At 41.1% G+C, this 144,179-nt stretch overlaps 5 protein-coding genes across 11 annotated transcripts in view; 3 read left to right on the top strand and 2 right to left on the bottom strand.

Moving 5' to 3' along the window:
- RBX1 (ring-box 1) overlaps positions 1 to 4,499 on the bottom strand; it is a 12,114-nt gene extending 7,615 nt beyond the window's left edge. The window contains exons 1-2 of the mRNA XM_028532389.2: positions 4,329 to 4,499; positions 2,370 to 2,448 (exon numbers count right to left, since the gene is read on the bottom strand). Of these exons, the coding sequence (XP_028388190.1) occupies positions 2,370 to 2,448; positions 4,329 to 4,406 (157 nt within the window). The 5' untranslated portion in view covers positions 4,407 to 4,499. The remainder of the gene's footprint in view (positions 1 to 2,369; positions 2,449 to 4,328) is intronic.
- Positions 4,500 to 25,820: 21,321 nt separating this feature from the next.
- On the bottom strand, positions 25,821 to 65,043 carry XPNPEP3 (X-prolyl aminopeptidase 3). 6 transcript variants are annotated; one of them, XM_028532231.2, is made up of 11 exons: positions 64,889 to 65,043; positions 59,374 to 59,490; positions 58,150 to 58,297; positions 47,516 to 47,923; positions 45,303 to 45,505; positions 38,523 to 38,585; positions 37,619 to 37,732; positions 35,900 to 35,985; positions 33,160 to 33,340; positions 31,988 to 32,108; positions 25,821 to 26,676 (listed from the first exon to the last, which is right to left on the bottom strand). In XM_028532231.2, exons 4-11 carry the CDS (start codon positions 47,865 to 47,867, stop codon positions 26,510 to 26,512), a joined length of 1,287 nt encoding a protein of 428 aa, XP_028388032.1. In that variant the 5' UTR covers positions 47,868 to 47,923; positions 58,150 to 58,297; positions 59,374 to 59,490; positions 64,889 to 65,043; the 3' UTR covers positions 25,821 to 26,509. The 6 variants fall into 6 exon arrangements, with proteins under 6 accessions (XP_028388032.1, XP_035875560.1, XP_028388031.1 ...); XM_036019667.1 differs by lacking the exon at positions 58,150 to 58,297 and having other exon boundaries at positions 31,979 to 32,108; positions 64,889 to 65,042; XM_028532230.2 differs by lacking the exon at positions 58,150 to 58,297 and having other exon boundaries at positions 64,889 to 65,042.
- DNAJB7 (DnaJ heat shock protein family (Hsp40) member B7) lies at positions 60,174 to 62,150 on the top strand. Its single transcript, XM_028532232.2, is given in 6 exon segments — positions 60,174 to 60,473; positions 60,476 to 61,025; positions 61,028 to 61,126; positions 61,129 to 61,188; positions 61,191 to 61,245; positions 61,247 to 62,150. Coding segments are annotated over 6 exon segments (954 nt in total). The 5' UTR covers positions 60,174 to 60,434; the 3' UTR covers positions 61,398 to 62,150.
- A 41-nt stretch (positions 65,044 to 65,084) lies between the features above and the next one.
- Positions 65,085 to 92,684, top strand: ST13 (ST13 Hsp70 interacting protein). 2 transcript variants are annotated; one of them, XM_028531993.2, is made up of 12 exons: positions 65,085 to 65,675; positions 71,929 to 71,983; positions 73,814 to 73,889; positions 75,648 to 75,718; positions 77,784 to 77,850; positions 79,732 to 79,816; positions 79,956 to 80,066; positions 83,497 to 83,599; positions 84,778 to 84,894; positions 86,888 to 86,936; positions 89,233 to 89,345; positions 90,463 to 92,684. In XM_028531993.2, exons 1-12 carry the CDS (start codon positions 65,566 to 65,568, stop codon positions 90,589 to 90,591), a joined length of 1,086 nt encoding a protein of 361 aa, XP_028387794.1. In that variant the 5' UTR covers positions 65,085 to 65,565; the 3' UTR covers positions 90,592 to 92,684. The 2 variants fall into 2 exon arrangements, with proteins under 2 accessions (XP_028387794.1, XP_028387796.1); XM_028531995.2 differs by having other exon boundaries at positions 65,160 to 65,390.
- A 4,185-nt stretch (positions 92,685 to 96,869) lies between these two features.
- On the top strand, positions 96,870 to 138,198 carry SLC25A17 (solute carrier family 25 member 17). Its single transcript, XM_028533183.2, has 9 exons — positions 96,870 to 97,048; positions 113,032 to 113,092; positions 115,354 to 115,420; positions 116,787 to 116,938; positions 127,013 to 127,129; positions 128,075 to 128,220; positions 128,558 to 128,653; positions 131,568 to 131,650; positions 136,479 to 138,198. Exons 1-9 carry the CDS (start codon positions 96,995 to 96,997, stop codon positions 136,624 to 136,626), a joined length of 924 nt encoding a protein of 307 aa, XP_028388984.1. The 5' UTR covers positions 96,870 to 96,994; the 3' UTR covers positions 136,627 to 138,198.
- Positions 138,199 to 144,179: the final 5,981 nt, after the last annotated feature.

Below are 144,179 nucleotides of genomic sequence, written 5' to 3'. Positions count from 1 at the left end.
ACTCTTATTTATTTACAGCTATGTATATAATTATTGATTTAAGGCCAGACTAGAATATATTAGAAAATGGCCATTGCTAACCAAGAGTCTTATTTTCATCTTTAACAAAAAGTCTTTTTCAAGAATCATATTCCATTTATTTTTGAAAGGCAAGGCCAGCTGTGGCAATCAGATTTCTCTTTAGTGTCTGTATTAAACAACAGAATATGTTTCTTAAGGATAAAAACTTGATCCCAGTCAGTTTTAGTCTGGTGCCTAGGAAAACACCCAGGATACAAATATTTATTGAATGAATAGAAGCTACAACTTAAAAACACTGTTGTAATTTCTGTAATAGGAGCTCAGTGTTCTATTTCTTCACTGACGTTTAAAGATACGATAAGTAAATAAATAAGAATAAAATATACCATAAGGCAGGTGTCTAACTGAAGCCTACATTGATCACTTGAGTGGTCAACTCTAAGAGAAGACAGAATATCAATGGCCTTCGTCTGTCATGGTCTTCCAAAGAAGTGCATTCTCTTCCATCCAGAGAGAGACACAACAACTTAAATACAGAGGTAAAAAATAAAATCAGGGTTCTATGAAATCATTATTTACAGAAGAGAGCCCCAAGAAAGTAAAATTTCCTGTGGGTGCAACTCCCTGAGAAAACGCATGGCAGAGAGTTGGCAAGCATTTAATCAAATACCACACCCAAACACATTTAAAATGTGCATGTGTTTTTCTGTGATGAGTCCCTATCTATATCAAACATTACGGTAGCTGCTGATCGGCTCTGCCTGTTGTGTGAAAAGGTAAACATGGTCAAAACTCTACGAAACCAAGGGCAATAAGCTACTGACACCAGCCATGACTGTTTTCCAACACAAAATATTTGATTCGTGCTTTCCAAACTGCAATGACCACAAACTTTCCCCCAATTTTGTCTTTATTATTCACTGAGTAAATATTTAGTGAGAACCTATAATGTACTAGACATTATGGTAGATGCTGGGAATATGGCAATAAATCACATGGACATGATAGAGGACTGATTAAATTAAATGGCTGCTACAAAGGCAACTACAGGATGTCTTGAGAATATTGACAGAACTGTCATAGGCTGCGTTTGTGTGCATGTAAGTATGGTTAGTGAAAACATCTGAGCAACTCCAGGGTGAGTTATGAAGACCAATGATGTGAGCTCTGCATTACTCAATGAAGTGGCCACGAGCTCCATGTGGCTATTGAGCCATTGATACTGGCTAGTCTGAATTAAGATCAGACTAGCTGTAAGTGGAAACTATACTCCAAAGGCTTAGTACAAACAAAAAAAGAATGTAAAATATCTCACTTTAAAATACTGATTACATGTTGAAATTAATATAGTTTGGATACAGTAGGAGAGATAAAATACAAGTCATCTGTTTCTTTTTACTTTATTAATGTGAGTACTAGCATATTTGAAATTATGCATGTGCCCGAATTTGTGGCTCACATTTAGACTGGACAATGCTGGGTTAGACCCAAGTAGCAGGAAGAAGAGGCAGAGAATATTCCAGGCAGAAAGAATAGGATATGTAAGGGCTCTAAAAGACCATGGACACTTCAAGAATGGCAAGCCAGACAAACTATCAGAGTGAACAGGAGAGTGGCTTAAAATTGGAGAGGCAGGTGAGTGACTTAAAAAAATAAGTGCCTATAATTTCAACTCTAGCAAGTTGAAATTTCTTTGCCCTACTTCTGATCTTAGTAACAAACCATTTTAGCATTTAGATGAAAAAGCAACCTCAACTCTTCCTGGTACAGTCAACATTCTTGCCCTTATTGCTATAAGGTTACTAAGTTTATCCATCAATAGCTATAAATCATGTCCACCGTGTGTGGTGGAATATGTAAACATTCAAATGAAATTTCTTTAGTGCAATTGCCTATTTAGATGTTGGCAGAGATATCTTCTTAACTATGTTTGGGGTTAACACTGAAAATCCTTGCTTCGTAGGCTTCTTTTATTTATAAATCTTGCCTGGCAAAAACTAGCTCTGGTAAAATATTTTAGCCCAAAGTTTACTTTCACCTTTGAGTCTGTGTACAAGATGAAAAATATAGAGGGATCAACAGTGCCTCTGGGTCCACAATTCATTCTAAATGTGGTCCTGTCATCTTTACCCTGAGTAGATTTATTCTGAGATGCTGCGATGGGTATGCCTCCAAAACACCACAAAAAACTACTCTATTTCACACACACCAATGGACTAGATGCAGAAGACCCCAGTGCTCTGCCTTTGCTTTATATTTCATTGTGAAGAATGAAACTGGTCACATCAGGATAGCCACAATCTCGGTAACCTTCTGAATTTCCCTCCCATCCTCCTGCGAGTACTTACAAAGATCCATAATGTGGTTCCTGCAGATGGCACAGTTATCAACCACGATATCCCAGGCCCAGAGGGCTACTGCATTCCACTGCAAAGAGAAAAAGCTGGGAACAATGCACTCTCCTTGGGATACACATACACACCCTCTAGGATTTCACACTGCAGCTGCAGCTATCATCTCTCTTTGGCCACAAGGACCACCCAACAATAGTTTTTGGGTATTACTTTAATCTTATATCAGACAGCAACAGTAGGCTACACGTATATTCACCCATTCTTCAAAGGGTTGAGTATATGAACACAGAAATTAATGAGTCATCTTTTAATTTTACTTTTTCCTACAGCTTAAAATAATTTGGCCAGCCATATCAATGTAAGCAAAGCAGGAATCATTTTTAAATGCCCGTTTCAGGTTTAATAAACAGAGTTGAATTACTGTGCAGGTTCCCCTGGCAGTTGCAGAAGAGTTCAATTTCTGCAGCAGTCAATATCTGCTCTTCCAAGTAGCTCTGGATGCATGAGTAGGGAGGTGAAAGCTAGGGACAGAATGAACTAAAATGATGGCTGGACCATAAAACGGGTAATCGTGGGATAAGGTGGATAACAAATTACCCAGTACGCAGAACAAGATCATTATTTAAATCATGCAATATTACTTCAAAACAAACTCTAGAATTCACTAGAATTTTGTTTGGCTCCTACCATCAAATAACATGATGTTCTAACTTTTCATGCTCAGACTCTGAATATTTAGTTAAGATAATTCCAGTAAGAATTTATCTGAAAGTGGCATTTAAATAATTCGACTTCCTGGCTTGTCATTGTAAACATTCCCAAACTCCCTGGGCCACCTCCCAAACTGCCATCTCTTTCAACCAACTTCTTCAGTACTTTTCATCCAACAGCTTCCTCTTGGGAGGGAAAAAAATCCTACGTCTATTCTTCTTCAATATGGCTGCTGGTTTTAACTGAGCACGCAGTGCCCACAATGAAACGCCAAAAAGCAACTAGGAGGGTGAATATACTGTGTGTTTAGCTAAGTGTTCCAGAAATCACACCGTCCCTATTTCAGAATCTTCATTTTGAACGGACTTATTTCATCTTAAGAGGGAATCGGCACTTTTCTCCCAAACTGTTAGTAAACCAGTCTGAAGCATTTCATGCTAAAGGACAAATTCCACGTTTTTTTGTTTTCCGACTTTTAGCAGGTCGTTCGCAACTAGCATTGAACCCTTTTCGTCGTAAAAGACGTAAGATTTGGGCTCGCATTTTCTTTTTAACAAATTCCACCATAGTTTTTATTTTTTAGGAGGATTCTAGATATGACAGGACTGGGGCGGCTTGTGTGACAAATCAACAGACCTCTCCAAAGCGCCAAGAGTTACGCTCAACACGCTTTTACTCGGCGGGGCTCGGGACACAGAAGGGGTAAGGGTAATGGACGCCTCGTTCCGGCGAGGATCCGGCGTCTGCCTCTCGGGGTCAGAGGGATCCCGAACTTCGGAAAGGGGCGGGGCAGTGAGCTCAGCCCGGCTCCTCGGAGGCCTCCGATGCGGTAGGACCTCAGGTTGCCGGCTTTCGCCGCACTGCCTCATCCTCCACCCTCCGCATCGATCTGACCCCCCCTTCCACCCCACCCCACCCTCTCCAGCCCGACCCCCCACCCCAACCCCTTCAGTGACAGCTCAGCCGCTTGGCTCGCACAGCCAAATCACAATCTCGCGTATCTCAATAAGAACCTCCGTGATTGGCCCCTCGTGCTCTCAGTGAAGCCAATACTACAACTAACAGTGGTTCGCGCTCATGCCAATCAACTCCAAGACCCGCCCCCCCGCTTCCAAGCGTGGTACCCAATCTCAGGAACGCCCTGAAATGAAGCCTTTTCCCACGCGCCTCGGTCATCCTGGGGCCTGCCAGCCAGATCGAGCCTCTCTAGCTTCCCTGAGGAACACGCTGGCGAGACCCAACCTTTTTCACTTCAAAGCGCTTCTTGCCCGCGCCGCTGTTGGTGCCGCTCGGGGTATCCACATCCATCGCTGCCGCCATTTTGGAAACACAAGGTCCGCCGTCCGCCCACTGCGCCTGCGCACCAGGGCACTCCTCGTTCCCACTCCGGCCCTGACGCGTCCTCCGGTACCCCACCCCTCCCTGGCGCGAGAGGGGTGGGTGGGGGCGGAGCACGTTGCCACGCCTCTTAAAGGCGCTGGCAGAGGTTTCGGCCCTCCAGTCGACACTGGACTCGGCGGGGGAGGAGGCGGTGGCCGGAGCGGCTGGGCGGGGCCGGGCGGGGCCGGGCAGACTCGGGCGAGCCGGGTAGTAAAGCTGAGCAGGACTCGCTGTGGTTGCCCTCCCGCGGGAAGCCCCCAACCACTGCACCCCGGCTTGGGCGGCGGCTGCTTCCTCCGTCAGGCCGCGACCTGAGAGGCCCTGGCCCCGCCCCGCCTTCGAGGCCGCTGCGCCGCTCGCGTGCCGGCGGGTTTCCCTCCGCGTTCCGCCGAGGACGGGGCGAAGCTGGCGCCCTCCCTCTTGCTGCCGCCGGACCCGCATTCTGCACACTCGCTGCTCGCTAGCCCTGAGCGGCTTCCGAGCCGGGCGTGAGGCCGGCGAGAGCGGGAGCCCGGACACCGTTTGGATTCCTGAGCCCAATTCGGGAATCGCTCAGGATCTGACGGAGAGGAAGGGGCTACCGAATGCCCCCCAGCGCCGAACGGAGCAGGAATTCTGCAGCCCCGGCTCCGCCTGCCCACCCGACATAACTGGCAGGGGGGGAAGGAAGCTCAGGGGCCGGGGAGATGCCATCTGCAGCTGCCCTAGAATGGCCTTTGGTTAAGGAACACGACGTCAGCTTCACGCACTTAAGCAACACGTTTCCCGTTCCTCAGCTGGTCGTTGGTGGGCTTCTTTCTCCCGCATTTCGGCCCTCTTTCCACTCCTTGCGCCGTAGCCATCCATCTCTTGGGTCCCAGTACTTGAATTTGTGTGAGGCATTCAGCTATTAAAGGGAGTCTGGTCCGAGGGTTGCCTAAAGTACAGGTGCTTTTTTGGCATATTTGAAATCTCATATTTTCTCCCTCTCTCTAAATTGATTCTAGAGAAGAAAGGAGAGGGGGAGAGAAAGAGAAAGAGAGGAGAGCATCCATGTGGGAGAGGAACACCCATCCGTGGCCTCCCTCCCGTGCGTGCCTTGACGGGGGATGGGGACCTGCAACCTAGGTGGGTTCGCTGACCTGACCGGATTCAACCGAAACCTTTGGGTGAACTGGTCCACAGCCCAACCAACCGAGCCTCCTGGCCAGGGCTTCCCTATTTTTCTCTTAAGAGAAAAGTGGGTAGCGATGGGGTGTGTTGATGCCATCTGACATTTGTTCCCCTGTCTTAGTCATAAACAGGAACAACAAATTCATGAAAACATTACAACTTGAGCCGGACTTGGAAAGAGAAACCTAGTTTGAAGCCTTAAAGCATTATGGGAACCCTACAAAGTTTTTCTTAGTTCAAGTTTTGTTAATGACTACATGTTAAGATTCCCATCCTTTACTTACTGTGTTCCTACAGGCCCCTATAGGAAGACTAGAAATCCTTAGTAAATTAAGATATTGAAGGCATATTTATCTTTCAACAAATTCATTGAGTTTGTTCCAGGTGCTGTTTACGTGAGGAGGGACCAAAAACCCCTCGGAATTTATTTATAAAAAATTGTGTATTTATTCTTACATGTTTAAACTTCAGTCACCTGCAAAGTTCTCTCCATCTGATGCAATGCACCTACTGAGACTTTTTTCCCACTGCTCGAAACAGTTTTTGAACTCATTAATTCTGATATCTTTTAGTGCTTCTGCCATTTTTGTTTCACTTCTTCCACATTGGCAAAACATTTCCCTATGAGGACTTTTTTCATCCAAGGAAACAAAATAAAGTTGCTAGGGTGAGTTGAGATCTAGTGAATGGGGAGGGTGAGGCACTGGGATCATGCCGTTTTTGGTCAAAAACTGCTAAACAGGCAGAGCAGTGTGGGCAGGTGCACCGGTAAATCACCCATCATGAAATGGGCAAATATGTTGAGTCTTCAAAAAAGTCACTGAAGCCCAATGCAGCCTCTCACAACAACGGCAGCTGATACACTGAACTGGTACAGATGGGTTCCTAGAACACTCACCTAGCAGGGGAACCTGGTACTATAAGGGGCCTGCCCTCCAGAAGATAATTCCATTTGGTTGAGGGGGGTGGCGCCCTTGTAAACAGGAAAGAGACACTGATTAAGGAGTCAAACTCCTGGTAGGGAAACAATTACACAAGTCAATGAATCAATCCTTTAGAAAACCTCTGGTATCACTAAATGCTATGAAGAAAACAAGCCAAGGTCATGAGAATGAGGGGAGATGGAAGCAACACTACTTTGGGTGATGAGGCCTCTGTGCAGAGTGATATTTAAGCTAAAGTCCTTACACTGGCTTAAAAGGCTCTGCTTGACCTGCTACCCTTTAGTTTTACTATGCATTTCTTCTTTAAAAACTGCTACATGTACCTTCTATCATATTTATTCATGTAACCATTTATTAGGTTTATTGTTTTTTTGTGTGTCCTTACCAAATTAAGATTTTGATTGCTTTGTTTATTGGTAACCAAAACTCCTGGAACAGTGCCTGGTACGTTGCAGGTGCTCGGTATCTGGTGAATGAATAAATTTGAAGTGTATTGAGTAAAGGGAGTGTGGTAGAGATGTCAGATGGGCAGGCAGGGGCCAGATCAGGGATTTTGTTGCAGATGTTATAGGAGAGGACTAACAGTGACATAATCTTAAAGTTTTTTAGTTTTTGAGCTTTGTGAAGATGAAGGTATTGTAGGGATGCAAGAGAGGATGCAGCAACAATTTCTAAACTACAGTGGGGAGATGAGTGATTTTAGGGGTGGTTCCATAAGCTCTGAAAACCTCATGTGTTATCTGTCTTTAGGAGATTTGTCTTGCTGTGGTGATTGGCAATAGCAGTCTGTAGACTAGATTCTTCTGCATAAACCTAAGAAAACATGTTGCGGGTTTCATACAGATTGTTATCTTTCTTCATGGTTTCACTCAGGTTACAATGCAATAGGTTATAATTTTACTTTAGTTCTATTCCTTTCAGCCATCCATTCATTCAACAATTATTTTTAAAATAGCAACAGAACCTGCTGTGTGTCATCTACACCATGCTGATCTAGCTAAAAGGGCTTCTGATATTTTAAGAATTTGCAAAAGGCCCCTTTTATCATTCAGCTTAGGGTGCAATTATCAATTAATGACAGACAATCCCAATGAATTTTAGGGAAGAGAAGTGCACGGTGCTTTGAAGTATTGATAGAAAGTAAGCCCAGAGAGTAGGAGGAAGTCCTCCTCAGAGAAGCAGTGGCTGGGGATGGAAGGATGAGCCAGACGAAGAGGAGTGGATGCAGCAGTGTGCTGATGAATGCTTAAAAACAAGCTCTTTTTTTAAAGCCCTAATTCATAGTTTTAGCAGCCAGATTTCAAAATTCCTGACAGTTTAACAACTGCCCACGTAAGCTGATGCGAGCTGCCTCCAGCACCCACACACACTGAGGGCTGGGGAGAATGGCATTCCAGGTACAGCCAAGTGTGTAGAAGGGGCTGGAAGCTGGAGAATGTCTAGTGCTTGGAATTCCTGGTAAAGAAGCTTGGAATGCCTGGAGTATGGAGAGAAGAGTGACAGAAATGAGTCTGCAATGATATGCAGGAATCAGTTGTTAGCATCTCTTCCATATTAGCAATGTCATGTTGGTAGCTTAAAATTGGCCCTGATAGCAGTATTGATACCATGGAAACCAGCAAACACTACACATCAGGATTTCCCCCTACCTGCCTCTGCCAGAGTTGGTTGTTAGATATTTATCCCCGATAGGGACAAGGTCATGCAAGACTGTCCAACAGAGCCATGCAAAGGCTTTTGGTCTTTATCCTTAGTGACTGGAAGCCACTGAAGGGTTTTAACCAGTGAGTCACATGGTCGGATATGGCCTTTTAAAAGTGGAAGGCAGGACTTCCACTTCTGGGAAGATGGAGTAGATATAGTTTTCTCTATTCTCTTAAATACAACTGGACAGAATATGTTAAAAGAAAATAAACAAGAAGACTATGAGAGATGGAGAAAAGAAAGCAGATGAGTCAGGGACTTCAGGACTTGAGGAATGATGTGGCAATGAATTCCCTGGCTTTTCTTTTTACCTTATACATCCCAGACTTGGAGCTGAAGAAGCTGGCAACCCCAATCAATGACTGCAGACAAAAAAGAGAAAGCCCCAGCAAAAGGTTTCTTTCTCCAGCAAATAAATGTTTTGGACAATAACTGCCCTACTCCATCCAAACAACCCAGAAAAAAAATGTGGCCCCACTCCCATCCATGCTGGTAAAGCTGAGTGGGCAGCCTAGTCTATAGGAGTCCCAGGTGTCCCAACACCCGTGCCTGGGTGGTATAGGCCAATTAGGGAGTTGGAACTTTTATCCCTCAGCTGATAATGAACTCCCTTACCCATGTAGTGTGAGAGGGGACCCCAACAGGATCTGGACATTCGTTCCCACCCAGCAGTAATATGCCAACCCTTCCCCTCTCTGTGGGGTGGTGTTGGAGGAGATCTAGTGGACAGTTAGAACTGTTAGCATCACCCACAGTGATGAGGCCACCACCCACCCACTGCAGTGTCAGCAGAAACGATGTGGGAAATTTGAATTCCCATCCTACCCAGTAGTGATAAGGAGCACCCTTGTACCCTTAGATGTTAATGGAGATTAAGTGGGGGAGCCTAGACTTCTACCTCCCCCCTCCCCTGCTGGAGTGGTGTCATAAGAAGACCAATTGAAACAGAAGTTTTAAATAAGATCTGAAGTCCAATAATGATGTCCAGTTTCAGGTGAAAATCACTCAACTTACAAAGAAGTGTGAGATCTCAAGGTGAATGAAGAAAGACTGTCTCAAGTTGCCAACTCCAAGATGAGAGAAGTGTTAGAATTACATGGCAAAGAGTTGAAAGCAGCAATGATAAAAATATTTCATTGAGCAATTACACATAAGCTTGAAACAAATGAGAAAATAGCCTCAGCAAAGAAATGTTTATGTAGAGAAGGCCCAAATGGAAACTTTAGAACAGAAAAATGCAATAACTGAAATAAGTATCTCAGTGGATGGGTCCAACAGAAGAAGGGATGTGACAGTGCAGGGAGGGGGAAAATCACTGAACTGGAAGACAGAACAACAGAAATTAACCAATTTAAAAGAGAGAGAGGGAGAGAGAGAGAGAGAGAACATGATGAAAAAAACAAAACCCAAAAAACTCCTTTAGAGCTTCAAGAACCTATGGGACTATTATAAATATCTAACATTTGTGTCATCTGAATCCTGGAATGAAAGAACAAAGAGCACCAGACCGAAAAGGTAATTGATGCAATAATGGCTGAAGACTTCTTAAATTTGGCAAGAAATATAAACCTATAGATTCAAGAAACTAAGTAAACCCTAAACAAGATAAACCTAAAAAAATTAATGCCAAGACACATCGCAATTAAACTTCTAAAAACTGAACACAAGAAAAAAAACAGAGGATGACACTTACTGAAGAAAAATAATTGAAGGGACAGCTGACTTCTCACTAGAAATCATGGAGGCTAGAAATAAATGGAAAAGGGTTTTTTGGTGGTTTTTTTTTTTTTTTGTCAGTACAGAAAAAAATAAAAACTGTCAACCCAGAATTCCAATCAGTGGATTATGCCATGATCATGCAATAGAAAATACAGAAAATTTTTGGACTTCTGGCCAAGAAGGAAGCATAGGTAGACACACTGTACCTCCACGCACAACCAAGATTAGAACAATTTAGAGGCAGAATAACACCCAGAACTGACAGAATGGAAGTCGGACAGCCAAGAAGTTGAAGTAGACCCGTTCATCTAGACTGGTAGGAGGGGCGGAGAGGAGCAGCCGGGGGCGGGTCGCTGCGTGGGTTGCGGCGAGGAGAGCAAAGAGAGTTGGATGCATAAGGCAACTGGGGGCATGTAAGGCATCTGGGGCATGAAAGACCTCAGCGGGTGGACCCTGAGTACGCAAGCAGCAGCTGGCAGACCCAGCGAGGCAGTGATTGTGGAGCAGGGCAGAGCTTGCAACCCAGGATCCCAAGAAGGGACTGAGGTCCCAGGGAGAATGGAGCTACTGCCATTGTTCCCTCCCTCCCCAGCCCCTACATACAACATCACAATCTGGTGACTGGGGTGCCCAGCCCTGGTGAACACCTAAGGCTCTGCCCCTCACCGTAACAGGAGCTACCAGACCAAAAAAAGAGGGGGGGGGGCTGTCTCTAACAGAAGAACAGGTCAATGCCCCAGGACTCATCATTTTAAGCGACCGAGAGATAGCCAATCTATCAGATGCACAGTTCAAAACACTGGTCATCAGGAAGCTCACAGAATTGATTGATTTTGGGCGCAAATTACATGAACAAATGCAGGTTACCATAAAAGAAATGAAGGAAAATGCATAGAGAACCAATAGTGATGGGAAGGAAACTGGGACTCAAAACAATAGAGTGGACCAGAAGGAAGAAAGAAACAACCAACAGGAAAGAATGGAGAAATAAGAATTCAAAAAAACGAGAAGCTTAGGAACCTCCAGGACATCTTTAAACATTCCAACATCCGAATTATAGGGGTACCAGAAAGGGAAGAGGAAAAGCAACAGATTGAACACATATTTGAACAAACAATAAAGGAGAACTTCCTCATTCTGGCAAAGGAAATAGACTTCCAGAAAATCCAGGAAGCTCAGAGAGTCCCAAAGAAGTTGGACTCAAGAAGAAACACACCAAGGCACATCATAATTACATTAGCCAAGGTAAAAGTGAAGGAGAGAATCCTAGAAGCAGCAAGAGATAAGGGGACAGTAACCTACAAAGGAGTTCCCATCAGACTGTCAGCTGATTTCTCAAAAGAGACCTTACAGGCAAGAAGGGGCTGGAAAGAAGTATTCCAAATCATGAAAGACAAGGACCTATATCCCAGATTACTCTATCCAGCAAAGCTTTCATTTAGAATGGAAGGGCAGATAAAGTGCTTCTCAGATAAGGTCAAGTTAAAGGAGTTCAGCATCACCAAGCCCTTATTACATGAAATGTTAAAGGGATTTATCTAAGAAAAGAAGATTTAAAAAACCATGTATAGTAGAAGGACAGCAAACTCACAATTATTAACAACCACACCTAAAGCAAAACCAAAAGAAACTAAGCAAACAACTAGCACAGGAACAGAACCACAGAAATGGAGATTACATGGAGGGTTAGCAACAGGGGAGTGGAGGAGGAGAGAGGGGGAAAAGGCACAGAGAATGAGTAGCATAGATTATAGGTTGAAAATAGATAAGGGGAGGGCAAGAATAGTATGTGAAATGTAGAAGCTAAAAAACTTAGTATGACACATGGACATGACTAAAGGGGGAGGTGTGGGTGAGAGAGGGGGTACAGGGTGGAGGGGAGTGAAGGGGGAAATGGGACAACTGTAATAGCATAATCAACAAAATATATTTAAAAAATACAAATTTTTTTGACAAAATTCAACATCCATTCATTAAAAACACTCTCAGAAAAGTAGGAATAGAGGAGAATTTCCTCAACTTGATAAAGAGAATTTACCAAAAGTCCCTGCAGCTAACATTATACTTGATGGTGAAATACTGAGTGCTTTCCTTCTAAAATTGGGAACAAGGCGAGGATGACCTCTCTTATCACTCTTATTTATTGTAGCACTGGGACTTCTAGCCAGTGCAATAAGAAAACAAAAGGCATACAGATTGGAAACAAAGAAATAAAACTGTCCCATTTTTAGATGACACATAGTTTATGTGTCTCTAGACACATAGTATATGTGAAAATCTCAGACATCTTTAAAAAACTTTTAGAACTAACATATAAGATCAGCAAGCTCATAGGATACAAGATAAAACACAAAAATTGTATTTGCATATACTAGCTATGAATATGTTGACATACAAATTTAAAATACCATATTTTGCTGAGTATAATGAGCACTTTTTTTTGCCCAAAATTTTGAAGGAAAAATAAGGATGCACATTATATAGGGGTAGTACCTGAAATACCTTGTATCTGTTCTTGTGTTTTGTAATTACTTGTTAGGTAAAATTTCTTGTACCATAATATGTTAAAAAATAAATGCTAAAATTCTTTTATAATACAAAAAATAAGTATCTAACTATAAATAAATAAATAAATACTTGAATTAAAAATTAAAACAAAAGATTTTTTTCCCTGAAAGTTTGGGCCAAAAACATGAGTATGCAGCAAAATACAGTAGTATACCATTTATTTTATTGAAGAGTATTTACCTTTTTTCAAAATTGATGTTAGGCAGAGAGAGGAAGGGGGAGGGGGAGAAGGGCAGGGGAGAGACTGATTTGTCGTCCCATTTATGTATGCAGTCATTGGTTGATTCTTGTACATGTCTTGACCAGGATGGAACCTGCAGCCCTGATGTATTGGGAGGACACTCTAAGCAGCTGGAATACCCAGCCAGGGCAATGTGCCATTTATTATCATCAAAAAATTCAATAGGTATAAACCTAATAGAATATGTATAGAATTGGTATACTTAAAACTACACAGCACTGAGAAAAATTTAAAAATTTTTAAATAAACAGACAAATGGTGTTCATGGATTGAAAGATTCATTGTAATAAATATGTCAGTTTTCACCAAGTTAATATATAGTTTTACACAATTCTTCTCAAAATCCCAGGAAGTTTTTTGTAGTTGCAGATAAAATTATTCTAAAATTTGCCCTGCCCAGTGTGGCTCAGTTGGTTGTGCGCTGTCTCGCAAACTGAAAGTTTGCTTGTTTGATTCATGGTTAGGGAACATACCTGGGTAGTGGGCCAGGTCCCCCGTGGGGTGCGTGTGAGGGGCAACCCATCCATGTTTCTCTCCTACATTGATGTTTCTCTCCTGCTCTCTCTCCTTCCTTTCCTCTCTCTTAAAAAAGTAATTTAAGGCCCTGGCTGGTGTGGCTCAGTGGATTGAGTGCTGGCCTGCGACCCAAGGGGTCACAGGTTCGATTCCCAGTCAGGGCCCATGCTTGGGTTGTGGGCCAGGTCCTCAGTAGGGGGTATGTGACGGGTAACCACACATTGATATTTCTCTCCCTCTCTTTCTCCCTTCCCCTCTTTCTAAAAATAAATAAATAAAATTTTTTAAAAAAAGTTATTTTAAAATGTATATGGACAGGCAAAAGAACTACAATATCTAAAACGCTTTTGAAAATGAAGAATCACTAATTTTGAAAATGAAGAATCATTTTGAAAAGGAGTCACTTTATCTGCTTTCAAGACTTACGCAGCTACAGTCATCAAGACTGGGTGCTGTTGGTAGGGGAACAGACATGTAGATCAATGGAACAGAAGGGAAAACCCAGGACAAGACCCACCCAAATGTGCCCAACTAAATTTTAGCAAACATGCCAAAGCCACCCAGTGGAGGAAAGACAGCATTTTCAATAATGGTGCTGGAGCAACTGGACAAAACAAACAAAGCCTTTGACCTATTCTCACACCTTATGCAGAAGTTACCTCTTCATGTATCATAGACTTAAATGTAAAACATAAAACTATGAAACTCTTGAAACAAAACATAAGGAGTACATTTGCAGGATTTAAGTCCAGAGTTCTTAGACTTGACACCAAAAAAACAAAAACAAAAACATGATCCATAAAAGGAACAATTGATAAATACAACTTCATCAGAATTAAAAACTTTTGCACCGGGAAAGCCTTTGTTAACAGGATGAAAAGACAAGCTACAGCGTGGGAGAAAGTATTTGCAAACCGCATATCTGACAAAGCACTGATGTCTAGAGTATAGAAACAACTCTTTAAAGTCAACTGTCAAAAGCCAAATGATCCAACTAGGAAATGGGCAAATGCCAAAGACCTATTTCATCAAAGACGATATACAAATGGTAAATAAGCACAGGAAGAGTTGTTCAACATAATTAGCCATTAGAGAAATGCAAATTAATGTCCACCTATTAGAATGGCTAAAATAACTAAAATAAAAAAAACTGTGACAACACGAATGTTGGCAAGAATGCAGAGAAACTGGATCTCTCGTACATTGCAGGTGGAATGCAGAATGGTACAGCCACCCTGGAAAACAATTGGGCAATATCTTTAAAAGGTAAACATGCCTTGGCTGGTGTGGCTCAGTGGATTGCATGCCAGCCTATGAACCAAAAGGTCACTGGTTCGATTCCCAGTCAGGGCACGTGCCTGGGTTGCCTGCCAGTTCCCCAGCTGGGGATGTGCAGGAGGCGATCAGTCCTCACACATCGATGTTTCTCTCCCCTGTGTTTCTCTCCCTTTCTTCCTCCCTTCCCCTCTGTCTAAAAATAAATAAAATCTTAAAAAAATAAAAGGTAAACATAGAACTCAGCATTTACACTCCTGGGTATATAAAAGAAAGAAAGACTTCTGTTCACATAAAAATCCATACATGGATTTTAGTAGATTTATCTATAACAGCCCCAAACTGGAAACACCCAGATGTCCTCCAATGGATGAATGGTTAAACTGTGGTTACATCTACACCACTTGGCCACAAAAAGGAATGAACTACTGTTACGAGTAACGGAGGACTCTCCAGAGAATTATGCCGAGTGAAAAAAGCCAGTCCCACAAGGCTACATACTGTATGAGTGCGTTTACGTAACATTCTTGAAATGACGAATTTACAGAAACAGAGAACGGATCAGTGCCTGCCAGGAGTCCGGCGTGGAGGGGGGAAGGAAGTCCGTACACCCCTAAAGGGGCACCCTGAGGGGTCATCGCGGTGACGCCAAGGTCGTGTCTTGACCAATACCCCTGTGAAGCTGCACGATAGCTTTGTGAGATGCCGACACTGGAGAAGATTGAGTATGGCGCAGACGGGGTCTCGTCGTATTATTCCTTACAACTACGTATAAAACCTATGATGATCTCAAAGTCATAAACCTAATTAAACGAAAATGCTAGGCACCATGTGGAGCTACCGCCAGCACTGAATCGGGTGTCCTCTCTGCTGTAGAGGAGCTCACAGGCCGCTGCATGAGGAGCGGGGCGCACAGGCACAGACTCGTGCGGTAGCCACGGTGTTCCCAGCTTCGGGCTTTCCAGCATTCCTCCACCTTGTTTTGGCAGAAAATGTTCTCCTGTTCCCACTTCCTCCGTCACCACCCGTTGGGTGTGATCACGACCGGCGGCATAATTCGCAGCGCACTGTGCAGAGTGAAAATGCAAGGGTCCTTGTTAAAAAATTATTAAGAATCTCGAGACAGCAACAGCAGAGCATTAACCCATGTGCAGGGCCCTTCTGAGCCCAGAGAGCCCTGTGTGACGGCGCGGGTCACACTCTTGCGGTGCTGGCCCTGCCCGTGATCCTAGTAGGGCTGCCCATCACCATCTCACCTCCCTTGGCGACAGATGGTTCCGAAGTACCCAGCCGTGGTCGTTCGTAACACCCCATCACCCTGGTTACTTCTCCCAGAATCCTTCCGGGGAAGTCATGTCCGATGAAGCCTGGAGAGAGAGAGAGAGAGAACTCATTTTCCTCTGGGACGAGTTGCTGACTGAACGGATGTTTGTTGGGCGCCCCCCGTGGGTCAGGCCCTGCGCTGCACGTCGGAGTCCCGAGGGTGGGCAAGGTGGGTACAGACAGTCCGAGCCCTCGAGCAGCCTGTGTTCCACCGAAAAAGGCCGACAACAGTAATGACTACAAAGTGGGTCAAATGCAAAATCAAAGAACGAGCGAAGATCCGTGTGCGAGAATAACTGGGTGGCCAGATGCGTAGGATTCCTATTTTATGGGTGAGAAATGTGAAGGGAAGGGAAGGTTAAGCAAATTCAAGTTCTGAGCCGTAGCTCAGTTCGAATCCTGACTTCCACGGGTTACTTGAACTTCTGAAAGTCTTGCTTTTCTCATTTATAAAATGAAGGCTGTTAAGAATTGTTGCTGCAGAGATTCAATGAGATAGTGCACACAGACTGCCTTGTAAGAAGAGCTCCGTGTTAGGTTTACGAATCACAGTTTCAGGTTCAAGGAACTGAATTCCATTCATATCCTCTACTTTATGGCGTCGGGTGAGTCACGTCCTCAGGGGCCTATTTTCCTTGACCGTAAAGTGAGGTTAGCGATCTACTTACTGCATAGGCTCATCCTAAGTACAAGTGAGATAATACTGGGAATGACAGTGCTAGCCAAATGTGGAAATGTTATTATGAAACGGGGGTATCTTCTCTGACCAGTGGTCTTTACTCTCTTGGCTAAGGCAGCCCGTCCTTCCTCCTTCATGCCATCCCTGCAACTAACTCTGTTCTGACACAATTCTGCTTTGTAATTATTTACAAGCCAGTGTCTCTCAGCAAACTAGGGGCTCTTTGAGGCAGGGGCTGTGTGTGTTCCCGATTCACCTTCGCATCCCCTAGCGCCTGGCTCAGTCGCAGCTCAGTAAACGCTGAGCAACGGACAGGCCCCGCCCCTGGGTGTCCCGCACTGTAGGGCGCCCCTCACAGCTTCCAGGGGCTGCCCAGTCAGTCCTGGGCTGCCCTCACGTGTTTCCCCCACGGCAAAATCCAACTGTGCGCAGGCTTCTTGCTGTTGCCCAAGAGAAAACATCTGCACTGCTTCTCGCTACTACCAGTTGTTTCTAGAGAACACAAATCCACTTATTAAAAAAAAAAAAAAAGATCAGCAAGCTCTACCTTGTGGGAGCAAGCCCTGGCCTTTCCTGTCCTCGTCCTCCTCCCCCGTCCCCCTCCTTCCCCCAGGCCCCTTACCTGCGCCCTTCTCTCTCTAAGCTCCAAGCGTCCTTCTTTTGCTTCTGTAACTTGTTTCCTGAGGCCATGCGGCCCAGCTGGCTCACTTCTACTTCTGTAACTTTCTAAATAAACTCTCTTATAATGTGAAACAAACAAACAAAAAAAGGTCTGTAGCGTTCCATGTTGGCGCTTCCTATGTTGTTTTTGTTTCACTGAGCTGTTAATTTGGGATATCATTTTGGTGTGAATCATTGTATTTTGTAGTCCTGTTGTGCTTATATGTGTTAGTACAAGATTCTCCAGGCTAAGATTTATTGTAGAAGGAAATGGATACTTCGTTATTTTGAAAAGAGAGGGAGGACATTCACGCATGTAAGAGAGTGAAGGAGAGGGGGTTTCCAGTGAGCTCATATTTTCCTCAACAATGGAGGGTGATGTATTCAGCAAAGTTTGAGGAGGCAAAGTGCCAAAATCGTAGAGGGTGGACGTGGTCTGGAGCGGGCTTTGGGAATCAGCGTGCTGTTGAGAAAGCACCCCAATCTCGGAGGTGAGAGACCTCCTCGTAAACCCCACTGCACTGACTAGCTGTGTGATCCAAGGCCAGTCACCCCATCTTTTAGACTTCTCTGAAAGGCGGTTGGACAAAGCCCCTAACATCCCTTTACCTCTAAAACTCCGAGTGTCTGTGAGCGCTAGCTTCCACCCACCACTTCTTGTTCTGCCTAACGGAGCAGCATAGAGTAGGAGGCTCTCTGACAGCTTTGTAGCTGTTTGGAGCCAGCCACCAAGCTTCTCTCTCTCTTTCCACCCAAAATAGCCTCTGCTCTTTCAGCCACTTTCTATGACACTATTTCTTGGTAACTCTCCTGGGTATACCTTTTTAAAAATAGGTACGCCCAGATACATGACTCTTCATAGTCTGATGACTGCAGGGACCCTGAGTTACAAACTCCTGTATTTGATGATACTAAGTTAGCTTTGTATTGGTTCTTATTTTAAGCACTGAAATACTCTGTCGACCTCAATCTGCCTTTTGCCCTCCTCTTCCCCCAGTGCACATGCTAAATATAGTTAAAATTTTTTATTGTGGTAAAATATACATGACATTTATCATTTTTATCACTTTTAGTGTATAGTTCAGTGGCATTAAGTACATTCATGTTTTTTTAATTTTTAATTTTTTTAAATAATCTTTTTTTAAAGTATCTACTCCTTTTTTTAAGATTTTATTTTTATTTATTTTTAGAGAGGGAATGGAGAGAGAAAGAGAGAGAGAGAAACATCAATGTGTGGTTGCTGGGGGGTCATGGCCTGCAGCCCAGGCATGTGCCCTGACTGGGAATCGAGCCTGCGATCCTTTGGTTCACAGCCCGTGCTCCATCCACTGAGCTCACCAGCCAGGGCCATTCATGTGGTTTTATACCCATCCCAACCATCTATCTCCAGAACTTTATCATCTTCCCAAACTAAAACTCTGTCCCCATTAGATGCTAATTCCCCATCCCCGCTCCCCTCAGCCCCAGCAGCCACCTTTCTACTTTCTGTCTCTATGGTTTTGATGACTCTAAGCACTTTGTAAAAGTGGAATCACACTGGTTGGTTCTTTTTTTTTTTTTTTATCTCGTTTATTTCACATAGTATAATAATGCCTTCAGGGTTCATCCACGTTGTAGCAGGGATCAGAATTTCATTTCTTCCTAAAGTTGGATAATATCCCACTGCATGGATTTGTATACCTGGCTCACTCATTCACGCACTGATGGGCGTTCGGGCTGTCTCCATCTCTCGGCCATTGCGGACACTGCTGCTTTCCATTCTCTTGAGTGTGTGCTCCGAAGTAGAATTGCTGAGTCAAGTGGTAATTGTTTAATTTGTTGAGGAGACACCATACTCTTCTAATAAATTTTTTTGTCAAGGTAGACTCTTTTGGGCTTTCGCAGGTGGACTCTGCACCTGATGTACCTACTTTATGCAATGTCAAGTACAATGTATTATATATAGTGATCCCTCTGGTAAAGAATTGTTTACATATAACGTATTGTTCACTGCCAGATTAAAATCAGTGCAGGGATTGGCTATAGAGTATTGCAGATTTTAATCTATACAATATGCAGAGAAACATAACCCAACATTTTTTGGCATACATTGTAGGCTTCCCAATCCCAACTTTTCTAGGAAAAGAAAGACTGTATTCAGTGGCAACTAGCCAGAGCCACTGGGCTTTAAAAACTGGTAGAAATCTGGATCAGTGTCTACACAGTACTGCACATTTTTATGGGCAAGGTAAGCCCTACTCAACATAATTCTAGGTTTTATGACTTTAAATACCCTAAGTCAGGGGTGTCAAATTCATTTTCACTGGGGGCCACATCAGCCTCACAGTTGCCTTCAAAGGGCCGAATGTCATTTTAGGACTGTGTAAATGTAACTACTCCTTGACAGTTAAGCGAGAGCTCAGCGGTGCCGCCAGGTAGAAACAAGGTGCCCGGCCAGATAAAACAAGGTGGAGGGCCGGATTCGGCCCTTGGATTAGGCCACCTGTGCCCTAAGTGATGTGCCTTGACATTGGCATGTAGGAGACACTGATCCCCTCTGTCCTCAGGGTGGCCAGATGGATGGAACTTGGCGCAGCCAGAGCCCCCTTACCTGTCACCTTAGCACCAGGAACCCTGGACTCACTTAAATATGGCCGAGGAGGAGCTCTGTCACTTGGCCATCCACTTCAGCAGCAGCTGTTGAGTGTGCCTTTGCTCATCAAAGACAAGGAAGCCATGGAGTTACTGGAGCAGATGCTGTTTCGGGCTCCTGAGGTCATGCCGGCCGTGGGTGTCATGGGCCTGCAGACCGGACTCTGCAGGTGTAGCCCCAGATAGCCCTGCTTTCTGCTTCACGTACACCGGGTACTTCTGACCTTTGTGGTCAGAGCTATAGGCAGGGTGACTATTCTAAAAATACATGTACGGCCCTGGCTGCATGGCTCGGTTGGTTGGAGTGTCATCCCACGCATCAAAAGTTGGCAGGTCCTATCCTCGGTCAGGGTATGTACGGGAGGCAACCAATCAATGTTTCTCTCTCTCTAAAAAAAAAAAATCAGTAAACATATACTTGCATGAGGATTAAAAAATACATGTACATTCTACAAATTATAACTTCATTATCTTGAAACATTTGATGTGATCTTAATTTGATTGGAAATCCGTATTATAAGAAATTTCACATTACATTTTGTCACTGAAAGTCAATTACTAGCCCTGGCTGGTGTGGCTCAGTGGATTGAGTGCCAGCCTGAAATCTAAAAGGTCACTGGTTTGATTCTGAGTCAGGGCACATGCCTGGGTTGGGGCCCTGGTTCCCCTGTTGGGAGCATGTGAGAGGCAACCAGTTGATGGATCTCTCACACATTGATGCTTCTCTCCCTCTTTGTCCCTCCCTTCCCTTCTCTCTAGAGAGTAAATACAATCTTTAGAAATAAAAGAAAGTTACTAGATGCCTTTTTAATATCAATGGTAAATTAAGATTTAATTCAGAAACCATAAAATCCCCGTAATCGTATACAATTCACTGGTTTTTAGTATAGTCACAGAGTTGGGAAGCTACCACCACTAATTCCAGACCATTTCTACCACCTAAAAAAGAAACTTTGTACCTGTTAGCATTCCCTCTCCATTTCCCCCTATTCTGAGCCCCTGACCGCCACTAATCTACTTTCTGTCTCCACCAGTTTACCTGTTCTGGATATTTTACATAAATGGAATCATACAAAAAATGGAGTTATATAATACGTGCCTCTTCTGTCTGGCTTCTTTCACTAGGCGTAATATTTTTTAAATTTCCTTATGTTGTAGCATGTGTATTTCATTCCTTTTTATGGCTGAATAACATTTCATTGTATGGATAGGTCCCTTGTTTTATCTATTCATGAGTTCAATGATAACATTTTTAAATAAGATTTTATTTATTTTTAGAGAGATGGGAAAGGAGGGAGAAAGAGAGGAAGAGAAACACTGATATGAAAGAAACGGTTGCCTCTTGTACACCCCCAACTGGGGACCTGGCCCACAACCCAGACAGGTGCCCTGACCAGGAATTAAACCAGCAACCTTTTGCTTTGCCGGTGCTCAGTCCACTGAACAACATCAGGCAGGGGAAATTTTTTTTTTTAAGATTCAATGTGCAGTTGCTGGGGGCCGTGGCCTGCAACCCAGGCATGTGCCCTGGCTGGGAATTGAACTTGCGATGCTTTGGTTCGCAGCCCGAGCTCAATCCACTGAGCTACGCCAGCCAGGGCGGGAAACTTTTGAATAATAAAAATTTTCATCTTTTTTTCAGCTTTTTTTGTGGAAGTTTATTGTTGATGGCTTTTATGATGAAGACATTGTTACTAAAAAGCCTGCATCAGGAATGATGTGGAGGCATTTTAGCCTGTTATCAAAAAAGTCATGAAAGGGCAGTCAAGGAACATGTACAAAGGACCCATGGACAAAACCACAGAGGGGAAGGGTTGAAGGTGGGAGGTGGGGGTGGGTGGGGCCGGGGAAAGTGGTGGCAAAGTGGACACAACTGTACTTGAACCATAAAAGGTCACGTTGCCAAAAGTAAGCTATATCTCTTGATATTTTAAAAATTATTTTAGAAGTATTTCATAAATTAAAAATTTTCAATAAAACACTGTATACTTTGAATTTTCTTATGTAGATATGTAATGAATTTTTAATCCAAATCACATGTACATATTCCTAAATCCCAAGTGTATTCTGTTGTGCTGTACAAAAAATATCCTTTTATGTGCCAGGAGTGAAAAATGTTGGAAAGCATGCCTTACAGAATGCCTCCGATTTTAAATAGGATTCCTAATAGGGAGAGAAAGCTACACATAGGGTTCTTTAAAAAAAAAAGATTTATTTTTAGAGAGATGGGAAGGGAGAAAGAGAGAGAGAAACATCAATGTGTGGTTGCCCATCCTGGGGACCTGGCCCACAACCCAGACATGTGCCCTGACTGGGAATCGAACCAGTGATCCTTTGGTTTGCAGTCTGGTGCTTAATCCACTGAGCCACACCAGCCAGCGTCACATAGGATTCTTGATATGGCTCGCTCAGAAAGTGCACATATTTATTTATTTTTGGTTGTCAAATGGTTAATTGAAATATTCTTTTGTAGGTAACTAGCTTGCATTCTGTTCCACTACTGTTGTCATCTGTGATGTCAGGAGGGTGGCAGACATCAACATCACAGCCTGCAGACTGGGAGGTCACCAGGATCTCTTCAACAGGTCCAGAGTTCTCCAGCCCATCAGTATTGCATCCGTCAAGCAACGCTGACGATCTGGTCAAAAGTGGTATTTCCTTTGTGCTTAGTGTGTTTTTGCTTCTGTTTTTTAGTGGTTCCAGTGCTTTGATGATCAGGGCAGAGGCAGAAGGCACTACCTGTCTTGGCCTGTCTCTTCTGAATAGTCAGTTTCACAGTAATCCTCAGGCCCTTCCATTCACCAGTCACTTTGGCAACGTCATCACCAACCTTTTTTGGAGACAGGCCCAAGGGGCCGAGCTTGGGGGCCAGGGCAGATGTGGCACTGACTTGCCCACTATTGCATTTCAGGTGTACGACTTTGATCTTTTCAGGGTCGAACTTCGACAGTACGGTGGAGGGGGCTGGTGTCGAGTGAATCCGGATTTGGGTCGGCCAGAGCTGTGGCTTCGCCTCCTCTGAGCCGAAAGCCGGAACCAGTAGTTCACATATTTACAATTTTGCAAGTTGACCCTACTTCCCCACAAAAACCAACCTTTATAAAATGCTGACGGCTCTAGTTTAGATCCAAGTTCTATAGGGGCTGCTTGAAGACCCATGGGTTAGTTTTGTGGAGAGTAAACCATTTTTGCCCCCAGCTTCCTTGCAGCATAACTGACAAAATGTTTAAGATATTGTGAAAGGATGCCCCTCATCTAGTTAATTAATGCCCCGGTCAACTCACATATTTGTTTTGTTTTTTTGTGGGAGAACATTTTAAGCTCTACTCTTACTCACAAATTTCATTTATACGATACAGTGTTACCAAGCCCAGGCACCGTGTTATACACTGGATCCTTGAGTCAGTCTTTGAATGGGCTGCATCTAATCCACTGTTTTCTCCCCGATCTGTGACTGGTAAGACATGTCGTGTTTGCTATCATGATTCTGTGACAGCAATGAATGGACACTCTGTAAAATAAAATATTTTGTAAATCAGCCCTGCCCAGTGGCTCAGTTGGTTGGAGTGTTGGCTTGTACACCAAGAGATTGTGAGTTCAATTCCCAGCCAGGGCACACACCTAGGTTGTGGGTGTGACCCTGAGTTAGGGTGCATATGGGAGGCAACTGATCGATGTCTCTCTCTCTCTAAAAGCAATGCATATACAAGGGTGAGGGTTAAAAAAATTGTAAATCAAAATGTTCTTAAAGCTGTAGATTCTAGATTTGAAAATCACACACACATGGGTTACACTTTTATTGTTTTATAATTTATTTTTAAAATGACAATAACAAATGTTTTTCCCTTATTGGGGAATGACAACTATATTCAGTGGAAAGGGCCTTAAAAGTAACAGCATTTTGTCCAAATTCATATAATTGCACGAAACTCATACAAAGCATTAAGAAATGCTAAGAAAACTAGTCCTCTTAGATCCTCATGAACACACCCCACGATGCCTTGTTTTCGTGGGCACCCCCGACCCAAATAACACTGATGCTCACCCCAAGCTCCCGTGACACAGGGGCTGAGGTCAGAAGAGCAGCCAGGAGGACCCACATGCTTTGTGACCATGGAATTCTGCCCCAACGTCAGGGCTTCTTCATGTGTTCATCTTCTCATTCTAGTAGGAGCATCAAACACTGTAGCTTGAAGTATATCTGCCCAGGCTTAAAACCCACACAGAGACCCTGACACCACCACCAGAAGTAGCTTCCTAACGTGGATTTTAGGGCTATGGGAAGAGTAGGGTTTTTACTGTACAGTCCGTTTCCTGATTTTGGGGGGCAGAGGGGAACAGCAATTTCTGAAACAAACATAGAAAAGTATGTGGCAGTGGCTATCTAGAGAACAAAGCTTCACTTAGATGGCACTGTTAATGATTCAAGCTCATCTACTCAATGCAGGGAGAACACTCCCAGTGGAACACCTGAAAGACTTCTGAAAACTATGGTTTTTGTTCTGGGAGAGCCTGCTATGTGCACGGGGCACTCATCACGCTGAGACACGGGGGGAAATGTGGGGCACGTCTGTGGTGCGGCGAAGGATGGATGAGATGCCCGCGCTGTGCACGGCCGGCCGCTCACGCGCCTGGACCTAACGGACAGCCCCCAGCACCACTCTGAGATGCGCACTAGGTCACTCGGGATGGTTCTGACAGTCTGACTCCAATGTCTAGTGGCAACGGTCAATCTGGGGCTCCAAGGGCAATGTACCTGGGTCAGGGAATACAAATCAGCCCAGAGCTCCACAGAAGCCTTCCGAACTACTACTTGCAACGCCTGTGCAACTCGACTGGCATCTAACTGGAAGGAGTCTGCTTCAGGAATCTGTTTTATGCTGCTATACAAAAAAACCTGCCTAAACGCTTAGCCGAAACACTGACGACCAGAGACAATTTTTAGGGAGAAGGGAAATTCCTTATTCCAGGGCTGTGAATGAACAAAGGAAACCCAATGTAAGGGCTGTTAGGGCCACAGGGGCCCGCAGGTGAGAAGCCTGAGTTGTGGATTTATTTTCAGTCCCATCCTTTTGGAAGGCAGCACAGGCCCGAGAGGCTGGAGGGAAGGCAGGAGGAGAGGGTGACTCCAGCTGTGCAGCCATCCGTCCCCACGGCTGCTTAGATCAGGTCAGCAAAGCCAGGCATTGCGGGCAAACGCTGTGAGGGCATGGTCTGTGCCACTTTGGGTCATTGTGTGATGTCTCCTGATGAAGGCCCTGCCTGTCCGCTCTGGGCTCCGTACCCTGGGTTCCCGGGTAAGGTGGGCGAGCCTCCGTCGCCGCAGTGAGCGTTAATCCCCTCGCCGGCGCTCAGCGGAAATGAGCTGTCTTAAAAACCCTCAAATTGATGCTCCGGTCATCAGCATGTTTTATGTGTCTTAGGTTCGTATCCAGTTTTAAAAGACGACGACACACTAGTTCTCAAAGCTTCTCTTTTTGACAGAAGCTCCCAAATAAACCATCTGCAAAACTCTAGCCTTGTTCACTTTGCAATCTGAGTTCTCGTGTAATTGTGTCCCGTGGTGTGCTGAGAGAGAGATTTCTTCCCGTGCTATCAGCAGAGAAAGAAGATCTCAGGCTGTCGATAGGCACTTGGTGGGTTTCGTATTTTGTTTCTGTTAGCACTAGAGGACATCACAGAACGCTAACAGGAGTATCTCCCTGGAAACGAGGTGCCATTCCTCTCACTTTAGGTAAGCGGAGGGCCTGCCCTTGGCCAGAGCAGCAGCTTCCAGGGTGTGCTATGAGGCAGTGTGTTCAGAATGTATAAAGGGAGTGTGGGTGTCTGGGAAAGCAGTCACCTTTAGACTGAGAACAGACAGAGGGTTGGATCTGTAGCAGACACCTATATATATATATATATATATATATATATATACCTTTTTTTCTCTTTCATTCCTATTCAAGAATCTAAACACTTTCCAGGCCCTAGGCAACCAAAGAGTGAGAAGGCTCGAAGCTGCTTTGTTTGATAGCTAGTGTTGCTGGAACCTGGACGGTGCTACGCTGTGGGACTGCAGGACACCAGCGCCAGGAGGGCTCACGTGGCTCCAGGAGGCGTGCAGGCTCTGGAAGAGGCTGGTACCTGCGTGAAAGGCATGTATTCGCCACACACAATCACGACGGGTGGCCTCTAGTGCAGGCCTTGGTGACTTGTCCAAATACACGCGTCACACAAGTATCTTACGCTATTAGCTGGATCTTAGCAAAAGCTCTGAAAGGAAAAGACCCGGGGAGGAGAAATTTGTATTTAAATGTGTTTAAATGCGTTAACTGGAATGCATGAACAGATATAACCGAGAACTATCTTTATGTTTAAAAATTAAACTTGCCTGGGTCATTAACTCTGCAGAATTAATGTTTTTCTAACGTTGCAGTAACATACAGTCCAAAAATTCAACTTTCCTGATTTCTAGCTACTCAGAACAAAAAAGACCACACACACGACTACACACACTCACACAGTCCCCGCACTCCCAAACGGAACTCGCAGACGAAGGTACACACGCAGACAACGCTCAGAAAGCTCATGTGCACGGGCGCCGGCGCACAGCCCTTGAACCTGAGATGCACGCGGGCCGCAGCGGGGGTCAAGAGGCCCTGCTGCAGATGTGTTCGATGTCACTGATCTCTTTGGGACAATCAGCAGAAAGGATGAGAGGTGAGCCCTGAGTCACCACTACGTCATCCTCAATCCGTACACCAAGACCACGGAACTTCTCCGGGGCATCTCTGTCATCCTCTGGAATATAAATGCCTGAGAAGTAGAAAAAAAGAATGTGCTGTTTACAACAGGCAGTCACTGGATGATTCGGGGTAGGTAAATTAACCTGTTAAAACTCAGGTGTAAAACTGGGATCTTAACAGTGTCTACCTACGAGTCATGGAGATGAAATGAGACAATACATATAAAAGCACCTGGTACATAATGGTCAATAGATGTTGACTGTCGTTACTAAAACTATTACTATAGTTAGTTTCTGGCCCAGACCGCAGGCTCCATATAACTGCAGTAATGCCAATCATGATTCTGTCATAGTTTAGAGGCTCAATCAGGCCACTAAAGCCACTTGACCCATGAGTATGTCCATAAATGCTGGGAACTGCTGGAGAGCAAAAATGAATTCTTTCTCTGCCTGACGGTCCTGTGAGAAAAGGGAGCTTTGCTAAAATAAAGACATAAGATGTTTCAAAATATATTTTCAAGACACTTATTTAGAGATTATAAGACCGAACAACCAGAAGGTGCAGAAATATTCAAATAAACCCTCTCAAATAAGCCATAAACTTAACTGATGTACATGCTGTAAATAAAGTAAGAGAAACAGGAAGATTTTAATGAACATTTGGAAAATTCTAAGAGCCCCAAGGTACCCAGGTTTCTAACCATGAAGTCAGACAGACAAGAGTCATTTCTCAGTAAAGAAACGGTACACTTCCCCACCTATGCTCACAGCTGGTTGCTGCTCTGTGATAAAAAGAAAAGATCATCAGAGAAAGATGCAGTCAAGGTCTAGGGAGCGCCCATGTGCCGACTCGATGGGACTAACGGGTAAGGTGAGGCCACAGGCAGCAACGTATGACTGGGGTCAAAGGGCGCTGTGAGAGATGCATCCCAACTCAGCGATCCCATCCAGAGACATGATGGTTGTGGGGATCGTGCACCAACCACCAGGAACAACACTTCACGGACAAGCTAAACTGGCAGTCACGAACAAGCCTCCTGGTACTGAGTTCAAGGTGGCAAAGCAGAAATATCCCGCATTCGCCTCCTCTCACCGACATCTGAGCTACAACTACGCATAGAGCAGCCGTCTCGGAGGAGGACCGAAGACCAGCAGGACAGATGTCCTACAGCTGCAGATACGCAGAAAAGGCCACACTGAAAGTCTAGTCAACACTCACCCTACCCCCCATTCCCTATTCCTTACGTGATGACTCACAAGTGGGAGGGACATCATGGCTGTGGAGGTCATCGTCGAAGAGCGAGGGGGCCAAGCCCTAGCCTGGGGGACCAGCACCAGGAAGAGGAGCACCCACAACATCTGGCTTTGAAGACCAGTGGGGCTCATGTCTGGGAGAGCCAAACAGCGGAAGGAAACCCAAGCTGTGCTCTGAGTCCTAGCACAGAGGCAGCAGTTTGAAAAGCACCTGAGTCACATGTGAGGATGACGCACTGGCTGACTTTAGGGTGTGCGCTGCAGGAACAGGAGTCTGCTGGGATTTTCTCCTGAGTCAGGGGTGCTGGTGGGCGTCATCTCCCCCTTTCTGTAACGCAGCTGGTCTGACACTGGCAGGCGTGGTACCTGACACTCTCCATTAACGTTGCTGACACTGCTCACCCCATCCCGGCATGTCCCTGAGGACCCACCCAGGCCAGCACCCCTCCAAATATGCTCTTGGTCTGCCACACCCAGTGGGTGGCCTCAGTCGGCACCAGCACACAGCAGTGTGTCTGCACCAGTGTAGCTGGGCTGTGTAGCCAACCACACTGAAGGCTGGTCCTGCTCACCAGCGAGCCTGCAACAGCCGTGGCCAGGCCCCCACAGCCAGCGGGCCAGGCCCAGCCTCACCTGCCAGTGTGTCCATTGAAGTTGTCGCCCTGCCACAACAGGAGGCCACACTAGTCCACCTAGGGAATAATACCTCCAGAGCACCTGGCTCTGGTGACAAGAGGGATTCCACCAATGGACCCCAAAGGACACCTAAATAATGCCATTTTTTAACACCAGGAGATTTAGCTCACCTACCTAATACATAGAAACAAACAGACAAAATAAAGAGAGAGGAGATTATGTTCTAGCTGTGACCTATGTGGCTGAGTTGGTCAGGCGTCATCATGCAGGGCAGAAGGTCGCCGGTTCAATTCCTGGCCAAGGCACATGCCTGGGTGCAGCCTGGTCCCCAGGTAAGGCAACCACTGATGTTCCTCTCTCTCTCTCTCTCTCTCTCTCTTTTTCCCTCTCTCTCTCTCTCTCTCTCCTTTCCCTTCTCTCTAAAAATAAAGTCTTTAAAAGAAGAGTATGTTCCAAATAAATAAACAAACAAACAACAACAACAAAAAAAACACAGGATAAAACTGTGGAAAAAGAACTAAATGAAACTGAGCTAAGCTGTCACTAGACAGAGTTCAAAGTAATAGCTATAAAGATGCTCACCAAACTCTGCAGACAAGTGGATAAACTGAGTGAGAACTTCAACAAAGATATAAAAATTACAAAAAAAGACCTATCAGAACTGAAGAATACAACAACTCAAACGAGAAACACACTGGAGGGAATCAACAGCAGGCCAGAAGACTCAGAAGAATGGGTAGCAATCAAGAAGACAGGACAGTGAAAGTCACCCAACTGGAAGATCAAAAATAAAAAAGAACTGAAAAGGATAAAGGTAGCATAAGTAATCTTTAGGACAACATCAAGGGTACTAACATTTGAATCGCAGGGGTCCCAGAAGGAGAAGAGAGAGAAAGGGATGGAAAACCTACCTGAAGACATAATGGGTGAAAACTTCCCTAATCTGGCCAAGGAAACAGACATCAAGTCCAGGAAGCACAGAGTCCCAAACAAGATGAGCCCAAAGAGACCCATGCCAGGACAGATTTTAATTAAACTGTTCAAAACAAAAAGAGAATCTTAAAAGCAGAAAGAGAGAGACAACTAGTTTCATACAAGGGAATGCCCATGAGACTGTCAGCTGACTTTCCTATAGAGCCTTTGCAGGCAGAAAGGAGGGGCACAACACACACGACATGATGAAAGGGAAAGTAGCTGCAGCCAGGAGTACTCTCCACCCAGCAGGGTTATTATTCAGAATTGCAGGAGAGATCAAGATTTTCGGAGACAGGCAAAAGCTAAAGCGGTTCACCACCACTAAACAAACATTACCAGGAATGTTACAGGGAATTCTTTAAGTGGAGAAGAAAAGGCCACAACTAGAAATAAGAAAATATATGAAAGAAAAAAAGTTCTCACTAGTAAAGGCAACATAAAGATGATAGACCAGCTACTTATAAATCTAGTATGAAAACTATTAAAATTGCAATAAGTACATATCTATCAAAAATTACGTTAAATGTAAACTAAGTGCTCCGCTGAAAAAACATAGGATGACTGAATGGACAGAAAAGCAAGACCCTTGCATATGCTGCCCATGTGAGGCTCCAGACTGAAAGACACACATAAACTGAAAGTAAAGGGATGGAAGAGATATTTCATGGAAATGGAAACAAAACAAAAAAAAGAAGCTGGGATAGCAATACTCGTATTGGACAAAACAGACTCTAAAACACAGGCTATAACTAGAGACAAAGAAGGACCCGCCAATTCCATCTCTGGGTGCTTATTCGAAGGAAAAAACCCACTAATTCAGTATTTGAAAAGATATGTGCACCCCTATGTTCACCGCAGCATTATGTACAGTAGCCAAGATACGGACACAAGAAGTGTCCATAAATGGATAAAGGAAAATTGAATGTGTATTTACACATTACTCAGACATGAAAAAGAATGAAATCTTGCCATTTGTGACAACATGGATAGACCATAGAAGGTATTGTGCTAAGTGAAGTAAGTCATAGAAAGACAAATATTGTATCATTTCACACATGTTAAATCTAAAAAAACTAAAGAAATGGCCCTGGCTGGCGTAGCTCAGTGGATTGAGCTCGGGCTGTGAACCAAAGCATTGCAGGTTCGATTCCCAGTCAGGGCACATGCCTGGGTTGCAGGCCACGGCCCCCAGGAACCATATCTCTCTCTCTCCCTCTCTCCCTCTCTCTCACTCTCTTTCTCTTTCTCCTTCCCTTCCCTCCCTAAAAATAAATCTTAAAAACAAACAAACAAACCTAAACAAATGAACAAACAAAACAGACTCACAGATTCAGAAAAACTGATGGTTACCAGAGGGCTGGGCAGTGGGGCGTGGGAGAAAAAGTGAAGGGAAGTAAGGGGAACAGAGGTACAAAGTTAGAGTTACCATGTAAGTCAGAGGGGGGTCAAGTACAGCACAGGGAATACACTTCAATAACACCACAGTGACTTTGGTGGCAGACGGATAAGGGACTTTTTATGGTGATCACTTTGTGAGGTGCATAAATGTGAAATCTCACTATGTTAAACACCTTTAATATAATACTGTATATCAACTATACCTTAGTTAAAAAGAGGTTCACATTCCAGAATGACTAAGAAAGCCATGTCCCAGCTATAATTACATACTTTAGAGATGGAAATACTTGAAATCTAAGAATAAAATCAGTTTTCACAACAAAAACAGCATCAGTATTTAAAAACTGACTCTTGTAATAGCACTCTTCACACTTTGTCATGGCTACCGCATCTCTGCTGAAATCTGCCCAACGCTTAGCATCATGCAAGCCAGGAACCACGAAATCGCCAGCTTTCTCTGAAGCTCAGAAGAAAGAATTTGGATACGAAGAAGTAGGGTAACGTGGGCAGTTCAGTGCAGTTTGTAGAGCAGGCGCAGCTAAGAACACGGTGAGCCTGAGGGTCTTTCTGCAGGAGAAGCACTGGGAGCTTCAGCAGTGTGAGCGGCCCACCACTACTGCCCAGAAACCAGCACAAATTGGCCCTGGCAAAGGCATGGTTGTTAAAGATTTTATCCATTCATTTTTGGACAGAGGTGAGGGAGGGAGAAACATCAATGTGTGGTTGTCTCCAGTGTGCCCCACACTGGGGAACCCGGTCCGCAACCCAGGCATGTGCCCTGACTGGGAATCGAACCAGTGACCCCTCTGTCTGCAGGCCAGCACTGAATCCACTGAGCCACACCACTCAGGGCAAGATTTATTTCTTCATACCTACTTATAGAGAGTTGTCCCCTTGTATTGTTTGCTGGAGAAGTCAAATTAAACTAACTGTGTGATGTTAAATAAGAAAGCTCAAGAAAAATCTAAAATAAAGTTCCCTTCTACACAGAGTCATTCTCTGCCCCCACTCCTAATTTAATTATGTTAGTTTAGGTGAGAATAAGTGATGTTTTCCTTTTTATCTGACACTACCAGCATCTGTCCCACGGGGTCAGGAGCTGCTTCCCACCCCTTTTACCTGGCTCCACTGTGATCACCATGCCGGGCTGCAGAGGGAGGGAGCGGGGCATGTCCGGAGTGTCATGGACATCCATCCCGAGGTAATGGCCGACATGATGAGGGCAGTATTTTCGAGCAGCCTGGAAAAGATAATTGCCACAGTGTTATGAGAGCAGCGACCCCTTCAGGGGAAAGCTGGGCATGCATGAATCACTGAGATACACGTTAATACCTTCCCCATAGTTCTGCTGCTTGCATGGAACCCGTCCTTGGGCTACTGCTCAAGAGGCCTGATCAACTGCCACCTCTTGTATGAAACCCTGCCGGTGCAGATGAACTAACACACACTTTCATTCCCACTATCAACATACACACACATGCAGGCTTGGGTAACCCCGGTAGCAACAATGGCAAATGGAAATCTCTTTTCTCAGGGAACGGGAGAATGACTGTGTTAGAATAGTTCTAATTTCAATGTTCACACACCCCTCTTAGAAAGTCTACTCTGGGGACCCTAAGTATCTCTTACCATCTTGTGGAACAGGATGAAACATCAGATAACAGTAATTACCAGGCATTTATTGGCCTGGATATTTCTATCTATTAAAGATTTGCCGGCCTGCACAAGAGGAATTCATAGTTTCTTTCCTATCGATAAAAAACCCCGGGCAGCCTAACTGTGGAAATGGGAAATACCTTAATGGTCTGTTGGGACTGACCATCCGGCATTTTAATTTAAAGCTGAGGCTTTACATTTTCGTGGAACACCATTACATTTTGGACACAGATGAAATTCACTCAAGACATGCCCTTGAGGATACTATTAAAGTCTCAACAATGCCATTGAAGCAACAAACACCATCCCCTCCAACCGCTACCTTTTCAAAATCACCACAAAAGAATTAAGAGTTAATCTCTCTTCCTTTCTGTGTCCCTTCCACGTTTGCCCTAGACTTCATTTTATGTCCTCTGATGACTGAGCTAGTTACACGGTACGCAATGAAGCAGAATGTGCTGCCACCTTCTGGGAGGAATAAGTACTGACTCGCTTTGTTGTGATGCCCGTTCAATCCAAGTTCCTTTTACAGCTGGAGAATCACCAAGGCCGTTTCTAAATCTGATCAGCTTTCCATAAAAACCGAGCAGCATGCAAGGTGTTTTTGAGAAGTGAAGCCAAAAGAAGTGAGGTACCTTGAAGGCATTATTTTCCTTCACGTTCTTTATGATCCCCAACTCCTTCAGCTTCTGTCCTGTCAGGGTCAGCATCATGCTGTAGATGTTCTCCAAGCTTGTTCCCGGGGAGCAGAGGGTCAGACAATCTCTCTGGATCTCTAGAACAGCTTCGTAAAGCTCTGCCTGTGGTGCTGTAAACCTGGGGACAGGAAAACCAAAGAACCTGAATTAACTGATAATGCAGGGAGTTTGTGACAAGAGAAGAATTCTGATATGTTACAAATCAAATTATGGAGAGTGAGAGGAAGAGACAGGAATAGAAAACCAGCTGATTGCCCTGTGCCAACTAACAAAAGACTGCTCGTATTTGAGCAGCAGTTCGAGCTGTGATGCTCCAAGCCGTAGATGCTTGGAATCAACTTCCAAGCATCTACGAGCCAAGCACCAGCCACCACCACGTCCAGCATGTTGTGCATGAACTTTCAGGACTGTTACCTGTAACCAATCAAAACCAGTAACTATTTCGCCCTGGCTGGTGTGGCTGAGTGGGTTGAGCGCCATCCTGTGAAATGAGAGGTCACCGGTTTGATTCCCAGTCAGGGCACATGCCTGGGTGGCAGGCCAGGTCCCTGGTTGGGGGCCTGCAAGAGGCGGCCAATTGATGTTTCTCTTACACATCGATGTTTCTCTTCCTCTCTTTCTCTCTCTAAATAAATAAAATCTTTTTAAAAAGTAAATAAATAAAATCTTTTTAAAAAAGCAATAAATATTTCTTCCTCTGGACTGAGCTCCTAGAACTGTGCTGCCTTCACCACCGCTCCTTAAACTGTAGCCAATGTTAGTCCTTTCAAAGCAACTTACCCCCTTTCCTTCCCTAAACATAAGGCACAAAAGTGCCCATCGACTCCAGGACAGCACACACGTTGCGTCCCCCCAGGCCCTGCTGCTGGTGCTTTGGACGGCACGTCCCGCGACCTGGTCCTTTGCTGGCTAGAGGATGGCCCAATAAATCCTTTCTTTAACACAAAACCAAAAGCCTTTCAGCTGTGGAATTATGTTTTGCTTAATATTTACTTCCACGTTTGACGAGAAAAACTCCAAGGTGATGATGATGGGGCGCTGTAGGTGTTTCATTAGGACCAACGTATCATTACTGGCAGGACCTTAATCACAGCCCAGAAGTTCAACAGGAAGCGCAACAACCCTTCACACGGCGGCACGAACAGTCCCCCATTCAGCAGACACACACGAGCTGGGCCAGAAGGTGCACCCGGTTGTGAATGCTGTCAGAGGGCCGTACCAGGTCACTCGTGATCCTTTCCAATTTTTATTAAAAAAAAAAAAAAAAAAAAAAGCTTAGGGATCCACTCCTTATAGGCAAAATGTGTCATGGGATAAACCAGTCAATACTCTGGTAACTAGTAACTTACAGGTGTCTTCAGAATAATAATGTCTTTAGCAATCACGGGGGAAAATGATAAAATAACCACAGTGGGGTGGTATATATTTTTGTGTACTGTTGCTAGGAGTGTAAATTAGTACAGCCAATTAAATCAAAGGTCTTCAAAGATGCTCATATAAACTAAGCCTGTAATTCTGTTGTAAGTACCCGTCCTAAAAAAAAAATCTGAAATTCAAAAAAAGCTGAATGTACAAAAATGGTCACTGTGATGTTTTTTATAATTATAGATACTATGTAAATGTTCCCTAATAGAGAAATATTTAAATATAACAATAAAATGGTACAATGAACACCTACACACCCGGCTCTCAGGCTGCGTTGACTATCGACATTGTTACGTTTGCATCCACACTCCACGCCACCACAGTCCCACTAAATACTTCAGAAGTTTTTTAAATGTGAAATTTACATGCACGGGAACGCACAGATCTGCGCTGCGCAATGCTGACCGACTCTGATGAAGCTGGGGACACTGAGCCCCTAAATTCTGCTGAGGCACCTCTGCTGGTGGAAGCGGTCCTTCTACCACCGTCTGAGATGAACCAGGTTCTGGCCGAGAACCCACGGGCAGTTGCCTTGGTACTTGCCTCTGCACCTTTAACTACACTGTACTCCTACCTAGCAGGCCCTGAAAGGTTAGGTATCAAGTGTGACCCAATAACCAAAAGGAACTACATAATTTTTCCTATTTATCCAGACAAAAACTCTAGAACGTGTGGGAAAGGACAGTGACGTGTGGGGTGATGGCGGGAGAACAGAAAGTTGGGTCAGGCTGAATTTATTGATATGAGTCCTCTAAGCAGGGATTCTGGAGTCACTGTTACAGCTTAAGGGGTCAGAAAGGCTCTAATAGGTTGTTTGCTTGGTTGGCTGAAACGTGGGCCAAAACGTATCCTATACTAAATGAGTTCAAATGCTAGAACTGCCTTGCTATACTGGAGAGTGAATTCTGCCTCAAGATTGCAACATCAACGGTTGCTTCAAGTTTCTAGGCTGCCCTGCAAATGTGTGAGTCAGTTCCTTAAATGTGATCCATTATTATCAATCAATCTGCTTACCAACTTACACACACACACACACACACACACACACGTATACATATGTGTGTGTGTGGATGTTAATTAGGTGTTTCCAGGTGCCCAATTCGGTGATATGATGAATGAAACAGTCTTAGCAAATAATCAGGAGCTTTGCAAAGGCAGTTAACCCGAGCTAGAGTGGACCGTCTATATTTTTAGCCATTTCTTCTAAACGTAACCATAGTCCGAGAAGCAGTGGGATCTGCAGAAGCCTTACTTGCCATTGACAGGCCAGGTTCGGGTGATGTCACTCACATAGCAGGAAGACTCGCACCCTCCATCCAGCAGCACCATCTCCCCGTCCTGGAACGAAAGTAAGACGGGTCAGAGCATGTGCCCCCAGATTGGCGGTTGTTTCTTCTTTGCATTTAAACTCCTTGTGCCTGTCACGTTACATCAATTTAAAGAGCTCTAATTTAAAGAAGACTAATTGTCTCTGGTTCCTTCTCACAAGAAACAGCATCTAAATTCTTCAAATGAATGGTCCCTTAAGAAAGGGGCCACTGGGTAGTGGTTAGGTGCACTGGCTCTGGAACCAGGATGCCTGGGTGCGAATTTCTAGGTGTAAACACCAGCCCATCATAAATGTCACCATTACCACTATCACCTTTAGTTAACAAAACCCTAGGTAAGGGTCTTACCTAGGGACTGACTCATATACAATCACTCTTAACCATGTGACTTTAGGGCATCACTTCCCTTTCTGCTCCCTGTCAAAACGCAAGCGGGGGAAGAAGGAAACTTTGGGTATGTCTCTGTCTTGCTACTTGTCATGTTACAATAAGATGACCTACTTGTGCCCTTGAAGACAGGACATACCTTATTTATCTCTAAATAAGCACAGAACTTGGCACACCAGAGTAATGATCCAATAGTGCATATATAGTAACAGTAACTTTGAGGAATAGATGTGATTTTTGTTTCTGGCAAAATGATAAATTTTCTGTTAGAAAACAACTAATATTATCACAATTAATGAGTAAAACAAAAGTTAAGTACCTGAAAACTACACATTACATATATGTTTACATGTTTTATAAGCAAGCATACCGTGTGTGATAGAAGTATTAAAAAAAATCAAGGGAATGACAAACTGCAAAATGCGGGCCACCAGCGAGTGCCTGTGGGAGGGAGGCAGGAGGAAGGGTACACCACAGATACAGGTATCGGTACTGTTCTGACTCTTGAGTAGCCTGAGTGGTTCATGGGTATTCATTTAAATAACATGCGGTATAATTTGTTTGCTATATTGGTATTTTGAATTTACTGAATATTAAAATAATTAAAAGTGGATTTAGAGGAACACACAATTCATTACTTGTATAGTCATATGGAGAGAACCATAAAAGATAAATTCTTTCAGAGCTAATAAAATATTCTTTAAAAAAAATTTTTTTTTATTTTAAAGAGAGAGAGAGAAGTGCTGATGCAACCTGTAGTCAGTTACCTCTCACACACCCCCGACCCCCAACAGGGCCACCCGGCCTGGATGCCCCCGCCAGCAGGCACATGCTGCAGGCTGAACCAGTGACCTTTTGGTTCATAGGTCAGCACTCAACCCACAGAGCCACAGCAGCTGGGGCGCTAATAATGTATTCTTAAAGCTGCCTGCTCCCACGTAGCTACCAGTCCTTGGAGAAGGGGTGTTATGAAAGAAAGTGAGCCGAGGCTCTAGGGTAGAATACTTGCCTCTGCACTACCGTGTTACCTAATTTTTTGAAGTTTATTTTCCTCACCTATTAAGTGGCATGTCAGTAACTGCTCCTATCTCACAGGGCCGTGTGAGGATCAAACGAGACAATGTCTGGAAAAGCACTTCATAAATCATAAAGTACTTTATATAAATGGCAGTTATGTTGTGCAGGCTGCAGGCGGGGGATCCCGAGGACAGTGAGTTTTCTGCTAGGGCACCTGGACCCATGGGCATTCCGCGTACCTTGATGAGCTGATTGTTCTTGACATAGTGCAACGTGTTGGACCGATTACCTCCGGCAACCACAGGCGGGTAGGCCAAGATGTCTGCTCCCCGGGCCCGGCATTCAAATTCAAACTGGAAAACAGCAGCAAGTGTGGCTGAAGAAGGACTTCCTTAGGGCCATCCCAGCAGCAGCCCGCGCCTCCCTGTACATCCCGTTCCCCGGGGTCATCACTGGGAAACTACCCGTCACATCTAACAACACTTCTCACGCTGTAATTTCAGGCCCCTTCTTATTCTCATCCCAATCCTGTTATTCAATCCTATTACCAAATCTGTTCTCTTCTTCTGAGTACTCTAAATTTCCCGTGATTTTTCAAATTAAGTCCAGAAGCGGACCCAGAAAACCTGCGCTCGAGGCCGAGTAAAGTGAGACAGTCATGTTTATTCCTAAACACTGGAATACAGCTTGCATTCTAACAACAGCTCTAAGTGACTCACATCAACCCTTCAAGTGGCTATTAACCTTCATGCTCTGGGAAATTTCAAAGAGACGGTAGGTAAATGGGAAATTCTACGCCTCTCACTATGTCCTAGGATGGAGCTCGAGACTGACAGCCACCTGCGACTATGCCCAGCCCGACCTCCCGCTCTCTGCCTTCACATGTACTTAAACAGTCTTCTCATCACACGTTTGTGTGAGCCTTCCCTTCTTCCGTGGTTCTCCTCCGAAATCCTCTTCCTTTTACTGCAGCTCCGCACACTTTAGACTCATCTAACACATTACCAGTGACACTCAGGAATGAAATCCTCTCCACTGGTGCCCTGGTCACGTCCATGAGAGCTGGACAGACGCCGTCCGCAGGCCAGTGAAATTGTTCTACATCTGCCTCCCCCAAAAGCTTCCCAGTAATTTGAAGCTCACCTTAGCGTAGAGAAAGCTCTCCTCCACAGGGGCCTTACTGGCGAACATGGTCTCTATGAAAGCCTGTGAAGGGAACGGAGGATAAAAGAAAATCTTATTTTAACTGTTTTGCTTATTCAAGTATTTAAAACACTGGAATTCAAATGAAAAGCACCCTTCCCCCAATTTTGTGAACCTGAAGTTGTGACACTGTGGGCACGACAACATAAATTTCTAAAGGGGAAAATATTGCATTCAGAAATATTTGACTGATCGCAGGTTTAGTGGGAGGGCACCCAACCTTCCCAGTTAGAATATATGTTGTCTGCCAGGATAAGCTACATGGAAACACATTTGTCACTTATGGAACCAAATGCTTCTGTAGCAGGGAATGAATGAGATTATGGGTTGAAAAGCCCAGTCTACAGTAGGGTTTCCCAACCTCAGCACTATCGACATTTTGGGCTGGATAATTCTTGGCTGCGGAGGCTGTCCTATTCAATGCAGATACCAGTAGCACTTCCCAGTGATAATCAGGTATTGCCAAATGTCCCTTGGCGATTAGTTCTCTGTGACAGCTACACTACATCTATGTTGTGTTTTTCTATTTTTATAAACATAGGTGCTTATAACTCACTGTGGTACCTTATTTCAAGCAGGGATTTTTGGGAAAGATTTATTATTTATTTTCAGAGAGAGGGGAAGGCAGGGAGAAAGAGAGGGAGCGAAACATCAATTGGTTGCCCCTCACACATGCCCCAACCGGGAGTGAGCCCATAACTCAGACATGTGCCCTGACCAGGAATTGAACCAGCAACCTTTCACTTTGTGGGACGATGCTCAACCAACTGAGTCACACCAGTCAGGGCCCAAGTAGGATTCTGATTAGCTTACATGAATACATAAAATACAAAACAGCATAAATTCTGGATACAGTTAAAGAAAGGCAAGGCTTGGTGGGATGAAGCTCAAAAAAAAAAAATAACAATGCACACCACAATCACTATGGCTACTACAGATGGTCCACAAATTTACCTCGGAGTTTTCTAGCAGCCAACGGAAAGAGAAAAACTCCGTCAGTTACATAATTTCCAGTGTCTGTGGGGCAAAAACAAATCAGCTGCTCAGGGACATAACTGTATGCTACTGCAAGTAGCAAGGAATTTCTCTAGAGTTGTTAGACTCTAAGTGAATGCAATGTGGGAAGGAATGTTTGAATAACATTTTTCAACGTACAAGGAAACGACGACACCGTCGAGCCCAACAGGAAAAGTGAGTGGGACGGCCGTGGGAGTGTCTGCACAGCTTGCTCCCTCTTCTCATTCTGACCTTCCCCCCGGTGTTTTGTCCTTCTAGAAGCCCCCTATCTAAAGGAGCACTTTCCACCATGCTCTCCCCCTTCTGTTGCTTCATTTTACTTCACAGCATTTCATTCCAGCTGACTATTTACCATGTGTTTGTTTCCTGTCTTGCCTCAACTAGAACGTAAGCACAGGGACACACAGACTATCCATTTTGCTCACCACTGTATATTCTTAAAACCTACAGCAGTACCTGCTACCACAGTAGCTAGCTACCTTACTATAAGTGTTTGCTGAATGGGCCCCAGCTGGTGTGGCTCGGTGGATTGAGTGCTGGCCTACAAACCAAAGGGTCACCGGTTCAAGTCTTGGTTGGGGTGCATGCCTACGTTGTTAGGCAGGTTCCCTGGTGTGGGGTGTGCAAGAGGCAACCCAACTCTTTCTCCCTCCCTTCCCCTCTGTCTAAAAAATAAATAAATAAAATATTTTTAAAAATTTGCTGAATGATTTAGCAATTAAAATCAGTTAAAGTAGTTATCAACACACACAAATGTTGATAAATAACTAGTTAGCACTATAAGTTATTATGAAGCTAAAATGAAAGAGAAAAAAAAAAGCCCTGGCTAGTGTGGCTCAGTGGATTGAGTGTCTGGTCTCTGGTTTGATTCCCAGTCGGGGCAATGCCTGGGTTTCAGGCCAGGTCCCAGTAGGGGGTGCACGAGAGGTAACCAAACATTGATGTTTCTTTCCCTTTATTTCTCCCTCCCTCTTTTCCCCTCTCTCTAAAAAGAAATAAATAAAATTGTAAACAAAAAAAGAAAGAAGGGAGGGAGGAAGGGAGGACTGGGGTGGTGGGGAGGGGTGGGGGGAAAAGGCAGAAAACTGTATGTGAATAAAAAAAATGTAAAAAAGCACTAAAAAACACTTTAATAAATGTTATATATAATTTATGTATGTATAATTATATACATAAATATACAATGAAAGTAGAAAAAAAGAAAGAAGAAAAATGTGGCAGTTCTAGTGAGGTTCAATTCATTTAAAACAGGGATTTCTTTTCTTTTTTTAAATTAATTTCCTTTCAAACTTTTACTGAACAGCAGAGAATTTCTGCAGTTATGGCACCTTTACACTGCTACACAGACTAAACTGAATAGAAAAGTTCTTCTTGCTTCCTAGGAGGTCAAATGCCTGACCTCGCTTTCTTTCTTTTTGTAATGAACGTGCCTCCTACGAGCCCATTTCCTCACAGATGACAGCACCCGGTTCAGGGCCACCTATCCTTACGATGTGTGCGATGTCTTCCTGCACAGATCCAGGGGCAGGCTTCATGACTGCCACTTCTTAGGGTTGGCTCCTCACAGTGTAGTTCACATTCCCAGTTAACACCTGACCCTCTTACCTCACCAGCTGCTATTGAAATGTTTGTATTTTGATTCTTTCAGAATGTGCAATGGGGTTTTTTTTGCATGTCACTCTGTGCATCTCATAATCAGAACACATCACGAGACATTGTACAGCTATGGCCAAGGGACAGTGGAGAGAAAAGGCAGGGACGATTTCATGAAGGTGTGGGCTGTGTGTCCACATGTGGGTGATGTGAAAGTAGGGACACTGTGACATTCGAGAATGTTCAGTACGGCGAGAGTGTCAAGCGCGTGTGGGAGAATGAGCCGTAAAGCTGCAAAGGAAGGCAGAAGGGGCCAGGCCACCAACGGCCCTGCGAGGGCATGCTGAAACTTAATCCTAAAAACAACAGCGAGGCGCTAAAGGACTTTAAGTGGGAGAGGAACAGTCTGATTTATAAAGATCACTCTGGCCGGGACAGAGTTAGAAGCAGGCACTAAGAGAGGCAAGCAGACAGACAGTAAAAGGTTATTAGGTGTCCCGCTGTGCACGAGGCACAGGTCAAAATAACACATCTTGGTATTTAAACCCAGGTGTCTGTTTCCCACTACACTATTCTGCCTCCTTGGGAGTGAACTTGGGGACTAGTTAATTAGATAAGGGTTGGGGAGAACTATTATATAGATAAGTTTCATATTATGAACCATGAAAAAGAATACAAGAGTCAGGTTTGGTACAGCTGGCAGAGCACACATTTAGGTATTTACAGGAGATTCAGGGAGAGACGTGCAGGAGGCAGGATGTACGTTCAGCTGTAGGACAGATGGCCTGGGCAAGGTCTGACTCCTGTCCCAGTTTTGCTTCTCCCATAATTGGTACTAACTCCCCGTTCTGCAAAGGTTACTGAACTCTAATGGCAAGGTCCCTTACTTATTTTAAAACAAATCAGACTGCAAGAAGATCTAACTCATCAGTATCACGTAGGCATAAATTATATTGGCTTGTAGCCCAAAAGAAAGGATGTTTCTTTGTTTCTGACCGGATTTTTCTTATGCTGTTGAGGTCCACACTAAGTGCCTTGAGCATCCTTATAACAAGTGTTTTGAACTCTGCATCTGACAGATTGCTTATCTCCACTTTGTTTAGTTCTTTTTATGGAGTTTTGATCTGTTCTTTCATATGGGCTGTGTTTCTTTGTCTCCTTGTTTTGGCAGCCTCCCTGTGTTTGCTTCTATATATTAGGTAGAGCTGCTATAACTCTGTGTTGGTATTATGACCTAATGTAGTAGGTGTCCTGTAGGGTCCAGTGGCACAGCCCCTATCACCCAAGCTGGGTACTTGAGGTGTGCCCCTTGTGTGGGCTGAGTACACCCTCCTCTTGTAGTTGAGCTTTGGTTGCTGTTGACAGGTCAATGGGAAGGATTTTCCAGGCCAGTTGACTGAAGGATTGGCTGCGACCACTGACCACCAACCTTTGCCCTGCATGGAGAACCAGCTGTGCAGGGCCAGGGTGATGGTGCTCCAGCATGGTCTGTAGCTGTCTACTGGTTGTGCAGGCCCTGGGGTTTCCCGGGTGGTGGAGGCCAAGGTCAGCCCTCACCTGTTTTGCTCAGGGCCACCCTGCCTAAGTTATAAAGCAATCTGAGATGGCTGCTACTTGTGCTGGGCTTGGAGATTCCCAGGAAAAGCCAAGCTGTGAATCTAGGCTGGCTGCTGCTAGTGCTAGGCTTGGGCCACTTAGCAAGAGGTACAGGGGCTGGGGGCTCACTGAGGTCAGATGTTGCTTGTTTGAGAAGATTTAGGAAGTTGTGAAGCGTGAGCCAAGACCAGCCATTCATATGGTAAAGCTACTGTTACGGGCTGTAAAGGGCTGTAAATCGGGTGGGATGGCGCCTCAGGGGATCTCCAGGGTGGGGCAAACAGTGTTAGCGAGGTTGATGGAGTCTCAGATGTGGCACCTGCTTGCTCTGTGGCTCTGCCCGCCTTTCCGTCTGGGAGAAAGCCGTCCTCCAGCTCTTGCCTTGAAGCCAGCCACTTTGGTTCCTCCCTATATGCCACTGGTGTCTTTCAAACTGCTACCCTGGTTCCAGAACTCGGAGGGCAGAGTCTGAGTAGGTGAGTCCGTGTGTGGGTCCTTTAAGAGGAACTGCTTGGGACTCTATAAGTTTCTTCCAACGGCTCAATCCCTGCTGGTTTTTGCAGCCAGAAGCTAAGGGGAATCATCTTCCTGGCATTGGTAACTTGGGCTGGCAGGCTTGGTGTGGGGCTGGCACCCCTTACACCTGAGCTATCCCTCCTGAATTATTATCCACCACATGTGGATGTGGGACCATCTGGTTCTGTCATCCACGCCCCTTCTACCAGTCGGGGTGGATGTGGTTTCTTTCTTTCTTTTTTTTTTTAAGATTTTATCTATTTATTTTTTTTTAGAGAGGGAAGGGAGATAGAGAGAAACATCAATGTGCGGTTGCTGGGGGTCATGGCCTGCAACCCAAGCATGTATCCTGACTGGGAATTGAACCTGTGACACTTTAGTTCACAGCTGGCGCTCAATCCACTGAGCTATGCCAGCCAGGGCTTGGATGTGGTTTCTTTAATCCCATAGTTGTCAGATTTCCATGCAACTTGATTTCTGCCAGTTCTCGGTGACGGCTGTTCTACAATTTAGTTGTCATTCTGATGTGGCTGGGCAAGGAGGTGACCTGTGTTTACCTATGCCGCCATCCAGACCACAAGTCCCTCAAAATCTTACAGTGTAATTGTAGACCAGGTTGGGAACACTCACAGAACGGTCACCGGCAGACGTGGTTCATTAAAACAAGTAACCCAAACTCCATCTCCCTGTCTGACGTCTTTACTGGGTTGGTACGTAAAGGGAACAATAGCTCAGATTCTAAATTTTGGCACAACACTTAAAATAGTCTCTCGGGAAAACAGTGTGGACAAGGGACAGAAGTGTGGATCGGAACACTCCGGGCAGATGTGTACCTGATTTTACACTGCACGCAGAGGCATCTGGTCACTGGGCTGATCACTTCTCTGGAGCCCTGAACATTATCTATCTATCCACAGATCTATTCTTAGCTTCTTCTCTTCCTTATTTTAAAAATCAGTGATTTGAAGAAAAACAAAGACATATGTTTATCGCATTTGTAATTAGTTGTAAGTAGTCTTTGCTGGTCTGGCTGTAGCTAGAACCCCGGACAGTGTACCTGAAGAAAGACCCTGACAAACCAGAGCACACACTGAGGAGGGTTACAGACTGAGGGAACAGCTAAGGAAAACAGTGTTTAACTTTGGGAAGACGACAGGCAGAAAAGTGGGCTTCAAGTGCGTGTGTGCCGCTGTTCTAGGAGGTGGATTCAGCAGGCCTGAATGAGCCTGAACTGTTTTGTTCCAGTTCCTGTACGCAACTGCTCCTGGTCAAGGCCTGACACACACTGATGAAGAGAGAGTGCTGCTGGGAGTTTCAAAGCAGTTTGTATCAGGTTGTCAGCACTGGTCTGTACTTGGGTTCCACAAGGACTCCGGAGGTCTTTGTTACAGAGCAGGAGCCTGCCAATATAACCAAAAACGAGAAAAATCTCGAGTTGAGATTCGATTTTGGACTCGCTGGTTTCTAGGTGTTCCATGTACGCACCTGTGGCTCCTGATTCAGGAAAGGGAATGCAGCTCTTACTGAGGGAGTACGAGAGAAGCCTGCACCCGGCTTCTCTGGCCCCTGGCTGTGAGACAGCCACTGGGTGACAGGCCTTCTTACGTTCATGCTGGTTAATGTTGTTGCCATAGTGTACCCTTTCCCCGCAACTGTAGACTTGTAAGCATTGTCACTTTGGGCCCTATGATTCTTCTTTATCAAACTGTTTTACTGCTACTAGTATTATAGTTATTGCAAGGAAATAAAAAATTAATTTATATTGTTCCAAGGAGAAACAACTAAGACCATGGGTAAGAGACATAAGGAGGCAGATTTACTCTGCCTTGCAAGGTGCTGAGCAAGGGTCTATGCGTGTTCACTAAATGTCAGAGTAGAAGCTAGATGTCCACCAGCCAGGAAACGACCACAGTAAGTACACAACCTCAAGGTGCCCACTGAACCCTGCGAGCTTAGATTTTTTTTCATTTGAAAACAGCTTTTTCAGTAGGAACCCACCTGTGAGGTGAGCTTCCCAGCAATCTGCATCCGTTCAATCTCAGCAGGAGACTTGACCAGCCGGAGGCGCTGGACCAGCTGCTGCACAGCGCGAACTCGGTTCTTGCTCCTGGTTTTGACCTCAGTCACAGGCTGCATGTAGTCCGAGTGAAGCTGTGCGTGGGCGGGCCTCATCCAGTCATACCAAAGTGTGTTCGTCTCGGCTTAAAATGAGACCCGAAAAAACAAATTCAAAATAAAACTGGCAGCACCAACAAATACCAACTGCCATCATGACTTAAACAAGAGTCAAAACTATAAAACCTGTAGTGTGACACTCCAGGGGGGTGAGGGCACACTCTCTCAGGACTCAAGTAACTGAAGGGTCTGATCATAAACCATTGCAAAGGCCATTGCAAAGGCCGTTCCCTGAAGACGGCCAGGTATTCTGAGACTGAACGGACAGCTTTTCTGCCCCATAACTCCGGTGTTCCTAGAGACAGGGATTGGAACTGCCTAGCGGGAACTAGACTTTTATTCAAGCTTTGACTTCATGTATTTATTACTCACTGACAGAACAACTGCAACTGTTCCCCACACCACCACTGAGCGGGGGCGCTGCTGAGCAACCGAACGCACCGGACAGAAAAACGCGCTCAGATCATCACCTTGTGGTTAAAAGCTTCTCACCCCTCTACCAACAATCTCAGTATCTGAAAGGAAGTTCTTCTTTTGGAGCAATTATTTATGGCTATGGAAGCACTACAGTAGATAATAGGTGTTAATTCACTTTTATTCAGGAAATCCTTTCCTATCTGCTATGTATTCTCATTACAGACAAGCACAGCTTATCTTTTAATTATAGAGACTCAAGGAAATGGCCTACATCGGCCTGAGATAAAGTAAGTGGGATCGTTATGAAAATAATTCCCACGTACACCAAGTCTCCCTTCCCTTTCATTTTTTTCCCACTGACAGTGGCCAATGAGCAGCAATCCCAATCACTGAAGTGTACAGGGTTGTACATTTTATACAAAGTAACTTGGAACATGACAGCCCGCAATTAATTCAAGAAATCATGAGCTACAAAGAAAATGATTCTGTGCCCCACTCCGATGAAGACTCTGAAGAGGAAGAGAGTTCCACTAGCTCAGCGGGGTAATTAAATCTGTAAAATAGACAACAGTTTACAAATAAAAAGAATTAAAACATATTAACCGTGCATGTTCAAGTAAACATTTTCTCTCAAGGAGTCTTTGTAGGAAACAAGTACAGTAAATTCCATGATTGTTGGAAACAATTTTGGAATTCTGTTTTAGAAAGTGACATCAGAAATAGTTTATAAGCCCTGGCTGGCGTAGCTCAGTGGATTGAGCATGGGCTGGGAACCAAAGTGTCCCAGGTTCGATTCCCAGACAGGGTACATTCCTGGGTTGCAGGCCATAACCCCCAGCAACCGGACATTGATGTGTGTGTGTGTGTGTGTGTGTGTGTGTCTCTCTCCCCCCCCCTCCCTAAAAATAAATAAATAAAATCTTAAAAAAAAAATAGTTTATAAACCACACAAGAGACACTAGACTAAAAATTTACAATCCAACATTATTTTGTTTAAAATAAGTATTTTCCAACGTCATCGTCTATACTATTTCACACACTTGGCTGTAAGTGGCTTTTTGACACTTTTCACTAGAATGAAGGGAGAGAAAGTGACTGTTTGGAAGGGTATGAACTGTGTATACGAATCACCTAAGAATCTCGTTAAAATGCAGATTCCGATTTGGTCAGCATGGAGTAGGGGCCTAAGATTTTACATTTCCCATATGTACTACGCATTTACAATTTTAATATGCATCACCACGTCATTCTGATGCTGGTGACGCAGGGATCATTCTTTGAGAACACTGCCTCCTTTCGAAGAGTTGGCAAAAGCAGCTAGAAGAAAGTCAACAGACCGGTCAGCAATCCCGAAGGGTGGCCTATGCCCATCCTTAACTGTATAAGGAAATTCTAACAGTCTATGTGAATGAATAATCTAGTAAGATTTAGCAAATGAATAAATGAAGTCTTTTACGTAGTCCAGTCTTGTGGAAAACATTTTATGCTCCTTTCTTGGTGCTTAAGGGAAACACCGCTATGGATAATCCTTTTAGAACATGAAGAACTTTGTCTAAACAGGCAAGGGAAGTCTTAACCCCAACCGGGCCCACCATTTGACTTCTGCTCCCATCTGTTACCTTTCAGTTTTGGTACTAGATGTTGAAATTCTTCCAGCGTATAGGCTTCGTCCACGCCAGTTAGAGCTATTGCTCCATCAGTGCCAGATCGTGGGCCGTCCCAAAGTTCTCGACTGGGGTCTCTCCGAGGCACAAAAAGCATGGCCTTGTGTGCTGGTAACTGCTTGCCAGGGAGGTTCTGAAGGACCAGAATGCTGTCAGGCTCTTGGAATCCACAAAGGTACAGGAAATTGTTGTCTTGGTGGAAAGTGTAGGGGATATCATTGCTCATGTAGTACGTAGGGTTGGATAGCAGAACCACTGTCTGGTCTGTCCCGCTCTGCCCTTGCACCTCCTTGTGGATCAGAGACATTAATTTGTGTCTGCGAAGTGCATATTCCACTTGCGATAGTCCTGGAGTCACCTCCCCTAGAAATGACAAACAACAGTGATACTTTGCGTTTTTATAGTGCCAAAGTACTTTATTTCTTCAATTTATGTTAAATCTCCTCATTGCGCATGGAGAACTATGGAGATACCCAGGTTTAAAATTCCCACTGCAGCCCTGGCTGGTGTGGCTCGGTCGATTGAGCACTGGCCTGTGAGCCAGTTGAAAGGTTGCTGGTTCGATTCCCAGTCAGGGCACATGTCTGGTTTGTGGGCCAGGTCCCCAGTTCGGGGAGTGTAAGAGGCAACTAATCAATATTTCTCTCTCTCTCTTCCTCCTTCCATTTTCCTCTAACAATAAATAAAATCTTTAAAAAATAAAATTTCTACTCCACTGTAAAAATTTGAAAAAAAAAAAAAAAAAAAAAAAGATAGTTAAACGTGGTTCTGCCTAAAAACAGATCATGATGCCTTTAGATCTCTTCCACCTCTTTGGTTTTTTCTCTTACTTAATCAAACATTTATTAGCATTACTATGTGGAAGGCATTTTTTGGCATATGATCAATGCTGCCCTGAAGTGTCAATATATAAGATGAAGAATTTAATCAAAGGTGTCCTGAAGTTTCAGTATAAAAGGTGAGGAGACCTGGCTGCGGGGGCTCAGTGGACTAAGTGCTGGCTTGTGAACCAAGGGGTCGCTAGTTCAATTCCCAGTCAGGGCTCATGCCTGGGTTGCAGGCCAGGTCCCCAGTAGGGGATGTGTGAGATGCAACCACACATTGATGTTTCTTTCCCTCTCTTTTCCCCTTCCTTCCCCTCTCTCTAAACATAAATACAATCTTTTTTAAAAAAGTAAAACAGTGAGGAGAAGGGTCACATTGTCTGGGTGTGACTTCCCCAAAAGAATGTGAGCTTCACGAGAACATAGACTTTTGCCTATCAATGTTATATTCCCGACAGCTAGAGTAACAAGTGGAATAGAGTGGGCATTTGATAAATATTTGTTAAATGATATACACTTTTTAACATAATAGATTAAAGGCCAAAAAGCTTTCCCTGAATCAAGAGCTAGAATAAACTTCTGAATTCTCAAGGCATAATAATGATGACTTTGTAATAGGATTTTTCATTCTCTACCTGTATTTAACAGTGTGCTGGACATACATAATCTCCTATGGGTCAGGGCCACCTTGGTACCCACTAAAAACCCTGTGGCATTCTCTGCCTCTTGGGGCTATCATGAGAATCAAGTCTGGTAGAGCATGTGGTTCATAAGGAGAATTTTTTGAAGACCATGTATTCATCCTGCTCACTGAGCTGCACACAGGCACATATGAACTGCTGACATACAACTTCAAGAGGCTGAGAGTCCCTTGCACTTAGCCCCCTGAAACCTGTAACAACAACAACGTCTGTTGTGAGGTGTTACGTGTCAGTCACCTAGCCTGGCTGCTATCCCAGGGATAACCGAGTGAACGCTTCTTTTCTGAGATGGAAACAATGCCTGCTTTCACTTAATGTTCCCAAAGCAAAAGAAGTCCTAAAATAATCACTCACAAAAGCTGGATCCCAGCACAGGCCTGTGAACCAAAGCATCACTGGTTTGATTCCCAGTCAGGGCACATGCCTGGGTTGCAGGACATATCCCCAGTACAGGGTGTGCTAGAGGCAACCACACATTGATGTTTCACTCCCTCTCTTTCTCCCTACCTTCCCCATCTCTCTAAAATAAATAAATAAAATCTTAAAAAAAGAAGCTGTATCCCTCAGCCTATACTTAGTAATAATAATAGTAAAACAACATCTCATGCTTATCAAGTGCTTACTATGTGTCTTGTACTATTATTTACATATATCAACTCATTTAATCTTTACAATGACACTATGAGTTACTACTGTTATTCCCTGTGGTAGCCAATCTCCATATGCAAGTATGGAAAATAGCCACGAAGGACTGCTGTATGAAAAAATTTCAGAACTAGATGGGTGACATGAGCCTCATCATGTTAAAAAAAAAAAAGGAAAAAAAATTTAGAAAGGAATCACAACTTTTATAGTGGTAATCTATGGGCAGGAAGTCAAGACTGAGATTTCCTATTTAACATGCTTTATTATATTATTTGAATTTTTAAATGAGTATACCCTTTTATAATTAAAATCCAAAATAAGGAGAAAAAGAGACTGAAAAAGGCAAAGTCCACTCCATATTCATATACCTGTAACTCTTTGTAGTCCATTAAATCAAATTCAAACCGTAAAGCCTGGATGTTAAAGTCCTCCACTAGGTGACCCCAATTTATCTGAGCGACTTTTTTTTTAAACAGCTTTATTGAGGTGTAACTCCCCCAACCCCAGTAACCACTAACCTATTTTGTCTCTGTGGATTTGTCCATTGCAGAGATTTCATATAATGAACTCATACAATATGTGGTCTTTAGTGACTTGGCCAACTTTCTTCTTATCATTCCTCCAATTGTTCTGACATTAATTCCTTCTAATGTCTTATGTAAGTCCCACTGCTCTTTCCCTATTACCTTGCTTGCAATGTGTCTCCCTTCTGAAATTTCTTCTCCCTCCGTAACAGTTCTACTCCAAGATCCTAGGCGCAATACATGTTTGTTTTTAGACTCCTCATTCAAAAGGCTTTCCTGATTAGCCCAGAATGATTTGTCTCTTTGAATTTTTTAAAGTTAGCTATTTCATGTCCTTCTACATACATACCTATATTTGTATATAAATACAATCATATCACCCCGAATTCTTAATAAACATTCCCCCTTTTTGTTGTTTGACTTCTCCCCCTTTCCTCCTTCTATATCAGTACCACGCCCATGTTTGCCATCTCATATACAACCTTTCCTATTCTCTCAACACTCATAAAATCATACGCATGTATATATCGTATACCTGCATTTAGGAATTTTTGGTCACTAGTGTTTTACACAAATGGGATACTATACATTCTTTTCTGAATCTTGCTTTTCCAACAGAATACCATATGAAAATCTCTCCCACCAACTCAACTGGCATAGCTTCAATTCACTCTGCTTAATGTCTACATAATATTTCTTGGGGTGATGTACCATCACTTAGTGAGCCATTTCCACACTGGCAAGCATTCATACGGTTTTCAGCTTTCTGCTGCTATCATAAACACATTTGTGCATGTATCCTGGTACTCTCATGCCCTGCATGCTGGTGCTTTTACTTCTATGGGACAGTCCCCAGGAAAGAAATTGCTGGACTGAAGACCTCTGAATTTTCTTAGTATTCATGTTCAGCACACGTAACTCAGTTGTTCAATGACTGGAACTAGCTTTGTTTTACCTATGTACAGCTAACCTTTCCAGCAAATTCTGTAGTTTGCATATTAATTTTTATTTAAATTTTATTTATGTACATAAAAAATTGATATGACAAAGTTGGTAAGAAATAAAAGAGAAATAAGAGACAGCCTTATAGGTCAGTTTGAATGAGGCAAAAACAATGGAGCTGGGCCTGAAAGAGCTCACATCACATTTCTTCCTTTCGGGCCTGAGCTGGCCGCGAGTCCCCCGGAGCTCCTGGGCAGAATACTGAACCTCGTACCGAAGAGCCAAAGAACAGCTTAACTGTTTGTCCCCCTGATAATGATTCATGTTAAGTCTGCCACAGTTACTCAACATTGGAAATTTCTCAATCTACCCAAGCAGTAAATACTCTTATAAAAGCAGAGGCTGGTTTTAATTGGTGGGTTACCCAACCTTCCCTTTTTATCTTTTTTAACTTTCTCCCTTCCCTATGCTTTGCATTGGTTACATCGCAGCTAAAGTCCATGTAATAAAACAAAATAAAAAATAAATTTATTTTGTGTTTTTCTTTTAACTTTGGAAGGTAAAGATATTCACAATTTTAATGACTTTAATCTATGTGTTAGCTCTCACTTTCACTAATAACAGTATACATTTATTTATACACCAGGAAGTAATTTTTGAAAAAAGATATAATTATTTTGTCTTCAAAATCAAATCAAAGCAGCCCACACTGGTATAGCTCAATGGGTTGTGTGTCATCCTACAGACTGAATGGTCACTGGTTCAATTACTGGTCAGGGCACATGCCTGGGTTTTTGGCCAGGTCTGTGGCTGGGGGTGTATGAGAGGCAGCCGATCAATGTTTGTCTCATACATTAATTTTCTCTCCCTCTCTTTCTCCCTCCCTATAAATAAATAAATTAAACAAGCAAGCAAATAAATAAAATAGCTTTAAGAAATCAAATCAAAGCAGGATTGGAAAACCATCTTTTATACCCTTCAAAGCATTCCTCTCTTTGCTTAATTCAATTTCTTACCATTGACTATATAAGAAATATTTAAACACTGGCTGTATTTTCTCAAACTTACTAATTAGTAACACCGTGGGGTGCATCATTAATTAAATGCTTCCAAGTTTCTGAAGTCCCAAAGTGACAAAGAACTCTTGATGATGATAGAAAAAACATCCAAGCAAAAAGACACCTTTTCTTATCATTCAAGGGGGGGGAAAAAGGTGAAGTGATGAACTTTAATCCTAGAAGTAAACTTGGCAGTTGTTGTGGCCTTTGATCATAGTACTATTGCATTAAATCTGTGCTAATTTCTTCTGATTAAACTGTACTGCAGAGACATTCTGGCAACACTGTCAAATTGGAAAGTATTAGGAAACAAAGTTAGTATTTTATCATGTGGAATCAATTAAGGATAGAGGGGCTATTCTAACAAGTTGGCTTAAGCAATCAAATGCCTAGACACTGGGAGCTGGGCTGTACAAACAGCCAAGTGTCATAATTCTGAGATTCTGCAGCCAAGAAGAAAAGCTCTCCCGGGATATTTAAGGATTGAGCCTCACAAGACAGTAAGAAAAACGTTCTTCGTATTTTATCAGCCAAGCAGAAAAGGCAGAGAAGAAGGTTTTATAAAGACTGAAAATGGATGGAAAGATGCAGGTCTTTGGTACAATCTAGGTATGTGTTTTAATTATTTCCTGAAACTAAGTGGATGAGGATTTGAACATGGTTTGATTCTGAAGCAGCATTCTTGAAAATAATTATTTTTAATATTAGGTAGTTTTTAGTATATATAAGGAAATACTTCATAAACTAACCTGCTGTATAGTTGGAGAATGGGGGTAAAGAAAAAGCCAATAAATATTTCCTTAATAAAATAAAGCACAGACCTCTCTGAAGATATAAAATAACCAAACAGATCATTAAAAATACTCTAAGTAGGTTTTATTTGAATATACGGAGAAAAACAAGCTAAACAGGAAGGGTACATATTATATGATTCCACTTACATGAAATCTAAGTACAAGCAAAACAATCCATGCTGGTAAAAACCAAAGCAGGGGTTGAGGGTGGAAGTGGGGACTGAACGGAGGGGGCAGGAGGGAGCTTTATGGGGTGATGAAAACGTTCTATGTCTTGACTGGGTGTGGGTTATACTGGTGTAAAAGATCTGTGTACTTCACTGTATATAAATTTTACCACATCAAAACAAAGTATATCACTCTCTAAACTTTGAAGAACTTTTACATCAAGATTTCTCTCAGTTGAAATTTTTATCAAAAATACTATAACACTCTGGCCAAGATGGAGGCGTCGGTAGACACACTGTACCTCTTCGCACAACCAAAATAAGGACAACAAAAATTTAGAAACAAAAAAACAACCAGTATTGACAGGAAATTGAACCGTATGAAAGTCCGCCAACCAAGGAGTTAAAGAAGACACATTCATCCAGACAGGTAGGAGGGGCGGAGTCGGGCGGCAGGGTAGAGAGGGGTGAAGAGGGGTCGCGGCAAGCTGGCTGGTGGACCCCAGGAGTGGGGTGGCGGCGGGCAGACGCAGTGAGGTGGCGGACTGTGGAGGGGTGAAGCGCACAAGGCGGCTGGCAGACCGGGCAGTCCCACATTCACATGCAGATAAAACAGGAGAAACTGGGGAGCAAGACAGACCTTGCAACCCAGGGTCCCAGCACAGGGAAATAAGGCCTCGAAACACTGATTGAGAACACCTGTGGGAGCTCAGGTGCCGGGAGAGACTCCCAGCCTCACGGGAGAGTTCGTTGGAGAGACCCACAGGGTCCTGGAACGTACGCAAGCTCACCCACATGGGAATCAGCACCAGAAGGGCCCAGTTTGCTTGGGGAAGCAAAGGGATGGAAATCCAACAGAGAGCGAAGCAAGAACCATGGACCCCTCCCCCACATACAGTGTCACAACCCAGTGATGTGGGCTATCCTGCCCTGGTGAACATCTAAGGCTCTGCCCCTTACTACACAACCCACGCATCAAGTCAAAAAAAAAAAAAAAAAAAAAAAAAAAAGGCCCAAATGAAAGGACAGATCAAAGCTCCAGAAATAATACAACTAAGTGACCAAGAGATAGCCAACCTATCAGATGCACAGTTCAACCTATCAAAGCACCGATGATCAGGATGCTCACAGAATTGGTTGAATTTGTTCGCAAATTAGATGAAAAAATGAAGGCTACACTAAGTGAAATGAAGGAAAATGCACAGGGAACCAATAGTGATGGGAAGGAAACTGGAACTCGAATCAATGGAGTGGACAAGAAGGAAGAAAGAAACAACCAAACAGAAGACGGCAGAAACAAGAATTCAAAAAAATGAGGAGAAGCTTAGAAATCTCCAGGACATTTTGAAACATTCCAACATCTGAATTATAGGGGTACCAGAAGGAGAAGAGGAAGAGCAACAAGTGGAAAAGTTATGTGAACAAATAATAAAGGAGAACTTCCCCAATCTGGCAAAGGAAATAGACTTCTAGGAGTCCAAGAAGCTCAGAGAGTCCCAAAGAAGTTGGACCCAAGAAGAAACACACCAAGGCACATCACAGTTACATTAGCCAAGATTAAAATCAAGGAGAGAATCCTAGAAGCAGTAAGAGATAAGGAGAGAGTTACCTACAAAAAGGAGTTCCCATCAGACTGTCAGCTGATTTCTCAAAAGAGACCTTGCAGGCAAGAAGGGGCTGGAAAGAAGTATTCCAAGTCATGAAAGGCAAGGACCTACATCCAAGATTACTCTATCCAGCAAAGCTTTCATTTAGAATGGAAGGGCAGATAAAGTGCTTCTCAGATAAGGTCAAGTTAAAGGAGTTCAGCATCACCAAGCCCTTATTCTGTGAAATGTTAAAGGGACTTATCTAAGAAAAAGAAGATAAAAAACATGTATAGTAAAATGACAGCAAACTCACAATTATTAACCGCACCTAAAACAAACAATAAACCCCACAAATAGTCAAACAACTAGAACAGGAACAGAACCACAGAGATGGAGATCACATGGGGGGTTAGCAACGGGGGAGTGGGAGGAGGAAAGAGGGGGAAAAGGTACAGAGAATAAGTAGCATAGATGGTAGGCAGCAAATAGGGGGAGGGTAAGAATAGTATGGGAAATGCAGAGGCTGAAGAACTTACAAGTATTAAAGGGGGGGAATGTGCGTGGGAGAGGGTGTGCAGGGTGAAGGGGAGTGAAGGGGGGGGGAAATGGGACAATTGTAACAGCATAATCAATAAACTATAAAAAAAAGAAAACGAAAATAAATAAAATTAGCATGTAAAAAATACTATAACAAAAAGAGACTTTTAAAATATTTCTGAATAGTACCCTTTGGCACAGGCGTCATATACAGTTTTGTGGTTAAACGCGGACTCCGAGCCGGAACTCGGGAAGCTGAGACCCTGGCCTGACAACTGACTCAGGGAGAGCCCCCGGTCTGCTCTGTGCCCCAGTCTCCTCACCTTTCAACTGGAGGCAATAGCAGTACCTGCTTCACAGAGTTGTCAGGAGGATTAAATAAATTAATAATAAAATGTTTAGAACAGTAACGACAATGTAATGATCAGTTATCACCATTACTAGATATTTGCACTGGAGGAGGTGGTCATCCTGGTAACCTGAAGCCCGGCAGGTCCTTGGAAGGGTCAGATGTACACGGACAACCGCTGTTCCTATCAGAGTGACCATGTACACGGGCGTCCTGAAAGCCCCTGGCTTCTCCACACAACACACGGGTTTCAAGGGATTCACGAGCCTGAACAGTCAATTCTTTAGGAGATTCCTGATTCTTGTCTGGGGTTAACCTTTACCTCAGAGAATTTGGCAATATGAACGAGAAATATGCACAAAGGTTAAAGAGAAAAATAGAAGAGTCATTTGTTTATTTTTTTAAAGATTTTATTTATTTGTTTTTAGAGAGAGAAGGGAGGGAGATAGAGAGAGAGAAACATCACTGTGTGGTTGCTGAGGGTCATGGCCTGCACCCAGGCATGTACCCTGACTGGGAATCGAACCTGCGACACTTTGGTTCGCAGCCCACACTCAATCCACTGAGCTATGCCAGCCAGGGCTAAGAGTCATTTATTTTTAATGTACCAGTATTTAAACCACATGAAAATTGTTTAATTCAATTTGACTTTTATTTTCAGTGTTATCACTTTTCATTTCCTTTTTTTAAAACTAAATTTATTGGGCTGACATTGGTTAATAAAATTATATGGGTTTCAGGTGTACAATTCTGTAACATATCACCTCAACGAAATTTATTATACTGCAAAATTTTCTTATTCTCTCAGTACTAAAAAATAAAAGAATACAAAAAAGAAAAAGAAAAAAAAAAGAAAAAGAAATAAAGGAATATGTTATAATTCTGCACCAGATGGACGACAGTTTATGGATGTTCTATAAGCTAGTCATCAGTATAATGGTTCTTTGAAATGAGTAGTCAACATGTATCACACATACAGGTTAAACATATAGGTTTAGTCACCTACCAACTTATATACATAAAGGCTTCAGTCTTTACTCTGCATTAAAATCTAATTCAGAAGATAAAGATGAGAAAAATGTATAAACAACATGAATATATGGGGGGTGGGCTGGGATGGGAGTAAAAGGCAGAAAACTGTACTTGAACAACAATTAAAATAAAAAAAATTTTAAAAACACATGAATATATAGTTATTTTTAAAATTCCATAGATACACAGGGAATGAGAAAAAAAGATACATTAATTTATAAAAACAGGTAGGCCTTGATGTTAAATTTAAAAACTGTAGAATACAAAACTTTTATAGGCTACTTATCTGCCTATTAAGTGTAATCTATAAAAAAGTGTTTTGAAATGGCTAAATAAATGTCAAGTCATCGTTCAGGCCATGTTTGATGGTGGTGATAATGAAGATGTGAATGGATTTAAGTACCAAGTGTATGAGGACGTGGACATTCTGTGTACACACACACACACACACACACAAACTTCTTATATAAGAAATGTCTAGAAAAATACATATACAAAAATCTCAAAAGTGGTATTCTCTGAGTGGTTGGATTATGAGTAATTTAAAAGAAATTTATGCTTATCTCCCTGACTGCGTGGCTTAATGGTTGGAGCATCGTCCTGTACACCAGAAGGTTACAAGTTCAATTCCTGGTCAGGGCAGATACCCAGGTTGCGGGATTGATCCCCAGTTGGGATGTGTACAGGAAGCAACTGACTGATATTTCTCTCTCCCTCCCCCCTCCCTCCCCTCCCTCCCTCTCTCTCTCTCACCCAGGTCAATCAACATATTCTCAGGTGAGAATTAAAAAAAAAAAAGTATGCTTATCTCTAGTCTCTAATTTTTCTATAATATACCCAGCACTTTTATTACATGGCTTTTAATTTTTCTTAATAATTTACTCTTCCTTCACCCTACATTTCAACACTTCCACATGTTTTGCATCTCTACATGGAGAAAGACAAATAATTAATGTTTCCAAAAACTGTATACCTGGTAGTTTCTTTAATACTGATAATTCTGTTTTAAGATTTTATCTTCTTCATTCCCTTCTCACCTACTCCAGTGTCCAAATCCAACATGCAGGAGAGTAAACATCAGGACAGGCATCCTCCTCCCCCATAGCTGACATGAACGCATGTATGTGTATGAACATGCATTTGTGTATATTAACTTACATTCATTTTTAATATTACTAACATGTACATAACATACACAGCAAACAGTCTAGATCCAGCCACCACCGTTTTGACAGTATGATTATTAGTTTCAAGGCCTGGAAAATGCAGCTCACCGTGTAAAAGCATCTCATCACAAGAGATCAGTAATTTTCAAAGCTGGTAAAAATATCAATTCTACTTAAAAAAAAAAAGATGGAAACTACAGGTAGGTTGACAGGGTAGAGAAATACTTAAATTTGTATCAACTGGGTTGCTATAAAGCTTACCTGACCGCTTTGAAAAACTCTGATATTCTTGTGTGTTTCGGCGGTGAGCTGCATTTCCTGCGCCTCAGCCGACTTCCCAGCAGGAATTCCAGTCTGATGAAGGATCAGCAAAGGAAGCCCTCACTGAGAGACGCATGGGTACCGTTCACTGAGTGGAGACAGCGAGAGAGCAACATACTTCTAGTGGCAGTTTAGGTGGTAATATAGGCTTACACAGAAAATACCGATTTAACTTCTCGTGGCAGAAGCAACGATTAATTTCACTTGAAAACCTGGCTGCTTTTTCTACAAAGCATTTTGTTTTACTCTACCTACCTCTTTGGGATGATATGCATCATTCACTATCGTTCATCCCTTAACTGTCTTTTTTGGGGGAAAGCTTTTATTTATTTATTTATTTTTAGAAACAGGGGAAGGCAGGGAGAAGAGAGGGAGGAAAACATCGACTGGTTTCCTCTCAGACGCCCCCAACCGAGGACCTGGCCCGCAACCCAGGCATGTGCGCTGACTGGGAATCGAACTGGTGACCTTTCAGTCTATAGGACGACGCCCAACCCACTGAGCCACCCCAGTCAGGGCCCTTAACTGCCTTTTTAACAACACAAAATGAAAACAGAAATCTTTAGGCATGAATTTGAGGGACAGTGATGACACATCTAGCAGCAACACAGGAGTCTTACAGCAGAGAATAGTATCAGGAAGGTAAACTTTAGTCAAGTATAAAAATTGGTGAAGTAAATAAACATCAATTTTTATATCACCTTTATCACTGCTATCACTTCTCAAAGCTGTGACAATCAGTTCTGGAAATTTGCATTATCTACATAGGAATATTTTGTTCAACAAAACGGTGAAGTAAATATTTAACACTTTCAAGAAAAACATGTTTTCTAAAATGTCTTTAACTCAGTTCACAAGGAATCGGTAGTTAAGAACACAACTGAAAAAACTATGTCTTAGAAAGTAATAGAAATATTCCTGAAAAAATCCTAAGTACGTAATTTTCCTAAGTACTAAGTACTGAATTGTAAGGCTTATAGTGTTTATCACTTTAAATGGTGCTGTCAGTAGAGTACCAGCAGCCACATGTAGCTATTAAATCGTTTAAAGTAAAATTGAACAGCACAGATCTGGGGCATTTCCACTGCTGCAAAAAACTCTCCTGGGAATCGCAGCTCTAGGTAAAGCTTCCGGAGAGGGAGAGGTACTGTTAACAGGCCTTACCTGGTCTGAGGAGGTGTGGGTGTGTAAAGGGGCTGGGCTGGCCTAGGTATCGATTTGGAATCCTCCTCTTTGGGACGGGCTGGAGGGAGTACCTTCGTTGTGAACAGGATACACTCCCTGAAGGAAAAGCAAAGAGGATGAACTAGAATGAGGAATTGAAAAGTCTTCACAGTGCATTTAGCTAAAAGTAAAGAGGACGAGGAGCCCCTGCCACTGTCGCTCAGTTGCTTGGGCATCGTCCTGCAAACTGCAAGGCTGCCTTGGCTGCAGGTCTGGTCCACTGGCGGGGAGCATACAGAAGGCAACCCATTAATGTCTCTCTCTCTTTCTCCCTCCCTTCCTTTCTCTCTAAAATCAAAAGTAAACTTTAAAAACAAGTAAAGAGGATGAAATGGAACAAGGAATCAAGAAGGTCCTCAGCATATGTACATTTATCTATGTCCAGTATTTGGATGCTTTAGAAAAATGTAAATTAGTATCACCTTCAATATTTATGGTACAAGGCCCTTCCTTTGTGAAAGCCGGAGCGTGTGCTATGCCCAAGGAATACATAAATGATCTCATTTTTACTCTTAGTGACTTTAGTCTACCAAAGCAGTGGCTCCTTTTTGGCACCAGGGACTGGTGACCAGTTCCATGGAAGACAGTTTTTCCACAGAAGTCGGGTAGGAGGGGATGATTTGGGGATGACTCAAGTGCATTACATTCAAGCTCACCTCTTGCTGTGCAGCTGGGTTCCTAAAAGGCCACTGACTATGGCCTGGGGGTTGGTGACCCCTGTTCTACAGAATGATACAAGCTCCACCTGGAAGGTCTGGTCCCTGCCCCCACCCCAGAACGATGCCATGAAGCAGCCCTCTCTGACATACGCTTGTAACTCTGCCCCACAATCAGTATCCTCTCCTCTCCTAGCAGCGGCCCACAGGAATGACACTGTCTTCAATGGAAAAAGGTGCCTATTTGCAGTCACCCTACCAGCGCCACAGCAGTGGCAGAGCACGAGCAGAGGAAACCACGGTTCTCACTACCCAGTGCACCCCCTGCCAACAACTTGTTAAAACATGCAGGATTACCATGGAGTTCTAGGAGTACGGAGATAACATTGTCCTCACGTGAGGACATTAAAAAGGCTTATCATAAAGTGGCACTTAAAGGGCACCCTGATGAAAACCCAGATAATAAAGAAGCCGAGAGAAAATTCAAAGTAGCTGAAGCACATAAGGTATTATCAAGAGATGAAAAATCGGACATTTAAAATAAATATGGCAAAGAAGGATTAAACGGTGAAGATGGGAGTAACTTTAATGATTCTTTTGAGTATGGCTTCATATTCTGTAAGCCAGACGTCTTAAAAAACTTTCATAAAAGGGACTCGTTTTCATTTCATTTCTTTGAAGACTCAGTTGAGGACCTTTTAAATAGCTCAATAAGTTCCTATGGAAGCAGAAACAGGTGCAAGATGCTTTTTCTCTGCCTCCAGTGGATATCCAGCGTTTGGAGATTTTTCTCTTATGATATAAGATATATACCATATGGTTCACTGGGCCATGAGGGCATTAATTCTTTTTTTTCCCTGGCATTTGACGACAGTGGGATGGCCAACTACATATTTTTTATAATTTCACATAAAATTGTTAATGGCAGAAATAGTAATACAAACAATTATTGAAAATGATAAAAAAAAAAGATGAGGATGGTGGCAAGCTGAAGTCCTTCCTTCTAAGTCGTGTGGCCGATAAAGAGGGCTTTGCAGAGGTCTTCTCCAGCCACTCAACAATTATTCACCGAAGTCCCACAGCCCCAAGCATGGATTTCAGTAGCTTGTGTGGGAAATGATGAGCAGGGTGCACCTTGGGTCACCAGCAACAGGATTCCCTGTCTTCTCAGCAGGATTCGAAGAAGGTGGTAAGACGGAAAAAAGCATGAAGAGGTGCAGAAGTCAACCAGAAGGAATCATTAAATTAACTCTGCAGGAACATTATGTTCATACAATATTTGAACACAACGCTTTGTGTTTTGATTAATCAGAGTTTTGTAGATAACTGCAAAGATTACCGTATTTTACTGTGAAGAATGGAAAAGATTATTTTCCTTTTGTTTTTGAGCTAAATGTTTACATATTGTTTTTTTGGTAAAGTTTATGGTCATTTTCATTTCTTTTAATTAAATCTACTATGCAAACATCTGAAATATGTATAGCCTTTGAAACTAGAACTGTATTGAAATGTACAGGTTCAAACTATATAGTTATTCATGAAATGACTTTTTTCCAATAGAGACAGAGCATTTGACACATAAAGACATTATAAATTTAAAATTGAAGTGTAAAGTATTTTTTAATCTTTATTATATTTTTTCCATTACCATTTAAGGTACTTTCTTTTATGTTAAAATAGCCAGACTCATATTTGCATACCCTTATTCACGATAGCCAAGAGGTTGAACCAACCCAAATGAAGTGAGATTTCTGTTTCGTCATGTTTGACTTTTAAGTTGGTAAGTGGGTGGGGAGAAAAGGTAATTTATTCTGTAGCAGGTTTTGGGAACAATTAGCACTTAAAGCTTATTTTCAGAAAATAAAATAATAAAAGCCTAGGGTATCTTAAATGGTACCTATATAAAATGTGATATTTAGTCGAGTTTATCTATTACATTGTGGGACTAATCAGAGCAGAAAAATATATAATTTTCTAACAAATGGGAAAATCAGTGTCTGAAAATTTAAGAATGCAATGATGTGCCTTCCAGTCCATCTTCCCAGTCTAAACAGATAACTAAAAATTCTATTTAATCTCACTCATTAGCTTAAGATTACTCAACGGTTTCCCACTGCTTAGAGGAAAAAGCTCATTGTTTCTTAACATGACATCCACGAACCAGCCACCAGCTTCCTTCCCATCTTGGCTTCCCTTCCGAATTGATTTTCTACCACCTCTTCCTGCACATCTTATTCTTGAGCCCAAATTTCTCCAAAATGTGTTCCGAGGGATACCAGTTCAAGACTCATCACCGAAAAAGGGCTCCATGGGCAAATACAGTTTGGAAATTACTGCCAGGTATGTTCCCCTCTCAGAGACTTTGAATTAGTTTACCACGGCACTATGAAATGCAGCATTCTCCTTACTTATTAAACCACAGAACCATTTTGTTGTAACACCTATTAATGTGCCTGGGAACGTATTTCAAAAAGGCCTTTTCCAGGCTTATTAACCGCACAGTTTTGCAACAGCTATTGTTTCCGAGTTCCGTGCCTTTGCACGTTCCCTCTGCGGAGAGCTCCATTACCCTAGTCTGCTTGGCGACAGCCCTCTTCCAGGCCTCAAGTCCGTGTCTCCCAGTCTTCAAAGGCATGATCCCGTTTCCACTTTGCCCCTCCCTGTTCCCCCAAGATATCTATCGTGTTTTCCTCCTCCCCACACCTGGACCTCTATCACTAAATTCAGTATGTTACATCACAATTACTTGCTTTTTGGAGGTCTCTTTTGACGATAGAAACTTTTTTGTGTTCTGTGCTCATTATGTGGTACTCCATGTTTATTGAATGAATTAACTGCAAAGAGGTTTTTAAAAAATATTCTCTATTTATTAACATTCTCAATATTTCCCTTCATCTCAGTCTTCTATTTGTCTTACGCGATACAGTCTTTTAAAATACAACTTACACATCATTAGTGCTTTATTTTGTTTTTTCTCAGATGACTAGATCATGTTAATATCTGCACATGCCTACCAACAAAATCTTAGCTGCACGACTTTCATAGATGAGAAAGTTTCCCGTGGCACCCTGTAGCCACAGCCTTTCTAAAAAAGGGCAACCAAGAGCACCACAGACAATAAAAGTTTTAAATATTTATGAGCACCTCAAGCTGATGGAGTTTTCAAATTCTAAAACTTAATAAAATTCCAGAACAACTTAAGATTTACAACCCATTACTGCCTTTCTTGGGCTCCCATGTCACTTCAGTCAAGACACTGTTACCATTCTTTGCTATAGTGTCACCTGTCTATCACCCTGGCTAAACTCTGAGCAACTCCAGGGAAGTGGAGAGTCAATGACCTTTGAGTTACTAGTCATTGTGACTCAGTAAAAAGTTCCAAAAGGACCCTGCTAAGCCAAAGCAGGACCTAGTATATAACAGAAAAAGGACTAGATGTCAATACAACTAAATTTCCTGACTTGCTACCTGCGATCCTGCATGAGTTTCAGTTCCCCATCAGGAAAATGAGGATATCTGCCCTTACTGGACTTGTGAAGATCCAAGTAGATAACTTTCATTCAAAAAGCATATGTATATGGTACATAAAATGATCATGTAAGAGGTGATTAAACTTACTTATTCCATTGAGGCAAAACAAAGCATAATGAGTATCTTTCAAAGATCTTGGTGTGTATAATAGCATCTAGTCCTGAACCTTGACTAATCAGGTTTTACACAAATCCTTAACAAATCAAAAAAAACAGTCACAAGCAAAGGATGGTTCCAGCTCTAAATCATATGTGCAGCCTGTGTGATTAAGACTAATTGTGACTTGAGGTGGCGAACTCACAATATAAAGATAATTCATTATATAATTGTAAACCTGAAAACTATATAATTTATTAACCAATGTCCCAATAAATTTTTTAAAAAAGAACAACTAATTGCACACCCATTCACCCACTCTCATGGAAAGGGACAGCTTTCTGTAGCTGAGCAAGGTCTGTGCAATGGACAATGGTTACCTTTTATTTTTTAGAGTAACTCTTGATTTCATCACCATTCCATGTTTAATAAATTCAAGTATGCCAGCACAAGAAACATGCCAAGACATAGCTTTGATGTCAAATACCATTCGCACTGGTTTAGTCATTCATTGTTCACACATGGTCCCAAAAACCTGAAATATGAGCCAATGGAAGATCCACCTGAAAGATACATAATTCAGCTTTCCCTGACCAGGTTTTATGTTCATGAAATCAACTGCTCGTGATAAAGTACACCCCCCATCCCCGCCATGGGCCCCCTTGTGCCTGGATTCCATCTCGTCGAGCTTTCCGACATAAAAAGGCTTTCCAAACATCACCTCTTCCGAGAGAAACTGTTCAAAAGATTTATATTGCCAAACATGTTTCTTAAACATGCTGGACCCGGTTCTCAAGTCAACTCTTTGAAAACACGAAAACAGGATTTTAGATTAACCTCACAGAAACAAGGCTCCTTGATGCCCGACACTTTCATCAGGCAACTGTGAGAGCTGACACTACTTCTGTAGGTCCAAGTAACTTTCAAGTCAGCCCCTCTAGGGTACGGCCACACGTTTCTCTCCGCAGTCACCTCCGCTTCCCAGAACACCTCAACGCAAGAGAGAACCCACAGCCCACCCTTTCCCAGGAGCAGCAGGTAAAGAAATCCGGGGGGCGCACAGAGGGCTTCGGACTGGGGACCCCTTAGGAGGGTCCGCTGAACCAGCGATCGCCTGAGAAACTTGGGTCACTCTGGGGCGCCTCAGGGGACACAGTGGGAGCGAGTCTAACCTGAGAGGCTGCGGGCGCTCGCGATAGCGGGAACCAGCTTGGTTGATGAGAGGAACCAAGGCATGCCGGCCTCGCACCCGCGTCGGCAGGGAAAGGTGCAAAAGAAGCCGGAGCAGCGGCAGCCCGCAGGCCTCCGTCGCCAGGAAACCGAGCCAAACGCCCCTCCCCTTCCGGCCGGCGCCGCTCGCCGGGCTTTCCTCCCACGCGGCGCAGACGCTGACGTCACCCCAGAGCTCTGGGTGACCACGGCACTGGCCAGGCGGCCCTTTAGGGCGTCTGCGTGTCCTACTCCACTTGATGCTTACACTCACAGTGTGTCCGATTCTAAGTGACTCTCTGCAGGGGTGATGTCTTCCGCCTTCTGGAAAGCACCATGTAGGGGGTTGAGCCGTCCAGAGAACTGGCTCGGAATTGAGAATGTAAGAAAGCGTACATGCAGAGGCAGGCAACAGCGTGAACAGCCACACTTCTAGAAGGTTCTAACTAATGCGCAGAAATAGAGGTGAGAGAGTGGAAAGGAACAGGCCCAGGACCCGGGGTCACGAGACCGTTGGTGGGCGGAGCCAGCGGCCGGGGAGGTTCTAGTCTGTTCTGCCTCGCGGCAGCCGCCCCCTTCCACTCGGTCACGCCGAGTTAGCAATCTTCGCCGCGCGTGCTGCGTCCCGCCACTCCCCGGCATGGATCCCCGCAAAGTGAGCGAGCTTCGGGCCTTCGTGAAGATGTGTAGGCAGGATCCGAGCATTCTGCACACCGAGGAAATGCGCTTCCTGAAGGAGTGGGTGGAGAGGTGAGACCCGGGCCTGTGGACCGTTGGGGGTGGGAAGAGGGACGGCCGGAGTGGGAGCTGGGCCGTAGCTGGCGCGGGGCGGGGAAGCAGGCAACTCCGCGAGTCGGCCGCCTCTTTGGGGCTTGCTCTTTGGCCGGGAAAAGGAGGCGACTTCCGTGGGGCTAATGGAGAGTCGGGCAGCGTAGTACAGAGGCGGGGAAGGACGAGACCCAGCTGGATCGCTGCACCCTGAAATCGCGAGGGGTGTGTCTTGAACGTAACGTAAATGCAGACGACTGCGGGTATTTGGGTACTACACTCGGGAGGGAAGGGGTAAGAGCTGCGGGACTTCGATTTCGTGGGTTGTTTTTCTTGAAATCTCTGGTGTCCTGCTTAGTTGCAATGTCACACAGCAGCTGCTTTACAGGATATGCCTTTAAACGGTGTTGTAATAATTATTTAAAAAGTTATAAAATGATAGGTATATTTAATTCCCTTTAAAATTATTGCGAATTTGACTGCCTAGAATTACGTGATTTGGGAATCAATTCTACCTCTGTAGTAGCAGTGCCGTCACTCCGAACACTAAAAAGAATGATTTTCCAAGACTAGTGTGTTTCCACGGTTGGTTTTTCTTAGCTTGAGAGTACTTCGCCACGTGCACGGAATTAATTGAATAGGCATTAAGCCAGATGCTAGGAAACAGTACTAAGTAGAGTCTAGAGATACAGATAAATACAGAAATTCGTTTTGATACTTAGCATATAATAGAAATTACTGTTCTCCATATTGAAGGGGGATTAAGGGAGAAATGAAATCTTTCCCGGAGTGATTTTTAAGAATCACTGCTACTGGTGGGTAATTGAAGAGATGACATGCAAATTGCACCTCATAGTGGTAAATAGCGACAGGACAAGGCAGTGTGACTTCTGGGAGGTAATATTACCCAAACCTTGCTCTGTGTACTTACCACGATTAACGTGCATTTGAAACACTTTCTGCCAACGAACTTGTTCTCAGGAAGAAACTTAAGTTAAAAATCTATCAATGTCGTCTACGAGGGTATAACTTTTTTGCTTTAAGAAGCTTCTTAAGTCCTTATTTCCTCTCACCAGTTTTACAGCTACTAAATTTCTAGCTAGTAAGTTCTAGTAAGACTTTTGCTCACGTGTTCTATATATAGTATAAAATCTGAGAACACTTAAAATTAGTTACTGTAGCAACTTAATAACTACTGTTAGTAATAACTTAATGATCCAAAAGCATCACTTAATATATTTGTATGCTTTTGTCCTTTAATGTCTGCTCATTGGAGGGAAGTGCTTACAAATAAACTTGTTAAAATTCCAAGTAAAGAGGAAGTATACCACAGAAAGAAATAGCTGGCATCAAGACTGAACATTACACTGAGTAGATAGAATGTTTTGTTCCACTCCTAGAGAGGAAAAGAGGACACTGAAGAAAATGTTAAAACGTATGTGAGAACAGCGTTATAACTGGTGCTGGAGTGGTTATTGACTATGTAGAGAATTCCAGTAAGTTCCAAAAAGTATTGTCAGACATTATTCTAAAAAATTAGCCATGTCTTTTGTTTTATTGTTTTCAATAGGTAATTCCAGTTTTTCTTCCTGGTTCTATTTATATTTTTATTTTGTCATCCTAAATTATTGGTTAAGTATGGGATTGAGCATCTTGGCATGTGTAGGGGCCTTATCTGAACTTTAGTTGAGTTTTAACATAGATGGTTTTGCGATTTCTGTTTTAATCTAAATTTGAGTTTTGTCTTATCTGAGACATTTGCTTGAGAGTTATCAGTTCTTCTCTTGTCTGCCTTCATATCAGTCTTCTTCAAGCAGTCCAAGATTACAGGAGATCTGGCTGAATGTAGAGACTTCCAGGGCCAGGAATATTTCTCAAGTTGAAAGCATTTCAGAATTCTTTCCATACCAAGTTAGTCATAGATTCCCAGGCTTAGACAGCAAAGGACATTTGCTCATTTGCTATAGTTTCTACCATTGTTTATAGCTTCAAATTTTATGAGATGCTGAGAGTTTATTAGTTTAACCTTTTAAATTGGACAAAAAGAAATACGAAGAAAAAAATATTTGGCCTAATAGACAGTGGGGGTCCAAGGGGACTACATTCTCTTCAACAAATATGTTTTGGGGTATTTTTGTTTTTCTAGAGAGAGAAGCACTGTCTGGCACTATTTTCTGCCACTTAACAACTTGTTTACTTTGTATCTTTTGTGTGCTTTTCAGTAAATTTTTTTAAAAAATCCTCACAGGAGGTTTTATCTCTTGCTTTTAGAGAGGGGGAGGGAAAGAAAAGCATCGGTGTGAGAAACGTGGGTCGGTTGTCTGCGTATATCCCCCCCCAACCCTCCCCCAGGGACTGAACCTGTGGCCTGACGGAGATCAAGTGCGTAACCTGCTGGTGTGTGGGATGACGCTCCAAACAGCTGAGCCACCTGGCCAGGGCTTTGCAGTAAATACTGTAAAAGAAGTGAACAGAAAGCCTTTCTACCCTCAGTGGATTTAGGGTATAGCACCCAGTTTTTTGTATGTGTGCGTAAGTAACTATCGCACAAAAAGTTGATGGAATGTTACCAAATTAAAAGAACTATGACCGGTCTCATGTGATGCCATATGAGGAAGATCTCTGCACCAGCCCTATTTGAAAGCATAAAACCCTAAACTGGCAAAGGCCATTTTGCAAGTTTTGTCAGTTTTAAATAAAATTTACGTGTCTGTAAATTGGTGCTATCTTTGGAAGTTAACTAAAATTTGAAATGTGAGAAACTCCCAATCTAGCTTATGAGTAAACTTGTTTTCCTCCCAAGTTTTAACTTTTTTGATTTTTTTTTTTTTTTTTTTGGAAACAGTTTCTAGCTTGCAGAAAAATTGCAAGTACAGTGCAAAGGACTTCTTTTAACATTGTGTCCCCGATACCATTAAGTGTGTATTTCCTCAAAAATACAACCATTACACTCAGGAAACGAATTACATGCTGCATTTCATTGTCATGTTTCTTAGTCATCTTCATTCTGAAACAGTTCCCCAGCCTTTCCTGGTTTTCATGACCATGGCAGTTTGGAATACTACTGGCCAGTTATTTTGTAGAATTTCCTCAACTTGGGATTGTCTGATTTTTTCCTTAGGATTAGATTTAGCTAAACACATTTCTTGACAGGACTATCGTTTTCTGAAGCTTTAACATAAAGTTAGACTGTTGTGACTGGTGTTTGAGTGTCACTCTAAATACATTCCTGGATGCTACATTTTGAAACTTGGGCAAAACACAGCATAAGAATCCTGGTATTTTGCCCTGGCTGGTGTGGCTCAGTGGATTGAGGGCCAGCTTGCGAACCAAGGGGTCACTGGTTCAATTCTCAGTTAGGGCACATGCCTGGGTTGCAGGCCACGTCCCTGGTTGGGGGCATGTGAGAGGCAACCAATTGATGTTTCCCTCCCTCTCTTTCTCCCTCCCTTCCCCTCTGTTGATAAATAAATCAATCTTTAAAAAGGAAGAATCCTGATATTTTTATTTAAATTTTAACTGCAAAGAACTACTATTTGAGTCCTGTGTTCCTTTGAAAAGTAGACTTCTGTAGAATGGATTTTTAAAGAATTTTGTCATGTTTATAGGCCTGTTCTTTATCATTGAATCATTGTCCTTTGCTCAGTGGAAGCTAAGATGTTTTGGATCATGTAATGACTCATTTACTGGCATATGGGAGCCATTTTTCCTTGTTAAGGGCACTAACATTGAGAAAATTTTTGTAACTAACATTAAAAAGTATGGGGAGAGTGCACTTTTTCATGATTGAATGGTGTTCTAAGAAATTTTAAGTTTCGTGTTTTTTTAAAAGATTTTATTTATTTACTTTTAGAGATAGGGGAAGGAAGGGAGAAAAACGTTAATGTGTGAGAGATACATTGATTGGTTGCTTTTCACACCCCCTCCCCCAACCAGGGACCTGGCCTGCAACCCAGGCATGTGCCTGACTGGGAATAGAACTGTCAACCTTTTGGTTCACAGGTTGGCGCTCAATCCACTGAGCCACACCAGCCACAGCCTAAATTTTGTTTTTTATTACACTTACTATTTTATTACATTTGCTAAATAAATATACTATTTTATTGCATACTTTTGCTTTGTGTTGGCTTCATCAAAAGATAACATTGAGAGTGGGAAGGCAAGCCACAGGGTGAAAGAAGGTATTTGCAATGTGTAAAACTGACAGGGCTAGTATGCAGGTGTACAAAGAACACTTCCATATAAGTGTGACAGACAACCTAATAAAAAGCTGGATGAAAGTTGAACCTGACAAAAATGTCTATTCAAATGGCCAATAAATACATGAAAAAGGACTCAACTGCAATGAAATACCACTATACACCTATCAAAATGGCTAAAAATTTAAAAGGTGGACAATAGTTTAGTGTTGGCCAGTGCGTGGAACAACTGGAATTCTCACTGCTTATATGTGTGTAAGTTGGTTAAAGAACTTAGGAAAACCAGTATTCATTTTTTCTTTTTTAAGATTTTATATATTTATTTTTAGAGAGAGGGGAAGAGAGGGAGAAAAAGAGGGAGAAAAACATCAATATGTAGTTGCCTCTTACATGCCCCCAACTGGGGACCTGGCCTGCAACCCAGGCATGTGCTCTGACTGCGAATCGAACCAGTAACCCATTAGTTTGCAGGCCAGCACTCAATCCACTGAGCCACACCAGCCAGAGCTGGAAAAGAATTTTCATTTAAATCAAATGTACATATATACCCTATGTCCAGAAATTCTAACCAACTAAAATGCAAGTGTGACTATAATTCTAGTTATAAAGAAGAGACATGTAGCCCTGGCTGGCGTAGCTCAGTGGATTGAGCGCGGGCTGCGAACCAAAACATCGCAGGTTCGATTCCCAGTCAGAGCACATGCCTAGGTTGCAGGCCATGGCCCTCAGCAACCGCACATTGATGTTTCTCTCTTTCTCCCTCCCTTCCCTCTCTAAAAATAAATAAATAAAATCTTAAAAAAGAAAAGAATTAGACACGTAAGGGTGTTTTGGAGTAGGTTTGTTTCTGTTTTCCAAGTTAATACCTGTTTTACATAAAAGATAATGGCTTTTTTTTCTTAGATTTTTGTTGTCCTTTTGAGCTCCATCTTTACTATTATGGAGTGTCCTTAATCCACTGAACATTTTAGTCGTTGCGCTGTTGCATGTAGCCCCGTGCTTTAGAGTCTGCCTCAAATGGAGCTTGTGGCACTAAAGTTTTGTCGTCTTTGTTTCTCCTTGTTTTAAAGTTAGATGTACAGTACATCCTCACTTAACATTATTGATAGGTTCTGTGACTTCAAGTGAAATGACGTGTAGTGAAACCATTTTTACTACAGGCTAATTGATACGGACAAGAGTTAAGTTACTACGGCATCTGACCAGTGTTACAACGATGTTATATGAAGACTCGCTATATGTGATTCATGGTGTTGCCCTGGAATATTGGGCGTAAAGGGCTTGCCAGTGCTAAGACGAAGTACTGATGGGTGAAGTTCAGAGGATAAATTGAAAATCTAATGTGAGGAGTATGTGAATGTAAGCAAGAAGAACCCTTTTTTTTTTTTCTTCACCCGAGGACTCTTTTTCCATTTCTTTCACAGAGCAAGAGGAAGGGAGACTAGGGGAGAAAGAAACATTGATAGGAGAGAGAGAAGCATCTTACCTCCCACCGGGGCCGGACTAGGGATCATATATGTCCAGAGGGATTGGGGAGCAAACCCACAACCTAGGCACGTGCCCTGACTGTGAACTGAACCTGCAACCGCTCCCGCCAACTGAGCCCCGCTGGCCAGGGCAGCGAGAAGAATATAGGTCCTGATCAAAACAAACGAACATTTTGAATTAGTTATATGATGACTTCATAATTATTTCCTAAATTGCCTTTTTTAATTTAATTGAGCTCTTACTGGATTTTTATATATCTACTGAATTCTAAATGGGCACAGAGACACCATATAATTTTTTTAACTGGGCTTATTGAGGTAAGGAATGGGTAGATTTTCATTGATTGGTACACTAAAAAAATAAGTAAAATTTGAAGCTGAAAAAGTCATAGTAATACTAAATTAAAATTAATTGAGTTTACTCTTTAAGGTTTGAAAAGGTAATCATCTAAATGTCTTAACTTTTTTCCCAGCATAAGTAAATACTGCTTGGCTTAGTGATTTTTGCTTTTCTAAATGAATCTTTTTTTTTTTCCCATCTTTCTCAAGCATGGGAGGTAAAATACCACCTGCTACTCATAAAGCCAAATCAGAAGAAAATAAGGTAAATTATGAGTTTTATCTGTGTGTTTAGTAATAAAGTACTACAAGGTTTCTTAAGGATGTTTTTCAACTGCTGCTCTCAGATTACCACTCCTGATTTCCTCCAAATCACTTGGAAATAAGATCTCTGTAAAATTTCTGTTCTGACATCAAATCCCTTGAAATTGATTTATAACTGAGAGTTTTGGGTTGAATAATGTTCAGTATGTTTTAGGATAAATGATAGTAAATACCCTTTTTGTGCATGACCTGTAGGTGGTAAGTTCTGTGATTGAGTGCTTTTGCAATCTTGTCGTTGTATATTTAGTATCTAGCACAGTGTTTTTGCATTGTAGGTACTTTAATAATATTTGCAAAGTAAATGAACAAATAGCCCAAATCAGTAATTCTCAATTTTTTCTGTGCTGCCACCTGAGGGATGTTTTTGAGTGTGATTCATGGTGTTGCCATTTATTTAGAATCCTAAACAAGATTTATGTGTCTGGATGTGAAACTAGAAGTTATATCTTTATTTTAAAGATTTTATTTATTTATTTTTAGAGAGGGGGAAGGGATGGAGAAAGAGGGAGAGAAACGTCAACGTGTGGTTGCCTTTTGTGTGTGCCCTGCTGGGGACCTGGCCTGCAACCCAGGCCTGTGCCCTGACTGGGAATCTAACCTGTGACCTTTTGGTTCTCCTGCTGGCACTCAATCCACTGAGCCATACCAACCAGGGCTATATCGTTGTTTTTTTTGTTTTGTTTTGTTTTTAAGTTTATTTTTATTGTTAGAGTGGAAGGAAGGGAGAGAAACATCAGTGTGCCAGAGAAACAGACTAATTGCCTCTCACCCCAAAATGGGAACCGTGCCTGCAATCCAGTCACCTGCCCTAGCTGGGAATCAGACCTGCGATCCCTAGGCTTCTCAGGCTGGTGCTCAATCCACTGAGCCACAACAGCCAAGGCAGAAGTTACTGTACATCTAACAAGTGAAATGAAAGCAGTTAAACTAAAGCCCAAAAGTAGTGTTTTGTGTGTGTGTGTGTGTGTGTTTGATTTTTTTTTTTTTAAGATAACTCATTTCTCAGAGTTTAGTAGTTTCTGAGCCCTATGTAGTATATTTTGCCATGTGATAAAAATGTATTAAGGCAAAATTATATTTAACCTATATCTCTCTTCTGCTAAAAAAATTTGTAATGAAAACATTCTAATTTAGAAAACATGGTCTGTTTCTCAGTGTATGCTAAAGCATCTGGCACCTTGCATGTGGTAGGGACTCAACAAACGGATACACAAACACACTGGTTACTTGTAGGGTGGGGAGGAAATTTGGTTTGAATTCTCTGAAATTTCATCATTTGTGCATTACAGTGCCGTAGTTCTTTATTGGCAATTCCAAATCTCAAAAACTCATGAAAATATAAAACTCTTTAGTAGATTTATTTGTTTGGTAGTAAAACATCTGAGTAAACATGAGGCTATTTATAGTTTTAATCCCACTTACTGTGAATGCTCAAACTTTACTTTGCACAAGTAACATGTCTGATTATGAGGAGTTGTAGACTCCAGTGCCCATTGAAGGTATTATATAGTATATATCATACTAGCTTTCTAAAATCCAGAATATTTTAAAACCCAAAACTCATCATACAAAGGGTTTGGATGAGGGAACTGGACTTATATAACTTTGAAAGACATGAAAACAGAAAACTAAAACTCATTTACCAAAACGAGAAAGGAAGCATGCATGAAATACAATGCATGTGAATAGTTCATACATAAAATTGTATAAATAAGTATATATAGGGTATGCTATTAAATACTGATAGTATTGTTTGTCTTCCCTTTGCTAGGAAGAAAAAACAGATAGTAAGAAGGTGGAGGAAGACATAAAGACAGACGAACCATCAAGTGAGGAAAGTGACCTAGGTGAGGAGATAACCCTCGGGATAAGATCCTGTGTTGATTTTTATTGACTAAATCAGTGTTATTTATTAGAAATATGATTTGAGCTACATATGAAATGTAAAATTTTATAGTAACCGTATTTAGAAAATTAAACAGGTGAAGTTAACTTGAATAACATACTTAAATTAATATACCTAAAATATTAACATATTTAACAGGTAGTTAATATGGAAAAACTGTTAATGAGATCTTTATTCATATGAAGTCTTCAAAATCCAGAGTATATTTTACACTTTAGTATATCTCAATGCAGATGTTGGTGTTTTTGTTGGAAGTAATTGATTTTTATTCAGAGTTCATAAAATTTGTAGTTGAGAAGTTGGGTCTTGTACCAGGGTTGTTCTAAACATAGGTAAAAGTTTTCCACTAATGGCATTGAACCAAACAATTATTTTCTTTTGGTACTTGTATCCATGTTGATAAAACTGGTTCATTGCAGAAGAGTTGTTATCTATGACACATGAGTTTGGTAGGGTTTCTGTAGTTGGTTTTTAAGACTACAAAACTGGTAAGTCTTTCTGTAAGTTTTGAAGTGCTTTGAGACTACAAATATATACTCCAATTATTATCTGGGCAATCTCTCTCTCTTTTTTTTTTTTTTTTTTTTTGTGTGGATTTTATTTATTTTTAGAGAGAAGGGAAGGAGAAAGGGAGAGAGAGAGTAATGTGTGGTTTCCTCTTGTGCACACCCTCTACTGGGGACCTGGCCTGTAACCCTCGCATATGCCCTGACTGGGAGTTGAACCGTTGTCAACTCTTTGGTTTTCGGGCTCACACACAATCCACTGAGCTACATCAGCCAGAGCTAACTGAACAATCTCTTAATTTATGGACCCTATCTAAATTTAGCTTTACTTGGAATTTTTCAAATTTTTAATCAGTTGACCTTTGTTATTTTTAGAATAACTTTTCTTAGTCATTTAATTTTCTAACAATTTCCATAACTATAATTCTTTTTTTTACCAACTCTGAAAGCATTTTATTTTTTATTCATGAATTCAAGCTTTTATAATTAGACAAAGCTTTAAGTTCGGTTCCTGTTAAAAATTGATTTAAAACTTTTCTTGGTTGGATGTTCTGATTTCAGGTAGCTAATTTTAATTTTTTTTTTGAATGTTAAAAGTAAACTCATAAAATTCACTGCTAAAAATATCTAATTTTTTTTAATTAAAAATACATTGCTAGGTTTGCTGTGGCAAATTACAGTTGTTTATCATGAAATTTACAACATCCCTCTTTACACTCTTTCTTCATTATTTTCATTATAGTGTGCTAGCCTTGGGGTTTGATTCTGCATCAGTATTATACCTTTATTTTAGAAGAATCTTTATCCAAACTTTAAAAAATTATATTAAAATTAAGTATTTTACCATCATTTACATCAAAATACCACTGTAACTTGTGCTATCTGTGTAAAGTATTTTTTAAAACATTGATGTGTAGAACAAGACATTGAATCCATTTGTTGAAACTGACTAATCAGTGGTGTGTCAGTGTGTAATACTAGAAACTGCACTTGCCCATATTCCCACTACAACGCAATCATAAGTACCTTACAAAATGCAACAATTAAAATGAAATGTAGTCTTACATGACACTAAACACCAAAGTTGTATTAGGTGGAGAAATGTTTTACTGTGCATTAGTTTAAGTAAAATTAACAAAAGAAAATATTCAGTTAACCAGTTGCATTAATCAGAGTTCCGTTTTCTTGGGCAGAAATTGACAATGAGGGCGTGATTGAAGCAGACACAGACGCCCCTCAGGAAATGGGGGATGAAAATGTAGAGGTAAGTTTGATGGCTTACTTTCTGATTTTTATAAGGAATGTGATGGTCCCACCTATTGCAATGATTTTATGACAATTCTTCCAGGAGAAGCACATATTAAATCTTTCTCTGGCTTAAAGAATTTAGGAAAGCATTTTATTTTACTAAAAATATTTGTAAAAGTTCTTGTTACTTTAAGTCGTATTCTCTAATAATTTCTGAAATCGTTTTCTTTGTACCTGGTTTTTCCATTTGCATCTGATTTGACTGTGAAATTGTGTATTAAGGAGATATCTAATGCCAGATTGCTTCCAAATGGTTTTGTCACAACAGTTACGATAATGTGCTTAGGGTGGTGAAAATGGTTCTTGGGAAGGGGGACTGAAAAAAACTCAGATATTACAGTAACACATTAACATATGTTTTCTATATCGGTGGTATTAAAATGGAGGGTATGGGAATTAAGAAAAAGTGTCTAAAAGAGCCCTTTGGCGATTGATGTAAAAACGTTTGAGAAACACTGTAATGTAATAATAGCAGCTTAAAAGGTTAGTCCATGTCCTCACCAACTCTTGATACTGTCGGATTTCATCTTTGCCAGTCTTGTGTGAAATGCTATGCCTTGTGGCTTTTAATTTGAATTTTCTTGATTTCTAATGAATTTGAACATATTTTGATGGTTATTGTTTATTCACAGGTATTTGTGAAGGCCTATTCTGCCTTTTCCCATTTTTCTTTTGGCGTTTTTTGTTTCTTACTGATTTATAGTTTGTTTTATTTTCTGGATACTAGCGATTTGTTATCTATATGTGTTCAGCATATTTTGTACTAGTTGTGGCTTGTCTTCATTTTATGTTGTCTTAATAAACAAAATCTTTTAGTACAATTAATAATTTTAATATATTATGTTTTGTTGCCTCAAGGTAATAAATGTAACATTGTTTTTTCCTTCTGAGAGTTTGATACATTTGCCTTCTACCTTTAGTTGCCTGTCAGCACCATTATCGAATCTCTTTCCTCATTAATGTTTTCCTGCATGTGTGGGTCTGTTTTGGTGATCATTTGTTTTGCTGGTCTTCTTGTTTCCCTGTATTAATGATACCTTGTCATGCATGGCTTTATGCTGTCTCGTTATCTGGTAGGGCACAGACTTCCCCTGTCTCCCAGAAAACTTTAGGAGTATTTTGGTTGTTCTTGGCCCTTTTTTCTTCCATATAAATTTTAGAATAAGATTGTCAATTTTTTCTAAAAAAAATAGGATTTTTTCTCTATTAAAATTGCATTAAACCTAAAGTTAGGGAGAAGGGACATTTCACTATTGAGATTATCCATGAGTGTGTTATCTAATTTTTAGATCTTTTTTGGCATCATTCAATAACATTTTCTCCACAATGATCTTCACTATTTTTTAAAAACTTAAATTTCTGCTTCCTTTGGTTTTTCTAGGTAAATACAAATAAAGACAACTGGGTACTTCTAGTTCTTATACCTGTCAGATTATTGTCTTAGTGAATTAACCAGCACCTCTAGTGATATTTTGCAGTGATGGTGACAGAGTAGGTTTCTTTGTTTGCTTGTTCAAGAAACCTTTTAGCTTTCCATTTCTTTGTTTTCGTTACAATAATCTTTTACTGTCTGCATCTTTTGTGTTTGTTCTGTATGGTGTACATACTCAGTAGATGTTTGCTGGAACACATTAATGAGATAACTGTTTTTCTGAAGATTAAAGCCTAAGAGCAACTAGCTTTAGTTCTTGTGAGGAGATGGAGTTTCAATATTTGTGAGTAACTAGAAAGGAGTTGGTAAGATGAGCAGAGCAACACGTTTAGGTTGGGATGGAGGGGAGCAAAGGTAATGTTTAAGGCAGAGTGTAGGGACGAAAGTTTGTTGTTTCATGTAAACAATTAAAACTCATCCTGTATAATTTACTATTCAGTTGTTATAATTATTCTCTTGGCTCCTGGAAACTAGAAAAAAAATGAATAAAAGTGGTATTTGTGACTACCTCATTCCTAAAAAGTCCAAATTGCTTTCTTCTGTTTGCTCTCTGTACTATTCTGACTCTGCCTTCATTTTTTTTTTTTAGATAACCGAGGAGATGATGGATCAGGCAAACGATAAAAAAGTGGCTGCCATTGATGCCCTAAATGATGGTGAGTGGTTTTCACTCTTTGCTACATTTCTGTGAGATTCTGGATATTCTCTTCTCTACTACAGTAACTGTTAAAATAGTGGGAAAGGGAAAGGGAACTTAAATTTATTGAATGTTTTATGCTGGAGAACTAAGTATCTTATTTTCCACCCAACCCTTCCCCATTTATAAAGAGGCTGAAATCACTCAGGTATCAATTACCTTGCCTTGGGACACAGACATATCCTGATGTGACTCTGCTTTCCTTGAATCTTTCTCCACTGAGGAGCGTCTTTAGAAATGTGCAAAGGAGGGGGTGGGGAGAGGAGGAAGAGGCCAAAGCAGGTCAGGGAATAAATGGGGCCAGAAAGAGACTTGACTTTGGCCAATGGGCGCATGATGATTATTCAGATGATGTTTTGTTGAGTTGTACACTTGAAACCTGTATGTCACCACAATAAGCTCAAATGAATGAATGAATGAGTGTATGTCATTGACTCAGTTTGGGGACATTATTGTTTACCTTTTTAAAAAATCCTCTCTTGTTCTGATCTGTTAATATTCCAGGAAGCTTCATTTTCTCTAGAGAATAAAAATCACATACCGTGCTCTCTAGTGTGGCTCCCTGGTGTGGCTCCAACGAAAGGTGGAGCTGAGGTTGTGGATTTAGTTCCCAGTTGGGGCATGTGTGAGAGGCAACCAGTTGATGTTTTTCTCCACCCACCACCACCCCCGGCACCCTTCCTCTCTCTAAAATCAATAAACGTTTTTTCAAATTTAAAACCTTTTTCTTTTTCCCTGGCTGGTGTGGCTCAGTGGATTGAGTGCCGGCCTGCAAACCAGAGGGTCGTGGGTTCGATTCCCGGTCAGGATACATGCCTGGGTTGCAGGCCAGGTCCCCAGTTAGGGGCGTGTGAGAGGCAACTGATCCCTGTATCTCTCGCACACTGGTGCTTCTCTCACTCTTTTTCTCTCTCCCTTCCCCCTCTCTAAAAGTTAATCAACAAAATCTTTAAAAAAAAGAATCGAGATTTTATTGATTTACTTTTAGAGAGAAGGGAAAGGAGGAAGAGAGAGAAATGTCAGTGTGTGGTTGGCTCTTGCTCACCCCCACTGGGGGCCTGGTCCCCACGCATGTGCCCTGATTGGGAATTGAACCAGTGACTCTTTCTTTGGTTTGCAGTCCAGTACTCAATCCACTGAGCCATACCAGCCAGGGCAATTTTTTTTTTTTTTTTGAATTTTTATACAGTTTCTGTGAATTCAGATAATAAATGTTTTCTCATAAGCCCTGTGAATTAAGTAGGAATACTTCTTTCGTTAAATTTAATTTTATCCTTTTTTTTTTAATAGAAGGAATTTTTTTTAAGATTTTATTTATTTTTAGGGAGGGAATGGGGGGGAGAAGGAGAGGGAGAAGGAGAAGGAGAGGGAGAAAAACATCAATGTGCAGTTGCTGGGGGTCATGGCCTGCAACCCAGGCATGTACCCTGACTGGGAATCGAACCTGGGACACTTTGGTTCCCGGCCCATGCTCAATCCACTGAGCTACGCCAGCCAGGGCTTAATTTTACCCTTATAACTTAATTGGATAAAAGAAAATTAAATTAATGGAATAAAATTGATTTATTTAAATTTTATCCATTTACTTTTTCTCAATTAAAGTTATCTCAATTAAAGTGAGTCCTAAGAGTATAGCATTGTCTCTGTCTTGAGTGATTTACAGTAGAGGATTGATAAAGTTTTGCTTGGAAGAGCCAGTTTTGTATATTAATTTAGAAACTAGTCTTTTTTTTTCTGGTCTGAATAAAGAATGTAAAAGACTAATTGGACAAAAGATCAAGAATTTTTCTTAATATTTTTATTCTCTGGCTATTTCTCAATAACTTTTGTTTCACTTCAGGTGAGCTACAGAAAGCCATCGACTTGTTCACAGACGCCATCAAGCTGAATCCTCGCTTGGCCATCCTGTATGCCAAGAGAGCCAGGTGAGCGCTCCGAGCCAAAAAGTAGTATCCTCTAGTGAATAATTTCTGATCACTTATTTTAATAGACTTGCTTCTGTAGCAGTCCCAAAGATGATATTGTTTTAAATGAATACTTTTTAATATCACACTTATTTTTTAGTGTCTTCATCAAATTACAGAAGCCAAATGCTGCCATCCGGGACTGTGACAGAGCTATTGAAATAAACCCTGATTCAGCTCAGCCTTATAAATGGCGAGGGAAAGCACACAGGTAAATAATGGAACTTACTTATTTTCAGAACTCTTTATTTAAATCTGATACTTTTAATATGCTTTCTAAAATAACCCAAAATTGCCTAAGGATTTAATTTTAAAGCAAGAATTATGAGGGGTACCCCCAGAAACTGGAATTATCTTCTGGAGGGTGGGCACCTTGTAGTACAGGCTTCTCCTGTTTGGTGAGTGTTCTAGGAGCCCATCTGTATCAGTGCACCAGCTGGCATTGTTGTGAGAGGCTGCATTCGGCTTCAGTGAATTGTTTTTGAAGACTTTCTCGCCGTGTTTGCCCATTTCATAATGGGTGCTGTACGAGCGCACCTACCCACGCCTTACTAGAATGTTCAGCAGTTTTTGACCGCAAACAGCATGATCCCCATACCCCACCCTCCCTGTTCACCTGACCTCGCCCTGAGTGACCTCTTTTTTGCTTTCCTGTATATAAAAAGTCCTCAGAGGGAAACATTTGGCCAATGTGGAAGAGGTAAAACAAAAAATGGCAAAAGCACTAAAAGGCATCCAAATTGACATGTTCAAAAACTGTTTTGAGCAGTGGAAAAGTCTCGGTAGGTGTACTACATCAAATGGAGAGAACTTTGCAGGTGACTGAAGTTTAAACATGTAATAAATACATAATTTTTTATAAACAAATTCCATTTTGGGAGGAGGTCCTCCCTCATAAATGTATCCAATATGAAAAATTGAGAAAATATCATAAAGAACAAATAAAAATTCTTCACGTCTTTTATTCAAAGAAAACCACTGTTAACAGTTTTTGACCATATTATAGAACCAAATTTAAGGTAAGGATTTTTCTCCAAATTATCTCCAAGAAAAGAGAGTGGCCTTCATCAGTCAAGTTCAAAAACAATGAAGACTTTTTCTAGAACTGAATAACAAAGTTTTATTCAAGGGTTTTAGGGGGTTTGCAAACCAGAAACACAACTAAGCAATACCTAAAGCTGAGGTTCTTAACAGTAAAAAGTATATTCTTAATCAGTTCTGCATTCATAGCCCCCGGATTCACCCAAGATGGTAATCATCAGATGACCTGTTGTCTATACAATGAAACATTTTCTTCTTGAGGTCATCTGAAGGTTCGATGTGTGTCCAGGGGCTGATGGACAATGCATTGGTATGCATCCAGGTAGTGACAGGAGACTGGAAAGTTCAAAAGTTTTAAGTTCCTGGAGCCAAGAATAATCATCTCCTTATGCCTCAGCCTACTTAAGAAGCTTGACTACAGTCACTTTTTTTTTCCATTTAATTAAAAAATTTTTTAAACAATTCTATGTATTTCTTTTTAGAGAGGAGAAAGGGGGGAGGGGGAGAGAGGGAGAGAAATATCAATGTATGGTTGCCTCTCACATGGTCCCCACTGGGGACCTGGCCCACAACCCAGGCATATGCCCTGACTGGGAATTGAACCGGTGACCCTGTGGTTTGCAGGCCAGCACTCAGTCCAGTGAGCTACACCAGCCAGGGCCACAGTGACTATTTCTTCACTCTGTTTCCCACCTTGTATCATTGTCCTTACAAATTTTTGTATTTTCAGACTTCTCTTTGCAGCTTAGCATTGACAACCAATAAATTATAGAAGGCATTTGCTAGCCTCCAACTACCTCAGTCCATGCTAAGTCACCTGAAAAATCAGAAAAGGGGGCAAATAAAAGGTGAATTTAACCCAGATTGGTAATCATTCCTGGAAGCAAAACAACGTTATTACAAACAGGTATTCTGTGGGTTCGGGATAAAATGTTTGGTGATACCAACATCTTAACGTGGAGTGAAAAAGTGCTGTGTACTTCAAGTGTGGGTGGAGATGGAGATGGATATGCTGAGGCAACCTGCACTAAGGTGACTCAAAAAGCAGCTTCAGTTATTATTACGACACATATCAGAGATACGGGTAAAAGATCAGAATACAAATTGTTAACGTTCTGTCAGTACAGGAAAGCTCATGCATTGCCGTTGATCCTCTCGAGAGCCCAGTAGTATTTGGGCATTTCCTTGCCTTCTGATAGAACACAGAATGTGAGCTCACCTTATACGCTGCTTCCAGATTTGGAATAACTCATTTCTCCAGGAAACCATAGTTTATTTTAGTTGGGATTATATTTATAGTAACAGAAGTTTGGCAACTAAATGTGCTCATTGCTTCCAGGATAGCCTGCCTTCTGTCATGTCAATGGACAGAGTCAGAAAAAAACATTTTTTAAATAATGATTTTGGAGGAAAAAGATTTTTTTAGTTTATATTTTTAATTAAAGTTCAACATTAAACATATTTTGTATTTTTGATACTATTATCCTGAAGTCAGAATCTTCACCCTTAATATATTTACCTACTTGTATTATCCTACCTTATACAAAAAATTGTTTTAAAATCATACCTTGGAGATAATATCTCTAAGTAGGGTTTAAAGTTTTTTTGTTGCAGTTCTTATCTATATCCCACTGAAAGATACACTGTGGGATGTAGTCTCCCACTGTGGTTTATGTTGTCAACGCGATTAGCCTCTTCTCTGTTTTCAGTTGGGTTTAGGGTTTGCTCTCTTTCCATCCTCTCTAGTTCAATTTTCATCTTCATGTGTATAAAGCATTTTCATGTTTTTTAAAGAGTCAAAACTGAGTTTGGGTTCACAGGTATAACCAGAGAAGTCTGATTTCCATTGCTATCCCCCTACTTTATTCTTAGCTATTCCCACCAACCTTTAGTTTCTGCTTTGTCCTTTCCCTCCTTTTTCAATAAAATGTGTGCACACATATTGTTTTCTGTCTTATATAGAATGTAGGTAGCATGTTGAACATATATGTCAGTTCTGTTTTTGATTAACTGAAAGTTGTGGCTCTACATAATTTTTTAAAGTTTCATAATCTGAATTAAGAAAATGGTATTTTTAACTTTTTCAGCGTTTTTTAGTAGAAAGAACAGGTTTAAGGTTAATCATAAAGGAAATTTAAACTCTTTCAAATTTTTGTTAGGTGAAACATGATAATTAAATTGGTTCATGAGTCCTGACTGGTGTAGCTCAGTGGAGTGAGCACTGGCCTATGAACCGAAAGGTTGCTGGTTTGATTCCCAGTTAAGGCACATGTTGCGGGCTAGGTCCCTAGTTGGAGGTGCAAGAGGCAACCTCTGTTTCTCTCACACCTCAGTGTTTCTTTCCTTCTCTTTCTCCCTCCACTCCCCTTTCTCTAAAACTAAATAAAAGTTTCTAAAACAATCAAATAGGTGCATTTTATGGTATGTGAAATGTATTTCAAAAAGCTGTTTTTTAAAAAATGGTTCATGAAAATTTATAGTTCAATATTTAACTTAAACTTCTTCTGTAACAGTTCTTTTTTATAATAAGGAAGAAAGACACCATGCTACGTAAGTGAATATGGACAAAAATTCCTAAAATGAGTTTAAATCTGTTTCAGACTTCTGGGCCATTGGGAAGAAGCTGCCCATGATCTTGCCCTTGCATGTAAATTGGATTATGATGATGATGCTAGTGCAATGCTGAAAGAAGTTCAACCAAGGGTATGTTAAAGTAGAGAACGGGAAAGTCATTACTGTAATGCTCCGTGGCTTTAGTACTTACCTGCAAAACATACAAAGAAACAAACATTTGGAAGTTACCTGTACTCAGCTCAGGAAATATCATTAGGTCTTCATGCTTTCATTTTTTATGCTGTATTATAGTGAGCTCTATTACTTTATTTGCAAGCCTAAAATAGACTTATAACCAAAAAAGAAATGAAGTGGGGGCAAATAGAAAATTTGTGAAATGTGAGCCAAGACTGAGTTTAGTCTGTCCTTACTTATTAAGTGTATATAGCCACGGTATCAAACATGAGGACCCTGTCATAGTTAACAAGTTTCAGGCTTTCAGAAGTGATGGTAATGAATCCAAAAGCTAGAGTACTCTCTTTTAAGATAATTTCTGTCTAAAATTTTTGGTTAATGTTAATACATTTACATGGTAAATCCTTCAGCTTTGTGGGAAGTTATACTACCAAGAATTTATTTATAAAGTTTTTAAGGTAATGCAAATTTAATTTAAATTGGCTATTACTTTTAGAGACTGTTTTATTTCTTTTTCCTTCTCATAACAGGGCTAACTCAGGTTATTTATTGTATGAGATATTCTAGAAAATAAACTTCTTAAATGCGTGAAGCTAATATAAAGGCTTAATATGAATCATATTTACTTTATTCTTTAACTAAATAATAGATTCCACATATTTGTCATGGATGATGTACTAGTGCCTGGCACATATATTTTTCTCTTAATCCTTATAGCACCTCTATAGACTCACATGTTCCTCCCCCCATGCCCCTCATTTTATGGACGAGGAAAATAAGTATGGTTCGACTGGCAAACAACTGGTACATGTGTTCCCAGATTCTGCCGTCCCATGGCAGTTATCAGACAAGAATTGTGCGATTTGAAACTTAATTGCCTTCCTTGCCCCAGTTAATTGTTTGAAATTTCTAACATTTCTGACTTCAAATTCTAGCCTCATTCTTCTCTTTTACAGTGGACTTGTTAAAGCTTGGGTTACATCAGGTCTTTTTCTATCAGATAAATCTGTCATTATTCAGAACTATGTCTTAAACACCTCTGCACAAAGAAAAGTAATTCTTTGACAGAACTGTAGATGAGTGTTGGCTTTATTTCATTTTCAGAATGTTTTTCTGTGGCTCTTTTTTTCTAGGCCCAGAAAATTGCAGAACATCGGAGAAAGTACGAGCGGAAACGTGAAGAGCGAGAGATCAAAGAAAGAATGGAAAGGGTTAAGAAGGCTCGGGAAGAACATGAGAGAGCCCAGAGGGTAAAGTTTCTATAGTTAAACCATTAAAGGGGAAAATACAGTAGGTTAGAGCTTTTAGGATATTACTCTAATTCCAGGTTCTTATTTAATGCTGCCTCCAGTTTTGTAGAATGATTCTAAGTAATAGCTCTGATGGGTTGAGTGATCTTGGTTGTAGGTCCTTGCTTTTCATCATTTTGTATAGTTCTTGCCAGTCCCTTCTTGTTCTTTCTGAGAAAATCAGCTGATAGTCTTTTATGGGAATTGCTTTGTAGGTAACTCTGCCTTTCTCCTGCTGCCTTTAAGATTCTCTCTCTGTCTTTAACTTTTGGCGTTTTAATTATGATGTGTCTTGGTGTGGACCTCTTTGGATCCAACTTGTTTGGGACTCTCTGTTTCCATGTCTGTTTCCTTTGCCAAATCAGGGAAGTTTTCTTCCATTATTTTTTTCAAATAAGTTTTCAGTTTCTTGCTCTTCCTCTCCTCCTTCTGGCACCAGTATGATTCGGATGTTGGCCTTTGTGTAGATGTCCCAGAGTTTTAAACTCTCCTCATTTTTTAAAAATTTCTTTTGTTCTGATTGAATGTTTCTTTATGTTCCAAATCATTGATTTGAATCCTGGCTTCCTTCCCTTCACTGTTGGTTTCCTCTGTTTTTTTTTTTTTTTCATTTTTCTTCTTTTTAATCATTTTCTTAGGTTTTATTTATTTTTAGAGAGAGGGAAGGTGAGGGAGAACGAGAGGTCGAGAAACATCAGTGTGTGGTTGCCTCTCATGTGCACCTACTTGGGGCCTGGCCAGCAACCCAGGCATGTGCCTTGACTGGGAATCGAACTGGTAACCTTTTGGTTCGCAGGCCTGTGCTCAGTCCACTGAGCCATGGAAGCCAGGGCAGTAGTGTTCCTTCTTATGGTTGTACAATGAGGCAAGGCATGTCTACCTGTGCCTCCATTTTGACCGGAAACTTAATCTTTAAATTCTTAACTGAGTTTATATATTTCTCCAGTGTATAATCTTGTTTTATCCTAAAGTCATATTTTTCTCTGTCGAGTAATAAAATCTTGGCAATAATTATGTTTTCTTAAAGGTGCTTACCCTGGTGTGTTAAATTTGGTGATTCCATCATTCCAGTAGTTTAGTCATAGCTATTTAAAATTCCTCTCTAGCTATTTATTTAGTTATAAAGTCGTATTACATGAAATTTAGAAAAAAATTTATCCGTAATTTATATACAATATTGTTGTTGCTGTTCTTAAGGTTTCTCTTAGTTTTTTTCTGTATTATCCTTTTGCATTGATGCTGTTGTCATCTATTTATTTTTAACATTGAACAGAAGGACATAAAGCTGTATTTACAGTTATATAACATTACACTATAATTTTTTGTCATTTCATATTTTTAAGAATCATGCTTAATTTGGAGGATTATGGTATATAAACTTCAAAAGTAATTTTTACCTGTATATATCCTTCATGACTTTATAACTGGTTTTGAGAAAAATTTATGTTTGCTTTCAGTTTGTGTTTAAGAAAACAGCCAAAGCCAGTAAATCTCTAGTTGTATTCGTTGTTGAGTTATGTAGGGAGAGTATGGTAAACATGAACCCGGGAAACAAAAGTCATGGTAGTTTTAGTAATCTAACCATATGCTTTTATTTTGGAATTTAAAACAGTAAGAATGTAGGTTTTGTAAGCATGGACACACATATCAGTATTGTAAATTACTTTCCAGGGTTCTCCCCCCCCCCCCCCCCCAAAGTAGAAGTGAAAAACACTACTTGGAATCATTATCGGAAGTAATGTTCATTGAGAATGTAATTGGACATTTTGGGGAGTTTGAGATGGGGTATATCCTTTAGTCCATATTTCCATTTGAAATTTGTTATTCTTGTAAGTCCTATATAACTATCTTATTTTAGAGTATTTTTCGTGATTTTTGCATGGATAGGGTAGAGGTGGATAGCAGGACTCTTCCTCCCTGTTACATAATTTGTTTCTTCTTTTTCCTGTTAAAGGAAGAAGATGCCAGACGACAATCAGGAGCTCAGTATGGCTCTTTCCCAGGTATTTTTAAAGAAAAAGTGAACCTATTAGTATTGTAAATAACTGATTTGGGTGCTCTGGTATGTCTATTATATTTAATAGAATCTTTAGAATGTTAGTTCTAGAAAGTTTCATTCTAATAAAAATTTTGTGTTAGTAGCAATGGAGTATATTATTTTTCCCATACTTTGAGCAGTATTGTTTTTAAAAATAGCTAATATTTATTGGGGCCCAAGCATTGTACCTTTATTTTAAAAGCTTATAACAATTGATAATGATGGATTCCAAATATTTCTAAATAGCTATAATGGAATTTTGTCCATTGCTATTCATGAGATAGTAGGTAAAAGCACTGTATGTAATTAATTATTAAGCACAAAAAATATTTTAAGTCCAGTGTAAAATAATACACACTTTTTTCTTGTAAATGTCAAGTGATCAGAAATTATTAGTGAGGCAAAGCCTTGCATGATACCATAGTCCTGCATAATACGGGTAGAAGAGCAGTTGAAAAGGCTCTCAGAATGAATGAAGACTTCCTGTATAGGCCATATGAAATTTATATAAAAAGCAAGCAGAGATTTTTTAAAGTTCATAATTTTAATGGGGAATCAGCTGTTCAATAGTAACCAGCTTTCCCTCAAGAAGTGTTTATAGAGGCAGCTACGCACCACTTGTGTTTTTATGCCACTGGCTAAAAAAGGTAGCCAATATTCTGAAAGGTCATGTGCAAAGCAACTAAAAAAAAAAACATATTGGGGGTGACTTGCCGTTTGAAGAAAAGGCAAGGAAATTTTAGCTCATAGCTTACTTTCTGTTTAAAATACAGTTTTATGTAGGGTACCTTGTTTTAGAAAATGACCACTAATGTAGGCTAGTTTTTTGTTATGTAGTTGTTAATACCTAGATTTTACAAGCAGACTGGTTAACTATTCCTGCATAAGGCCAGTAATTTTTTTATGGGTAGAAACTAGTTTCTCAGTAGGATCAACAAGAGAAACTACAAGTCTTTAGACCCCTTAGATCTCTTTATCTGTGGTTGTTTGTTATTTATGGGTATGTTTAAATTATTGGGGCAGGTGCTAATGACTTTGTAATCCATGCTTTTGCCTTTTGATGGCTTTGTTACAGTCACCCTTGTTGTATAGAATACATTAATGTTACTTGGATTTCCCTTGAGAATGCCCCTGTATTGGTATAATGGTTATTTCAGGATACTTTAGTAGATGTAAAGATAATTTTTTTAAAAAATCAGTAGAAAATAATTTGGGCATATAATCTAAAAACATTCTGGGAGAATTAAATCCTTTTTGCTAGAGCATTGTTCTAGCAAAGAAGAAACACCAGGAGTGCTTGTTAAAAATGAAGATTTTCAGTTTTACTTTCAGAAATTTTGATTCTGTCTGGCGTGGAGATAAAAGTCCATAGCTTTTTATAACAAGCATTCAGTGTGGTCCTTGAAGGCATAACTGCTTTGGGGGTGTGTGTGTGTTTGTTTGTTTTTTGAAAGAACAACAAAACTCTTTATGAGTTTAAATTGAAACAAAAACTAAAGAAATTCTGTAATTCCAAGGAACTTAGTTTTCTTTTTATTTTAAAGTAAGATTAGTGTTGTTGTTTTTTGAATTGTATTGCCAGGGAAATAAATGAATCTGGAGGTAGCAAAGTCTGATTTACAGCCTTATTTTTAAGATGTAATTTGAAGGTTAAAAATTGTATCTTGTTACATCCAGTTAGAATGTTCTGGCCTCTTTGTGTTTATTAGCATCCTTTTTCTTTATGCCCGTCTGTTATTTTAAGCAATAGTGTCAACATAAGAAACATCCAACCCTGTAGAGAATTTTTTTAGTTTATTTGAGCCAAAACTAATGACAGTTGCTGGGAAGCAAGGTCCCAAATACTCCAGATAATGACAGTTTTGCAGTTTCTTTTAGGCATTCTAAATTAGGGAGGGAACATCAAGAACATTACATGAAGTTGGTAGAAAGGAGGTGGGGATTGGATTACAGAATTATGTGCTCTCTTGAGGGTGGTTGCTACTTACTTCAAAGGTGTGTTAGATTGACAAAAACAATGGACAGGATCGGCTTAAGGCTAAGATAAACTTTTTACTAAAGAAGTTATATGCCTTATATGCCTCAGGCCTAACTACCCATTATGACCTGCCCTGTTAGGAATTTAGGATTGGATCACCCTGTGAAGTTACTTTTACAAAACTCCTTTTTCATCCACAGTAGAAAATAGTGTACTATTAGATTGCTTGAGAATTTGGCTGCTGTCTGTACAGTTTTTTTTCTCCCCCATTTATTTTTTGTAGGTGGCTTTCCTGGGGGAATGCCTGGTAATTTTCCTGGAGGAATGCCTGGAATGGCAGGAATGCCTGGGCTCAATGAAATTCTCAGTGATCCAGAGGTTCTTGCAGCCATGCAGGTAAGACAGACAAACATTGTGGAACTTTGTGTCACTAAGGCATTTCTTTCATAACTCTGTGTGGAGACGAAGGTTACTCTGTTAGCCAGATTTTATTGATCTGAATTACCAAATAACTAACTATGCCCTTTTAACATTCATTTTCTTTCAGAATGGGTAGCTAAAGCTTTTTTTTTTTTATCTTCATCTGAGGGCACACTTACTGATTTTATTAGAGAGGACAGAGAAAGGGAAAGAAACGTCTGTGTAAGAGAAATATCCATAGGCCGCTTCCCGTAAGCACCTCGACTGCAACCTAGGCCTGTGCTCTTACCGGAAATCGTACTAGTGACCTTTCAGTTTACAGGACAAAGTTCCAATCAACTGGGCCACACTGACCAGGAGAGTAGCTTAAGTTTCTGAAAATTGGTTTATAAACCCTGACTGCTATAGCTCAGTGGATTTAGCATAGGCTGCTAACCAAAGGGTCAGGCTTTGGATTCCCAGTCAGGGCTCATGCCTGGATTGCAGGCCAGGTCCCCAATGGGGGCCATGTGAGAGTCAACCACACACTGATATTTCTTTCCCTCTCTTCCCCCCTCCCTAAAAATAAATAAGTAAAATCTTTTTTTAAATTATTAAAAAATAAAAATAAGAATTGGTTTTATAGGAAATTCTTTGTAATGGGTGGTAATTATATCCCGCTGTGCTTTTCTTTTTTTAGATTTTATTTATTTTCAGAGAGAGTGGAAGGAAGGGAGAAAGACTAGCAGAGAAATATCGACATGTGAGAGAAACCTGGGTGCCTGGCCTGTAACCCAAGCACGTGCCCAAACTGGGAATTGAACTGGTGACCTTCGGTTTGCAGACCAGTGCTTAATCCACTGAGCCACACCAGCTGTGGCACCAGTTGTGTTTTTCTTTGAATCAAAATTATATGTTTGTTTTTTTTCAAAGTGATATAATTGAGTTTGACTTGGAAGTGCACATTAGTAACATTTATACTTCAAGGACTTGTCCAAACCCCAAAAAACTTGTCTCTGACAAAATTATAGGATTTAAGATAACAAACTTGTTTACCTATAGAATCTTTAAATATTTAAAGAACAACAACAAAAACCCACACCTTTCTTTGCAGGATCCAGAAGTTATGGTGGCCTTCCAGGATGTGGCTCAGAACCCGGCAAATATGTCAAAATATCAGAGCAACCCAAAGGTTATGAATCTGATCAGTAAATTGTCAGCCAAATTTGGAGGTCAAGCGTAATGCCTTTCTGGCAGATAAAGCCCTTGCTGAAGGAAAAGGAACTCGGATCACTCAATGGATGTCGCAATAATACAAACCAGTGTACCTCTGACCTTCTCGTGAAGAAAGCTGGGGTGCGTTGAAGAGAATCCCTACCCCTCCACCCCACGTGCAGCTGTAACGTGTGACAGTGGTTTCGCCATTATGGTATTCTTTCAGATAATGTTTTCCTACTAGGAATTACAAAGTTCAAACACTTTTAAATCTTAAAAATATTTAAAAACAAATTAAAAGGGTGTGTTAAACCCTACACTTTTCTTTACTAATCATTTTGGTGTTTTCCTTTTAATTAATTGAGCAAAAGATACTTCACTATGGAAGATATATACTGCCCGGTTTGAGTGAAATAAAGATTTATTAGTGGGAGGTAAACAACATTTAAATAGGTAGTTTGAGTTGAATATTATAGTTACTGAGGCATTTTGATTTCTCTTTTTAAATGCTTTATTTTTTAAAAAATGATTTATTTCAATAAAACTACTGGGACCACCAGTATTGCAGTAGGACCTGGGTAGGGACTGGAAGTACCTGGTAGGGCAGCAGCAGTCTTACTACATTTTAAATAACACGTACCCTTGTGCGGATGCATTTCCATCTTACACTGTGGTGAAGGGGTGACTTTTACAATGCTGCAGTAGAGTCGTATTACTTAGCTCTGTTCTTGTCTGATTACATAAAATAAGTAATAAATGTTTCATATTATTTCCACAAAGGGGAAATAAGGAAATACTTTTCTTTTTATACTTCTGTGTTTAAAATTACTTTTTCTGGTCAGAAAATAACCCAACTCTTTGTCAGCTTTCTACTTGTTTTTACATTTCCCACCCTTACTCTTTGGCCTAAAGATAGTCCTGTTTCACTGGCATCATCACTGCTATCATTCACAGTATAATTGTGCAAGCATATTTAATGCTGGGTTTAATGTATAATGCATATAATGACTATGTAGGGTAATACCCGTAACCGCTGTAGTTTTCTACTTGGCTAAGAGATTTCATATTTAAATACTAGATTTCTACTTCCGGGGAAATTTTACCATATCAAAAGATGTTGAAAGGAGTGATTTCCTTTGATGTTTGGTCGTCTGCTTAGGAAATACCAATAGAGTTTGTATTTGGAGCAAGTATGAGGTTTGAATTCAGATATGTAGAAGGGAACCTAAGGTTTTGATTGAGCATGAATATAAAATTGATGAGATCCATGGTGGTTCTTCAATTATAGTGTTGTTGGTATTGTGAAACACTCATTGTTCTTTTCCGCTCTTAAATACTGCAACCATATTTCCACCCCTCCTTCCTCTCCAGCATAAAGAAAATGATAAATTTTTTGTTGTATATTCAATTCCTGTGTTATACAAGACTAAGTACCGGCACTGTACCAGGAATTTCGAGGTTTCTACCTGAAAGCAGTTTTAAGGGATGAGGCCCTCTGTACTTGCTTATTTGAAGAATCAGTGCAAGGAGCAGTGAAGTAAATTTTATGGAATACATTTTTGCAATAGCACATACCTGAAGTCATATGTTGATTTCCAGATTCTGGCCCTTTGCTGTACACAAGCAGATAGAAATGCATCTGTTATATAAGTGAGAAAAAAGCTGTATGCTAATGAAGCATGATTTTTAAACCTTTAAAAGTACTCAGCATATAACCTAGCGTTTGAGCTTGCCAGCGTTCCTTTTGTTAATGTGTGTTCTCTCTCATAATTTCTAATGTACACTGTGAGTAATTCAAGACGAGTTACTTTTGAATTCCTTATTTGATTTGCTTAACTATATATTATCTAAGTACATTTTAACATTGCAAATACTACCATAAATGGGTAAAAGTAAAATTGGTCTCCTGGAAAATGTGTCCTGTGCTTTTAGACTTTTAAGTTCCACAAATGAAAAAATGCTTTCATTTTCATAGAAAGTATCATTTATAAACAAAATGTTCCTTTTCTTGTGCTAATAATGCTATAAGATGGAAAAGTGAAGGAGTTTTTTTCTGCTTAAAAATATATAGTTACTGGATATTTCTAGCTACATTAAAATAAACTATGGTTTTAAACTGGATATTGACTCCCCACCCCCCTTATTTTGCCCAGCACATGTTCTATTTCTTTTGTCTCTAGCACTAATCTTAAGTGATTGGGCATAGTAGGCTTTAGATTAATTATAAAGTGCTGTTAACAATGACCCCCCACAAAATACATTAGCCTAAGTCAGTGATTTTCAACCTTATTGATCTCATGGCACACACAAACTAATTACTAAAATTCTACAGCACAGCAGAAGATATATTTTTGCTGATCTGACACCAAAAAATAGGTATAATTTTACTGATTTACAAAAAATAAAGTAATTACTGACCCTTTTTGCTCCAAACTGACTTTTTAAAAAATCAGGTGCCTATTGTATATAAGGATTTCCGGTACCAAGAATTAACCAATCAGATGCAACCTAATGTGGCATGGCTAATAAGATGCAACTCTATTATATGACATACATATTTATGGTTCAAGGCAGGGCATTCATACTGGACAGCTATTGTGTTGACTGTTGTCATTTTTTTTATTTGACAATGTAGGGGAAAAGAGGTCAGTGCCCCTGAATAAATAGTCACGTATTACATGTTTTAAAAATTCTTGCGGCACATCAGTTGAAAATCGCTGGCCTAAGTTAAGTAAAACAGTTTGATTTTTTTTCAGGTAGCAGTCCGGAGGTGAGCAGTTCCACTGTACTCTGGTAGATTCCATTTCTGGGTCCAAAGGTGCTTGCTCTCGTGCGTATTTTTTATCCTGAGGAAACAGGAGAGGGCCCTAGGGGAGCAGATGCTGTAATACTGAGGCTAATACATGGAGTTAGCGTTTTATTCTCATCCTGTTGGCCAGCTGCTTCTTGGTCTTGAGGCCATATTATAATGGTCCATGGTGATGTGGTCACATGCCCAACAAAAGAATTATTATATTACTACAGAAAAAAAATAGAGAAAAGATTTGGTATAACATCTAGCAGTCTGCCCACACTGGGACATACTGACCTAATGGGCTATAGGGAGAAACAACTGCAGAGATTTGATCATAGCTGAAATTAATGCACCCAAGCAGGCACATATATCAAGTAAGTAGTCTTTGTGCCAAACACTTTGTAATCAGTTTCAAGTATTGACTCAATTTCTGATGACCAGAAGGTAAGTATTGCATTTTATACAGATGAAGAAGCTGAAACACTCAAATTGGCCAGGATAACACCCCTGATTTTGTTGTGGAACTGATATTTTCACCAAGCTTATGGTTTCAAAGTCTTCTTAAATTCTATGCTCTACTGCCCCTCTCTGTTTGAGGTTCCTTCTTGCAAAATTGTTTATTACTTTGAGAAATTCAAAACTAAGATGCATGCTTGAAAAGGAATATCAAGTCACAGAGTGTGCTGATGTGCATATCCCATAGGTGCTTTCCTTTTAGGGACGTAACAGTTGAAGTACTTCGTCCACTTGTGGCAGACCCAATAACAGGGACAAGAAAATCAGTTTTAAAAGTTATGGTGCAGTAATTTTTTAAAGTTTTATCTGTGTCAACATGCACCAATGTAGTGTACTTACTATGAGTGTAGGGAAGATTTCCTAAAGTAAATAAGCAACAAGTACAGTTAGTTAACAGTAGCTGTACAACTTTAAAAAGGATCAATTTAAACTGAGTATGGCATATCGAGTTGGAAAACTTTTAAATGTCTTGGCAATTCAGTTGAGACCTTTTGTCTAGTGCTGATGCTCCCATGTAAATTCATAGTTTCCTATGACATCTAACAATAAAATACATGGATGTCAAGTATTAGGTGGAGCCAGAGTAGCAAGTAGGTAAAAAATATAATTGGTGCTCTTAAAATCTGGGTACCTGGTGTATCAACTAGGATGTCCTTAAAGTTCACTCATCCAGATCACTAGGATATTTTGGGTTGCAGTATGGAGATCAATATGCAGTATGCAATGTGATTAAAGTATTTTCTAAAAATTTTTGTGAAAACACATGACCAGACAGTAGCTACGTACATGAAAATGATCAGTTCTGGCTAGTTTCCCTTAGCTCATTTTGTCTTGATGGGTTGGGTATAAACAGAATGATACTGAATTTCTTAATGTTGCTATAATTTAGGGAGCCCTCTATGGAAAATATGTAATTGTGAATACTAAATTAGTTGTAGAAATGTTTAAAACAAAAATGATTGCTAAAAATTGGAAATAAACACAACTATTGCACAAAGTTCCATTTAATAAGTGATGTGCCTGTACCACAACTACTAAGTTTCATTTAGTATGTGGTGCCTATGTAATTGCTACATTTTTCATTGCATACTCTTAGGATTTTATAATGCTTTCAGTAGGAGATAATTCCATCTTGATCAAATTATTTTTTGATAGCTAGGCCTGCTATCTGCTACATTCACGCCCTACAAATGGGAATTTGGGAAAACTCATTCAGTTACCATCATAAAGGGAAAGTGCTCAAAAAGTATTTATAAATGGGTATGTACATATTGCAGTATACAGGGTGGGATAAAAACAGGTTTACATTTGTGAATATATGAAACCACTTATTTTTCGTTGTATTATTTTCCATAGGAACGGCTGTGTAAACTACCTTTGCCCCACCCTGTGTTCTTCATGAGAGCTCCCAGTTTGATTAGGAATCCATTAGAACTTGCCTTCTGCTCAACTTCCTCAACAGGCCAGCTTGTTTCTGTTTCAGTGCCAGAATTCTGTCTTCATTGGCCTTTTGGATCTGTGCCTTGATGTCATGATCCAAGGGAGTGCTGGGATTATCCCTGGAAGTCACTCTTCCAACAGGGTGCCTATCAGTAACTTGACCATACACGTAGATGCCACTAAATCCAACTACTTGTTTTCCCAACTAATCTTTCACTTAGCTTGTGGTCACTGTCGCTATAGTACCACCCTAAATGAAGGGGAGCTTAAGTGGAAAGAGATCCAAACTAATGGCAAAATATGTTCTGAAAATTTTGTGAAAACATGACCAGGTTAAAAAAAAAAAAAAAAAAAACAAAAAACCATGACCAGGTAAATTAAGGCCTTCTCCTGAGGAGCAAATGTGATATGGGGCATAAAGTACCAACCCTGGCATTGTAGTAAGCATTCAGTGATCAGGGACAGCATTACAAAACTATGAAAGGTACCCAGATGAAGATGTGAAAATGGGAGTCTGAAACATTGTGTCTCACCATATAACTTAGTGTTATAAATGCTTTCTCCAGTTCTGTGTAGGTTGGTTCTTCACTTTGTAATGTGAGCAGCAAAATGTTAAGTATTTTGTAAAGCACAGCGACATAAATTAACCTTTGTAATCCTCGCAGCAAATCAAGTTGTTTAGCACTGTATTAACACTCATTTCACAAAGTAGGAAGCCTAGAGGTTAAAGAATGTTCTCAGCCCTGGCTGGCATAGCTCAGTGGATTGAGCGTGGGCTGCGAACCAAAGGGTCGCAGGTTGGATTCCCAGTCAGGGCACATGCCTGGGTTGCAGGCCATGACCCCCAGCAACTGCACATTGATGTTTCTCTCTCTCTTTCTCCCTTCCCTCCCTCTCTAAAAATAAGTGAAATCTTAAAAAAAAATGTTCCCACCTGTGTCTGATTTATTTTCACTCCTTGAAGCTTAAGTTCTCTTCCCACCACACCTCAGGGTTTTTCAGAGGGGGGATCCCAGACCAACCTACATTTACTTCCTCTTGGCCAAAATGGAGCTTGATTGAGATCCCTAAACCTATGGCTCAAGTTTGTTATAGAGCGTCACCGGATATGCCACCTTCACAGGTGCCATCCTTGGGCAGGGGACAAACGAGAATTAACAATGAATGCAGAAATGTTTCTTTAAAATGTCTCAATTTTTTAAAAAAACAGTTCTAGTAAGAGAAACTGCCGGCCAAGTCCCAGAGAAACAGGGAAGTGGGTCCCCCACTTGGACAGTCATCCGCTTGTGTTATGGAGGGAGGTGCAGAGAAAGGAGGCCATCTAGGCTTTCTGAAGTGCCTACTGTTCCGTAAGTGCAAGTGCTCGTGAAGCACGACTGGCGGGTTTGGGGAACCCGGGAGGCTGCCGCGTCGCTCCGCGCCTCGCTGCCCCGCCCCGCCCCGGCCCCGGGAGCCAATCGGAGCCAAGGGGGTGTCTCCAGGCCCGCCCTTTTGCTTTCCCGCCCGGGCAGCATCTGGCTGGGAGACTGGGCGCCCTACGACCCGGAAGTGGTTGTTCGGGAGGAGGCGGCCCCGAGAGGGTGGAACTCGTGACGCTTTGCCTAGGATTCTGGCTCCTCTCACTGGTCTGCTCGCGGCTCCTGCGGGAAGAGTGTAGCCGATTCCGAGGGGAACCGCAGCAATGACTTCCGTGCTGTCCTACGAAAGCTTGGTCCACGCCGTTGCCGGGGCCGTGGTGAGGCGGGGTCTCCACGCCCGCACCGCTGCGGGGGGTGGGGTTTCTCAGGGGTCGCTTTTTGGGATCGGTCTAGGCAGGGGATGGGGATGAGAACGTGAGGGTCAGGGTATAGGGTGTCCTGTCGTGACTCGGGGGCGGAAAGGAAGAGGGCTTAGAAGTTGCTGGAAAAATTCGGAGTAAGGGCCGACACTGATTCCCCGCCCCCGGCTGCGGCTCCGGGCTCCTAGAGACGATCTGGGGTGTAGACAGTGGGGGTCCCCCTACCCACAGGGAGTCGGGCAGAAGATGATTGCTGGGGGCGGGGTGGGGGGGCTTCTGAGAGTTAAAGGCCACTCTTCCTCTTACCCCACGCCCGCCGCACACACAAACTTCGTCTTGCCTGGGCCAGAGGAAAACTTAGGGGTCAGGTGCTTCGCTGCAACTTATTGTCTGTCACACAGTTGCTGTGGGCCTGTGGAAGTGCCTGCCTAATAGGCTTATCTTTGGCCGATATTATTGGTAGGAAATACATTTTTTTTAAAAGTCAGGGTCAGAGTTCCCGTCTACTACAGGTATGATTTACTATGAGCTGTGTGCTGGGCTCTTGGGCTTCTGGATGTCTCACGTCCGTTTGACACCCATCCCTTTTCCTGGAAACTTCCCCCTCTTGACTTGGGTAACTTCCTCTTCTGGTCCTCATCCTGTTTCTCTGACCGCCCTTTCTCGTCCCCTCGAGCTGTCAGCGTGCACCTGTAGTGGCTGGAGTCGGTGTGGCTTCAGAGGAGTATCACGGACCCCTCCCCTTTTAGCCTCCCAGACTCACGGACAGCTCGTGTTCTGTGAAGACTGATCGGGCCTGGACCCCAGCTCCATTGTTTGGTAGACAGGTGGCCTGTAAACTTCACCTTCCCAGTTTGTAAACTGGGGTTATTGATGCTTACCTTGCAGGGTTGTTAGGAGAATTAGTTGACACAGTCGTTCATGGCAGTCTCGGTTTGTTCATTAAGCCAAAAGAGCCTTTCTGCCAGTGTAAAAACTCTGAGTTGGAAGCTTACTTGACATGCTGTAGGGTGGCGTGGAGGCCCGTGTTCCTGAAGGGGCGGGAACAAAGAGGGAAACAGGTTGCAGGGGACCAAACCATGGGAGACTCGAACTCCGAGGAGGAAAGAGAGCTAGCTAGCCATTGGAAGTTTAGAGCATGCAGCAACTTGCTGATTTACAGTTTAGGCATAATTGATGGGCTGTATTTTAAACTCCATCACTCTGGCTGCAAGGGTGGAAGCAGGGACGCTGTCAGGGAGCTGTTCTATCATCTCCGGCAAGAGACGATGATGGCTCGGACCAGGATGGTAACAGTGGAGGTTGTGAAAAGTGATCATCAACTCGGAATATGTTTGTAAGAGAGAGCCACCAGCGTTTGATGGTGTGGATATAGGGTGTGCCAGAACGAGGGGTGGTTGACTCCCAGTAGTTTTTGCCTTCGGCAGCTGGAAGGATGACGTTCCCATTTACTGAGGGGGTGAAGGTTGTGACAGGGAAGGTTTTGGAGGGAAATGAGTTTGGTTTTGGACTAGTTACAATTTAAATATTTGCTTATTTTTAGAGAGAAGGAGAAAGAGAGGGAGAGAAACATCAATGTGCAGTTGCCTTTCACACACCCCCAGCTGGGCACCTAACCCGCAACCCAGGCATGTGCCCTTGACTGGGAATTGAGCCAGTGACCGTTTGGTTCACAGGCTGACACGCAGTCCACTGAACCACACCAGTCCGGGCTGGACTACTTACATTTTAAATGCCTAAGTGTATTGATGAGACTTGAGTTCACTAGGAAAATGAGTGTGACCTGAAAGAAAAGTCTCGGAGACTGAGTCCCAGAGCACCAACATTAAGAGGTTAGGAAAATGAGACAGCACCAGCAAAGGAAACTAAAGAAAGGCTGGTAGGGTAGTAGGAAAACTAAGAGAATGTGGTGTTCAGGAAGTCACCTGGAGAAGAATATAGACTACTGATGGGTCAAATAAGATAAGGACTAAGACTTAACCATTGAATTTATCAACATGTGTATCAACAAGAAAAATCCAATGGTTACATGAGAAGACCAATTTTGATGGAATGCTAGGATGAATAGTTGGAGTACATCCAAGAGAAATTGAGAAATACTTGCTCTCCTTTTGTCTTTCAATAAATGCCGTTTATTGAACACTTTGAGTGCTTTCTATGTGCCATGCACAGTTCTAGGTGCTCAAGGTAGCGGGGAGAACAAAGTGTTTTTCTTCATGAAGTTTGCATTCCAGTGGGAAAGTCAGACAGTAGTTGGTAAACAAAATAAAATAATTTTAGAGAGTGTTAAGTGTTATAAAAGAAACAAAAGAATGGTTGGCAACCTTTCTGCAGACAGGCAGGTGGTAGATATTTCAGACTTTGTATGAACTCTGTAGTGCAGCTGCTCATCATTGCCATGATAGTGTGAGAGCAGCCACTGACAGTAGGTCAATAAATGGGCAGAGCTGTGTTCCAAAAAAAAGCATATTTACAGAACCAGGCAGTGGTTCTTGGCCCTTAGGCCATAGTTTTCTGACCCTTGCTATAGAGAGTGACTATGGAGAGAGATGATCTATTTCTACCTAACCTACAAAGACATTTCCATTTTTTCCTCTTTTTATGGCCTGTTTTCCTCTTGTTAAAAGTTCTGCTTAAAATTATGTACCCTGAATTGTTATGGTTTTTCTTCTCCTATAAGCTCTGTTAGAGTATCCAGTAGATACACTGGTAAGAATAATTTTTTTTCTCTTTCTTCCCCTTGGGGCAGTACTGTTTCTAGCATATAATCTGAGTGAGAATTCGAATTGTGTCTTGTTATTTTTTTTTTTTTAGCTATTGTGCTCTAGAGCGGTTCTCAACTCTTTTTGCAAACCTCTGTATTAAGTAAGGTTAAATCACATGTGCCCTATTTTTTTCTGGTTGCTACCAAAAGGAAAAAATTTCACCACAAAACATATCACTATAGTTGATGAGAAAATTGGCATACTTAGAGGAAGAAAATAGGGAAAAAATTTTTGAAGCAAAAAATGGGGTAAAATATTTAATAACCTGTGACCCCACTCCACCACCTCCCCCACCCCACCCCCAATGAGCCAGGTCATCTACATTCAAACTATAAGACACATCCCCCATTCCCTCCCAAATGGGTAGGGGGGCATCTTATAGTCCGAAGAAATACGGTAGTCACTGGTTGGTTCTTGTATGTGCCCTGACCAGGGATTGAACCTGCAACCCTGTTGAATTGGGACAATGCTCTAACCAATTTAGCTATCCGGGCAGGGCCTTGACTTTCCTATTTCTGTCAGCGGTATCTTTATTCTTGTGACTCTTTTCTCTCTTACTCCCCATTTAGTAAATCAGCAAACAATATTAATTCTCCCTGTTACAGTTCTTCTGGCAGCTATCCCTTTTTCGTCTTTCTAGTCACCACTCAAACTGACTCAAGGCCTTACTCTTAAATCAGATGTATTTTGCTAGAGCAGTGTTTGTGTTTTAGTCTCTCTGGTTGGAAGCTTTTTTTTTTTAAGGTTTTAATTTATTTTTAGAGAGGGGAAGGAAGGGAGAGGAATGTCAGTGTGTGGTTGCCTCTCACATGCCCCCTACTAGGGGCTCTCAACCTAGGCATGTGCCATGACTGGGACTCAAACTAGTGACCCTTTGGTTTGCAGGCTGGCATTCAATCCATTGAGCCACACCAGCCAGGGCAGGAAGCTTTTGAGGTTACTTGTATAACTCCCTGAATGTCCCTTCTTGTGTTTAAAAAAATTTATTTTAATCTTCTCCTGAGGATATCCTTACTGATTTAAGAGAGAGAGAGGGAGACAGACATTGATTGATAGGCTGCCTCCTGTGCGTGCCTCAACCAAGGATTGACCCTGCAACTTTTCGTGTACAGGACAATGCTCCAGCCAACTGAGCCACCCAGACAAGTCACCTTTGATGTGTCTCTTAATCAGATACCTGTGAACAGATACCCGTCTGTGAACAGATTTCTGGGGGGTTTTCTCTTCCCTGATTTTGTCATTTTCCAAATTTCATATCCTGGGTAAAATGGATGCTGTTTTATGTTTGTTTTGAATTGCTTTTGTTTAGTATTTGTAACTCTTAAATTTCATAAACTTTTGGGAGGCAGGGGATTAGGTAAGAAATATAATTAAATATATAAGGAATGCAGAAGAGTAGTGTTCGATGTTATGGGGTAATAGATTCAAAATATGATATGTTACCAACTTGCCTTTATACAGGTTTATCATGAAATAAAAAAACAGTAAAGGATAAATACATTCTCAAATTTTCAATACTTTAAATAATTTAATAGTTAATATTTTAATGTTTACATTGTAAAATACTTACAATGTGATTTCTGTTTCTAACTAAGGAGCTAATCAAACCTCTTGAAAATTTCCCTTTATAATAAACTCTCAGACTGGAGAATGAGTAAAGACAGGACCCAGGGACAAGGAGAGCAGCTTTTGCCCCGCAGAAATTGCTTAACCAGGTAAACATGAACTTTAGAATTGTAGCTTCCAGGGATACAGGGAAGGTGAGAAACAGGCCAGTCTGTCCAAGACAAGACATCTAGTAGGGGATCACCCAATAAACCTGGAATTCCAGGAGAATACACTATAAAAATAAATAGGAAATAATCTTACTTCTCCCCAGGAAAACGAGCTATTTCCAAGCTTGGCACTGAATGGGGAGTTGGGGGGATCATCACTGAGATTCTTAAACCACGAGGTTGTACCCAAATTCCCACTACTTGCAGGATTTGAAAACTTAAAGCCAGCAATTTAACTCAGAGTGCAGGCGGTGAAGCCCCAGAGTGCCTGGCAGGTATCCATTCCAGAAGTAGTTATCATTATGAGGTCTAAAGGAATGCCCAGAAAGAAAATTTTAAGGGAAATGAGCAGCTCAATCCAACTAACTAAACTCACAGAGAAGTAAGGCGTGAACAAAAAAACGTAGACAATAGCAACAATTGGAGTTTTCTATCACAATCTTTTTTTAATCTTCACCCGAGAATATGTTTTTATTAATTTTCAGAAAGAGAAGAAGAGAGAGAAATACTGATGTGAGAGAGAAACATCAATTGGTTGTCTCCCATAAGCTCTCAACCAAGGATCAAACCTGCAACCTAGGGGTGTGCCCTGACCTAGGATCAAATGCACAACCTTTTGGTGTAGGAGACGATGCTCTAACCAGCTGAGCCAGCTGGCCGGGACTTATGTGCGCCCAGGACCTTGGGTCAGGCAATATTTTTCCTTGTTTTTTTGTTTTTAAGATTTTATTTATTTTTTAGAGAGAGGGGGAGGGAGGGAGAAACAGGAAAACATTGATGTGAGAGAGAAATATGGATTGGTTGCCTCTCATACACTCCCCGACTGGGGATTGAACCTGCAACCCACGCGTGTGACCTGACTGGGAATCAAACTGGTGACCTTGAGCTTTGCGGTATGATGCCTTACTAAATGAGCCACGCCAGTCAGGGCTGGCAGTGGTTTCTTAGATATGACACCAAAAACACAAGTAGTAAAATAAAAATATGTAAATGTGCTTCTTCTGAATTAAAAACTTTGTACTTCAAAGACACTTTCAAGAAAGTGAAGACAACAGAATGGAAGAGAATATTTATAAATTACATATCTGATAAAGTCTAGTGTTCAGAATATATAAAGAATGTTCACAGCCTCAGTAATAGAAAGGCAAATAACTCAATTAAAAACTGAACAAAGGTTTTGAATATACATTCAATGACGGTATCCAAGTAGCCAGTAAGTACATGATAGGATGCCTGACAACATGAGTCATCAAGGGAAATCAAATCAAAACTGCAGTGAAATAGCACTTCACACCCACTGGGATGGCCATAACCAAAAGAACAGATAACAAGTATTGTAAGGATGTAGAGAAATTGGGACCCTCATATTTCCTCAGGAGAATACAGAATTGTGCAGCCACTGTGAAAAACAGTTTGGTTCTTCTTCAAAATGCTACCAATATAACCCAGCAATTGCACTGTGAGAGAACTGAAAACATCCATACTCAAACTTTGATACAGATGTTCATAGCAGCGTTATTCACAAAGCCAAAAAGTGGAAACAACTTGTCCTTCAACTGATGAATGGATAAACAAAATGTGATGTATCCATACAATAGAATATTTTTAAAAGATTTTACTTATTTGTAGAGAGAGGGGAAGAGAGGAAGAGAAACATCCATTGGTTGCCGCTCATGCGCTCCAACTGGGGCCTGAACCTGCAACCCAGGCATGTGCCCTGACTGGGAATTGAACTGAGGACCTTTCTCTTTGTGGGGTGATGCCCAACCAACTGAGCCACACCTGTTAGGGCAGAATATTTTTTCAACCATAATATAGAATGAAGTTATGATTCTACAGTAGGGGTGAGCCTTGAAAGAAGCCAGTCACAAAATTTCATGTATTTGATTTCATTTATATGAAATGTTCAGAGTAGGCAAAATAGAAAATAAGTGTGTTTCCCAGAGTGTAGGAGGAGGAGAGATTGGAGAGTGACTACTAATGGGTATTGGTTTCCTTTTAGGGTAATAAAAATGTTCTGGAATTAAGTTGTGATAGCCACACAACTTGTGTATATATTAAAAACTACTGAGTTGTAAAGAAGAGAAAAACTTTTCAGATACAGCTAAAATACCTAAAGGAAAATGAGTTGCCTTTAATGAAATTTGGAAAATAAGACAGACTTAAAAGTAATGAGTTAGCCCTGGCTGGCGTAGCTCAGTGGATTGAGCGCGGGCTGTGATCCAAAGTGTCGCAGGTTCGATTCCCAGTCAGGTTACATGCCTGGGTTGCAGGCCATGACCCCCAGCAACCGCACATTGATGTTTCTCTCTCTGTCTATCTCCCTCCCTTCCCTCTCAAAAATAAATAAACAAAATCTTAAAAAAAAAAAGAATGAGCTTAAAAAAAAAGTAATGAGTTAAGCAACCATCTCAAGAAGTTAGAGAAGAATATCAAAATAAACCCAAAGAAGGGAAAAATGGAAAGTAGTAAAGAGAAGAGATTCATGAAATAAAAAATATAAACGCAAAATACCCTGGCATGTAATGTGTGTTCATAACTGTTGAGAATGAAAATTTGACTATGGAAATGAAGAAAACAATATACATTCACGCATTTTTAGTAAAATAATCACCCCACCATCCCTAACAAATGAAATGTGTGACATCATGGTGGAATCATTCTTGTCTTAAAGATAAGGAAATATGCAGCACTCTAATGACTTTCAAATCTGAATATTTACCCTAGAATCTCTGGAACTCCCGACTGATACCTGGCCACCTGCTGGACATCTTCAAATAGAAGTCTTTGAGACACTTAAACTTTAGCTCATTCAAACCCAAATTCAGTATCTCTTGCCCCAAAATTGCTCCCCCAGCAGTGTTCACCATCTCAATTAATGACAGACACTGTTATCCTGGCTCATTAAGCCAGAAACCTGTGGTCCTTGAAGTTTCTCTTCTTCCCAAATCTGTTCAAATTGGTCACTAGAATGCTCCTTAATATACTTAGCAGAAGCCTTTGACTTGACCCCTGCTTACCCCTAGAGGCTTTCATTCCACTCCAATGATACCAGCTTCTGAATTTCCATGATATTCAGTTCACTTCCAGACTTGCACTTGCCTGCCCTTTTAGCATCCTATTAGATGTTCTTTTTTTAATTTATTTTCAGAGGTAGGGGAAGTGTGAGAGAGAGGGAGAGAAACATTAATTCGTTGCCTCTCACATGCCCCCAACTGGGGAGCTGGCCCACAACCCAGGCATGTGCCCTGATCAGGAATTGAACCAGTGACCTTTTAGTTTGCAGGCTGGCGCCCAGTCCACTGAGCCACACCAGCCAGGGCTAGATGGTCTTTATCAGCTATGTAGTATCCTTGTTATTTAAAAAAAAATGCCTCTAATAAATGATTCTCTCTAAAGTGTCAATTATAGGCTATACTTATTCTTTAGGGAGTTACTTTTAAAGAGTTTCCGGGAGAGGACAGTTGCCAACCCAAAGGTGGTGTGATGTTTTCAACAGTGTACGTCACACTGGTATTATAACATCAGCTGAAAGGGGTATTAGAAGTGATGTGTAAAATAGTGTTAATAATGTACTATTTTTCATATTTAATGACATGTTTATAATAGCAGTTCTCAAACCTTTTGCTATCAGAATCTCTTAAAAAACTGTGGACTCTGAACAGTGTTGTTTATGTTATTATAACTCAATATTTATTGAATTAGAAATTAAAACCGAGAAATCATTAAGATAGTCATTAAAAATATTAAACCCATTACATATTAACATGTAACATTTTAAGTGTTATTTTCCAAAAAATAGAAGAGTGGCATTGTTTTATATTTTTGTTAACCTCTCTAATGTTTGACATAATAGAAGATAGCTGGATCCTTTTATCTGCTTCTGTATTCTTTCTTACAATATTACATGTCATGTAGCCTCTGGAAAACTTGACTACACACTGAGAAAACGAGAAAGAAAAAGGCAAATAATGCCATAGCGTTCTTATGAAAATAGTTTTGATTCTGCAGACTGCTGGAAAGGGTTCGGGGACTTTCAAGGATCTCCAGACCATACTTTGAGACTCCCTGGGCTATATTCTCTAGTATTCAGATGTCTTTTTTTAAAAAAAGTTGCTTTTTCTCCACTTCAAACTAAAACTAACACATTCTTATTGTTACAAAAAAAATTAGAGATGCATAATGAGGGAAATGGAAGCCACACTTAATTTTTTTCCTCCTGGTATAATCACTGTTAAGTATTTATTGTTTGATTTTTCCAGATTTGTGTATTTGTGTTTGTGTCATGTGCACTTTTTTAAGTGGGAGAAAACAGTGAAGGTTAAAAGTCATTTATGCCTTGATTGAGAACTGAGGTAGACCACCAAACAGAAGCCTGAGGGATCTTAATTTTAGCTCAGGCTCTGCCACTCCAGCGTCAGGCAGACCTTAACTTCCCTGGCCCAGGCTGCTCAGTTCTCAGGCAAAGGGACTCCACTGCCAGGTGATGTCTAAAGGCTTTTCCAGCTCCAGGTACCAGTGCAGTGTGGGAGTTAATACACTTTTCCAACACCAAATGGTTAAATGCCAGAGCGGGGTGGTAAAATATAATGTCTAAAAATGTTTGTCTTGGTGAAATAGAAGGAGATTTTCCTTTGGAAATGGATCCTTTTAAATTTTAATTATTGTCAGCAATAGAACTCCCACTCAGATGATTAGAATTCTGTGGGACTCAAAACAATGGACTTGTTTTTATGCCTCTGTGGCACAGCTGTATTGTACACTGTGGTTATATCTTCTTGGTATTTTGTACCTTTTAATTTTATGAAAGTGAACATAGAGTCTGAAGAGTGAAAAACACTTATTTATGAAAAAGGGAATTTAATTCATATTCTGAAGAATCATGTACTGACCTGGCTGGCGTAGCTCAGTGGACTGAGCACAGGCTGGGAACCAAAGTGTCCCAGGTTCGATTCCCAGCCAGGGTACATTCCTGGGTTGCAGGCCATAACCCCCAGCAACCGCACATTGATGTTTCTCTCTATCTCCCTCCCTTCCCTCTCTAAAAATAAATAAATAAAATCTTAAAAAAAAAAAGAATCATGTACTTATATAGCTTAACATAAGACTCACATGCTTTCATATATAATAAATATTTTCCTTCCAGTAACAAGCTACTCATGAAAAGTCATCAGTGTCTGCTTGACAAGGAGACTAATATAGCAAGTCGCCATTGTACAGAATAGTTTTGCTTTGAATATACCTTCAGCATTTGGAATACATTTTCTGGTGGATATGAAGTTTACTTGTAGGTACACATAGTCACACTATTCATTAACAAGTTCAGGGCATGTGCTATGCCAGGCTTTGCTAGGTTTTCAGACTAGTCCATGAAAGAAATATTTGACACATAAAATAAGCCCCATAATAGTAACTTTTTTACTCGTTTTTCTTTAGCATTAATTTTTTACTGTTTTTTAATATATTTTATTGATTATGCTATTACAGTTGTCCCATTACCCCCCTTTATTCCCCTCCACCCTGCACACCCTCTCCCACTCCCATTCTCCCCCTTTAGTTCCTGTCCATGTGTCATAAGTTCTTTAGCTTCTACATTTCCTCTGGACTCTGAGCTTCCTAGAGTTCCTGGAAGTCTAGTTCCTTTGCCAGATTGGGGAAGCTCTCCTTTATTATTTGTTCAAATAACTTTTCCACTGGTTGCTCTTCCTCTTCTCCTTCTGGTACCCCTATAATTTGGATGTTGGATCGTTTAAAGATGTCCTGGAGATTCCTAAGCCTCTCCTCATTTTTTTGAATTCTTATTTCTTCATTCTTTTCTGTTTGGTTGTTTCTTTTTTCCTTCTGGTCCATTTCATTGATGTGAGACCCAGCTTTCATTCCATCACTATTGGTTCCCTGTACATTTTTCTTCATTTCACTTATTGTAGCCTTAATTTTTTCATCTAATTTTCTACCAAAATCAACCAATTCTGTGAGCATCCTGATCACCAGTGCTTTGAACTGTGCATCTAATAGGTTGGCTATCTCTCGGTCGCTTAAAAGTACTGGTTCTGGGGCTTTCATTTGTTCTTCTGTTTGAGCCATCTTTTTTTACCCCCCTTTGGTCTGGTCGCACCTGTTACATATGAGGGGTAGAGCCTTAGGTGTTCACCAGAGTGGGGTATCCCAGTTGCTGGGTCGTGACGCTGTATGTGGGGGCGGGGTCTGAGAGGGAACAATGGCGCTTGCTCTGCTCTCCGTTGGACCTCTGTCCCTTCTGCCACTTCCCCCTGGGCCCCTCTGGTGCCAATTCCTGTGTGGGCGGGCTTGTGCACCCCATGGGACTTTCCAACAACCTCTCCTGTGAGGCTGGGAGTCTCTCCCTGTGCCTTAACCCCCACAGGTGTTTTCAATGAGTGCCCCAAGGCTCTATTTCCCAGCTCTGGGATCCTGGGTTGCGCACAGTGCCTTGCTTCACAATTGCCACCTGGCTGGGTCTGCCGGTTGCCACCCCTCGGCCGGGGTCTGCACGCTGCGGTCTTGCGTGCCCCCAATGCCTTACGTGCCCAGTCCCAACGCTCTTTGCGCCAAGCCCCGTGCCCAGTTGCCCAGCTTCGCCCCTCCCGCGGTCTGGATGAACGTGTCTACTTGAACTCCTTGGTTGTCCGGCTTCCATATAGTTCAATTTTCTGTCAGTTCTGGTTGTTATTCTGTTTCTAAATTGTTGTCCCTATCTTGGTTGTGCGAGGAGGCACAGTGTGTCTACCTATGCCTCCATCTTGGCCAGAAGTCCAATTTTTTTTTTATTTAAGTTTTAATCACAGTAGTGGTTAAGGGTATGGACTCTGGAGCCAGGCTGCCTGTGTTCAAATATGGATCTATCACTTGCAAAGTATATGACATTAGACAAGCTGCAAAACCTCTTAGTATCTGTTTCCTCATCTGAAAGTGGAGAGTATAATAGTACATAACTCATTAGGTTGTTGTGAAGATCAAATACTTTTTAGTAAAATTCAGGTATAATTCACATAACAAAATTAACCACTCTAAAGTGTACAATTCAGTGGTACTGAGTACATTTACAAGTTGTAATCACTACCTCTGTCTCATTTCAAGGCACTTTTTAAAGGATTTTTATTTTTAGAGAGAGGGGAAGGGGAGGGAAGGAGAAAGGAGAGAAACATTAATGTGTGGTTGCCTCTCGCATGCCCCCAGCTGGGGACCTGGCCTGCAACCCAGGCCTGTGCTCTGACTGGGAATCGAAATGGCAACCTTTTGGTTCAGAGTCCTGTGCTAAATCCTCTGAGCTATACCAGTCAGGGCTCGAAACATTTTTTAATTTGATCTTCATTATATTATTTCCATTACCATTTAGTCTCCTTATACCCCCTGCCCTCTCAAAACATTTTGAATGGATAAACAAAATGCAGTGTATACACACAATGGCATATTATTTTAGCCGTATAAAGAAATGAGGAACTGACCCATGCTACAATGTGGATAAACCTTGAAAACATTAAGTGAAGTGAAAGAAGCCAGACACAAAGGTCACAGATTACATGACTTTTTATATGACATATCCAGAATAGATACGTCTGTGGAGACAGAGAGCAGATCAGTGCCTCTCAGGGCTGAGTAAAAGGGGACTTTGGGGTGTGCCTGCTAATGGGTACAGTTTTGAGGTGATGGAGACTGGAACATGTTAGAGGTGGTTGCACACCATTGTGAATGCCCTAAATGTCACTAAATGGTATACTTCAGAATGGCTAATTTTATGTTATGTGAGTCCCGCTTCAATTTAAAAATAATACTAATAAAGTCATTTATGATTTGGATGCGCGAGAATCTTCAGGCAAGATCCTCGGGCAACCAGAGCCCAAGAGCCTGTCAGTTTCTACTTGCTTAGGCCCCAGTGGCTTTCCCTTTCTTTCCCATGAGTTCAGCTAAACATTTAAATGGTGTTTGTTATGTTTTATTATGTACATTTTTTATATTTTATTTAACAGTTGTAGATATTTTGCAGCACATTGTTTAGGTTACCATATTGTTAGTAATGGAAGCCCCCATTTCACCCTTAAGATTTTAACTCTCCTGTTTAAGCTTAGGTTTTCTAACAAAGCCTAGAATAAGTGTATGTGTGTGTATCTTTCTCTTAAATAGGGTAAAACTGTTAGGATCTCACTTCTAATGCCACTCCACACCCCCTCCCCCTTGCAGGGATTGCAGTGAGGTGACAGGGGCTTCTGGCAAGGTGTTAGCAGTGGTTAGCTTTCTGGATGCGGAGTTTCCTGTTCTGACCAGTGTTTTTACTCACCTTAGGCAAGTCCAGGTTCCCACATTCACGATTACTGGCTAGGACTGGGGTTACCTGGCTATGGTTGTCGTACCCAGCTAGTCAAGCAGAAATTCACCCCATGTAGGTTGCGGGTTTGGTCTGCCGTCAGGGCCTGTATGGAGGCAACCAGTTGATGGTCCTCTCTCGCATCGATGTTTCTCTCTAGAAGCAATGGAAAAATATCCTCAGGTGAGGATAAAAAGAAAAGAAATTCACCCCGGAGTTTCCTTCTGCTTTCCAATGCTTGCCTCCACCTCTTACAGTAATCTTGTGTTAGCTTTTTCTATTGGTGCTGTAACAAATTACCACAGATTGAGTGTCTTAAAACAACACACATTTAGTATCTGTAGGTCTGTAGGTCCGAAGTCTGATGCAAGTCTCACTGAGCTAAAATCAAGGTGCCAGCAGCGTTATATTCCTTCCGGAGGCTCTAGGGGAGGATCTGTTTGCTTGCCTTTCAGAGCTTCTGGAGGCCGCCACCCACGTTGCTTGCCCAGTGACCCCTTAGTCCAGCAACGATGGGTGACTCCTGATATTGCCTCATTCCCACCTGCTTTTTCACCTCCTTCTTTTACATTGAAGGACCCTTGTGATTACTCTGGGCCTTCTCAGATCATCCAGAATTATCTCTTTTTTTATTTTTCAATTACTATTGACATACAATAATAATCTCTTTATCTTGAGGTTGGGGATTAGCCGCCTGCTATGCCATGTACCATGTTCACAGCTCCTGGGGAATAGGACATGCCACGTTTCCGAGGGGCGTTGTTCTGCCTACCACGCCTTCTGTGCATTTGGGCCTATGGTTTCCTCTTTCAAAACAGCCTCACTCTGCTGTTCTTTAAATTTCTGCTCCACCAGTCAGACCTCTTTTTGTTTTTCTGCATAACACTTTTTAGTATGTTTTTTTCATCATTAGTGATGGAATGGGGAGGAGGCAGTGGTGGATTTTCAATTCACTATCTTGATCTAGTCTTTCTAATAATGCTAGTAAATTTTTAAAGTATTACTTAGTTTTAACAGTGTGAATCTTTTATGCTAGTCCTTGAGGAGGTACTAGACCACTAACCTTTTGGGGCTGACTGTTCTCTGTATCTTGGTATAAGGAGTACTGTACATCGCTTTAAGAATTCGAGGTAGATAGGCAGGGGCTTCCAAGTTAGAAACCTTCAGGTATCTTTTAAAGCTGGCAGGGGAGAGAGATGGAGGTAGCCCACTTGTTTGAAAAAGTAGTTCCCGGCAGGACTTTTCTGCCTGGAGAGGCCCTGTCTACACAATAGCTGAAGCAGAGATGTAGTGCCATGAACTAGGAAATAAATGCTGCAGCTTTAGTAACCTTAATCAGCGTTCTCTAGCTTTCCAATTCCCTTTCTTCTTGGAAATCGCCTATCAAGTGAGCAAGGGTGCCAAAAGCATAGATTTATAAATGATAAACCTTTGTGAGTCCAGTGTTTCTTGAGACATTAAGTATTATCTAGTCCTTGCTAGAAAAGAACGTTTATGTTGGAGCCATCAAAGCATAAATAACTGAAAGTAGAGTGACTTTAATAAACATTTATTAAGAATCTGTTATATTGAAGAGATAGAATGTTCTTACTATCTGGTGGAAAAGTTAGATCCACTGTAATATTCGCTGTAAGGTAAGTGCTGTGTGAGTCATAAACAAGTGCTAGGGGAACACAGAGGAATGAACTATCTACCATTTATAACCTAATGGGCAGGGCGTGGAAACATTCCACCTGACTTTTGAAAATTACTAATTACATCACTAATAGGATAATACAGTGTTCTCCCATCATGCTGGCTGACCTATTTAAATAGATAAGAGATCTAGCAAATTTTTGTTTGTATCTATAAAGTTGACCTAGTGTCCAGTCGTTAGCATGATGTAAAAAATTGTGCATAACTATAGTTGGATCAGTAGTCTAAAACTTGATCTTCTCCCTGAGATTATATACCACCAGTGGGCCTGCATCTGGGTTGAGAACCATAAACCCACGAAGGATTTCATGTGTATAATTTCATCCCTAGCTGTGTGCTTGTGGTTTTTATGTGTAGGATCTTGTGACTGGAAGGACTGGTTGTGGGTTGGTAACACTAGTCCTTTTTACCCACAGAAAATAGTGGATAATAATACAGAAAAGAAAAACTACACAAAATAAAAGCAGACACAGGACACCAGGAAAGATCAGACATGTCAATGGTGCATATATCAAGAGAGAGAAACAAGGGAAAGCAGGCATTCTGACAGCAAAAGAAGTAGATAGTGCTGGAAGAAGGAATAGTTAGAATGTAGGAGCTCGTGACATGTTCTTCCTTGATCATTTTTGTCATTGCGCTGCCTTGGATGAGTAATAGAATTTTTAGCAAACAGAATGTCCCTGTTTTATTTAAAGCATGGCAAACAAAACCATTATAAAGAACAATGTGATACTTACACTTCTTATACTTTGTGGTGAATATCCTGATTAAGCATGGAGAACAGATGTATCTGATCACTGGATATTTTGGTTTCAGAGCATAGGAGCAGCAACTGACCTGTGAAAGGTCAAAAATCTATTCATCTGCTATCCTTGACGTGTGTCCTAGGTTGCAAAACCCTAAGGTTCTCATCTCTAGGGACCCACTACTTTAAAAATATATATATTTTATTTATTTTTAGAGAGAGGGGAAGAGAGGGAGAGAAACATCTGTGTGAGACATACATAGATCAGTTGCCTCTCACATGCCCCCAACCGGGGACCTGGCCCACAACCCAAGCATTTGCCCTGACTGGGAATCAAACCAGTGACCTTTCAGTTTGTAGGCTGGCACTCAATCCACTGAGCCACACTAGCCAGGACTATTTTTTTTTTTAATATCAGAGAGAAAGAAAGATATTTCTCCTAGAAAATTTAATACTTCTGTTTAAGTACATAACTATAGAGGTTTAAACGATAATAATCCCAATAAGTTAAAATATTTGTGTGTATTCATTGAAAACATGATTGGACCCATCATTAATAATGAACTTTTGTTCATTTACCAGAAAGTTGTGGCACATTGTCTTGTGAAGTGTAATGGCTAACGGCTTTTCAAACTTTGCAGGGCAGCGTGACAGCAATGACAGTGTTCTTTCCTTTGGATACAGCTCGGCTTCGGCTGCAAGGTGAGTGTCTTTTGTCTTTCTGTTCACTTGGTGCCAGGAAGCAAACATGTTTCTCCAGGAAGTTCCAAACTAACATAAGGGTATTGTTTCATTAGGGTTCTGTTGTCCATTTTCACTGGCTTTAAATACTCGTTATCGTTCCTATTTCCTAATTAACAGAGAGGCGTTCGTGGATGAGTCATAGCCTTAGCCATTTTCTATTCTGAGATAACTTGAGTGGGCTTACATTAACAGTTTTGAATCTTTACAATCTTAATAAATAATATAACTTTTTAAAGGTACAGTGGAGAGTTTTTGCTGGAGGTAGATTTTCTCCAATGAGAAGAGAGAATAGGAAACACAGTGGAGCTAAATACCCACCGTGTTTGCTCATCTAGGCATGAGTCCGAGTTTGCCTCTTTTGCTTTATAGGACTGTATAACTCTAACTCCTGCTTGTTTTTTTGTTTTTGTTTTTTTTTTTGTCAGTATTTTTCAACTTGAAATAATAAACCTATGCCAAAATGTACATGAAGAGGTAAGAGTAAGCCCTGGCTGGTGTGGCTCAGTGGATTGAGCACCCACCTTCGGACCAAAGGGTCGCTGGTTTGATTCCCAGTCAGGGCACATGCCTGAGTTGCAGGCCAGGTCCCCAGTAGGGGGCACCTGAGAGGCAACCACACACTGATGTTTCTCTCCCTCTATTTCTCCCTCCATTCCCCTCTCTCTAAAAATAAATTTTAAGAAGTTTAAGAAAAAAGAGGTAAGAGTAAGATGAGCTTTGAATAAATTAATTGCTGTGTTAAAACTCTCTTAACTAGTATTTTAAATTAATTTTAGAGTTTTAGGACAGGTAATAATTTCATATGACTCCACTCAAAAAACAAAATAGATTTTTTAAATATACAGTACAGTGAAACAGCCCACTCCAGTCTGTCCCCTTATCCTTTCTCTCTTCCCTGCAGATAATGTCCTTACTACTTTCTCAAATGGCTTTGCAGAGTTTCTTTATGGAGTAACAAGCAAATAAGAATATATATCCTTTTCTCTCTTAACAAAAACATTCTCTTCACACTGTTCCATAACCTTCCGTTTTTCACTTGGCATCCTGTTTGGGAAGCCTTCTAAATCAGTGCATTGAGGGTCTCTTCATTCTTCCTTCTAGATGTAGAGTGTTCCATGGTATGAATGCACACTGCCCCCGCATTGGAGAGTCTCGGGTTGTTTCTTCTCTCTTGTAGTATAGACTTGTTCATGTGCTACTTTGTTTCTATAAGTTCTGTGGGATAAATTCCCAGAAGTGGGATTGCTGGATCAAAAGGTAAACGTGCTTGTAATTTTGATAGATATTGATGGATTTCCTTCTATATAGGCATCATGAATTTTGACACCCTACAAGCCATATAGGTACCAGTTTAATTCTTAAGAAATCGGTTTATTTCCACATTCTTATGTTTTTAAAATACTCTTCAAATGTAGGTATGAAATTTGAAGTTAATTGAGATAGATTTTATTTTCAGTAAGAATGCCAAGAAAAGCAGAATTCTCATCCTTTTGAGACCTTTTATATTTTTAGATTAGGAAGTAGAATACAAGGCTAAAACTTTAGAAACTTGAGTTTTCATCCTGACTTTGCTGCCAACTATGTGTCCTTCACAGCTTTTGTGTCTGCAGCCTCTTCTCTGAAAGAGAGATGGTAGTTTATTTCCTCTCTGCATTGTAAGATGTTAAGATAAAAATGAGAATATATAACTTTGGGGGAAAAAACAAGAGAGCCTTATGAATATAAGAAATAAATTCCACGCCCTGACTGGTATAGCTCAGGTAGTTGGGCATCTTTCCACAAGGCAAAAGGTTGCTGATTTGATTCCTGGTCAGGGTATATGTGGGTTTGATCCCTAGACGGGGCGTGTAAGCAGAGGCAACCAATTGATATTTCTCTCTCATACCAGTGTTTTTCTCCCTCTCTTTTCCTCTCCCTTCCCCTCTCTCTTAAAAATAAATAAATAGCCCTGGCTGATGTGGCTCAGTGGATTGAGCGCTGAACTGCGAACCAAAAGGTTGCGGCTTCGACTCCCAGTCAGGGCACATGCCTGGGTAATGGGCCAGGTTCTTGGTTGGGGTGTGTGAGAGGCAACCGATCTCACCTCTCTCTAAAAATAATAAATGAACACATAAATAAAATCTCAAAGAAATTTCACTCGTCACATTTTTACTTTGGATATTAGGTATCGAAATAAAATGCGATGGTTCATGAATAACAGATACTCTTTCGTGTTGTAGTTGATGAGAAAAGAAAGTCCAAAACCACACACATGGTGCTTCTGGAGATCATTAAAGAAGAAGGCCTGTGAGTACCACTGCTTTTGTCTTGGTTAGACAGAGAAGCTCCGTAGGAGAGTCGCAGGCCCACACTCCTTTCTGCCCATTGCCATAGCCTCGTAGTGCTGTGAACTTGCAATTGCCTGACTCGTAAGTACTTAGTTACTTCCATTTCCTTCAGATTGCATGGTTTGTTATTTTGGTTCTTTATTGGCAAGTCTTCCATGAAACCAAACTTTTGTTTTATGTGTGGTAAATGGTAAGGCAAAGAAGGTAACAGTTGTTTAGTTCACTCCTGTCCCATGCATTCAGATTATGTACTTCTTTTACTTTTAACTCTTTATTTGTAAATAATTTCAAATTTATAAAAAAACTGCAAAACAAAAAAGAGTACAATGAATACCAATATGTGCGTTACCCAGATTCAGTTATTGTTAACACTTTTTCATTTGTTTTGCCATTTGCTCATGCGTTCTTCTTTCCTTCCTCTCTCCCTCCCCTTCTCTCTCTATTATATACACACCACACACAATTTTTCTGAAGTATTTGAGAATAAGTTTTATGCCATACATCAAAGCCCTTTACCTCTGTAACACTGACATTTTCAAAGGATATAGTCAGTCCTTCCCCTTTTTAAAAAATAAGATGCTTCTCATGTTAAGTTTTCCTCATGTTTCTTCATGATTAGACCGAGCCTATGCATTCTGGTCCAGAATAATGCACAGGTGATGTGTCCTTCGCAGGATATCATTTCTGGAGTCACCTATTATCCACCTGCCCTTCACTGATTAATCATGATTTTTTAAATTTGAGTTAGCCACTGAATAATTTTATTTTTCTTTTGTTGTAATATAAGCAGTCTATGAGGAAGAATGGTACTTAATATCAGTGCAGATTCAGAAATTTCTGTTTTACCAGTGATTTATAATCACTTAATATACTTTATTATTTTAGTGCTAAAATTACTCTAGGTTTGGCCAGTGGGAACCTCTTAGTCTGGTTCCTGTTCCCTTATAATATGCCCCATCATTTTTTTTGCACTTATTTTCTATATTTACTTCATTTTAAATGTCCTTGCCCTGTGTGAATTATGATGTATTTACCAATAACCATGAGGAAATTGTCTTTAATTTTACATAGTAATTTACTAAAGGAAAGCAGTAAATCAGCTATTGAATGAGTATTGTTTTTTTGTTGTCATTAGCACTAGAAAAGATTTCTTGGTTCGGACATCCCTCAGAATGTATGATGTATGTACAGTGTGGAGTCTGTTGTAGTACAGGAGTGAACTTGGAGAAGATGTGAATGACGTTCAGCCTTTCCTGGGACTTTGCCCATTTCTAGTGGCTTTTGTCCAGCATCTTTACTTCGCTTATTATGTTTTTTTTCTCTAGGTTGGCCCCATATCGAGGGTGGTTTCCAGTTATCTCCAGTCTCTGCTGCTCCAATTTTGTCTATTTCTACACTTTTAATAGCCTCAAAGCAGTCTGGGTCAAAGGTCAACATTCTACTACTGGGAAAGATCTGGTAATTGGATTTGTTGCAGGTAACAAAGTTTTCTGAGTAAATATTTTTATATTTTAACATTTATCTTGTTCATATATCTTCTAAGAGGTTATTTTAGCACAAAGTTATGCTACAAAGAACATAGTTTTCTGACTTATATGTGTGTGTTTAAAGCACATAACATAAAATTTACTATCTTAACAATTTTTAAGTGTATACTTGAGTAGTAAGTTTGTGCACTTTGGTGTGAAACAGATCTGCAGAACATTGTGATCTTATAAAAGTTAAACACTAGACCCATTAAATAACAACTCCCCTTCCCCCCTCCCTTTAACCCCTGGTAACCACCATTCTACTTTCAGTTTCTATGAATTTGACTACTTTAGATGCTTCATGTAAATGGCATCATACAGTATTTGTGTTTTTGTGACTGGCTGATTTCACTCAGCATAATGTTGTCAAGGTTCATTCATTTTGTAGGATTTAACAAGATTCCCTTTCTTTTTAAGGCTGAATAATATTTTATTGTATGTATATGCCACTTAAACACCCATTCATCTATTGATGGACATTCAGGTTATTTCTTCCTGTTGGCTGCTGTGAATAGTTGTTGATATGGACATGGATTGTGCAAATATCTCTTTGAGTCCCTGTTTTCAATTCTTGTGGATATATACCCAAAAGTGAGATTGCTGCATCATGTGGTAGCTCTTTTTTAAATTTTGTGAGGAATCACTAGTCTGTTTTCCACAGCGGTTGTGGCATTTTATAATCCCACCAGCAGTGCACAGGGGTTCCAGCTCCTCCACATCCTCGCCAGCACGTTTTTTCATTGATTTTTTAGAGAGAGAGGAAGGAAGCGAGAGACATGGATCAATGTGAGAGGGAAGCATCCGTTGGCTGCCTTCGAGTACGTGCCCCAACTAGGGGTCAAACCCACACAACATGGGTATTTTCCCTGATGGGGAATTGAACCTGTGACCTTTTGGTCTACGGGACAATGCTCCAATCAACTGAGCCACACCAGCCAAGGCTGTTTTCTGGTTTTTTGATAGTAGCCATCCTAATGAATATAAGATGACACTTGACTGTGGTTTTGATGTGCATTTCTCTGGCAATTAGCGACGTTGAGGATCTTTGCATTTGCTTGTTGGCCTTGTATAATGCGAGTCATATGATTTTCTTACTGTGCTGTAGGCATTCTTTATATATTTTGGATATTAGACCCTTGTCAGATACATGATTTACAAATATTTTCTCCCATCCTATAGACTGCCTTGCACTCTGACGATTATGTCCTTTGGTGCTCAAAAGTTTTTAATTTGAATTTTAAGTTTGTCCCATTTGTCAAATTCTTGCTTTTTTGCCTGTGCTTCGGGTGTCATGCCCTAGAAATCATTGCTTAGTCTAATGTCTAATGTTATGAAAACTTTTCTCCTATGTTTTCTACTAGGTGTTTTACGGTTTTAGGCCTTTTTAGGTTTTAATGTACTTAGAGTCCGTTTTTGTATGTGGTATAATAAAAGGATCCAACTTCGTTCTTTTGTGTTTTCCTCACATCATTCAGTGATAATGCTGTCCTTCCCCCATTGTGGAACCCTTGGCTCCCTTGTGGAAGATCCATTGACCATATGCACAAAGATTTATTTCTGCACTGACTTGGCTTATTTTTACCTTTTCGATCCAGGGATAAAGATCAGTAATCCCTGTTTAGCAGCCTCTACCCAGAGTTTATGGAAATGAAGGTCTCTATTCTAAAAAAAAACAAACAAAACAGAGAGATTACAATAAATTCCCTGCTTTTCCATGATTTTTTCTTCTTTGAGAGGTTCACATGAGATGTTTAATATGAACGGGACTGGCTACTTAATTTACAGGGTCCAGTACAAAAATGATGTGGGGACTCCTTGTTCACAATGTATTAAGCTTTTCAAGACAGCTGACACCAAAACATTGGACAGGTTGCATACCCATGAATTCCACCCCGAGTATGAAGGCATGTAGCCAAATACGACAAAGGTATTTAGTGCACAGCCCAGTGTAGTTTGTGTCATAATAGTTGTTAATGCTTTAAAGGGTTCATAGCAAGAAAAGAGGTCACTTTTGGCTGGGGTGGTGGGATCTCTGCCTACTGAAAGCAGCGGCTCTTCAGCTGAGCGTTGGTAGGATGGGTAACATTCATAGATGAGTGCTGACAGTTTCCTGATGAAGGGAAGGAGAGGGAATTGAGAAAATCCGGGACCGTGTTTAGAACGGTGAGTTCTCTAATTTAGTTAATGAGTGAAACGAGTGTAGGAACACGAGCAATAAGGTTGTAGAGGTGAGTAGGAGCCAGATGTTAGAAGGCGTTGGATCCTTGTCATCTGAGACTTCAGAAGTGCTGGGTAGTCATTAGCCTGGTATTATGAGTATTTATTTACTATTTGTCTCTACTTAGTGGAATTAGAGCTCCATTTATATATGATACATTAAAGAAATATATAAAATGCAGACATGGTACCTTATATATATTACATATGAGATATATGACAATTATATATGCACATATATGTAAGATTCTTTACAGATAGTACCTGCTTAATGGAGTGTGTCTGTGTGTGTATCCTTTGCTATATTCCCAGTAAGAACAATTCCTAGCATGCTCAGTAAATATTTTCTAAATGAACAAAATATTTGTTGGATTAGTCAGGATTTTAATTTAAAAGGTGGAAAGAAAGTATATCTACTTCCTTTGTTTTTTGTGTTTATCCATTTTAGTCTGCAACAGATTTGAATGTTGCATGTTTAGTGTTAGTATTTTGTGAAATAACTTTTCATATATTGTTTGGAAAACTACTAATTTGGGATCCACAAAACTCAGTAATAGAAATGTCCGTTTGAAACCAAAATGCTTTGGGTGAAAGGCAGTTACCAGGCCAGGAGCGGTCATGGCCCCCAGTTCTCCTGCGGAGCTGTGTGAGACTGCTGCTGTTGTTTGGTCCGGCCTCTGAGCTTTTCTCCTGCTTAATCTCCTCATTTTAGACTTAGGTTGGTTTTGATCTAATTAACTTACACTTGGGCCAGCTTTTTTAAAATTGAAATATAACTGTAACATTAGTTTCAGGCATACAGCATTATGATTCAATATGTGTATATATTGAGAAGTGATCACCACAGTAAGTTTTTAGTTAACATCATCACCACTCATAATTAGAAGTTTTTTTTCCTTATGGAGAGAACTATCAAGTCTATCCTTTCAGCAACTTTTAAATATACAATAAGATATTATTAACTATAGTAATTATGTTATATACTATATATCTCCATTGCTTATTTATTTTACAACTGGATGTGTGTACTTCAACCACCTTCACCCCCTACCAGACTCACTTTCACGTAGAGTATAGCAAGGTTTCATTATCTGAGAAAATGAACAGGTAGTTGTTGGTGAGGAGGTCAGGACAGAATCTGGGAGTTATCCCCGAGGGTGCTCTCTCACCCTGCACATGCACTTGATCATCAAGAACCATCAGTCCGTCTCCCAAGTATCTTTGGAATCCATTTCTTCTCCGTACACACAGCCATTTCCCCAGATCAGGTGTCCTCTCTTATCTGGACTATTCCTGTTCGCATTTCCTTGTCTCTTAGGTCCTCCTCACTAGTTGTAATTCTCTCTGTGGTTGTGCGAGGAGGCAAAGAGTGTCTGTCTACCTGTGCCTCCATCTTGACCGGAAGTCTTCTCACGAGTTTTCAAACAGTGTCAGAACTCAAAGAACTCAAGTTTGAGATATGTCTACTTGGAACAAAATATCAGAATACATCCTGTACAGAGGGAATCTGTTTGTCTACCATTGCAACAAATGGCAATCTAGTCTGATTTTTATACTTGAGACCAAGTTTTTTTTATCTTGATTTTAATGCATTTTAGATTACTGTAGTTCAAATGTATTGACATTTAAAAGGTTATGATTGACTGTCCAGGACTAACTCACAACTTCTGGTAGAACTACTAATTCATGAAGTATATGATGAAATCTTTTCCTTTTTGATTGTTGAAAGCTGTTTATTTGCCCTACCTGGCATCCTGTTATCTACAAGGTAAACACCACCCCCTGTTATTCTCTCTCCCTGTGCTCTGCTTATTTCCTAATTCTTTCACAATTTATGATTACAGTAGATTCCTCCATACCTAACACAACTAGATCGGTATAGTGGGGCAGTTAGTTTTAAAAAGTCACTTGATGTGAAGAATATTGTAAATAGCCTACTGACCTTAGGTATTTTAACTTAAGGTGTATGAATATATTATTTCAGTTTTTTAAATGTATTGCCAAGGCATATTAGTTCACTGATCGGAATTTTTGCTTTTTTTTCTTACATAACCTATACCTGTAATGTTTTGCCTACAGTAACCGACACAAATGACATAAGCAGGTTTGAAAAGAGGCATAGTTCACACTTGGTAAGCATACAGCCCAGTGAGAGGGAGGTGGGCGAGCATGGATGTACCAGAGAGTGGCCGTGGGTGTTCAGTGTGCTGTGGACGTCCGTCAGTACCTGATAAAGGGAAGGAGAAACACTGGTTTCTCTGGCGAGTCCATTATGTAGAGCTGGTTAAAGGAGATCCCATTGTAATACTGTTATTCTAATTTACTTAGATTCTGAAATGTTTTCTTGAGTACGTGAGAAAAAGGGTGGACTCATGCTTGGCATGCAGGGAGAGCTGTTGCGTCTTTTGCCAGCTCTGAGCATCATCCATTACATGACTTGTCAGAGAGATGGTTGAGAGCTAATTGTGTTGTCCCCAGCTTCAAAACCCTCAATGCCTGTCGTTTGCATACAGAGCAAAGAAAGACATGGCACCCTCAATGTGCCAGGCCCCCACCATATCTGGGGTAAGGGCCTAACATGTAAGATCTGCTGTGATATGGTTTGCCTCTCTAGTTATTCCCATCTTCATGCCAGACTGTTTAGTAACTCCGTTCCCCTCGCTGCTGTTACCTGTCTGAAACATGCTTTTTGTACAGTATACTTCATTGTCTGTCTGATACAGTCTTCCTGCCCTTTTCATTGTATTAACTCCTATGTACTCATCCCTTTATTCTCAGTGAAGCTACTTGTCAGAAACCCTTCTCTGAAGGCTTCTGCACCACCCCCTGGTTTCATTCTGGGTTAGGTGCCCATCCTTTGTGCACCACCGTAGTATGTACCTCTGTCTCGGTGCTTACTGTACCGTGTGATAATAGTCTGCATCGTGTCTTTATGTTTTACTAGACAGTAAACCCCTTAAAGGCAGATACTACATTTTTGTTATCTCTGTATCCTCAGTGTATTAACACAGTGCCCAATGCAGGGAAGGTACTGATTAATTGTTGAATGAATGGATTAAATTTAAAGGACTGCTTCCCTTGTCATCTACATTTTCCTAAGTGGCAACTCTAGTCTTATCATTGCCCTGAGAAAAATCTCAAAGTTTTCATCTCTCTCTCTGGCCCCGCTTCCCATCTATGAGCAAATCCTGTTGCCTCTTTCTTCATATGGCATTCAGCTCAGCCACTTGTCTCCTCTCTGACCTTAGTCCAAACCACAGTAACCTGTTGACTGGATTATCTTCAGAGCCTCCGAACTGGTGCCCTGCTGACCCTTTTGTCCCCTTCAGTCTGTATTCCACACAACAGCCAGTGTGACTGTGCTAAAACACAAGCAAGAGCATATTATTTCTCTGTTCAGAGCCTTCCAGTTGCTTCCCGTCTTGCTCAGAGTAAAAGCCAGAGTCCTTACCTTGCCCTATAAAGCGCTGTGTGACCCGGCCCTCCTAGTGTTCTCTTCACTCACGCCCCTGCAGCCACACTGGCCTCTTCTCCCTGAACACCCCGGCGTGCCTCAGCCTCGGGGCCACGTACCTGCTGTTTCCTCTGCCTGGTAACTCCCTGGTTCACTCCCTCACCTCCTCTAACGTCTTCCCCCTAAATGGACATAATTTCTGAAATAGACAGCCCAATAATGTACTTAAATTTTCTCCTTAAGCCTTGACTGGCGTGGCTCAGTTGGTTGGGTGCCACCCTGCAAAGTGAAAGGTCACCCGTCCGGTTCCTGGTCAGGACGCATGCCCGGACTGCAGGTTCATTCCCAGTCAGGGCATGTATGAGAAGCAACTGATTGAGGTTTCTTTGTCACATCGATGTTTCTCTCCCTCCCTTTCTCTCTCCCTTTCCCTCTCTTTAAAAGTAAATAAGTAAAATCTTTAAAAAATTTTTTTCTCCTTAAGCCTGTCCTCTTAACATTCTACATATTTTACTTATTTATCTTGTCTTATTATAGCATTAGAATGTAAGTCTCATGAGAACAGGGATTTTATTTTTATTAACTGCTGTATTGTCAGCACCTAGAACAGGGTTGATCACGTACTAGACGTGCAATATATATTTGATGAGCAGACCATGAACGGAGGACTTGTGGGAAGGGGCTTGACTGTACTTGATCTATGTTACCTAAAGGATGTGGGCCAGGATCACAATACACACGGAGTCATTTCAGAATTGCTAATTCATACCTCAGGTAAAGATAATTTACTAGCTAATTTCATATATGTTTCCAGTTGTTTAAGAAGATAGGTTTAATGTCAATAAAAATAAAATTTCTAACAGCTCTTATAAAAATAGATTATTGGGGTGAGAGTGAATTTCTGTCTTTTGAAACTTTCAAAACTAAAGTGAATAAATCACTGGGTGATTGAATTAGAACAGTGGTTCTCAACGGAGGCTGATTTGACCCACAGGGAACGTGTGGCAAATCTCTGGAGACACTTTTGTTGTCACGACTGGGGGTGCTGCTGACACCTAGTGGGCAGAGGGCAAGGGTGCTGCCAACCGTCCTACACAGCAGCACTGGTCCCCACATACGCCCCAGGTAGAGGATTGTCTGGACCAGAGTGTCAGTAGCGTCACAGGTGAGACCCTTGGTCAAATGAGTTTCTGAAGGTAGGCATTCCCTTGGAACTTACTTTTATGAGTTTTAAACTTCTTACAATACGTTTTTATATCTTAATACCTATGCCTTCTTCCAATAATAGAATAGTTTTTTTCCTTCCTGCTGTGAGCCCTATCATTGTATTATAGTCACTATAGAAATGAGTTTCATTATTTCCAAGGAAAACTAGGAATAGTACAGGGGTGGGCAAAAGTAGATTTGCAGTTGTGAGTACACAGAACAGTGTTTATTCTTATATTATTATAACTTGCATGTCTTTTTCCATGTAACAACTGTAAACCTACTTTTGCCCACCCCTCTGTTTTCAAATTCTACTTGAAACTTAGAAATTTGTTTTAATTATTTATTTTCACAGAAGTAAGCCCATATGGCTTGATCCCCGGGGGAAGAATTTGGGAAAAGAACCTTGCAGATAACTTAAAGGGAGAAAGTACCATTTTTATGAAATTGGGATTTTTACAAATAACTTTTTGAATGACAGTGATGTTATCGTTGTTGTGACAGTTCATGTTCACTTCCTGTCCTCCAGCGTTAATCCTGGTAAGGCAGATGTGTTCCTTTTTTGCATCTAGCTGCACTCTTTCGCAGGGAGACAGATGGTTAGATTTGCGGCCTTCATCTGCCACTTTCTTGTATCAGTGGTTATTGCCTACATTTCCCAGAAGCACACAGCCAGTTAACATACTTCATTTTTGTTTTCTCTCCTTACCAAGGAAGATTCGCTGCTAATAAAAACTATTTGTTTTGAAGATTTCAGAAGTAGATAGCTGTGTTCCAATTATTCCTTGAATCGGTGAATAATTTTAGTGAGTGGGTTCAGTTACTGTTCTTCATCTCTTAATTTTGGTTCTGTTTTCCCAGAGATGATTTTTTTTCCAAAAAAAAATAAATAGAATCATTTAAATTGTAAGGAAATCAATCTCCTGTCATTAAGCAGGTAAAGTATTAGTATTCCCATCTTAGAGCTGAAGTAATGGCCACATCCTGGAATTAGAAAAATAATTTTCTACATAGCCTCATAAATAAGCAAGTAACATTCTTTACCCTTCAGTCTTATCGTTCAGTTAGTAAGACTTGGAATCGCTCATCATGACCATTTATAGTTGTTCTTCCAAAACGAAATGCTGTCCTTTGCTTGATAACAAAGGTTGTAAGTTTCTAGCAAAGTTTTGGATCCTCAAGTATTTTGAGTGTCTTTTCCCAGAACTCATAAAGTTATAGTGTTTAAAAAATCTGTATCTATTTTGGCTTAGGTGACAAACAGAGTACTTGAACTTCTCAGATAAAAAGCTTTGAAATACAAAATGTTCTTACAAGGACTCTATATTCTCTTTAAATGATGTAGTGCATTTTTGTACTTGAGATTGTGCATAGTATCCTCTCATTCTTTCACCTCAGTCAATAAAGGGGGTATGAAAGCAGAATTTTACATAATGGTGAAATCTTAATCTTGGCTGCACTACCTGACATGTTTTGTGTGTACCTACTTCTTGAATAGAACATGAAGGAAATTTTGATTTCTAAAGAATTTATTTAATGGGCAATTTGTTTCATTTGTTTAGAAAGGTATGTACCCTGTCTCTGTCTACAGTATCCATTGATGCTTGTGATCTCTGGCTCTGAGCTCTCCTGTCGTCATTTTTTTTTTTTTTTTTTTAAGGCAGCCTACTCAGTAGCACTTTTTAGTCTGGTTTTTCTGGCTGTTGATTGTTAAGTGGTGTGTGCCTTGCACTGAATAGGGATGCACTACAAAGTCTGGGCAGGTGGGCATGTATTGCTATTCTGCCTTGGCTTTTTGGGCACTAGTGCTTTTTAAAATGAGACCAGCTAGAATCTCTCAGTAAGACTTACTCAGATTCTGATCAATGCCTCAAGTGACAATGTATGAATATATTGAGTCATAGCTAAAGATGACTCCTTGGTGTTATGTGACTATAAAAATATGACAGGCACACTCATAAAATTACTTAATAATGCCTTTTATTTTGAGAAATGTATTCTCATAATCCTCCTAAGAGAGAGGTAGCAAAACATTTTACTTTTGCAACTGTATGCAACAAATGAAAACAATTTTAATCTCTTGGCTGTTGCACAATCTTTTTCTTGGTATATTTTGAGATTCCTTAAATCAAAACATTCTTCCTCATGTTGTGTTTCAATGACTTTTAGTAAAAGAGATTCCTCTTCCTTAGGACTGCACCTCTTGGTTCTTCACAGCGCGGTTAGCGCCAGATAGCTCCATGTATGGTTGTTGACTGAGTTTGTTCATTGGTTCATGTGTTCAGTATTTATTTAACAAATATTTATAAAGTATATACTATGCGTCAGGTACTTTGTTACAACTCTCTCTGGTTTGTTTGTTTTAATCCTTTCAGGACTGATGGGGAATGTGTTAGTATCTCAAGATGGTGTTAAATTGGGAACATGTGTTTTCAAAAGAGAAGCACCTGGCTCATTTTGTTCCACTCTGAGGCAACCTGGGGGGGCCAAGATCCCCATCCTTAAGCTTGTAAGGATCATGATGCTTGTAAAGCTGTTTCAGGTGTTTTGTGACAGTTCCTAACTGCTGCTTGCTGCCTGCCTGTCCTAATTCCTTACGTGACGAGGAACTCGTCTACAGTCCTCTAGTCTAGTCCCTGTGGAAGCACTTGCCAATGTCACCACTTTCTCCCACTTGTCACCCACTATACCAGGCCCATACTCACTTAAAACCATGTGAGCTCCTTACAGGATACTTGTAAATTGTGTGTTTTATCTGATGTTGCCATGGACTTAGCATGTGATCAGTAAGCCACATCTCTTAAAGGTGTTTCTGAAAAATTGTATTTAAAACTTTATCAGAATTGCTACTTTGGATGCTATATAATAGATTATCTCCTGTTATACAAATGAGGAAACTTACTACTCTTCTCATGTGGAAAGATACTATTGCTAGGCATTCTACTATCAGCAAGGCTTCTGAGTTGCTTCTAACAGTAGTGGCTTGTGTTGTTCCCTGGCCCAAAGAGACACCTTACCTTAGGTCTCCTAGTAGGTCGGGGCAGAAGTATAAGTGGAACATGGGATTGTAGCTTTTGTATAAGACAACAAAGCTTAAAAGGTTACATTTTGCTTTTCCTTTGTCTCTCCCTCTTTCTTTTTAAAGGAGTGGTGAATGTGTTGCTGACGACGCCGCTCTGGGTGGTAAATACCAGACTGAAGCTGCAAGGGGCAAAGTTTAGGAATGAAGACATTGTACCAACCAACTATAAAGGTATTATTGGTAAGTGTTTCTTGGTGAGTTTCTGTTTAAGGGTTTTCTTTATTCTTTGTATCTGGAATTTATTGGTAAGATAATGCTATATAAAGATAACCTCAGATCTCATAGTAAGCATTTCTTTAGCTCAAGTGTCTGTGGATTGATAGGGATTTGGCTCATCTAGGCCGTTCTCAGCCTGGGAGTCTCGGCTCCATGTGTCTCGTCATCTTTCTGGGACCAGCTTGAGCATATTCTTTTCTTATTGATGGCGATGCACAAGAGACACACCCAGTCGTGCAAACATATTTCAAGCCCCTGTTTGCAATGTGTCTGATAACATCCTCTTGTCCAAAGCATAGCACATGGCTAAGCCCAAAGACAGGGGGTAGAGGAGTAACTGCTACCATGAGTGTGGGTGGGAAGGGTGATGTAGCTGAAGAATAATATACTATACTTTTTTTTCCTAGTGTTATCTTTGGATAAAGAAACCAGATTAATGTCTGGTATCTATGAGCTTCTGCTTTTTAATAGTATCACACTGCCAGCTTCTTCTTTCCCATGTTCGTGATGAGAACAGTGGTTTTCTTGTAAGCCAGTCTGATAAAACAGACTCCAAGTAACTATCGTACTTCTTGTTTCACTGGCCTTTGTTGTGGAACACGTGGGCTATCAGTTCACAAATTTCTGTAGTACAGAGTTCCCAGTGGTGCTGATAATTACTTAGGAAAACTTGACATTCTGACCCCAGACTTTCCAGAGGAGTTCCCTATGATTGAAGTTGTCTCTCAATAACTGGGTGACTATCAGTGTCTGATAATTATTAAAAAATAGTTAACTCATGAACTTGCCCCTAAAATACCATTACAAGACAGGACCATGTGGTTTCTAGTCTGGATACATTTGAACAGAATTCGCCCTGTCTCCTCTAGTCAAGGGACTGTCATCACATATCCGTGATTTCTTGCTTAGATGCTTTCCACCAAATCATTCGAGATGAAGGGTTCTTGTCTTTGTGGAACGGCACGTTTCCCTCCTTGCTGTTGGTTTTCAATCCTGCCATCCAGTTCATGTTCTATGAAGGCTTAAAACGGCAGCTTTTAAAGAAACGAACAAAGGTAATCCCTGATTTTTAAAAATGTTTTTATTAAAAGATTTTATTTATTTATTTTTAGAGAGAAGTGAAGGGAGGGACAAAGAGAGGGAGAGAAACGTTGTCATGTGAGAGAGAAGCGGTTGTCTCTCACACGCCCCCAGCTGGGGACCTGGCCTGCCACACAGGCATGTGCCCTGACTGGGAATCGAACCAGCAACCTTTCCGTTTGCAGGCCAGCGCTCAATCCACTGAGCCACACCAGCCAGGGTGAAGGTAGTCCCTGATTTTGAAAGCAGCAAATAGTAATCTCTTGTTCTTGTTGTTTGGAATGACATGGTTTGTCTTTCTTTGCTTCCCAGCTTTCTTCTTTGGATGTGTTCATCATTGGTGCAGTAGCCAAAGCAATTGCCACCACAGTCACCTATCCCTTGCAGACGGTACAGTCCATTCTGAGGGTGAGTGCTGGGGGTTTCCTGCATTTAGTTGAACGACATTCTAAAATGCGTGGTTTCTCTAAAGCAATGTTGATATTAATAAAGCAATAGAGTAGTCAGCTGGTAGGCCAGAGCATTCCTCATTCTTTTTGTTTGTTTGTTTATGTTATATTCTGCCAACCAGGCTGGCTATCAGTTGGTTTCCTGTTTGGTTTGGAAGGAAGTTTACATTTGCAGTTTTTAGTGTCTCAGAAAACCCAATTTGTGGCAAAGGGTTCTTAAAAGACTCAGAAAAGTGTAAGTTTGCTTCCTTCTCATTCAGATTGATTTCCTGGGTACCCTAGGGCAGATTATCCTCTACAAAACCTGAGGTTGATTCCCTTAGTTTATTCAAGAGCAATTAATGATTGTGCTTTGTTTTTTTGGAACACTTTTAGATTTCTGGATTACTTATTGAGTTATTTATTGAAATGTTTAGGGGGAAGGGGGGAGGGTTGGGTGGAGGGGCTGGAACGGGAGTAGGGGGGAGAAAACTGTACTTGAACAATGATTGAAATAAAAAAAAAAAAAAAGAAATGTTTATTAAGTGCCCACTCTGTGTGAAAAGCTAGGTATACATGTTAAATAAAATACTCATAATCCCTGCCTTTATGGAGGTAATTGAGGAGAGAATTAATGGGTAAATAAGCAAAATAAATAGGTAATTACAAATTGAGAAGAGAGCTACAAAGAAAGTAAGTAGCTTTCTGTGACTTAGTGGAAAGGGGCATGGTGGGGCTCTTCTTAGATACCTAGGATGATTGGGGATGGGCTCCTCAGAGGAGGCATATGTAAATCAAGACTTAAAGGAAAGCCCTGGCCCGAGTAGCTCAGTTGTTTAGAGCATCATCTAGATACCCCAAGGTTGTGGGTTTGATCTCTAGTCGGGGCACATGCAAGGTCAACCAATGAATGCATAGATTAGTGGAACAACAAATTATTGTTTCTCTCTCTCTCTCTCCCCCCTCCTTCCTCCCTCCCTCTCTCCCTCTCTTTCTCCCCCTTCCTTTCTCTATCTCTAAAATTCAATACATATTTTTTTTTAATTGAAGAAAAAAATTACATGATGATAAGGACCCAGCTATGCAAACAGCATTCTAGGTAGAGGGAACATGACGTTCTAAGAGCTTGGTGAATCCTAGGTACCCAGAGGAGACCACTCTGGCTGGAGTGTGGCTCAGGATGAGGTTGGAAAAGTAGCAGGGAAGGTCTAGAGTTTATCTTCCGTTTGTGGGAAGCCTTTGAAGGGTTTGACACTGGGGAGTAATGTGATTGATTTATTGGGTTGGCCAAAAAGTCTGTGCTTTTTTTCCATAAAATAAAAGACACATTTTTCATTTTCACAGGTAGCTTTATTGATTTGCATATTTGTGTGTCTCCTGTGTGGTAGAATGTTGATTGTTCTCAATTAATGTCTGTATTTGATCTCTATCAACTTCACCTGGTCTCCCCAACCAGGGACTATCATTTAGTGAGAAATCTCCAGCACAAAACTGAAAACCATTTTTAACACACTCAATTAATCATGGCACCTTCTCCATACACTGCACAAATCTTTTTTTGCATTTCTGTTGTGCTTTTATCTTTATTGAAATAATAAAGCATAATATGTGGGAAAAAGGAAAAGACAGAAATCTGTACTTGAGTAACAGTTAAAAATAAATAAATATGCTGAAAATGTTGTGTATTTTCTTCCATCTTCAGTATTAAAATGTCTGCACATTCACCAATTTTGATGTGTTTTTTTAAATGCACACTGATATGACAGCTGTCACAATACAGTCCACAAAATTGTTTCAAATGATGTTAAAGACAACTAAGCCTCTATTGGAGCTATCTTACAGAAAAAAAAACAAATGAGCTTTCTGGGCAACTCAATACAATTCTAGAAGATTAGTGTGGCTATGATGATGTATTGGTCAGAGGCTAAGGGAAAGGGGGGACAGTCAGGTAGGAGGCTATTTCAGGAACACAGGTGAGAGGTGATGGTGACCTGGACTAACGTGGTAGCAGTGGAGAGCAGAGATGAGACAGGGAAAGAGTCATGATCTGTTTTGGGGAAAAGAATTGAAAGGACTTATTGAGGAATAAAATGGGGGTAGCAGTGAGAGTATTTCAGTTTAAAAAATTACTACTTTCTGTTAAAAGTATTTTTCTAATGTACTATTTAAAAATTGGTACTTAAGCCCTGGCTAGCGTGGCTCAGTGGATTGAGTGCTAGCCTGAGGACCGAAAGGTCACCAGTTCAGTTCTCAGTCAGGGCGCATGCCTGGGTTGCAAGCCAGGTCCCCAGTTGGGGGCATACAAGAGGCAACCTATCGATGTACCTCTTGTACATCAGTTTCCCTCCCTCTCTTCCCCCCCTCCCCCTCCCTTCCCCTCTCTCTAAAAATAAATAAATAACATCTTTAAAAAAATAAATAAAAATTGGTACTTAATACAAGGGAATTCAGTAGCATTCAAATAATTATTTTGACACTTTTATAATGTAAATATATTAATGTGAACAACTTGGACTGTAATGGTTCTAATTAATTAGTATAATGTTTATCAGAACTTCTTAAAAGACTGGAAGTTAAGCCATACCAGCAATATCTATAGATCTTCGTGAGCATCTTTCTTTTTCTTTTGAGGTAGAATTTTCCTCATAATTTTCTGCAAAGTGAAAATTCTCATGCTCACTTCATTGAAACATATTTCTTATTTTCATTTTATATTATTCAAATAGTTCATTTATTTCAGTGAAAAATAGAAGATCAATGAAATCTACATACCTGCTGGATATTTTTATCGGTGTATGATGTAAGGTACCACTCCCAACGGAATTTCCTCTGCAGGTAGAAGCTGAGGTAAAGAAAGCAGTACTAAGCAGTCTTTCTTTCTTCTCCTTCCCCAGTTTGGACGTCACAGGCTCAACCCCGAAAACAGAACACTGGGGAGTCTTCGCAATGTTCTCTATCTTCTTCACCAGCGAGTAAGGTGAGCTTTGTGGGTGTTTCACGCTCTGTCCTCTCTCAACAGCCCCCGTCTCAGGGGCGGTTGGCGCTGTCTCACTCGCGCCCCTGGCTTGACAGGGGTGGCCTGGAAGCCTCTCCCTTGGCTGCTGCGCTCAGACATGTCTCATTTTAGGGGCTTGGTGCAGTATGACAGCACTTGTTAATAGCAGCTTTATGCGTAAGTCAGCAGCTGGAAACAGCTCAAGTGTTCATCATCAGGTGAACAGATACATAAATTGTGGTATCTCTGTATAATGGAATACTACTTAGAAATAAAAAAAGAAAAAATTATTGATTCATGCAACAACACGGATGAATCTCAAAAAAGTGATGCCAAGTAAAAATCAGTCATAAAAGAATTCGTACTGCATGATTCTACGTACCGCATTTGCCGTGTATAATGCACACCAACGTTTTTGTGCACATTTATATGCGGAATTATTATACATATATGGGATCCTTATTTTTCCCTCAAAAAATTGGGCAAAAGAGTGCGTGTTATATCAGGCAAAATACGGGTATATAAAACTGAGAAAACGCAAATATCTGTAGTGACAGAAAGCACATCAGTGTTCACCTGGGGCTGAGAGGTGGGGGGAACGGTCACAGAGGGATGTGAGGCTGTTCTGGAGGGGACGGAGGTAGTCACTGTCCTGAACGTGGTGGTGACTTTGTGAGTGTGCGCCTTGGGCAAAGCTCATCAGATTGAACTCATGTAAACTTCAATAAAGCTATAAATACATGTATATTTACTCCTTTTCTCTCTTGCCTCTCTCTTTTCCAAGAGGCAATCACTGTTGACAGTTGAGTATATAAGATATATACTAGGGAGGACCCCCCCAAACAACGGAATTTATTTTTTTTAAATTGTGTATTTATTCTTATATGTTTAAACTTCCGTCACCTTCAAAATACTCCTCACTTGATGCAGTACACCTATCGAGATGTCTTTCCCACTGCTCAAAACAGTTTTTGAACTCGCTGATTTTGATACCTGTTAGTGCTTCTGCCGTTTTTTGTTTCACCTCCTCCACATTGGCAAAACATTTCCCTTTAAGAACTTTTTTCATCTAGGGAAACAAAAAGTTGCTCAAGGCGAGATTGGGTGAATAAGGAGGGTGGGGCACGGGTCATGCTGGGGTATTTTTGGTCAAAAGCTGCTGCACATTGGTGTGGTCAGGTGCACTTGTAACCACCCATCATGAAATGGGCAAACGCATTGAAAGAGTCTTAAAAAGAAAAATTCACTGAAGTCGAATGCAGCCTCTCACAACAATGTCAGCTGGTGCACTGATACAGATGGGTTCCTAGAACACTCAGCTAATGGGGGAAGCCTGTACTACGAGGGGCCTGCCCTCCAGAAGATAATTCCAATGTTTTGGGGGGTCCCCCTTTGTATTTCCAGGAAATTATATAAAACCTATATGTTGGGTATTCATTTTTATGTAAATGGATCCTATGGTAATACTGCTTTGCAACTTGCCTTTATATAAACTTAGTATCACAAACAACCCTTCATACCAGTATCCATAAATTATCTTATTTTTTTAAGTACCTAACTTTTTATAGTGATTACTTAGTTTTCTGTTACAAAATATACCATAATTTATTGACCAGTACACTTATTGATGGATAGTTTTTTTCCAGGTTTTTACCTTTACAGACATTGCTGAATGGATTGCTCATAAATTTAGCTTTCTACACCTGGGTGATTGTAATTGTAGAGAAAATTCCTTAAAGTGGAATTACCTGGATAAAGAGCTTGAACAGCCCTGGCTGGTGTAGCTCAATGCACGGACTGCAGGCTGCGAACCAAAAGGGTCGCTGGTTCCATTCCCAGTCAGGGCACATGCCTGGGTTGCGGGCCAGGTCCCCAGTGGGGGGCATGTGAGAGGCAACCACACATTAATGTTTCTCTGCCTCTTTTTCTCCTACTCTTCCTCTCTCTCTAAAAATAAATAAATAAACTCTTTTTTAAAAAAAGAGAGTTTGAACATATCAAATTTTGATAAACATAGCCAAATTTACCTTAAAAAGTGATACCAATTTCCATCTTTACCAGCATTGTGGGAGTTAAGAACAATGTAGTTAACAAGAACTTTAAGGAGGTAGTGTCAACTAGAAATCTGTAGCATTATACAGTTTTCAAATCTAGTATGTTTTACATCTTTTGTCTTGTTTGGTTCTCCCTCAGCCTTTTATGTGTGGAAGGGGACTATATTTCCATTGTTGCAGATTAGGAAACAGGGTTGGAGAAAGAAAGTGACTTGCCCAACACCAGAGAGATGGAAGCAGAGAAAGATGTTCGACCTCAGAGGCTCAGTGTGTATTCAAGAACTGTTGGGTGAGCCTTGGCTGGCGTAGCTCAGTGGATTGAGCGTGGGCTGCGAACCAAAGTATCGCAGGTTCTATTCCCAGTCAGGGCACATGCCTGGGTTGCAGGCCATGACCCCCAGCAACCGCACATTGATGTTTCTCTCTCTTTCTCCCTCCCTTCCCTCTCTAAAAATAAACAAATAGAATCTTTAAATAAATAAAAAAAAGAACTGTTGGGTGAATGAAGAGCATTCCATCTACAATGATGGAAATACCTTCGCTGTCCAGTAGGGTTGCCACTAACCACATGCAGCTATTGAGCACTTGAAATATGGAAAGTACACCCGAGAAACTGAATTTTTAAAATTTATTTTTTTTAAGATTTTATTTATTTATTTTTTTTAGATGGGGAAGGGAGGAAAAAAGAGAGGGAAAGAAATATCAATGTGTGGCTGCCTCTTGTGCGCCTCACATTGGGGAACATGGCCTGCAACCCAGGCATGTGCCCTGACCAGGAATCGAACCAGCGACCCTTTGATTCGAAGGCTGGCACAACTTCAGTCCCACCAGACTTCAGATACCCGTTGCAAGTCATGGGTCCCTGGATTATCCATAAACTTCTGTCTCACTTGGCCATATACCAGAGGTTCCCAAGACCCTTTTCCCTTGAGATTTGATTCTTTGCTAGAGTGTCTCACAGATCTCAAGGAAACACGTGTGTTTATTGAAGTACATGATAATACAGAGGAACAGCCAGATGAAGAGGTACATAGGGTGAGGCCTGGGAGGGTCCTGAGCACAGGAGCTTCTGTGCCCTTGGAGTTGGGGTGCATTAACCTTCTGGTGCACGGATGTGTCCACCTACCTGGGAGCTCTTCAAACTGCGTACTGCTGGCCTTTACGGAGGCTTCATCACGTGGGCAGGTCTGTCAGCTCCCTGTCTGGCGCTCTCCCCTCTCTGGAGGATGGGGGTGGGGCTGAAAATTCCAAGCCTCTATTCATGGCTTGGTTTTTTTTGATGACCACCCCCACCATCAAGTTGCCCACCCAGGGGTCACCTCATTACAATAAAAGACACTGCAGTTACCCAGGATATTCCAAGGGATTTAGGAACTCTGTCAGGAACTGTGGTCAAAGACCAACCAGTAGAACAAGAGATGCTCCTAGTGCTCTTACTGCTCAAGTAATTACAAGGGCTTGGGGAGCTCTGTGCCAGGAACCAGAAACAGACCAATATATATCTTTTCTGTTTACCACAGCAGACCTCACGTTGAGAAACACTGGAGCAGACTTTCTTGAGGGCAACGTAATTCACGTTAATTAATGAACTGGAAATATATGGGCCAGGGCTCTTCATTCCTATTTATCACATGATTTGTCCCAAATAATAGGTTTTCACACATAGCAGATACATAAAAAACAGAACAGCTTGCGCATGGAGCACTTGATTAGCTGTACTGTCTGTGTTCGTGCTGAGTACAGCCCTAGAGGTGCAGATGAGCTGGCGTATGAGACGAGTTTGCTAGCTGTGGAGAAGCATTTACTCCGAACTCCTGGTTGCAAGCGCTCTCTGTGGTTGGAGGATTGGTGCCAAAGGGATGATCTGCACCTGGGAACTTCCTAGAAATGCAAATTCTTGGATCCCATCCCAGGCTTAGTAAATCAGAAACTCTGGAGATGTGACCCAATAATCTGTGGCTTAACAAGCCCTTCAGGTGATTCTGATGTATGTTAAGTTTGAGAACCACTGGGTTAGAAGGTCAAATGTATGGGAAGATGGAAAATGGGGTAGCTTTCATTTCTGTCACTTTGCCTAGTTCTGTTGAGGCTAAAGTGATCCAAACCAGTTTGCAGCTTTCTTACCATTTAAGGACTGTTATGTTGAAATAACTGAGCTGGGAGAGTGTTAAAGATCTAAAAGTTCTTAGATCTCAGATCTTGTCATTCAGATGGTTTTATGATCTGCATCCTGTCTGGGATAGTGTCAGCATTCCACTAATTAATGGTTTTATTGTAAAGACAAAGGATTGGTGGCTCATGAATACTAAACTTGAATCAGTCTTCAAATACCATTAAAGATAATAAGTACTTTGGCAACAGAAGTCTGTTAACATCTAAAACTTGTATTGCTTGTTTTGATTCTGAAGGATAAACCTTTATGAAGTAGCTGTCAAAGTGGCCTTTTTCTTTTTTTTTAAGATTTTATTTATTTATTTTTAGAGAGAGGAAGAGTGGGGAGAGCGAAAGAAACATCTGTGAGCAAGAGGAGAGGGGGGGAAATCCACCAGTTGCCTCTTGTGTGCCCCCAACTGGGGACCCAGCCTGAAACCCAGGCATGTGCCCTGACTGGGAACTGAACCAGCGACCCTTTTGGTTCAGAGCCTGAGCCCAACCCACTGAGCCACACCAGTTAGAGCAGTGGCCTGTTTCTTTGGTGCAGGAGTTGACTTTTATAAAGAAAGCCTTTAATGTTTTTCAAACTTCTTTCCTTTTAGGCGGTTTGGAATAATGGGACTCTACAAAGGCCTTGAAGCCAAACTGCTGCAGACAGTCCTCACTGCTGCTCTCATGTTCCTTGTGTACGAGAAGCTGACGGCTGCGACCTTCACAGTTATGGGGCTGAAGAGTGCGCACAAGCATTGAGACACCTTCCCCTGCAGAGTGAGGCAAGGTGCTCGAGATGGGAGTTTCCTTCCGTGAGAGGAGAAGTGATTTCTTTTTTTACTCGTGCTCTTTCCACCGTGAACGTTTACCCTCATTGGCTTCAAAGGCATTTAAGGGTAACATGGAGTATAGCCAGCTGAACCGGTTTACCAACTTAATTTTTATGATGGTTGGTTGAATTCTCTGGGGGAGGCTGGGCTAATGGTCATGTGAAGAGAAAGCATTATTGACAACCTAAAATTTTAAGTGCAGGGGGAGGGGGTGTTAGTTTTCCACAAGGAGAAAGGACTGTTGCTGTCACGTGTAATCTTTTTCCCGTTAAAAATCTTTAAGTTTACCAGCTGTTCTCTTTCCCTGAACCCTTCCCCAGGTTCTAGGACAAATTTAATACTATGAAATTCTCCTCATATACCTTTTATGTCTTAATCTTGGTATTTTCCTCACCAAAAATAATAATATGACTATGCCAGGGGAGTATGGTTTTATTTTTGTTGGGCTTTTTTCCCCCTGCTTAAAGAAAAGTGTCTTCTTTAGTATATGAGCTATTTATTTGGGGAGAGAAATGAAAATTATTAATCCCACGTGATTCTCTTATAAGCTCTTTGTAAACATTACTTATTGATTAGTATATGACAATTTTAAAATATTTATTTTGAGTCAACTCTTTTATAACAAAAGGCTTGAAGTTTTATGTTCAGCCATAAAGCCCCAATAAATTGTCAGCACCAAGGACATGCCCTTTATTAAGCTATTACATTGGGTTTTCAACTAGCTGGTAAAAGTCACAAAAAAAAGGGGAAGGAAGCAAATATCTTGTTTAGGCTCTGGAATATTATCTCCCTTTGCAAACTGTTGGAGGAAGCTGTATTTTTTTTTGTTTTTGTTTTTTTATTTTTGTCAGTGAACATCTGATTAAGGTTATTTCTATTTGAAAACATTTCTTAGAGTCCTGCTACTCAAGAGTGTGGTGCATCAAGCAGTAGCATAGACATCACCTGAGAGTTGGTTGGACATGTAGTCCCAGACCTTTTGAATTATATTCTGCATTTTAACAAGATCTACAGGTGATAAAAGTTTGAGCACCGGCCTGCGAACCAAAGGGTCACCTGTTTGATTCCCAGTCAGGGCACATGCCTGGGTTGTGAGCCAATTCATGCCCCCAGTAGGGGGCGGGCAAGAGGCAACCACACATTGATGTTTCTCTCCCTCCTTCTCTTCCCACCTCTCTAAAAATAAAAATAAATAAATAAAATCTTTAAAAATAAAGTTTGAGAGACCTTAGTGCACCTGACCCAACAGAAAATAGAATTGTTTTCAATTATAGAAACCAAGACAAAGATTTTTCTCAAAGGAAAGATGGACTAATGAATTAAAGCAACCTCTGAAAAAAGCTAGAGTCCTATGTCATCATTTACTTTTCTTTACAGCACAGGGGGTAGGACTTGCACTGTGTAGCTAGGAGTGAATTTAGACATCTGAAGCCACTCAAGAAGCAAACTCTTGACATTAGTAGAACAGCTTTTTAGGCTCCTATGAATTGTGTTTTGTCCCTGTAACAAAATGACAGGTTTTTAATTTATAAATACAATGCGGTCAGAGCCAGAGAGCAATGAGAACAGGTCTGTGGCCTCTGGTACTTAGTTCTGTTGGAGAGCAGAAATTTCTTTCTCTTCTTTCCTCTCTGGCCATTGTGATAATTTCAAAATATATGATTATCAAACTGGTGGTAATTGAAAGATCATTGTTTTGTTCCAGAAAACAGGAGCTGGGAACAGCTAATAATCCGGGGACTAGACTGAATACTGGTTTCCTACCTAAGACAGGAGGGTAGGCAGAATTGGCCCATTACTGCTTTTATTTTAAGTTTTGTGAGTGTCTGTGGTGGGGCTTGGGTGGGAAGCACAAAACTGATTTTGATTTTTATACAGGAGGAGAATGGTCATAATGGTGCCATGAGTACTTTTGTTTTTGTTTTAATTACACAGTTTGCTTTGGAACTTGAATTTTGAGCTCAGGGTATTGTGGACTGGTATGTTAGAATAATTTCCAAGTCAAATTATATAATATTAAGTGTTTATGATGTGAAAATGTATTTGATACTTTGTTCTGATTTTGTGAGGGAACAATTTAATAGTGAGGTTTTGTGTTCCCTGTGGAAGCTAATAGATTCACTAATTGAAACTAGATAATGACTCACCCAGTTGTGTAGTTTTTGATTAATACGTTATTCGAGAAAACTAAAGAGTTGGGAAATTGAAAAATTTTTTTTGATTCCTTATACAGTTCCTCTAGAATGTGAGGATTAAGACCCTTAGAGATTATATTAGGGTTGCTGTACTAGAAAATTTAATTTCTGTAAGTATTTAATCTGTGTTTTGAAGTGGACACTAATATTTTAACCCATGTCAATTTTACGGTGACATTTGAAACACAGGAACAGGGTTTACCATGAGAGCATAAGCAGTGGGAGTTAGAATCTTTGGGTTTTATTCTCAGCTCTGCCGCTGACTAGCAAATGACATCATCTCCTTGTGCTTCAGCTTTTGATAAGTGGAGATAATAATACTACCCACTTCAGAGGATGTGTGAGAGCTAATGATGTCAGTTAAATCCCTTTATGATCATGGAAGAGGGAAGATCTGAGTGAAACTTGTGACAGTGTCTAGATTTATACAGCAATTTTCCTTCTTAAAAGCTTACACACATTTTCATTTGTAATCCCAATATCTCTGTGAAATAGGTAGGGACAAGCAACAATAACCCCATTTAATTAACAAGCAAATTGAAATAGAACCATCAAGTGACTTGCCTGGCTGGAGCCAGGACTAGAGCGAGTTTCCTGCAGTCGAATGCAGTGATTAAAAGAATGGGTTCCGCTGTTAGACCTGGGTTCTGCTCCGGTCCTATTCCTTACCAGCTGTGGGGACAAAGCAGTTACTGAACTTGTATAAAACTCAGTTTCCTCAGCTGTGAAATGGAGATCTTGATGAAACTACCTCACAGTGCGATTATGAGGATTAAATAACATCATACACCCAAATCGTTTAGTACAGTGCTTGCCAAATGAGAAGAGCTAGATCAATAAGCAGCGGCTGTTATAATACTGTGGATGAGGGATATGGCTATTTAGGTAGACATGGTTCAATGGGACGCAGGCTGCATTTTGAGCCAGACTTGAGATCAGGTTTTCGTTCTATCACTTGATAGCACCACAGCCACAGACAAGTCACTTCTTTACCTTTCTGAGTCCAGGTCCTCATCTGTCCAACGGCAGTGCTGCTATATATGTGAATCTCTATTCCAGAACAGCCTTGTGAGGTGGTCGTTTCTGTTGGACATATGAGGATATATGTATATACATGTGTGTGTATCTGCATGTGGCACAGTACGTGGCATATGGATTTAATAAATGCTGTTTCTCTTCATTGAGATATAACTGATATATAATATATTAGTTTCAGGTATACAACATAATGATTTAATATTTACATATTGCAGAACGATCACCACAATAAGTCTAGTTAACACCTATCACTAAAACGCCCGTCAGATAATACTGTTTGAACCAAGAAAATCAACTAGGTTTTACTTGGGGCAGCATTTTCTCTTTTCATTTTTTTAATTGTGAACATTCCTGATTGCCTTTCGGTGTATCTCCTCAAAAGAGAAGCCAGCCCTGGCTGGGAAGCTCAGTAAGTTAGAGTATCGTCCCAATATGCGGAGGTTGTGGGTTCAGTCCCCAGTCAGGACACATACAAGAATCAGCCAATGAGTACCTCAACGAGTGGAATAACAAATTGATGTTTCTGTCTCTCTCTCAAATCAAAAAAATTTTTAAGAAGAGAGAGAGAGAAGTCAGGCCTGGCCACCGTGGCTCAGTTGGCTGAGTGTTGTCCCAGTCAGATGCATGCCTGGGCTGCAGGTTCGGTCCCTGGTTGGGGTGTGTGTAGGGGGTGGGTTGCTACTGCTTGGTGTTTCTCTCTTGAATCAGTGTTTCTCTCTCTCTCCCCCTCTCCCTCTCTCTGAAATCAATGAGCATATTTTCAGGTAGGATTTTTTTTAAAAAGAAGCCAAATTCGGTATTCATATTAAGCCCCTCAACATTTATCAGTTAATCAGTAAAGGTGACTGGTTCAATAGCAGAAAGTCATTGGCAGAGCTAGTGTCTCATCTTGGCTCTAGGAAAAGCTAAAGAGTAGTGACTTCATGGAGCCAAATGCCAGATATCTAAGGAGAGCCCTCCCTCTGGGCAGGTGAGTTACTTACTTGGCAGTGTTGTCACCAGAATACCACATATATATGAAGACTCATTCGTAGGCTATTTACGTGTGTAATAAATACAACCAATGGTGACTCTACAGGGTTTTTACCACCATAGAAATGAAAGGACTTTGGGTTAGGGCTGATCTTTGTGGGGTGTACCAGTAGCCCCTGAAAAGTATGTTCAGTGGGACATCACAGGCTGGGTGAGAGAAGAAAAGAAAGCAGATTACTATTTAAAGACAGAAAATAAACAGGAAATTAGGTGAATATGAGGATCGGGGAGGGATGGACAAAGCACCAGTACCTTGTCCAATGGCACTGATGAGTCCTGCTGGGGCGCAGGACTTAAGGAAAACAAGCTCAAAAAACGTGTGGTGGGTACGTGGGCTGGTGCCCCACGGAACCCAGCAGATGAGGTCCAACCTGCAATGACATAAAAAGGAAAAGAGAACTCTGTGTGGAACTGATCATGAGGATGGGTAATGGAGCTTGCATGCATGCATAGAGTGCCTGCTAAACACCAGGTGCAACTGATTCACAGACACCTTGATGTCCTGTTAATAACTGAACACATGAGTTTCATTCCCATTAACAGAGGAGTTGGTTGAGGCGTAAAGAGTAACTTATCTGTGGTCATATACCTAATGGGGGTCAGGATTTAAAATTTAGGCTGACTCCAAAATTTTCTTCATCCCTCAGATGCCCTTAAAAGTAAGCCTTCTAAGCCAGTGTGTAGGTTCCCATTTACAGCCTAGAGGGGCATATGATTGAAGATGAGTGATTCTTTCTGTAATGAGTTATCTGTACCCCGTGTGAGTGCCATAAAGCTCAAGGGAAGCCTGTGGCCTCTGTACCCAAGGTGGCTCCTTGAATCCATGCTGTTTCTTGCCTCAGTGTCTTTTTTATGCTCTCTGGTGTATTGGGACTCTTCCTGCTATTCCTGGTGAACTCCTGCCCTGTTGATAATAGGCGTCAACTTTTCCTGGAAGCCTTTCTGGAACTTCGCCCCCTCCCACCACCCCCCAATCCCAAAGACCTGTCTGCTCTTCAAACAGTTTGTGCCATGTCTGGCATTGCGCCTACTACATCGTAGTTTGAATTGCAGTAGTCCCTCTGATATCTGTCTTCCCCTGGATGCCAGGTTCTTCCCGGGCAGGAGGTGAGTCAAGTGACGAGTGTCCCACTCATTATAGACAGTTGTTGCATCAGTGTTTTTGGCTTGAGACAGTGTTGATCTTTCTCCAGTCAAATCGATCTGTTAATTAAAACTTTACATGTTTTTAGAATTCTTGAACTCTGGTGTTTTCTTGGTGATGATCAGTTTTTCACTTTTTTTTTAAGATTAATTCTCATTTCTTTGAAGTATATTTTATTTTGGTAGTTATTTGGCTTTTTTAGCCTTTAAAGATTATTCTCTTTTTTTTTTGCTTTAATTGGAGTCACTAAAATTATCTACCTCAGTGGTATTGCTTATCTAATTCTTGGAATTGTACATCATTCTTGTTTTGCTTTAGTTTCTGGGGAATCCATTGGCAGAGTAGATGGGCAGCCAAATAGGTGATTCCCTATACGTGGGTGTTGTATGGAGGACTACATACAATTGCTAATTTCTATTCTAGGGATAATATTCTATTTTATTTATTCATTCATTCATTCATTCATTCAAGAAATCATTTTTCAGTACCTACCACTATGCCAACTGCTGGGATTATCCAAAAGAATAATAGTCTCTGCTGTCACATAGCTCAGTGTTCAGCATGGGAGTGAGACAAAAAACAGTTTGGAATTTCTGAGGAGAAATTTACTGTGGATGTTTAGGAGTTGCTTTAGGGAGCATGGAGAGGCCAACCCAATGCTGTTTGGTCTATGTGATCGGAAAGCCACATTTGAATTAGGAGCACACCAAGTAGTGGGTAGAGGACCTTCTTGGCAGAGGAAATAAATAGCATTTGCAAAGAAGAAAGAGAATAATACTTTGTTATTTGTACACTGGTTTGAATTCCCTGAGTAGAGCACATGTTGGAATGGGGGAGGGGGAGAGCATCGAGAGCTTGCCTGCATGCAGCAGGGGAGGGGAGGGGATCCGGACTGCGGTCCTCCTTAACAGTTATCTGCAGTTGGGTTCCGGTCTAAAGAAAGAAGCTACAGGGTGGGCAAAAGGAGGTTTATTGTTGTGAGTGCACGAAACAGCTCATTCCATTATCTATTAATTATTGTATTATTTTCCATACAAACAATTGTAAACCTATTTTTGCCCCACCCTGTATATTCCCTGCGCTGTATTAATTTAAAATACAATTTTAAACATATCTTGACAATTAGACATAACATGAATCATTTAGTTCTACCTCTGAAGATAAGCCAGCAAGAGTAGTTTAGGTGAACTGTGAATTGCTGTGACTGTGAGAGTCTGGACTTGAACCTTATTTAACCAGTGTGAAAATGTTCACCTGGAAATAGTCCAGAGCCTAGTTGAGGGTAAAACCCTGAGTACTTTATCATGCATTTGTTATCTATGTAAAAATTATAGCCCTATCTGGTGTGGCTCAGTAGACTGAGCACCAGCCTTCAAACCGAGGGGTTGCCAGTTCGATTCCCAGCCAGGGTACATGCCTGGGTTGCAGACCAGGTCCCCTACTGGGGGCCTGCAAGAGGCAGCCAGTGGATGTTTCTCTTGCATGTTGGTGTTCTCCCTTTCTTTCTCCCTTCCTTCTCCTCTTTCTAAAGGTAAGTAAGTAAAATCTTCAAAAAATATATTTTAAAAAATTATAAAATGCCCTGGCCAGGTATCCCAGTTGGTTCAAGCATCATCCTGATACACCAAGGTTTGCAGGTTTGATCCCTGGTCAGGGCACATACAAGAATCAACCAATGAATGCATAAATAAGTGGAAAAACAAAGTGATGCTTCTTTTTTTTTTTCTCTCTCTCCCTTCCTCTCTAAAATCAGTAAATTTAAAAAGTTGATTTTAAATTATAAAAGCAGTGGGAACGTAAGGGGCAATTTAAAAACTGAGAAAGTCCTGTCCTCTTTTATTAATTTGCAATTAGTTTATAGGTATGATGTTTACAGACTTTCTGAAGTATTTATTCTCATTTTATCCTTTATTATGAGGTTTAATTTAGGAACTTATACCATATAGATGGGGAAATTGAGACACAGATTGGCTCAGGTCCTATAGAAAAGGACTGGGAGTCGAAAACAGGAATTTAGACTTCCTGATATTTCATAATCTTTCACTCATTTGTACTGCTTGTAAATAGCTGTAT

Source organism: Phyllostomus discolor, chromosome 2 (genome assembly GCF_004126475.2).
Source record: "Phyllostomus discolor isolate MPI-MPIP mPhyDis1 chromosome 2, mPhyDis1.pri.v3, whole genome shotgun sequence".
Taxonomy (NCBI): Eukaryota; Metazoa; Chordata; class Mammalia; order Chiroptera; family Phyllostomidae; genus Phyllostomus; species Phyllostomus discolor.
This window is presented reverse-complemented; position numbering and strand designations above follow the sequence as displayed.

Bases quoted from the DNA above. Each gene is read 5' to 3' on its own strand.
- XPNPEP3 (XM_036019667.1), bottom strand. From the start codon at position 64,952: ATGCCTTGGTTCCTCTCATCAACCAAGCTGGTTCCCGCTATCGCGAGC. The intron at 38,586-45,302 runs GTGGGTTCCTAC...TTCCCTTCACAG, and splicing joins CTGGGAAGCTCACCTCACAG to GCTTTCATAGAGACCATGTT. The intron at 37,733-38,522 runs GTGAGCTTCAAA...GCTGTTTTCCAG, and splicing joins AGAGCTTTCTCTACGCTAAG to TTTGAATTTGAATGCCGGGC.
- ST13 (XM_028531993.2), top strand. From the start codon at position 65,566: ATGGATCCCCGCAAAGTGAGCGAGCTTCGGGCCTTCGTGAAGATGTGT. The intron at 77,851-79,731 runs GTGAGTGGTTTT...GTTTCACTTCAG, and splicing joins CATTGATGCCCTAAATGATG to GTGAGCTACAGAAAGCCATC. The intron at 83,600-84,777 runs GTATGTTAAAGT...CTTTTTTTCTAG, and splicing joins TGAAAGAAGTTCAACCAAGG to GCCCAGAAAATTGCAGAACA.
- SLC25A17 (XM_028533183.2), top strand. From the start codon at position 96,995: ATGACTTCCGTGCTGTCCTACGAAAGCTTGGTCCACGCCGTTGCCGGG. The intron at 97,049-113,031 runs GTGAGGCGGGGT...CAAACTTTGCAG, and splicing joins ACGCCGTTGCCGGGGCCGTG to GGCAGCGTGACAGCAATGAC. The intron at 128,221-128,557 runs GTAATCCCTGAT...TTTGCTTCCCAG, and splicing joins TTTTAAAGAAACGAACAAAG to CTTTCTTCTTTGGATGTGTT.